Consider the following 140,501-nt stretch of genomic DNA (forward strand, 5'->3'; position numbering starts at 1 on the left):
GCACTCTTGTGGCCCAGAGTATATAAAAGTTGATAATAGAGGAAAGGGACTAAGGGGAGGAGAAAGAAGGCAGAATCAGGCACTCAGGGAAGGTCGGGTCATTGACAACCAAGGAAGGAAGAACAGAAATAATTAGGGAATGGGTGCATTCGATCTCTGAACCTTAGGGGGCTAAACAGACTCAAAGATTTTTAAAAGCTTCATTTTTAATGTGTCCAAAAAGATTATAGATGAGTTTTATTTCAACGGTTAGGAAGCTTCAGAAATCAGTGAAAAGTGAAAGTCGAGGGTCCAAAGTCCTAAAGGTGGTAGCTTCCCCCAGAAGCTGACCAAGATCAGTAAGGATTTAAAGCTGGGAAAAACCCAAGCAAATATATAATTCAAGACCTGGATTTTACAGAAGCTGTATCTTTCCTAAGATCACCAAACTAGAGAGATCTAAGGCTACCATGCAAAACTAGCTCTTCCTGATTCCAAATTCAGCACTCTATACACAATTCCATACTGTTTCAAAGTCAGACTTGCTCAGAGTCCAGCTCTTCTGATTGCAAATCCAGAACTTTCCCCTTGTTTCTTTATTTCTTCTATATATGTATTTGGGAGTGGGTAGGCAATCGGGGTTAAGTGAGATGCCCAGGGTCACACAGTTAGTAAGTATCGGAGGCCATATTTGAAGTCAATTCCTCCCCAGTCCAAGGCTGATGTTCTAGCCACTGTGCCACCTAGGTCACCCTCCATATATTTCCTTAGATCTTTCAATGTTTTATTGATGATATATTTGCATTTATATCACAGTCTTCACCAGATATGACTCCATAATATTTAAACAATAAAACAAACTGACACCATGATCCAGACAATGCATGTAGCACTCTGTCTCAACTCTCTACCAAAAGTAGGAAAGGGTTTTTTGATATCTGTTTTTCAGTCCAAGATTGACCATTCACAGTCACTTCTTTTTAATATCCTTTTGATTTACGTTATTGTGTCTATTGTTTCCCTGTTCTCCCCATATCCATTGTTTCTTAGGACACAATAGTATTCCATTGCATTCATATAGCACACTTTGTTTAGTCTTTGCTCCAGTTAATAGACACCCACTTTGTTTGCAGTTTTTTGCTTCCATAAAAAAACACTGCTCTGAATAGTTTGCAATCCTGGAGCCTTTCATCTTTTGGAGGCAGCGTAATCACTGGGTCACAAAGTATGAATAGTTTAGTGACTTATAATTCAAATTATTTTTCAGAATAATCAGAATAATTAAAACTAAGCTCCAATTAGGTCTTCCTAAGATATACATTTCTTAAGAACAGAGACTACAGATCATTTAGGGAGGAGGATGTATTATCAGCACTAAACACAGTGTCTGATACATAGTAAAAAGCTTAATAAATGCTTTTTGATTTGACCACATGACAGCTCCATCAACAGTAGATTAGCATTCCAGCCTCCTTTCCATACTTCCGTACTTCCTACCTTTCTACTGTTCTAATAACAACTATCTCACTAAGAATTTATCAGTGAAAGAAGAAAAGATAAGATTCAAGGAGACAGCATGGTCAAGTGAAGGTTTTCAAAAGATTGATTGGGTAAATGAGAGATTAAAGAGAGAATGAGCAATACTCCTCAAGAAAGTAGAATAGAGCACAGGTACCCCTGAAAGATTGACTTTCATGAGAAGAAAGAACTTCCCTCTTCCTTAAAGGAAAAAAGGATGAGTGAAAATGTATAAGGAGTTGGAGGCAGGGAAAGGGAGAAATGAGGAAGCTCATGATTGATAAGTCTCCATTTTCTAGGTAAAGTAGGAGGTGAGAACAACTGCTAAGAAAGAAGACATGAGAGATATTGAAAAAAGATTTGGAATAATGGCTGAGGAAAATGGAATAAAGAGTCGACTAGGGAAAAGCAAAAGGATTACCATTCAGCAGTGAAAGCTCACTTGAATGGATTCCATTGAGTGTAATGGTATAATTTCCACTAGCTTCAGCCAACATTTGAGAAACTCAACTAGACAAGGCAAATGTTAATGGCAAACCAGTTCTAAGGGGTGAGTGGTGATAAGATAAGGATGTAAGGAAATCAAGAGAAGAGGAATATGAATAAATTGGTTAACTGTAAAGTCAAGGCTTCAGGGAGGAAGATAATACCATAGTGAGGGTGATAGATTGGGAGAAGTAGAAAGAATAGATGGACCAGAGGCTGCCTTAAGAACAAATAATAATATTAAAAGAAGTACAGAAAAGGATGGTGTGGAAGGGCAATAGATTATGATGAGAGAAAAAAATCAAAGTTCAAAACATAGGAATGGCAGAGTTAGGAATGATGGTGAAAACTAAGCCCCCTGTTTGGGGCTAAGATGGAATATAGGTATAGATCAAGGAGTCAGGTGAAAAAAGAGGCCAATGTATGTGAAGGAACATCAAATTTGTATACTAAAGTCTCCGATTTTGAGGTCAGGGTTGCAAGCATGGGGTTATAGGGAAGAGAGAGTTAGTATGGGTATCATAGTGCTGACTTGTCAGGAGACCTATGCTTGAGTCCTTACTCTGACATTCACAAGCCGAGTCATGAACTGAGCCTCAGTTTCCTCATGTATAAAATGAAGGTCTTTGTGGGGATCACAATGGACTGAAGAACTTCCCATGAAACAGAACTTGTGTTCTGATGTCTTTTCTTTGAGACGTGCATCCGGGTCCCTTGCTAAAGGATCTGAGCAACCCATTTACTCCCAATTGGTTCGCTGGTTTCAGAGACTAGGAGGAAGCTGAAAATGATTGGGACAGAGTAAGGATGAACCACCCCACTCAACAGACTAGAAAAATAGTGAAGGACTTTGACTCTCATTTAAGCCTTTCACTTTAAGACTGCAAATTCTTCTTTGAATTTAATATATTGAAAAGCCAGTTCATTTATCTTTCTCTTTGAATTTACTCTTCCTCTCTGTGATACTACCTGGTGTCCCATGTTTATAACCATCTTGGACTGTTCCCTCCTCCTCATCTCTCACATCCAATCAGAGTCCACCTCTGCCACATCTCTCCCATCACTACCCTCAGCTCACTGCTGCCACCCTAGGAGCCAGGACCATTTACATAGAATACTACATGTAATATTTTCTTAACAGGTAGTCCCACCTCCACATTCTTCGTCCTCCAACCTGCGCCTCCTACTGCTGCAGAAGAGTCTTTGTTACATAGAAATACGATAGTGTCATTTCCTTTGTTCAAATATTTTTCTATTGCTTACCAAGTAAAGTTCACATCTCTCTGCCTAGCATTCAAAGCTCTCCACAACCTGGCATCTTTACAACTTTATTTCATGTTAATGTCCCTCATACACTCCATGCCTCATTACAGATCTGTCCTAAACACACACACACACACACACACACACACTCTCACTCTTTCTCCCTCCCTCCCTCTCTCTCTCTATGTCTGTCTCTCTCTCTCTCTCTCTCTCTCTCTCTCTCTCTCTCTCTCTCTCTCTTTCTCTCTCCCTCCCTCCCTCCCTCTCTTTCTCTTCCTCCCTCTCTCCTTCTCTCTTTCTCTCTCTCTCTCCCCCCAAGCTCTCATGCCTCCCTATTGCTTTTACTCATTCTCCAAATATATGTCCCCTTTACATGAAATGCCTTTCCTTTCTTTGCCTGTAAAATTCCTGGCTGTCCTTTGAAGCCCTATTCAAATAACTCCTTCTCCAGGAAGACTTCCCTGATCACCTCATCCATGATAACTATTTACAGTCCCTTTGATGCAGATCACAACCCATATATGCCTGCCCATTTTGTTGTACCTTTACCATAAGACCTCGACTATAAATTCCCCACAAAGAAATCCTTGCAACTTGTTGGGGGCTTTCCTCTTCTCTTGAAATACCAGTGAAAACCACAGCCTGTTCTTACCAGCCCATCTTCTTTGAAAATCTGCATTTTAAATGACATTCTTTATTCAAGTTCTTTAGAATTCTTTATAATAACTATTCTATTTCTCTATATAATTGTTCTCTAATGTAATTGCTACTAAAATACATACGGGTATTATTGTTACCAAAATACCACAGGTATTATAAACATCTGCAGTGACCCTCTTCCTCCCTGGATGGGAGCTCCTCGAGCTCTTTGTTTAAACCTTGTCCTACCCCAATGGAATGCCATGGTGTTTTTGCATTCAGTAGGTGCTTAATAAATGTATCATAGATTTAGAACTGGAAGGGAACTTGGAATCAATCTCACCTCACTTTAGAGATGAGGAAACCGAGTTCCAAAGAAAAGTGACATGAGCAGGGTCACATAAGTAATAAGTGACAGGGGCAGGATTGGATTTTTTCCCATTACACCTTGTTCTTTGTTGTATTTTGATGTGGTACATCCTGTAATACATTGCTTCCTCCCTCCTCTTCCTTCCTCCACCTTCTTTCCTGAGATGTACAGGGATTTGCCTCCAGTCCTGTAACAACTGCAACAAGTTAGGCTTCCTGGTTCCCGCCCAGCCTTTCTATCTCAGTGATCCGGCAGAACCATTGTGTCTGGGCCAAGGGCTCAGCTTTCCCTCTAGGTGCTCCAAACTGTCTTTGAACAACTTAACTCTTCTGGAGCTGTATTCCCCTCTGCCACTAACAGGAGGCTTATTGTCAGTATCAAGGCAACACAGTAAAAAGGGGCACATTCACTGCTGAAACCTCCTGGTGGGAGCAGAGGGGGAGAAACCAATAAGCCCTGTGTCCTCCCCAGTGGCAGATGGGCCAGGATTCCAAGTCCCTTTCCAATATGCCTTGAAGCATCTTCCTTTAGCTCAAGGCATATACAATTTCAGTCTGAGTTCCTTCCCCCCACCCTTTTCTCCTTTTTTCCTCCACTTCAGGGCCATTGTCTAGGCCAGTATATTCTGTTGCTTTAAGGGCTGGTGACCTCACAATCAGTTGCCATAGAGACCATTGTGATGTCACAAGCAGAGGACAAGGAGTTCAAGGAGGAGTTGGGGAGGGAGGCGGGTGTATATAGCTGGAGTTAAGGGACACTCAGAATTTCTGGCCTATTTTCATGCAAATTGTCCCCAATGCAACAGACCAGAGGAAGCAGAGAGAGGCAGGCTCCAGAACAGATGGGGAAGGTAGATTTTTTTTTTTTTCTACAGGAGACCCTGGAGCAATTCTTCAATATTCTTTCATGAGGGAGACACATCAAGGGCATAGATGAGGGGCCAATCAAAGGGGCACATCAGAACCACTATCCTCCAGCCAGAGGAAATGGGTCACCCTTGTACCCAGAAAGAAATTAGACCTTGGACAGCTCCCCTGTGCCTCCAGCCTGATTTGTGGTTGTTAACAAGTAATGATGACAATGATAATAATCATTCATATTTTTATGGCTCCTTTGACTTTACAAAGTGCTCACCTTGGCCAAACCATAGGAGTTTGAGTATCTCTCCTACTTTACAGATAAGGAAACTGAGGATCAGAGTGCTTACATAGCTATTTCAATGTGAGACAGAACTCAAAGCCCAGGTATCCCCAACTCCAGGCTCAGTCTTCATTCCTCCCTCCACATCTATAGAGAGGGTCTTCACCTTAAAAGTAACGAGCTACAAAATAAGAAACAATGGGATTTGGAATCCTGGGAATGAAATCCCACTCTGCCACTTATTACCCATGTAACATTGAGTAAATCACTTCATCTCCCTGGCGTCAGTTTCCTCATCTGTGAAATTAAGTTGGACAGAATGGCCTCTGAGGTACCTGCTGGCTTTAACTATAGGATCTCATGATTGGTCGAATGAGTCCTAATCTTGGAATCATTACTTCTTGTCAAGATTCCACTCAGCTGCCACAGACTACCCAAAGCATTCCTCATGTCCCATATACTTGGTTTATATCTTCTATTTATTTTTTATTATTACTCAGGTCTCCCCATAGAAAGTAACCTTCTTGATAGTAGATGCTGCTTCCATTTTACTTTGTATCACCAGCCCTTAGAGCAATACCTAGCACTCTGAAAGCACCTCTAGAAGAATCAGAATTTAGTAAGACTACCTTGAAGGACCCAGGTCAAATGGACACAGTATTTTTTTATCCACAAAGCAAATAAAATAGAAATGGGATAAAAAAGCTTTGTTTCAGAGTAAAAAAATAATAAAAAAAATTTTTTGCAACAATTGACTCACTTGACTTACATGATCTGAGGCTAAGTGAAATGAGTAGAATCAGGAGAACATTGTACACAGCAATAGCAAGATTATACAAGATCTGACAGATGTGGCTCTTTTCTGCTGTGAGATAATTTAGGCCATTTCCAATAGTCTTGTGATGGAGGGAGCCGTCTGTACCCAGAGAAAGGACTGTAGGAACTGAATGTGGATCACAACATAGCATTTTCACTTTTTTATTGTTATTTGCTTGCATTTTGTTTTCTTTCTATTTTTTTTCCTTTTTTGATCTGATTTTTCTTGTACAGCATGATAATTGTAGAAATAGGTATAAAAGAATTGCACATATTTAACTTATGTTAATTATTTGTCACCTAAGGGAGGGGGGAGGAAGGAACAAAATTGGAACACAAGATTTTGCAAGGGTGAATGTTGAAAATGATGCATATTTTGTTGTTTTTGTTGTTATTTTTGTCTGGGGCAATTGGGATTAAGTGATTTGCCCAGGATCACACAACTAAGAAGTTGTTGGAATATATAGGAGAGCTGTTGGAATACACGGGAGCCACCTGACAGTGACTGCTGGAGATCCAACCCAGAATGGATCTCCTCGTGTGAGAGAATGACACAAGGAGACTGAGAAGCAGTTACTGTTCTCTGATCTCTCTGAGAGGCCATTGCATTGTCTGACCTCTCTCCTCCTCCCTCTGCTTCCAATTTATCTCATTCCCAGTCCGTAACACCTGTGTCAGCAAAGGCTGCCCTGCAACTCCTTCAGATGCTAGGATCCACAGCTGTGGAGGCTCTCGGAGAATTGACCTGCCCCTTAACAAGAAGTGTTACTCTTCAGAGGCTAGATTTGAACTCAAGTCCTCCTGACTTCAAGGCTGGTGCTCTGCAGTCTGCACCAACTAGCTGCCCCACATACATGTTTTAAAAATAAAAAGCTTTAATTAAAAAAAATTAAATTAAAAAGGCACACACACACAAACAACTGATTCACCTAGTCCTTCTAGTATTACTACATGCTAAACTTAGAAGGTATACCCATTGAGAGCAGTGTTTTTGCCTTTCTTTATATTCTCAGAACTTAGTCTGATTCCTGAGCACATGGTAAATGCACTTAATAAATGTTGGTTGACTGACTCACTGGATGAATTGAATTGAACTGAATCAAAAGAGCTTTTCCAAGTGTTGGGGTCGAAAAAATGATGAACTTGGAATCGGGAGAGGTCTGAGTTCAAATGCTACCTGCAGCACTTATTAGCCCTGACATATAATAGGAGCTTAATAAAGGCTTGCAGAATTGAATTAATTGCTGAGCTGGGGAGCTACAGGAGAATACAGACAGAATGCTGACCCCTTTGGCCTGAGAGTTCTGCTTTGCCAAGTAATTGGCATTCCTCCAAATGTGGGTCTCTATAATGAGAAGGTGAGGCTAGGTCCGCTGTAACCTTGAGCAAAAATCTCCAAATCTCATTTTCCTCATCTAGAAGAAAAAGGTGTTGAATGACATGACTGCCAAAGTCTTTTCCATCCTAAACCTGTGAGCTTATTATATCACAGCCCCTTTCCAGCCCTCACATTCTAGATTCTAAGACCCCAGGATTCTTGCCAGGTATCAACAAGAGACTTGAGAATCACTTTGTTCCCTATGTGGAAGTGGGTTCTAAACATGAGTATTTTAAGAGTGAGAGGTGACGAACAAGTTTGATGTGAAGCATTTACCTCTAGGCTACTTCAGATAATGCCATAAAAGAAATTGATTATGCTATTTCTTTTTATCCTGACCCAAGTTCTAGAACCCTGTCATTTCATCAGTACTCTAAGGAGCTGTGATTTCTCCAATGGTAGCCTCCTCCAACTGACACAAAAATCCACTTCCCCTTAGTCCTTGAGAGGTACTATGGCTTGCCCAGTCATATCTTTTTTTTTTTTCAACTGAGGCAATTGGGGTTAAGTGACTTGCCCAGGATCACACAGCTAGGAAGTGTTAAGTGTCAGAGAATGGATTTGAACTCAGGTCCTCCTGACTTCAGAACCGATGCTCTATCCACTGCACTTAGCTGCCCCCCAAGTAATGTCTTTCTGAACTTGGCCAGACTAGTCTTCGAACAACAATCACTGGATCTCTACTTAAAGCCTTCTCAACTTTATAGGGCCTTTTAGAGCATGGGGTGATTTGGAATAGCCTTTGAATCCCCTGTATCACCTCCATGACATAGTGAGAAACAAAGAAAGTGCAATAATGTTATGTTCCCCTAATTTGTAGTCATATTCATGTGATGAATCCCCAGAGAGTAGCTATTCCCTTGGGATCCAAGGCTGTTCCTTTTGTCCCTGCTCTTTTAAAAACATAGCTCAATATTATATAAGATAAAAATAAAGTTCATAAGTCCCCACCAGTGTGCTTCCCATTAACAATCAATCAGTAGACCCAATTAGCTCTTAGCAAAGGCATTTAACTCAAATAGCATAGTAATTATAAAACATCTTCCCATAAATCTAAGGCTCAATCTTACACAAGTGCATATGCCATCCATGGGACAGTGAACACAAACATAAAGTACAATGATAGTGATGCATATGTGGGAAATACACGTTGCCAAGACAACTCACGACTCCAGAAATACAAGACCCCAAAGTCTTAGAGTCATCACAAATTTCACCTTGGCAGTTTTGATTGATGGGTTGCTTGACTGGGTTTGTTCTTTTTAGGGCAAAATATGTCCCTCTGGACAAGTCACTGCTAAGTGCTGTGACTGATGGGTGGAAGGAGAGGTGGAAGAGAGAGAAATCCCTCTGTACCCCCTCTCAGGAGTATCCCTCCACAATTCCTTTGAGCTTTGGCAGGCAGCTAGATGCATCTTGGCTATTTAAAGTCCTCAGAAGTGGAAGTAATGTGCCTCCTCATTCATTCACCTTTGCTCTGTTTTTAATTCCATCAGAGAGGTGTTTGTACATTACACATTTAAATCTGATCATGAGTAACTGCGTTCTATTATAACCAGCTTGTTTGGAGAGAGGAATTCTCTTTCTCCCTCTTACAATAATAATGTTAAAAATAATAGCGGCAGCAACAACAACAACAATGGGAAAGAAAAGCTTTCAAAATAAAGCCAGCAGAAGGAATCAAAATCATATGTGAACATCTTTCTGTTCTTCTCTCAGAACATGTCATCTCTATTATCCTATTTGCTACTAGAATTATACCCAGGTGCTTTTAGTGAACCTCTAGACCAAAGCTTTTATTGATCTACAAAAATTTGTTGTTTTCTTCAATTTAGCAATGGTCAGTGGAACATTAAACATAAGAAAATAATATCATGATAGCAGCTTGTCCCAAGGCTATTTCTATCTTTTCTCCACTAAACAAGATGATGATGATCATTATGATGATGGTGGTGGTGGTGGTGGTGGTGATAGGGATGTTGACAGTCTACATATGTTTTTCTACAACAATATCTTATTTTATCCAATAGATAAACTCCTAAAAAGTTATACATCAATTGATCTGCTGAAAAATTCAATGAGAGAATTAGGATTATGGTCTATCCCGAAGGTCCCTTCCCACTTAAACGATCTATGAATTTTAATGCACTTAAGGGACCTCTATTACTTCAATACTTCCAAGATCTATAATTTTGTTTGGATAGACATTCTTTCCACCAACACAGATCTCTATCCAACCCCTACCCTATTCCCATCACTTAGCAGATGATCTTGGTGAGTTTCTGCAACTGAAAAATTCATTCCTCTGCATCCAGCATGGTTATGAGCCTCTCCAGACTTGGCTAAATTGACTCTCAGGCCTCAGATGCACATAAACTCTATCCTGGGCCCAAAGTCTTTTTCTAGCTTTCAAAGTCTTTTCTAGTTTTAAATTCTTAATAGTACCCAATATATTCTTTCTAGAAGCATTGGAAGAAGGGCTATAATGGAGAAAGGGACTTTAGTATTTGAAAGAAATTTGTTAAGAAACATTTTTATCAAATGACCACCAGTATCTTGTTATAGACCCGACGACTTCAAGAAATCATCACGGGACAAAATCAATTGCCTAACAATCAAGGAAATATCTGGACTAATTGTAGAACATGAAAGTGAGGGAATGTTTTTATTCTGTGACTATGAAGAATTCAGAGAAGCCTGGGAAGACACAAGCTGATGTAAAATAAAGTGTGTAGAACTATTTACAAAAATGGTTCTAAATCTACAGGACCATCTGTGTCTAAGAAAGACTATTTACAGAACGACTGTAACAATGGAATGGAAAGGTTTCTTTGTAGAAGTGAGGTACTATGGAAATGGAATGATTCATAATAAGAACAGCTAACATTTATATAGAGTTGTAAAGGTTTACAGAGTGTTGTGCATGAGTTATCTTATTTGATCCTCATAACAACCCTGTGAGGTGTAGGGACTGTTATTATCATCCCCATTCTGAAAAATGAGGAAACTAAACAAGTAGGTAAACATCTAAAGCAGGATTTGAATGCAGGTTTCCTAGCTCCAAGTCCAGAAATCTATTGTATATTTTGATACTTCAATTTTTAAGTTGTGTGTATACTGTCAGAAACAGTTGATATATTGGTTGATTTTGCTGAAATGCTTTGTTCTCGCTTTCTTTTTTTATTCATTGTTACCAAGGATGGCTCTACGGTTAAATGAGAGAAAAGGGATATATTTGGAAAAGGAGGTGAAGGTGATGTCAAAACAAAAGACATCCATCAAAACAATTTTTAAAAAGAAAATCCTTATGCTTCCTGATGCCTCCAGTGGTGGCCAGGCATGGAATCAGCATTTTCCAGTGGCTTGAGCAATCCTGTTAGCAGAAGGGCACTCATGTTCCTCCATCGGCTGTCTCCCTCAGCTAGGGAATTCCCACCCATCCAAGGGGGTTTAGGGAGTCCTCAAAAGATTCACTCCCGTTCAAGCTAGGCACTCCCCCTCATTCCTCAATGGGACGTCAGAGTAGAGCTGAGAGACTCATCCTATTTCCCAGGCTCACACGGCCCTGTGACCCAGCTTTCCCCCATCCCACAGTCATCAGTGTAACTTGCCCCTAGCCCCAGAGCCGTATCAGAAACCTTTGCTCCCGGACAGATGTACTTTATGTAAGTTTAAGTGCTGGAAATATTGAGTTCAGAGCACTTTATTTCTAGGGCACTCTATATTTCTCTGGGATTATCACCTTCTTTTTTCCCCTTCTTCTCTCAGTTATTATTCTGGACCTGATCCAGGCCAAGCTGCCTTGATCACTAAGGCAGATACAAGATCTGTGAGCCTTATCAGAAGACTGTCCTTGGACAAAAAGGGAAAAGGTTCCATTCACTACTCGGCCCACAGGGGTCACCTCCTTTGGATTCCCCCGCCCAGTTTTAAGTGTCCTCCGACGGCCTAATGCTTTCTATGTGTTCTACATTCACTTGTTTAGGAGCAGGGCAGTACGAGAGCATTAGCTTGGGACTCAGACAACGAATTCAAAACAAAAAATCCTGCCTGGTCTCCTGTTTCTCTGGGACCTCACTTAACCTTCCTGTGCCTCAGTGTTCTCAATGTTAAAATGAGGGATTGAACCAGTAGCCACTAAGTACTGGTCAGTGTTAAGGGTGGATACCCATGTTCCCACATGGCTGAGGCGGGGGAGAGGGAGTGCATAGAATATATTCTCTTGGGGACAGCCCTGTGTCGTTTTCTCTTCCTATCCCCAGCACCCTGCACACGATGCTCATTAGATTGAATTAAATTGAAGAAAGGAGTGAGAACTCTCCCCGATGGTACAGGCGCAACATAGTTTTGCCATCTATAACATAAGTAGCTCAGAGTGCTTCTTGGGGAAGAGTGTCTAACCTTTACCTCAGGGTGGAAAAGTCCCAGTGTAGCTGGACAAGAGACCCATGAAATGCAAATGAGGTGCAAATGAGCATGCAAATATAGTGAGTCACCAACTTGGGCTTTTTTTTTTTTTTTTTTTTTTTTTTTTTTTGGAATAAGGTAGCTAGCACCTTCTGTCGGTTCCTCAGAAGCCAAGTAGAATCTCCTTGGTCCCCTTCTCAAGCTCCCTGAAGGTCATTTAACCCGTCCCAGTGTCTGCTTTCCACTGATAATAATAGCTCTATCTTAAAGGCTTGTGAGGAGTCAAGGAGGTAAGATACGGAAAGGACCAGATTAGCTGTTATTATCATGCTCATCCACAGAACTGTCCTCTCTGATCCCGATCAGGACTCAGTCTCCTTCTGCAAGCCTGGAATCCGCTCCCTCCTTACTTCGACTCTAGAATCCCTCTTTTCCTTTAAGGAAAGCTCAGGCACCTGCTTCTATATCAAGCATTTTCTCATCACCCACCCTCCCAAACTGCCTTATATTTAGCTACTTTGTGTGTGTCTATATGTATACACGTATACACGGGTACACGATAAATGCCTATCCAGCCGCAGACACTAACTGTATGAGCTTGTATAAGTCACAACTTCAATTTCCTCATCTGTAAAATGGGAAGTATAATTACATCTAACCCAAGGAGATAGGATGAAGTGAGACACTACGGGGACAGCTAGACGGCGCAGAGGACAGAGCACCGGCCAGGAAATCCGGCCTCAGATACTCAACACTTCCTGGCTGTATGACCCTGGGCAAGTCACTTAGCCCCAAATGCTTCAGCAAAAAAAATAGAAAGAAAGAAATACCTTTGAAATGAGACACTATTTAGCCCAATGCCCAGAACATAGTAGGTACTATATAAATATTGGCTATTATTATTACATATATATTATATCTAATTATATATTCTTGAATATATGGTATGAGCATAATTATATGTTCTAGAACATGTCATATGAACATATCATTGTCCATTCTAGAATATATAACTTCTTATATATTCTAGAATATGTAATTATGTTCACATGACACATTGCTCTAGCATATGTGCTCTAGCACATTATAGACTATAATGTATTTTATACACATATGCTACATATAATATATAGCGCATGTTACATGTGTGTAATTTCTTCATACAATGTACATATATTACATGTGGTATATGTAACATGCTTACTTATTACCTGCCTGTCTCCTTAGAACTTACCTGCCTCATTAGATAGAGCTCCAGCTCATTCTGCGAGGATTGTTTCACTCTTTTATCCCCCACCCCCTCCCTAGCTTTGCCCAGCACAGTGCCATACTAGTCAATTAATACACACTTATTGATCACCTATCTTCTGTTCCATACAGACAGGATCTCTTCAGGGAATCATAAAATAAGAGCTTTCCAACAGGAGAAACAGTGGCGAGTCGTGGACAGGGAATGGACTTGGGGTTGTCAGGATCCGGATTCAAGTCTCACCTCTGACATTGATTATATGTCTAGGAGAGTCACATCTGCTCTAGGAACGAGGGGGCTGGACTGGATGGTCTGGAAGATTCCTTCATGTGCAAAGTCTAGACTTCCGAGGGGCACTCAGTGGTACAATGGATCGAGTGCCAAGTCCGGAGTCAGGAAAGCTTCATCTTTCTGAGGTCAAATCTAGCCTCAGATACTTACTGGCTGTGTGATCCTGGGCAAGTCACTTAAGCCCAATTGCCTCACACACACACAAAAAAAATTAAATTTAAAAAAAAATGAGAGGGAGAAGGACGTAGTGTCTTGGCAGCTGAGTGATTTTACCACTCAGGGAGGCAAAAGACTCCTGAGAAGTAGGGCAGTACCAGGGAAAAAATGCTGGATTTGAAATCTAGAGAACCTGGTTCCATATTCTGGCTCTGATACTTAATTACTTATGAGACCTTTAGCTGGGAAACCCAAGGTCCAGGAACTCATTTTCTTTTAAAATCTTTGTATTTCAATATAATTGGTCTTCCCCATCATTCTGGATATTCAATTTCATGCATTCAAAACCACTGTTCTGAGAAGGGGTCCATAGGTTTTATCTGATTGCCAAAAGGGGACGTGACATGAAAAAGGTGAAGAAGCCCTGCTTTTAATATATATTAATGTATTATAATTACATATTAATAACTCCTCATAATATATTAATGTCTAATCCCATGGCGAGGGGATAGCAATCTAGTAATAAGGTTGTGGGTGTTTTAGGACGGCAGATCCTGGGCGTATTTTTAGGCCCAAAGGAATTGAGAAAATATCGGGGGTGGGTGGGAAGATACCTACCCCCCCCCCATCCCAAGATTCAGTCTCAGAATTCTCAAGGATCAAGTAAAAATTATGTCAACTGGAATCACGGGCCAGTCTGCCTGCTGGAGTTTCCGAGTCAATCCCCAAGGACCCCAGCCCATCACCTCTACCCAGCACCCCCCAGGAATTGCCAACTGAGACTGCAAGCAAACACCAAGTGGCTGCCGGGGATGGTAATTACCGTTGTGTTTGTTGAGCCGTATTTGCATTTGTCTGTCATTTAACTTTCCTCTCTTGCCTTCAGTCAGGCTGGGGAATGGGCCTTTCCATTTGCTTGTTTGTTTTTGCTGTCAGATTCTCCGGCTCCAATTGGAAGGCTTTCAAAGAGCCTCCTTCATTAGCAGTCCAAATCCGCACCCGGGGACCTCCCCCGCCCCGGCCCCTCCGCCGCTCCCCACATGGAAATCATCTGACCATTTCCATCATCATCATCATCGACCAAAAGTTCTGTCCCAAGTCTTCCCTTCACAGCTTTCGCCAAGCTCGTGACATTAAACATTTATGGAGGCTGTGGAGGATCAAAGCCTTGGCTCCAGCCTCAGCAGGGACCCGTAGGAGGGCTGGAGGGCTCCTTCCTGTTTGGAGAATGAAAGCATCCCACTCCAGATCTGTTCGCTGGACTGATTAGAACGGTCAGACCTGTCTCTTTTTGGCTTTAGGGTGAAAGATGGGCTCCCTCCGCTGCCAGAGCTCTGCTGCTCCAGCATGGACAAGAACCCACCGTAACTTAGGCTCTTGGGAATGAAGGTCTCCTTTTCTATGAAGAAACAGGTTCCCTTCCCCTCACCAGAGCCATAACTAGGAAATCTGAGTCCTGGGGTCATGAGAGAAAAGAAAAGAAGGAAGGATTGAGGAAGAAAGGGAGGAAGGAAGAAAGAAAAGGAAAGGAGGGATGGAGAAAAAAGAGGGAGATAAGAAGGAAAAAAGGAAAGAAGGGATGGAGGAAGAAAGGGAAGGAGGAAATAAGGAAGGAAGGAAGGAGAGAGGAAAGAGAGGGAGAAAGGATTTAAGATAGAAATCAAACCCAGACCTATCTGACTTCCAACCGGGCCCTTCTCATGATGTTCTGCTGCCTCTCACATAATGCTGATCAGGAAGTGTTCCCCTACTCCTACCCCTTATAGCTTAGGGACAGGGGAAGAGTTTTACTCTTGAGCTGCCCACAAAGCCATGTAAGAAGCCGAGTGTCGGCTCCCTTCCTAATATCCCTCCCCCACACAAAGGACATGCTTGCAAGCTCTCCTGGAGGATAGTCATTTCCTCTCAATATCCTTTGGAAAGTATGTGTGAAATTAAAGGAAGAACTGAGAATGAGTACCCAGTGTACCTGTAGTCTTCAAAAGGGCAGGTTGAGGCTCCGTGCTTGAGAAAAGAGGGAGCTGACTTCTGGGAGTCAGATTAAATTTCATAGCCTCTCTGAGGGGCTTCTATATTAGATCTATGACCCACCAAGCCATCTGGGAGACCCTCTCCTTTCCCCTTTACCTCCAAGCCCTGATATATTCCTAATACTGCTGACTATTGAGTGCCACCCAAGGTTGAACTTCCTGGAAGTGTGCTTTAATGGAAAACCACTATTTTCAATGTCACAGAGTTGTTAAATCTCGGCTCTGTGACCTCTCTTAGACTTTTGGACTGTTTACTGTGCTGTGAACTGAGAAGGTCTTTGAGGCTTCTTCTAGATCTCCCTTGGGATCTAAGCAGTTACAAGTGCTGAACCCGGACTTAGAAGACCTGAAATCAAGTCGTTCCTCAAACACATATTAAGTCACTTAATTTCTCTATTCCTAGGTTTTCTCCTCTGTAAGGTGGAAGTCATAATAGGACCTGTCTCCCAGGGTCGTTGTAAGGATCAAGTAAAAGGATCTATAACAGCTTCTAAAACTGCCCTGTATATATTCATTATTATTATCTTACTAATTCACTTTTTGGGACCTTGATTTCTTCATCCACACAACAAGGCTTGGATCACAGTCTCCACGCTAAGGCTAGAATCCTACAAGTACCAAGAGTCAGCTGTCTGCCCAGTGTGATCCGAAATGCACAAGGGGGGGGGCATTTCTGGACAAAACAAAAAGATTATCTCCCCTTTGTTTGCCAGATGTCTGAAACCCCTCCAGTAAGGACTCGAGCCTTTGGCTCATCCAGATTTCTCAGTTAATAGACTCAGTATGAAAAATGCCATCTGTATCCAGAAAAAGAAAACTATGGAGACTGAACATGGATCAAATCATAGTATTTTCATCTTGTTGTTACTGTTTGCTTGGGGTTTTTTTCTTTCTCATGTTTTTTCTCTTTTGATCTGATTTTTCTCATGTAGCATGACGAATATAGAAATATGTGTAGAAGAATTGCAGATGTTTAATCTACATCAGATTGTTTACTGTCTTGAGGAAGGGGGAGAAGGGGAAAGAGAGGGAGAAAAGAATGGAACACAAGGTTTTGCAAAGGTGAATGTTGAAAACTATCTTTTCATGTATTTGGAAAAATAAAATACTAGTAAAAATCAAAAATAAATTTAAAAAGATTTCTTAGGATGAAAACACTTCATGAGAACATTAGCAGCATAAGTCTATCTTTATAGACTTTATAGACAAAATCTTTATAAAAGTAGGAGATGGTTCCCTGAGTCCGTGCCCCAAGCTCTCAGCAATGTGGTCCCAAGCTACCTTGCCGGCTCCTTTTCCTTTCTCAGGTAAAGTTAGAATAGAAAATTACAAGGGACTGTAAAGATCATCCCTATATTCCCCCTGTTACCTCAAATTTTTTCTTTCTCTACAGCCATCATTTCTAAATTCCCACCTTCCTTCCTGGGCTTCAGAACACCTGGCTTCATTTTACAAATGAGGAAACAGGCCCAGAGAAGTTGGTTCCATCCATAATCACACAGGTATTAAGCTTCTGACATAAAGCACTTAGCAGTGCCTGCCATTTAGTGGTTGCTGTGTAAATGCTTCTTGCCTTCCTTTCCCCTCTTTAGACGCGTGAATGTTGTTCTCCTTGCTTGAAAGGTAACCTCTCTCCACCTATGGAACGTCTTCCCATCCTCCAAGCCTACCTGTCCACCTCCCCCACTTGGGCTTCCCTGACCAACCCCAGCTGCAGGTCCCCTGCAGTGCTAAGCAGAATGCATTGCACACGGTGGGTTTTTGTTTGGTGATTGGGGGGTATAGGAAGTTCCAGGGGGAAACTCTTTCAGGGAAGCATACTGAAAACTTTGCCAAGAGAACACTACATCAATTCTTCACCTGCTGCTGAGATGCAAGATCCCAAGAAGCCCTGGGACACTCAAGCACCTCCTCGTCCTTAAATAAGAGCCCTTCCCACGGAGCTTAGTGGAGATAGAAGATGGAGTCAGCCACAGTTAGCTTATTCAGGGGAGAAGGGCACCCCCAGGGGGGACTACAATTCCCACCATACAATGCAAACCCTGTTTGCCTACCTCAGGGCAGAGCATTGCATTCTGGATCTCGTAGTCTTTACAGACACTGCCACCCACCCACCCCCACCCAGAGAGTCCTAGCCCAGGACTGCCAGTAGAGAGAGCAGATTTTCCAAAGTCTCCTGTCATCCTCCTTACCCCCAACAGCAGAGGCCAGCCCAGCAGGAATCCTGGCTGCCTGGAGAACACTGCATCACCACTCCCACCCCCAGCCCTCCGTTACTCATCACCACCCAAGCATTCACCACCACCACCATAGCTTCCCTGTGACTCACCTTCCTTTGCCCAGTCAAACAGGCTTCCCTAAACTCAAGAGTCTTGGAGGATTAGAGATATATGCCCTGATGAATCCTCATGGAAGAAAGCATCTTCAAGATATTCTCTCATCTTTTCTCAATCGTAACCCAGCTGTATAATTTTACATTCCTCTTTCCTCCATCTCTTTTTCATTTTCCATTTTTTAATAGGGTCAAAGGCAACCTGAAATGGAATCATAAGACAGGGTTTTAATCCCCAGCCCTAGTTCTGCCTGACCTTGGGCAGGTGATTTAATCTCTCTGGACCTCAGTTTCTTCATCTGTAAAATGAGGGGATCAGATTAAATACTCTCTAAGGGGGTTTCCAGTTTTAAATCCTATAACACATAAAATGTTAGAGATAGGAGGGACATTAAGGAACATCTAGTCTAAGCCCCCTCGTGTGACAGATGAGCCTCTGTCCTCTCCATCCCTGCCTTGCTTTCTCTTGACCTCTCTCTCTGGAGTCTGTTTCTCTCTCCCCCCTCCCGGCTACCCACCACCATCTCCCACCTCCCGCCTCATGCTTTCTGTCTCCTTTTTCTTTCCTCCTTTAAGTGACTGTCCAGAAATCATCTCCCAACGTCTCCCTTGGCTAATTCTACACGCCACCTGCCTGCTGCATGGAATTCTTTATCGCTGTTAAAGCAGCTCCCCTGAGCCACAAAGGGGGAGAGGAAGATGATCTGGAGAAATTGACTGAGTAGGATGACGGTGTGGGGGTCGAAAACTGCTGAAGGACATTCAGAATAAAGGGGTTTCTAGAAATGTGGCAGCAATCTGTGATAAGTGTTTCTAAGTCAGGGCCAATGTGGGGGGGTGCGGGCAAGGAGGGGAAGGGAATACTATATTCCTTTTCTCTCAGCTATAAAACAAATCCACCTTAATCCAGTTTATGGAAAAGGCAAGTACTGAGCTCTGAGATAGTCTAAAGATGTCATGGCAAAGGAATTGAGTACATTCAATTCATATGGTTCCCCTGCCTCTTTGACTGCTTTTTTTTCTATCACTTTTGCTGGCATCACTAAATCCAAGCCCCGCCTGCCAAAGTCCTGTCATTGGCCCTCCTTTTCTCTTTACTCCTTTGGTGAGCTCTTCCATGCCTAAATCCACGATGATTCCCTATGCAGATGATTCCCAAATCTCTCTCTCCACCCTTTATCCCTCCCTAGAATTTCAGTCTCATAGATCCAGATTCTCATTATATATCACCACCTATATGTTAAACCATGAGCCCAAACTTAACATGCCCAGTTCCTCTCCTTCTCACAAATCTATCCTTCAGATTCCTTCAGAATCATCTTGGACCTTCTCCTTCACCCCAGTTCTACAAAATCATTTATCAAGTCCTATTGATTCCACCTCTGAAACATCTCCTTTCCATTCCTATGCCATCACTGTAGTTTAGGGTTTCATCTCTTCTTATCTGGAATATTATAATAGCCTTCTATTTGGTTTCCAATCTCATCCTTTACATCTTATGTGATTTTGAGGTAGCAGTGAATAATAGTACATAATAATGATTCTGAGCCAGAAGATCCGAGTTCAAATTCAATTTCTCATACTAACTTATGTGGCCTTTGGAAAAACACTTAATCTTTCTAGGATTCAGTGTCGTAATCTGTAAAGTGAAGAAACTTAACTAGAAACTTTTGAAGTCCCAGTCCGCTCTATATCTATGACCCTATTCCATATCCCTGACCACTCTTTTACTAAAAAAGATCTTCAATGGCTTCCCATTGCCTGCCAGATACAACATAGATACCTTATTCAAAAGGCTCCAATCTGCCTTGCCAACTTTAATTTCAATTCCTCACTTTGATGTAGTCAACCTGTAGCTCCTTCTAGGGTGTTTTTGCCGACCCCACCCTTCCCCACTGTGAGAATATACTCTTATTTGAGAAATGAAATAACAGGGACAAAATCATAGAGAAAATAACTGTCAGAGCCAGGAATTTGAACTACTCCAGTTCAACTTTCTTGCCCCTGTTCCATCAGGTTATGATACAGTGGTAGAGTTGCATATTCTTCCATTCAAAAATGGCTGGAATCATAAATATTGCTTTGATCTCGGGTGTGCTGGAGCCAGTTTGAACCAGCTCAAGAAAGTCAACTAGCAAATTTTCAGTGTGAGCATTTACACATCAGAAGTTGGCAAGTGTTATAAATCAGTTCCTGATTTATTATTTTGTTGATTTTCTAGACTTCAGAAAGTGACGGGAATAATGCAGGTTAAATTTTAAAATATCTTGTGCCATGTGTGCTTTTGAGCATCTGTTATTAAACATTTACCACCATATCTCTGGTTTGGTCTTATATCTGTCAGAGACTTGGACTATCAGATCTGGAGCATTACCCATAGGCTCCTTCACACAATTCACAGCCCATGAATCTCCTATAATACAACTTTGCTATTATACTTTAACTGTTACAAGAACAGTAGGATCATTTTCTCTTATCTTCATCTCTGTCTCTCTCATTGTCGATATCTCCCACTCATCATTCCAAATCTTGCTGCCCACTCTTCAGCCATCATTCTCATCTCACCATCACTGCCAATAAACCTTGAATTCTGCTTCCCTCCCAGAATTCCCTTGTCAAGCTTCCACCTTATTTCTTTGAAACTAATTCCACTCTGTACCTTCACAAAGGAGTACCCCTTCTTCCACTTGTCCGTTATGTGTTGTCTTCCCTCTATTAGAATGTAAGCTCCTTGATGACAGGTACTATCTTGCTTGTACCTGAATCCCTAGTGATTAGCACAGTGCCTAGCACATAGAAAACATAGAAAACTATCTCCCTACTTACTTGAATCTTTCCTTCTCCCCATAAAAACATTCAGGATGCTCTCATGTAAGAGAAATGACTTTCCCGAGACCTATAGCAAAACAGCAACAACAACAACAAGCTTTCAAACTCTTCATTTGAATGTGCAATCCACTGAAAGGTGTTAATGCCCTCATAGATGAAGCTTTGCATTGGCCTTGGAAGACCTTTGTTCAAATACTAAACCCTTATCTGTGAAAAGGGAATAATAATGACTCATGGACCTACCTCTCATATCTACCTTTCATCTAGGATGGTTGAGAAGCTCAAGTGAAATAATGCATGTAAAGTGCTTTCTAAATATGAAAACAATATTCAATGTCCCAAAAGTCTTGGTTATTATTAAAGCTTAAATAGTTTAAAACTTACATTTTGGGGATACCCTGTAAAAATGCTAGTTATGATGGTGATTATTATATTCCGCTCCTGCCTCAGCTCTGATGCCATAGTCATGTCTATTGCTCTCCAGACCCGATGATTTCTTGACTTTATTTCATCACTATGTCTTTGAAGGGCACAATTCCTGATTCTCCTCCAGGTCATCCTTCAAGCCTCCATAAAGACTAATGTAGTTCCATTCAAGTCTTGTAAAGAGTTTGCCATCTGGGTTTAAGAAAATACCCCATATAAAAACTCACTATTTGACAAAAACTGCTGGGGAAATTGGAAACTAAGTATGGCAGAAACTAGGCATTGACCCACACCTAACATCATATACCAAGATAAAGTTGAAATGGGTTCATGATCTAAACATAAAGAATGAGATTATAAGCAAATTAGAAGAACGGAGCATAGTTTACCTCTCAGATCTGTGGAAGAGGAAGGAATGTGTGACCAAAGAAGAACTAGAGATCATTATTGATCACAAAATAGATCATTTTGATTATATTAAGTTAAAAAGTTTTTGTACAAACAAAACTAATGCAGACAAAATTAGAAGGGAAGCAATAAACTGGGAAAACATTTTTATATTCAGTAGTTCTGATAAAGACCTCATTTCTAAAATATATGGAGAATTAACTCAAATTTATAAGAATTCAAGCCATTTTCCACTTGATAAATGGTCAAAGGCTATGAACAAACAATTTTCAAATCACTATTGATCAGAGATCTGATTTTATACACCTGTCAGATTGACTAAGATGATAGGAAAAGATAATGACGAATGTTAGAGAGGATGTGGGAAAACTGGAACACTGATACATTGTTGGTAGAACTGTGAATGGATCCAACCATTCTAGAGAGCAGTTTGGAACTATGCTCAAAGAATTATCAAACTGTGCATACCCTTTGACCCAGCAGTGTTTCTACTGGGCTTATATCCTTAAAGAGATCTTAAATGAGGAAAAGGGACCCACATGTGCAAAAATGTTTGTGGCAGCCCTTTTTGTAGTGGCTAGAAACTGGAAACTGAATGGATGCCCATCAGTTGGAGAATTAATAAATTGTGGTATATTAATATTATGGAATATTATTGTTCTGTAAGAAACGAGCAGCAGGATGATTTTAGAGAGTCCTGGAGAGAATGACATGAACTGATGCTAAGTGAAAGGAGCAGAACCAGAAAATCATTGTACACGGCAACAAGACTATACGACAAACTATACGACAATCAATTTTGATGAACGTAGCTCTCTTCAACAATGAGATGATTCAAACCAATTCCAATTGTTCAGTGATAAAGAAAACCATATATATCCAGAGAGAGGTCTGTGGGAACTGAGGGTGGACCACAACAAAGCATTTTCATGCTTTCTAATGATGTTTGCTTGCATTTTGTTTTCTTTCTCAGGTTTTTTTTTTCTTTCTAGATCTGATTTTTCTCATGCAACAAGATAACTGTATAAATATACATACATATATTGGATTTAACATATATTTTAACATATTTAATATGTATTGGACTACCTGCCTTCTGGGGAGGGAAGAAGGGGAAAATTTGGAACAGAAAGTTTTACAAGGGTTAATGTTGAAAAATTACCCCCTGCATATGTTTTGTAAATAAAAAGCTTTAATTTAAAAAAATACTCCATGATCCTCTCCCAACTTTCCACCATCAGGACATGCACTGGGATTTGTCATAGGGATCAGACTGTAAGTCACCTAACATTTCCTAAGTGTCTGCTAAGTACCAGGTATAGTGTTAAATGCTGGATAAGAGTACTAATAGTACTGGGCAATTAGATGATGCAATAGATAGAGTGGTGGCCCTGTAGTCAGAAAGACCCATCTTCATGAACTCAAATCTCACCTCAAACACTCACTGTGTGACCCTCAGTTAAGTCACTTAACCCCACTTGTCCTTCAGTTTCCTCATCTGTCAAATGAGTTGGAGAAGGAAATGTCAAAGCATCCCTATACCTTTGTCAAGAAAACCCTAAATGAAGTTATGAAGGGTTGGAAAAATAGATTGAACAACAGTAGTAATAGTAGTAGCAGCAGTTGCGGCTGTAGTAACAATTGGACATGAATATATGAAAAGAGTGTGAGATTTGGAGTCTAAAGACTTAGATTTAAATCTCAGTTCTACCATTCACTACCAGAGTGACTGTAAGCAAATTACTTTAAATTTTTGGGTCTTGATTTCCTCTTTAAAATGAGAGGGTGGGCCTAAGCTTTCAAGGTCCCTCTCAGTTCTAAATCTATTATCTTCCGAACTCACCTTCAAAAAGCAGCCTGTTGTACGGGATAGAGAGCTGGTCTCGGGACCAGGTTCTGATACATACTTGGATGTGGGACCCCGGTCAATTCACTTATTATCTCAGTGATGTAGGCAACCCCCTAATACTAAAAATTGCAGAGAAAATTCTGGCCTGCAGCTCCTTGTCTGAGAGTTCCCTACACCAATGAAATCGCAGATTCGGGCTCTATTCCTGCCTCTACACATTCATATTTCTCTAACACTAAGGTTTAGCCAGTACTTTCTTCACCACAACCCTGGGAAATAACTATGAAAAGTGTCATTATCCTTATTTTCCAGATAGAGAAACTGAGGCTCAGAGAGGTGCAGCAGAATAGATCTAGTGGCTCCCATTGCCCGTACAACTGTTCCAGGGTAGGGAGTACTGGGGCTGGAGATTCAGGATCTTGTCTCTAGCTGCCCAGGGCCTTAACCAGGTTGCTGCCTGCCAAGTAAAGAATGTGCCTCCTCAACACGGATGCCACTGGCTTTTAACTATAATATAAGGATAATTAAGCTTTTCTGTGAGCACAGTTTGCTGCTGATGCAGCTGCCTGGAGCCTTGGCATTTATTGAGCGCAAAGTAATAATTTATTGTCCTTTTGTAAGCTCAAAAGCCATCTTCATTATCGGCCAAGATGTGAGCTGCCACAAGGGTACCAGTGCCCCTGCCAATTGCCTCCGCAAACGGAGGTTCCTGACAGAGCACCCTTCTTGATCCAACGTCCCTGGGAGGAGAACATGGATCCCCAGGTCCTTCCTTCACATCACTGGAGACCTGGAAGGGACCTGAGAGGTCTAATCAAAGCTCCTCATTTTACAGAGGAGGAAACTGAGGCCCGGACAATTAAAGGCGTGCCTTACAGGCACACGGCTATTTAGTAATAGAACCGCATTTCTCTTTCTGCTCTGAATTAGAAATCCCAGATGTCCCACCACTCACACCCCCTACCCCAACTTCTATGCCACAGGGCAAGCAGTATGTCCTGGATGAGGGGTTGGCGGGACGTGGATGGGGCTGGGGATGAACCGTTCTCCCCACATTAGCCGGGGATTCTCCTCCCCTCAACATCGTGAACATAATGGAAGCCGGTGCCCCAAACTCCCAATCCCTCCATACACACATCCCCCACCTTCGCTAGCTTTCCCTCACGCGCCTTTCCTCGTGTCATTACGGTAAGCTGTCGGCTCCCCCCCCCACCTCCCCACCACCATCACCACCTCTCCAGCGATCCCCAGCGCCGACGATAGGCGCTGGCCCTGGTGCTGATTCCGTCAGGCGCTGGAGGCAGCGGCGGCGGCGGCAGCCCCGGCTTCTTTCTTCCAGCAAGCAAGCCGGACCCGGGAGTCTCTTCTCCCTCAGCCCGTTTTCTCCGGAGCCCACTCCCCTCCCCGTCGTGGGCAAGGGGCAGCGGGCAGAAGAGGCAGCATCATGCGCTCCCCCGGCATCATCCTCTTCCCCTGGTTCCTGGCGCTTCTGGCTCACGGTAAGCAAACCCAGGCGTCCCGAAGGCTCTTGGGGCTGGGGAGCGGGGAGCGGACATCCTAGGCTAGGGCAGGCGAGGGACCACTAGGGGACTTTTCAAGCGTTGTTTCTCCCTGCGCGCTCCGAAGCTCAGGAAAGCGCCCCTCGGGCTGCCTCTCTCCTTAAGTCGCCAGCTTTGGAGCGGGGGGGATCGGGTAACTGAGGCGGGAAGGCGGCCGGCTGCCCTTCTGCCGCCTCCTCCCGGGCCAAGACCTCGCATTTAATCATTTCCATGAATCAGAGGAGATGGGTCTGCTGCAATTCGTCACGCCACCCCCCCAACTCTCCACCATGCTAGACACCCTACTTCCTACCTCTCCCCCCTTTTGACCGTAGAAACGGGGTTTTGAGCCATGCTGGACTCAGGGGGATGCTCGAAAGAGAGCCCACGGGCGAGCTGGGGTCGCCGTTGTCGAGACAAGCTTCCTCGCGTTCTCCCCCAAACCTCTCGCGCCAAACTTCAGCTCCGACTTTCACATTCCGAACCCTCTCCAGTCCATACTGCGGAGGTGTGTGTGTGTGTGTGTGTGTGTGTGTGTGTGTGTGTGTATGGGGGCGGGTGGGGAGATGCTCTAGAGGGGTTCTGGTGGCACGTCCTCCCTCCACCCCAGCTCGCTGCAATCCTGAAAAGAAACACATCAGTCTTCCAAGCCGCCACCGCCGCCCCCCCCCCAGGCCCTCATCTTCCTCCCATCTGCCCAGAAGCTCTCCCCAGAAGAGGGGGAGGCGGGAATGTGTTTTGAAAGAAATATCTTGGGCAGGAAGACTAGGAAAAAGATTGAGAGGAAGGGACGGAGGAGAGTGGCCCCCGAGCTACCGACACCCCCCTCACCTCCCGCCCCTTCCCACCCACTACATCCACCTCCACACTAAGGCTCCCGACAGAAGATCCTGGAACTGAAGACAGAAAGAAGGATCCGGGACGAGTCCCGAGCAACTGGGGAAATCTTGTCTCTTTAAAGTCCCTTCGTAACACACACACACACACACACACACACACACACACACACACACACACACACATTCACCTCTCAGCGCCCCTCTTCCCATCACGTCTACACCTCGTGCCCCCTCCCTCCGCCCCGCCCGGTTCCACTCTCCTGGGTATGGGAGCAACCCGTGCTGCATACAAATGGCAGAAGTCTCCCTCTGGCTCCTAACACCCTTTCTGTTCTTTTCCCGCCCAGCCACTATTCCCCTTCCCCTCAGATGTCCTAAAAGACAGAGTCCAGGAAAGCAGCGTCCCTCCCCCATAATACACACACGCGCGCGCGCACACACACACACACACACACAAACACACACACACACACACACACACACACACACACACACACACACACACAGCCCCTTGAACCCAGGCCTCTCTAAAGTTAGCTTTCAGCGTGGGGGTGCTCGCCTGAGGCAGAAGGGAACAGCTACTCTGCCCAGCTGAGAAAAGAATTAAGAGGTTTTCCGAAGACTGAGGGAAGGGAAGAGTCAGCTTCATTTCCGATTAATCTCTTAATCCACCTGCTAATCCTTCCCAGACCGCTTTCCCATCAGAGTCCACAGACACCTGAGTCTTCTCCCCTGCAACTCCGGGAGAGGGCGCGAGGGCCGGGGAACCCGAGGAGCAGTGTAGATAGAGCGGCGGGGTTTGGGGGAGGAAACGGGAGACGGTGTTTGTCAACACGGGCCGGTCCTTTAGAGATCCGAGCACCCCATCCGTCATCCAATTGCTAGGCTAGGAGGAGAGGGACGTCTAGCTGGGCCCTTCGGGGCACAAAGAATCCCGAGCTTTCTGCCAGGGAGAAATTTGGGCGTACCCGGGAAAGCCCAGCCCTATTATGTTGGGACCACGACCCGGCAGGTTCGCTTCTTTGGGGGAGGCACAGAGAGAAAGCGTTCGGGGCGGGCTTGGGGAGCACAGGGCAAGCGGTGGCAAAAGTGGGCAGCGGCCCAGCCTGGAGAGCGAAAGCGCCCGGCTTCGCTGGGGTAGCCTTGGAGAAGGCGTGTCTTCGCAGGACCTCGGGGCCAGCCCGCACGCCTACACCTTCTCCGGGTGGTCTATCGTCCGGTACTCCAGCCAGTTCCTAGAAGGTGCAATATCCCAGCTGACTCCCCGCCTGTAACCTCGGTTCCCCCCCACCCGCCAACCCTGGCTTTCCCCCGCTAACCCGGGCTACGATGGCCGATCTGCTCAGAACATTTGGGCCCTGGACAGGACTGGGCGGGGAAGGAGGGCGCTCGCTTTGTCCCTCCACCCGGCCACCACTATATTGTATTCCCCACGCCCACTTTAAGGGGCCGCGGCGTCACGGTGCCCCCGTCTCGTAGCCGGCCTCCGGCCTCTCCAGCGCCACGTTCTCCAAATCTCTCTCTCACACCGCTACCCCCTTATCCTGGCAGCGGCTGCACGCCAGCGGTTCGTGTGCCAGTGTGCCTCGGTGTGATCCGTGCGGGTGTGTGTCTGTGTCCCTCCAAGCGCGAGCTGGTCCTGCTACGTTTGAGAACCTCCGCGATCTGAGCGGTTTGGGTGGGCAGCCGTCCGCCCCCCACCCCCACCCAGCCTCTGCGTCCCGAATTCCTCTCCAGATTCTTCCTGAAGTCGATCCCGGTCCATTCCTGCCCCTTTCTTGTTTTTCAAAGATGGAGAAGAGTAATCTCCATCCCGGCTGGACTTTCTGCTCGCTGGCACCTCCATGCCAGCTGGACGTAGTGGGTCTCGGGGGGTGTTCGGAGGAGGGAAGAGGGGGAAAACCAGGGCTCTGAGGTGGGGCTATTGGCCGGGGACTTTGCTTGCTCTCCAAAGAAAAACAATTAGGTGTCTTCGGGTCTACATTACTAGCTTGGCTAAGTGAACCAATGGGGCTGGGATAGTCAGAGAGCTCTCGGTCGATCTCAAAATCTTCCAGGAGCCTTTCTTTCGAGCTTAGGGGAACTGGGGTTCTTAATAACGAACGGGGCTTATTTTCCGGGCTTTGGCCAGCTTGGAAGCAGCCGGAAAAGCGCGAAGTCAGCGCTCCAGCCTCTCCATCCCTTCTCATTAGGCCTTTAAATAGTCGGTGCGGGGGATTCTGTCGTGCTGACTTTTGATTTTGGGTTAATGTGACTTTTGCTGAGCCGTCTGTCCTACCCGTGGGCGGGGCTCGGACTGCTCGGATATCAGCCGAGCCTGGACTTTCTGAGCTTCCCTACCCGGCTTTTTTCCCCCCGGCCTCTGCCTGGGCCATTCCCGCAGTAGGTCAGACAGGACAGGATAAGAAATCCAATCCTGTTGGAGCTTCCCATTCGCTTCCGGACTGTATGACTGTCCTCAGCCCTTTTGCTTACAAAAGATCTTAATCCCATAAAACCACAGGATTTAGAGCCGGATGGGACATCGGAGAATATGTAAGGCAGAAGGGAAATTGAAGGCCCAGAGAGGAAAAAGTTACTCTCCCATGCTCGTTCAGCTAGGGAGCCCCAGGCACTTAGAGATTTGGGGCACCGGCTTCTTAACCTGAGGCCCAGGAACTCGGTTTTTTAAAATATCTATTTTGCTAGTTGTGTTGCAAGATAATTGGTTTCCTTTGTAAGCTTGTGTGTTTTATTTTATGCATTTAAAAACGTGATTTGAGAAGAGGCCCATAGGCGTCACCAGGCTGCCAAAGGGGCCTATGAGACAAAACCAATCTGAGAATCCTGCTTAGAATTTGGAAGGGAGAATCTTGAGGGCAAGGAAAACCCGAAGCGGCAACTCTTCGGTAACGTTCGACCCCATTTGGGATTTTCTCGGCAGAGATACTGCAGTGCTTTGCCATTTCCTTCTCCAGCTCGTTTCACAGATGAGGAAACTGAGGCAAACTGCGTCGGGGATTTGCTCAGAGTCACACGGCTAGTTCCTGAAGCTAGGCAGTGTCTAAGACCGAATTTGAATGCAGATCTTTCTGAGTCCAAGCCCAGAGTTCTAACCACTGGGCCACCTAGCTACCCCTTAAGGGCAAGGACAGTATCCCCGGTGCCCTGGACGTAAGAAGGCGTTTCACGAAACGCTTTTTAATTGAATTACACCCAAGGCGGGATTCTAAGTCCTTCGAGCTATATACACCCAGAGGCCTCCGCCAAGGTCTCGTTGGGGGTCCGTCTCCTCGCCCTTTGGGGCGAACAGAGGGAGTACACTGAGCAGTGACCTTAGAAAGCAAAGCGAAAATGCCATGAGGACAGGCTCCCGCTAGGCCACGCCGACATCTCCTTGGGGAGCCCAGGTCGCAGGCCGGGCGTCCACCCCATAGGCGCCCCGCCCCCGGCTTTGCGGGGGAGGGGCGGAGGAGGGGAAAGAGATCTCTGCAGGTGGGGAGCGCTAGCTCCCGAGTGCCTGCTGCGTCGGTGTAATGATTTTTAATGAGCAATTACCTTTAGTCATTCTCCTAATTTCTGAATATCAATAAAGTTAATTAAACTCTGTGTGTGCGTATGTGTTTCTTTTGTGAGCTGGAGAGGTAGCCACTCGGAGCTGACTGGGATTTAGCTCCGGGGGTTAGGGGCCAGGCTACATAAGTCTGTTCCCCGCCACTCGCTTTCAGGGTGACCTTGGAGGAGGAACTTCAGCCTCTTTGGGAGCCACTTTCTCTGAGGACGCTTCTGTGTGTGAGGAGTGGGGGAAGGGAAAAGAAAAGGAACCTTGCACCCTACTCCCAGATCAGAAAATTCACAGCAGAAAAGAATCTTAACGGTAGTCTAGTCCAACCCTCCTCATTTTCCAGGGCTGAGGAACTGGCCCAGAGAAGTTGAATGTTTGCCTAAAGGCACACAGCAAATAGGAGAATCAAGACTGAAGGAAGTAAGCTCTGATTTCCGGGAAACCACTGTTCTTTCCCTTTCCACAAACCAAGCTTAGAGAACTTGAGGTCTCTGAGATGAGCCCCAGTAAAATCAGGCTGTCAGTGACTTACTTCCCAGATGCTGGAAGTTAAGGCCTGAAATAAGGGATGCTTTCTTTAAAGCTGCAAGCTCCTGAGCCTCAGGTCACCTCAGCCCTCCTCTTTGGGCCCTGTTCTGAGTGAGCTAAATGCTCTCGATTGAACTGTCACAAAGCCCAAGGGTGATTGAAGGTTTTTATGAGACTTGGTAACTGCCTCAGTTCCAGAAGACCCCTCCCTCCGGGCTCTGGGGACCCGAGGGTCTGAGGACTACTTCCCCTTTATGCCTCTTTTACCTTAAATAAAAGTATTTTCCCCTAACATTCGGAGAATGAGGGAGATGTAGGCGAAAAGTGCCAGATATATGAATTGGTGTAGTTTGAGATGGAAAGGCTTGGGGGGGGGGGGGCATCCCTGAAGAGGATTTCAGAAGAAAGCTTGGGGAGTGGCATCTGAACTGCACCCCGAGAAATGCAGGGCTGCCTAAAGGAGGCTAAGTACCCTGGTAGAAGAGGGACAGAGGCTGGAGGTTGGGGGGAGGAGTCCCTCGTTGGAGATGGACAGGGATTAGGGGACATAGAAAAGAATGGAGCACTGAACGGGGAGAGAGGAGGAAAAGAGCTAAGAGAAGAACTACAGTAGCTAAAGGAAATCAACACTGGCAAGATAGTCTGACCGTTAAAAAAAAAAAAAAAAAAAGAGCTCTGCCAAAACGAGATGTAAACGAGTGATATAGCGGCCCCAGCAGCCTGGTTGCTCCTTGCTAGGCTTCTCCCACCCCTTTCAGTCCCTGGGTCCCGTCAGGGCTGGGCATTGGAGTGTGTGGGCTGCCTGGCCTCCTGGGGCCCCTTCTTGTGGTTGGGTTTAGGCATCGGTGGGCAGAAAGCTCCCGGAGGGGACTCCAGCACCTGCTCACGCTCAGCATCAGCAGCTCCGTCATCTGTGCTTAATGGAGAGAAAGGAGTTGTGTTGGTAATCTACTTAATTAGAAGCCAGGGCTCCCACTGTTCTCTCGGAGTCAGTCCCCCCTCCTTCCACAGCATCTAGGGAAAGCAGGCAGCCCAAATTCCAACTCTTTCTCTCTTCTCTCCCCTCCCACCCACCATCTTCCTTCTACCATCAGATCTCGATTTCGATGCAGCCCAGGGCCTCCTCCCAGAGCTTTCTGGTTGGCTCAGTTAGGGGGAGGGCTCGTTATCCTGGGGGAAAGCAGACTTCTTATGGCAGAGTGCCTAGTGAATGGCTGCCCTCTTTCCCCCGAGTTCACGGTACCCTCAAACCTCCATTGCCCCTAAAGTCAGAGTGAAAGCTGAGAAGCCTGGCATTGTTCTTAGAAAGTAGGAAGTATCAGTGAACTGGCTGGGACTGAAGAGATTTCTAGTCTCCCTCTCTAGAACTTAAGGATTCCCTCTTGAGGGTAAGGATAATTATTTTTTGCTTTTCTTTGTATCTTAAGCACTTAGCACAGTGCCTGAAACACAGTAGGTGCTTAATAAGTATTTTTTAAATTACTGAACTTATGTAATGTAATGTTATAATGATGTACAACATTTGGGCCTCAGTTTACCTATGTGTGAAATGAAGGGATCAAACTCTTATGACCTTTAAGGTCCCTTCCACCCCATGAGATTCAGAGACTTATTCTCACTCTGCCAGTGAAACAGATTTGGAATAGGAGCCGGGTGATGACCTGAGTCACACCCAATTCAAACCCTGGTTCTCCAGTTTTGAGATTCTCCATTGATCTTGAAGAGTGGGACTGATTCTTTAGAGCCTTCCCTGGGGGAAGGGGATGGGTAGGAAACAACAGCCAGTGCTGTGGATTTTGACAAGACTATTGAAGTCTCAAAGGTGGAGGGGGATTAAGACAACATATTATAGTGGACTGAGCCCCAGATCAAGAGTCAGAGGATCTGAACAGGAAGCCCAAAACTGTCACTACTACCTGTGTAGCCTTGGCCAAGATAACCGACCAGGGCTCTTCCATTGTAGATCCTCTGATTCTTCAAAGGCAGCCCTAGCATTGAGGCAAACACAGTAAAGCTAGAGGGAGGGAGCAGGGAAAATGTCCAATTGTAGGAGCCAGGCAAAAGTTTGGAAAGGATCTAGTCAGGATATTTATAGCTAACATTTTTATAGCACTTTAAGATTTGCAAAATGCTTTACATATGTTATCTCATGATCCTCACAACAACCTTGTAAGGTTAGTGGAATTATTAGCCACATTTTACAGATGAGAAAACTGAGGCAAAATAAAGTGAAGTGATTTACCCAGGATCACAGTTAGTATCTAAGACAAGATTTGAACTTATCTATTATCTACCTTCCTGTAGACTCAATTTAGGGATTGCAGATATAAGGCTAGAAAGGAACATTAAAAGTGGTTTAGCTCAATGCCCTCGTTTTACAGATGAGGCCCCTGAGGATTAAAGAGGACAAATGTCTTGCCTAAGATTGCGCAGTAGTAAAGGACGGAGCTGGGATTTGAACCCAGATCCTTTGACTAACACCATGCTTTTTTCACCGTACCTTCCTTAGAGATAGTGGGAGAGGCCAGAGTCGAGGAGCAGAGTTATAGAGAAACTGATATAGACCGAAGGATTCAATTCATTTATTATCTCCTCAGTGACTAAAAGCACGATGCCTTGGACATGGTAAGTGCTCTACGGTGTCGGTGTCAGCTCTCGATTTAAGTACCTAGTGGAGTGGGGACAGGACCAAGAGTAAAATGGGCGCTGTGGAAAACCAGTGGGCGTGTGGCTGTGGTTCCCATTCCATCCACCCAGCAATGGCGTGGATGAAGATCCTCATTTCTGGGAACAAGATCTCTAATGAGCAAAAGCATAGAGCAACTATACTACCATTTATTATCTACCAAGAGAGATCAGATGCACACAAATAACTAATACCCAACAGAATCTGCTATCTCAAGAGATAATTAATTGAGAGCCATCCAGCCCAAACCCCTAATTTTACACACAAAGAAATTGAAACCTGGATAGGTTAAGTGATCTACCCAAAGTCACACAACAAATTGAGCTGTGCTCAAGCTTGCTTCACTCAGATCCCAATGGACAAGTGTGTAGAAGGAGAACCCCACTGCTAACCCATCTAGAGAACGTTGTCCTAGCATGGCCTTAGGAAGGCTTTCCCTCCTGATAGGGTGACAAGTTAAGGTGCATACCGTCCTAATCAAGGCTTAGCCTACAGAGCATACCAACCTTCCACAAGGAGATGCTATAGCTCTTTGATTGTAAACTCCAGAGACCTCAAGCGAGTGTCTGTTTTCCTGACTGAATTCCACACAGAGACCCCAGGAGGAACAAGCTCCAATAATCCCATCACTTGTAATAGTGAACCACCTGGTAATACTAATGTCTAATCCAAGTCTCTCCTGTTGGAGTTGGTTAGTTTCCTTTTACTCAGACCACAGTGTTAAAGATGGACAGAAGGATTTTCTTGCTACAGAAATAACCTTCCCTCCCTTTTCAAAACCTAGAAATGGAGGAAATAACATCATCCCGGGATTAAGAAATCTAGTAAAGACTCCCAGCTCTGCCTCCAAATTCTCCTGGTGAACTAGAGCAAATCCATTGGCTTCTTTGGGGTTCAGTTTCTTGTTGAACTAGTTGGACACTCGGTCCTACTAGCTCTAGAAGACTGTGGTTTCTATCCATTCCTCTTTTCCTCAGATAACAGAGCCCCTGACCACTTGCCTATTTCTAGCTACACTTCCCCCATCCTTCTCTCCTTCCTGGCCCTCACCACCTCCAGCAGGCCCAAGGAAGCTTGGGTCGAGGGAGGGAGGGAGGAGGGAGCTGTCCAGCCAAAGCAGCCAGCTTCCTCTAGCACTATACAAATTGCTCTGTACCTGAGATTGGAGGATCGATGCATCGGCTGCTGGCAGTTTGTTGCTGCCCATTGATTGTTGTGATTTCTCTGAGGGCTCCAGAGCAAACAAACCTGCTGTCTCACCAACAACAATTCCCGAATCTCTGCGACAGTGGGGCTGGAGGGAGGGAAAGGAGGAGAAAGGAAGGGTGGGGGGAGAGGCTTAGCTTCTGGCTCCACTGTCCCTTGGAAGGGTAAGGTGCCATTGAGCACAGTCATGCAGGGGCAAAGCTAGAGACTACGAGGCATGTGGGGAACATAGAGAAATGGAGGGAGTGGTTCTGGAGGGAAGTAATCCTCAAAAGAGAATGGCACTGGAGAGGGAAAGGGCAAAGGGACCGAGCTAGGGAAGATGTTGCCACCTAAAAAGGTCTTTTCCCCAACTCTTTGCCTGCTTATGAAGAGGTCCTTTCCCCCATCCTTTGCCTGCTCATGAAAGACATGAGAACTTCATCTCCTCCTCATCTGTGATTATTCAGGGTAATGCAAAAAAATATTGGAAGGGGAACCAGGGGCTTAAGCTCAAGTCTCAGCTCTATAGCTGGCTACCTGTCTGATCTCAGGTAGGTCATTTCATCCTTTCAGGGCCTTCATTTCTTCATCTGCAAAATGTAATAAAACTAGGGGATCCCTTCGAACTCAATCTATGGTCTTTTCACATCCTACCCTTCAAGGCTCAACCCAATTGCTGTCTCATCTCTGAAGCCTTTCCTGATTCTTCCAAACTCCTTCTGCCAAGACAGAGCTTTTTTCTCTCTTACAATGAATTTTCCAAATATCCTGTATAATCACATAATCTCACTGCCGTAAAAGACCTCAGAAGTCTAATCCAATCCCTTCTTCTGAAGCACAAATTCCCTTTACAACATTCCTGAAAAGTAATCAGTCTGTCTGTCACATCTTGAACTCCAGTGACGGGCAACTCACCACTTTACAAGCAAGTCTATTTTATTGTTTAACAACTCTATTTGTGAAGTCATTCTTTATGTCTTTGTAGAGCTTCCACCCATAGTTCTTAGTCTTTCCTTTAAGACTAAGCAGAAGAAGTGGAATTCCTTTTCCCCATGACAATTCTTTGAATACTTTACTATTTCTTGATATCATTGGCTCTCTTTGCATGTATAATATATATATATGGAATCTCTCCGGTTAGATTATAAGCTTCTTGAGGGCAGGCACTGAACCTCAGATTTCTTTATATTTCCTCAAGCTCCTAAAATACTCCTAAACATATAGGAATCACTAGTTGAATACTGTTAAATGATTGATTGGTGGAGTGGATATTAATGTGTTTTGATGGTAAATTAATGGTATGCAAATGATATTCAAATCATATGCAAATGAATGGACTGCTTAGACACTATGAAATAAGTGACCCCTCAATGAATGACCTCAGCCATATTTCTCTCTCTCTGGACTTCAGTCTCTCTTCATTTACCCCACTTTAGGACAGAACTAGGTGGACTTCAATTGTTCTCTAGCTTTCCTCCACCCCTGCAAAGCTTTTTGTATCTGCAGAAAGCAAATCCAATGGGTAAGCTTGGGCCCCCAGCCTGAGGCTGGATGCCAAAGGAGTTGGTCTTTGGAGCCCAGAGGCCTCTCTCTGCCTGCAGTCTGGACAATACCCAACTCCACCTCTAGTCAGCCGTGGCCACAGCAGCCTCTGCCCTGCCCATCTCTCTCATCCTTTCAATAACCACACACACACACACACCCTCTTCTCTCTCCACCTGCTCGGCTGCTCACCTTTGGAAGCATCCCTTCTTGAAGAGGAGGTCACGGTCATAGCCCTATCACAAAAAGTGCCTGAGCTCCAAGCAGATGATCATTTGCATGCTGTTTTGCATCTCATTTGCATTTTCTTTGAATGTCAAAATGTGTCGAATTCAGTACAAATCCCTACTCCTTCTCCCAAACTCTGTGCCTTCTACTCCTTCTCAACCAGAGTCCTCACTCTTCTCCAGTCTTCCTGGTGTCTAGCCTTGCCCAAATGCAACTTCTCCCCTCCCAACCATCATCCCATCTTTATATCCCTTCCTCCTGCCTCCATCTAAGCTTGTAGGTGAACTGCAAGCCAAGTTTGGCCAAACAAAAGCTCCTTCTGCACCTCCAAGCCACAAACATCTTACTGGTTGCCCAAGCCTGGACTTTCTATTCATGTGCTGGAATCATTGGCTTGCCACCAACCATCTGTATGATCAGGATGTCTCAGAACCTACCTGGCTCCACCCTGCCCAGCCTTGATCTCTCTAAGAGGGGGGGGATCCTCTGACCTTGGCCCTAGAAATTCTAAGCTAAACAAGCTATTTCTGCCTATGCTTGGCACGTAGGAGTGAGATTGGCAGCATGGGGCCGGCCCTGTTGGTCTGGTTAGGGGAACTTGGAGGAGTCTGTTGATTAGGTTTGAGGCAGATTGCCATATCTGAAGCTCCCAATTCCAGTGGGCATTATCGCATATATAATTTACATCCAGATAACTAGATGTGCTAGTGGTTTGAAATATTAATCAATGGAGAGCCTGCAGCCGTGACCCAGGCAATGAGGAGGGAAGCAGCACAAGAGCAGGAACCCAAACAACCTCTGGAGGGAGGGAAGGAGGGAGGGAGGGGGGGGGAAGAGAGAGAGAGAGAGAGAGAGGAGAGAGAGAGAGAGAGAGAGAGAGAGAGAGAGAAAGAGAGAGAGAGAGGAGAGAGAGAGAGAGAGAGAGAAAGAGAGAGAGAGAGAGAGAGAGAGAGAGAGAGAGAGAGAGAGCAGTGAGAGAGAGAGAGAAGGAGGGAGAAAAAGAAAGAGACTTATTTCTTAGCTATGGAACTAGCAGTGAAAAGGAGGGGAAGGAGAAAGGAGAGAGAATAATGAAGATCCTGGAACTGAAGAGATGAGAGAGAGCATAGAAGTGGACTTCCTCCCTTTAAGAATAGAGGAGCCCCTCTACAAGGCTATTTTTGCCCTGAGTCCAAAAATGAGGCAATGAGAAAGCTTTTCAAGCTGACTTCTTTGGCCTAAGAGTCTCAGCAATAAGGTGCCAAGGCCAGAAGCCAAGAGAACCCAGGATCTCCTTCCTGGACAAGCATTTAATCAGCTAGCTTCTCTGTATGGCGTCTGCCTTACATTCAGTAAAGCCTGATCCCTTATGTCGGGAACTGGAATGCTCCAGTTGATTTGGCACAGACCCTGTCTTCCTTCTCCCTCAAACTTCCCTAACGTCAGTGAATGCCCTTCACAGTGGCAGATAGGAGGCTTCTTGCATGTACCAAACACCAGGGATCTGGAGACCCTACTGGCGTCCACTGCCTGTGCCCATCAGAATACCTAATATATGGACCCCAGTCCTAGGCTGGGCACTTCTTGGAATATCTGAAAGTTAAAGGGTTGCTGTAATTGAGACGGCCCTGTGTAGGGCAAGACCAGAAGGGCTGGGGGAATGCCTTCAAGGGTCATTCTATAACTTAAGCCAGAGACGCCTTGTGTTTCAGAGATGAAAGATGTCCAGGCCTTCTTTCCCTCATGAGTAGGACTGAGTGAAGAGCAAGGACTGTTCCCCTGGAGACTCAGAGGCTTGAAAATTCTCTGCATGTGACATTCCCATGTGTGTGGGTGTCTCAAAGTGTCTCTAAGTTGTCCTCGGTGTGTCCCCGGATGTTTTCACTTGAGTGCCTGTGCCTTCACGTTTCTAAGGGTTTTCCTCCAGGCGTTTGTGTCCGAGGGTGTCTCTGGATATCTACGTCTATGTATCCCTGGGTTTTTCTACCTCAGTGTCTCTGGGTATGTGGCTTGGTTTTTATTATTTCGTGTCCCTCCGCATTTTTTTGTGAGTGTGTGAGTCTCTTTATCTTTGTGTAGCCCTAGAGAATTGTTCCTGGGTGTGACTGAGTATTTTAAATGTGCCAAGGTGTTTCTATGCAGACAGGCACCTGAACCTCTACAAGGGCTCATGCCTGTCACCCTGGCGCTCCCATCACCTCCTTTTGTCTCCGTCTTGGACTCAGATGACTCCTCAAGGAGAATTGAAGCTGGAGCTGCCGCTATTTATAACCATTTAACCCCCTCCCCCACCAGAGAGATAGAGGTGGGTTGGGGAGGGCTTAAGGTAGTACCTTTCTGGGATTGTAAATCCACCCTAGGATGTGCAGGTGAGAAGCCAGGGGGACAGTGAAACAATAACAGGTATTCCCTTCCCCAGCCTGGACACCGGCCAGAGGAAACCAAGGGAAAACCTAAAAAGATACTGCAGAAAAAGACTTTCTCACTGGCCAACCATTTGAGCAAGGAGTTCAATGCACTTTCCAGATGAGACTGTGTCTTTGTGACAGCTACAAGTGGAGGAAAGCAGAAAATGACAATATGAAATGCTTAGGAGGAAAACGGAAGATAGCCTTAGGCCAGCCCAAAACATTTAAGTCTGGATTGGAATCCTCTGTTATCAGTGAAAGTGTGGAACCTTGAGGATGGAAAATTCCAGAGCCAGAGAAAGAGGACAGTCCCCTTCCCCCCTGCCCAGCTCCACCCCGGCCAGTGCTACTCAGCAGGCATTCTCTGGTCCCCTGGCCATTAAATCTTGGAGCAGAGTGTGATCGGAGAAAGACAATTGGCGGTTTGTTAGATATGTGGTCCCAGAAGGATGGACAGAAGCTGCAACCTTGGCCCTCTTCCATCTTTCTCTCCAAATGATTCATTAGCTCTGACTTAAGTCAGATCCCAGGATCACAGGTTTAGAGTTGGAGGAGACCTCAGAGATTACGTAATCCCACTCCCTATAAAAATTTTTTTAAATGGAGAAGTAACAAGTAGCCCAGCTGAGATTCAAACCCAGACCAAATCTAGCAGAACAGTAATACTCAACTGTAATACTACTCAAGTGTAAGCTCCAAGAGGCAGGAACCTTGTCCTACATTGGGAAAATGAGGCAAGTTGGTGCAGCAGAAACAGGGCTGTCTATTCAAATTCCAACTGGCTCACTAATAATCTAAGCGATCTTGGGCTGGTCACTTTAGTGCCCTTTCAAGGACCAATTTCTCATCTACAAAATAAGAGGATGGGGAATAGCTATTGAGGGGGGGTTTTAACTTTAGATCTATGATTCTAAACCTTTGTTATTTCATCAGGAACCAAATAAAATGGTCTAGAAGGATACAGCATTTCTGTATACAGTTGGTGCATAATAAATGATTGTCGAAGGGAGGAAGGAATGACCACAAATAAAATACCAGGACCAGGGTAGTGGTGAATAGCTTGCATACTACAGATCAGGGAGGCATTATTAAATCGAGAGTGGAATGTGAGGGACTAGGCTAGAAGTAAGGTGAGTAAACAATTTCATCTCTGGGTTCCAGGTGAGTTTGTTTCTGAAATAAGAAACTTTTTTGCTGTTTTGTTTTGTGAGGAGAAAATGAAATGGGAGCTGGCTATTAGGAGATTACGGTTTCCATCCTAACCTCAGGGCCAGCTCTGATTCCTAAGTTCTCTTGGAGTAGACCCAAGGTCCCCTGGCTCAACCAGGTGGGTAATATTAGATGGTTTCTCAAGTCCATTCCAGTTTTAATATTTTCTGGGTCTATGGTTTAATAGTTCCTACCCTCCTAGATATAAAACTATTTATGGTGCGCTGTCTATCTGTCTGTGTCTGTCTCTGTCTGTCTCTCTCTTTCCTTTTCTGTTTCTCCTCTTCTTTTCTGTCTCTGTTTCTCTCTCTCTCTCTCTCTCTCTCTCTCTCTCTCTCTCTCTCTCTCTCTCTCTCTCTCTCTCTCTCCCCCTCTTCCTTTCCCCCTCCCTCCCTCTCTCCTTTGGCACCCACTTGCCCCATCTGCAAAATGGGATGTGAAATATAGAGTGTTGGCCCAGCTCCCAGAGCTGCTCCCTCACTCAGCATAAACATCCAAGCTTCGTTAGGAAATGTGCAGTAAGGGAGAGGGAGAGGACCTGGGTTCACAGAGAATGACTAAGGGAGGAACACATTAATGTTAGCCTTGAGCAGCCGCTCCTCCCCCCCGCTGCCTCCCCCCCCCCCCTCGCTGGCCCCCCAGACAACGCTAGAAGCTCAGCCTTCCCGCTTGTGAAGCATGCCCTGGGCCCTTCCTCAGAGCTACCTGATTATATACATGCTACTTCCCCCAGTTAGAATGTAAGCTCCTTGGGGGCAGGCATTGTTTTTCTTCTTGTGTCTCTAGCATTTAACACGGTCTCTCAAAGTCCTTAATGTTTGTTAACTTATTAATAGAATGTCTGATCTCTTTGATTGGCCCTAAACTCAGGCTGCCTGGTATCATCAGTCAATTTTTTATATTTATACCTTCTTTTCCCAATTCGAGTCTAAACTTTTGAAGTGAAGGTCTATGGTCTATTTTTTCTAGTGCATGAATTATATATCGAAGAGTGTTTGTTAATTGAGGTAGATCAGAGTTAAACCATCGATACTTTTGAATGCTGGTGCTGAGCCCCCATTTCCAAAACAATTACTGTGTAATCAGTGCAAGGAGCTCTTGGTAAGGAATCTCCTCCCTCTTCCCATGCAGACCAGAACTTGTATCTCGAGGTTTACTGAGGCACTGAGAGAGAGAAATGACTTGCTCAGGATCACACAGCTAGGATGTGGCAGAAGCCAGGTCCTCCTAACTCCGGGCCAGCTCTGTATCCATCATGCTACATCACCTCTTACATGTGATTATTTTGTACCAGAGAGCATAAGGTACTCAGGGTAGGGGCTGATTTATTTCTGAATTTGTATCCCCCAAGTCCTAGCACAGTGTCAGGTACACAGTAGGTGTTTAATAAGTCCCTGGGTCCAAATTTCAATGGTGATTAATTGATTGATTTTCCTCCTGTCTGCACAACCAGAGATTCCATCTCTGATAGCAATAACACCTTCGATGTATGTGTACCACACCTTGTACTTTTCCAACATGTTTCTACATGATATTTCATTTGATATCGATAAGGCTTTAAGACTTGCAAAGCCTTTCCTCAAAACTGTGAGCTTCGTAGTGCAAGTATTGGCATCCCCATCTTACAGAGAAGAACACTGAGATTCAGAAAAGCAAAGTCACTTACCCAAAGTCACATAGCTATTAAGTGCCAAGAATTGTGATTTGGACCCAGATCTCCAGACTGTTCCCATAACACCACCCTGCAAGAAAGGCGGCATTACCACCATCCCTCTCTTACAGAGGAGGCTACTGAGAGGGCGGTCTCAGGCGAGTTACCCAGAGGAGTCGGGGATAAGGGTGAAAGCGAGAGAAGATGAAAAGCCAGGTCTTCTCGTCTCCTACTCAGGAGCCCTTTTTACTGCCACACTCTGCCTCTTTTTAAGAGCCAGCAGCTCAATCCAAATTTAAAGCTTAGAAATCGTTCCCCTTTTTTCCCTTCTGGGGTTTTTTCCTCTCCTGGTTTTTCCCTTTTGTTCTGATTTTTCTCTCCCGACATGATTCATAAAGAAATGTGTATTTTTTTAAAAAATTAAGCTATGTGTATAACCTGAAAAATAAAGGAAACAATAAAAAATAAAATAAAGCTTAGAAGTAGCAGGTGTGCTCCCAGCACCGTGGGACCAGGGCCCTGCCCCCAGCTCCATCTCCTTGACTCTCCCTACCCTAGCAGCACATACTAAAGGGCCTTTCCACTAAGAAAAGACTCAGTGCAGAAAGGGGGAGTCTCTTGTACAGGACCTCAGTACCCTTGTTGGGTCAGAATAGCCACTTGCCCAAGAAGGGATATACCTTATCGTCTCTCAGGGATTCATCTGGTTCAACTCAGTCATTACTAGTTGTGTGGTCCTGGGCAAGTCACTTCATCTGTTTGCCTCCGTTTCCCTATACAAGGTTATCTTCATCAACCGGACTTTCTCCCCCTTCACCTTTGCCTCCTGTCTAGCACAGGGCAGGGAGGAGGCAGATGGGAATCAGAGATTAAAGGGGCAACAGGAAGCAATGGTGGTCCCAGTTATGCTTTCTCACAGATGGCTCCAGACTCACTATGGAGAGACCATAGCAAATGAGGTGGTGAGACCCTGAAGAGAGCCCGGCAAAACATCTCTACCTGACTTAGGAGCAGTCTTGCTGTTCCTCATCTCACATCTACTTGCACTTGGGTACTCACACACACAGACACACAGAGAGACACAGACACACACTCACACACAGACTCACACAGACACATACACACACACACTCCCACAGACACAGACACACACACACAGACTCACACAGACACAGACACATACACACACAGACTCACACACACACAGACACACAGACTCACACACACACAGAGACACACAGACACACAGACTCACACACACACACAGACTCACACACAGACTCACACACACAGAGATACACACACAGACACACAGACTCACACACACAGAGACACACGGACTCACACACAAACAGACACACAGACTCACACACACACAGAGACACACAGACTCACACACACAGAGATACACACACAGACACACAGACTCACACACACACACACAGAGACACACAGACTCACACACACACACAGAGACACACAGACTCACACACACACAGAGATACACACACAGACACACAGACTCACACACACACAGAGACACACAGACTCACACACACACAGAGACACACAGACACACAGACTCACACACACACAGAGACACACAGACTCACACACACACACAGACACACAGACTCACACACACACAGAGACACACAGACTCACACACACAGAGATACACACACAGACACACAGACTCACACACACACACACAGAGACACACAGACTCACACACACACGGAGACACAGAGACACACAGACTCACACACACACAGAGACACACAGAGATACACACACAGACTCACACACACACAGAGACACACAGACTCACACACACACAGAGATACACACACAGACACACAGACTCACACACACACAGAGACACACAGACTCACACACACACACAGACACACAGAGACTCACACACACACAGAGATACACACACAGACACATACGCACACTCACACAGACACACAGAGACTCACACACACACACAGAGATACACACAGAGACACACACACACATACAGACACACACAGACACACTCACACATAGAGACTTATGCACACACAGACACATACACTCACACACAGACAGACACACACAGACACACACAGACTCACACACACACACAGATACACACACACACAGAGACACACAGACTCACACACACACACACAGAGACACACACAGACACACAGAGACTCACACACACACAGAGATACACACACAGACACACACACACTCACACAGACACACACAGACTCACACACACAGAGACACACACACATAGAGACACACACAGAGACACACACACACATACAGACACACACAGACACACTCACACACAGACACATACGCACACTCACACAGACACATACACTCACACACAGACAGACACACACATAGAGACTTATGCACACAGACACACACACTCACACACAGACACACACATAGAGACACACACAGAGACACACACTCACACACATTCTATCCTGTGCTAATTTTGGGTATATAGGTGTCCCAAAAGCCTTAGTGCGGCTTTAGCTCCGCTCTGAATAGTTTCCCGTCCCCAGGAGCAGGGCCAGGCTGCCATTTACCGGGAGCCGCTCCATTCGGAGGAATACGGCGGCAGCGGCGGCGGCTGGGGCTGGAGCAGCGGCAGTTAGAGCGGGGGAAGGGCGCGCAGGCAGACAGGCGGGCGGCCGGGCACGGAGCTCTGGGCCACGGCCCTCCCCCGGCCCCCGTGTGCCACTGCATCAGATGTCCGTCAGCCTTCATTGCAGCCTCCTCCCCCACCCCCACCCTCTCCCAGCCCTGCCAAGAGCGTCGGAAGGATGGGGGGGAAGGAGGGACGTAAAACCCGGCACTGAAGGACCCCTTCCCCAGCTCCCCTGATTCAGCCCATTCTTGGGGCCACTGCTGCCCTTCTCTGCCCCCTGCCCTGCTCTCTGGTCCCGTACCCGCGATTCCCAGCCTTCTAGCTGTCCGGTTATAAGGACCAGAATCCGGAGCATTCTAAGGAAGGGGCCAAGAGTTCCAAAGCGCCCCCGCCGCCCCTCCATCTCCCAGGACCCTCGGGAAGCAGAAGGCGAGGGGGCCCCGCCAGCCTTTCCTCACAACCCCGTGCCCTGCCTCCCTGCCTCCCTGTGGGCAGCCCAGGACCCTGAGCCGGGTCCAGACCCAGACGGTTGGAGGCAATGTCTGGCTGGTGGGGAAGGTGTGGGAACAGAAGGAGAGGTGAAGCTGCAGCAGACGGCCCCATTAATCACCCTCTCCAGCCCCTGGCTCTGCGGTGGCGAGAACATATTAGATTTTAAATTGGAAAACAGAGAGTGTGGCGGGTGCCACCAGCTCACCCGGCTGCCCTGGCCCTTTCTGTCAAGGCCTCGTGGACAGGCCTGACAACCAGCCAGATGAGAGAGGGATCCGGGGCCTCCGTCCCGGGCCTTACAGCTGGGGGGAGGGGGGACACAGGGATCCCCCTACTCGTGGGCTTCCTCCAGGGCCGTCCTCCGGACTGAGCTGGGCCCGATGCCAGTCAGGTGGTGCTGCCGGGGAAGGATTTCCCTCTCTGGGAAGAGCCGGGTCATTTGGTCTCTGCAGGAGATAATAGAGGTGACTGAGAGAGAGAAACAAGAAGGAGGCACTGGGCGTCTCTGGGTTATCCTCTAAAGGGTAAATGTCCTCTCCTGTCATGTTTGTCTTCATGTACACGTGTGTGCCTATCGGAATAAGGCCGGAACTTCTTCTTTAATTAGTATTTAAGACAAGAAACTCTTTCTAGGAATACAGGCCAGACAGAACCCTCTCTTCTCCTTCTATGCAGGGTGTGTTCCAGTGTGAATCCTAGGTTACCGACAGTCTTAGAGGGTTGCCTCGAGATTCGAACCTAGATCCCCCTAAGTTCCAGACTGGCCTTCTCCCGAGTCTCCCATATGTGTGTGTGTGTCTATAGGTTCACACTGAAGCATGGATTAAGAGCTCAGTGAGCGCCTCTCATTTTACAGATGAAGAACTGGAGAACAGGGGGATTGTGACTTGGCCAGAATCAGGTTAGGAAGGGAACAAATCAGGTTTATTTATACAGGGAACAAATATCAGAGGCAAGATTCAAATCTGGATCTTGTGACTCCAGAATCATCTTCCTTTCCCCTGTAGGACACTGCCTTTGTGCGTGTTCACGTGGGTATCCAGGTGTGAGCCTCCATGCATCCATGGATTTAATTATATACATCCTTTCTCTCTCCTGCAGAACATATATAGCAGAATATAGCTGCTTGGGGAGAAGAGCCAGAAAGCTGTGTGTCAACAACAGCTCACATTTCTATAGCCCTCTCGCTATGGCAAAGAGCTTTGGAGGGAGTTCCTCGTCGTTTTTTGTGTTCCGAACCCCGTTAGCAGCAGCCTGGGGCAGTCTGTAGACCCCCTTCTAAGAATACTTTTTAAGTGCGTGGAATAAAATACACAGGATTACAAAAAGAAATCAATTTTATTGAAATACAATTATCAAAATGGTTTTTAAGTTCCTGGATTCAAGGGGTTAAGAACCCCTGCAGTCAGGGAGATGTGGAGAAGATGAAAGGGGCCAGAATTTCTGGCACTGGGCTGGGGGAGGTTATGGGAACTGGAGCTGGCAGGGTCTTCGGAGGTCACAGAATCACAGATTTTGTGAGATGAAAGAGGCTTCTGAGCCCCTCTAGTTTAGCAAACTGAAGCCCAGAAGGTCATACAGGTCAGGATTTGAACTCAAAGCCTCTGACTCCAGATATCTCCCCAAGCATGAGGGGAAAAGGGGGGAGAGAAGGGAGAATGACTGGTCAGAGCCTCCCTCGGCCATCATTCTACAAGCAGAACTTCTGAAGTGGACATCCTGGGCAGCCATGGCCTGAGAGTCACAGACAGCCTGGATAATGTATTTGAGTAGCCCAGAAATGCACAGGGGCTCTAGGGAACAATTCTAAAGAAGGTGGAGAGCGCTCTCCCCCCTACTCCCCGCTGCCTTCCAGCTTCAGAAGATCTCCTGCCTCCCCCACTGTGGCTAGGCTTTCCACAGAAGTGCCCCCTGCCTTCCAAAGTGACTCCTCCCTCCTCAGCTACCCAATCAAAGCTCCGGTTCACTCAGTGCCAAACTGCTGGAAGGAAATCAGGCTAATTCTCAGATTCAAATTATTCACACTGAGGTGTAAATGGCCTATAGGCTTTAACCCTCCAAGATATTTACATTTTAAAAGAGGATCACCTTGACCCAGAAGAATCTCTGCAGGGGGAACTTTCTGCAGGTCCTTTTCCTCCTCCCCTCCCAAGTCTCTCATGCACCCCAGGGTCCCAAGTGTCATTAACCCTTTCGTGAGGACAGATAGGTAAGAAACAATGATGGGAAACCAGGAGAGAGAGAAAATGGAAAGAGTGGGGATAGACAGTGTGGTATAATGCTCAGGACTTGGAGTCTGAATTGAGTCTCAAATCTCGGTTCTGCCTGTTTGTAAATCATTAAACAAGTAGGTCTTTAAACCCTCTGGGTCGCCAATAAAAGGAGAGGTTTGCCCTAAATGGCCCCTGAGGTCCCTTCCAATTCAAAATCAATGATCCTATGAGTCTATCTTTCTGGACCTCAGTTTCCCTTTCTGTAGAATGTACTGTTAAACCTGACGATCTCTGAGATCACTTCCCTGTGAGGATTCTAAAATGTGCCCACCCGCCCAATAAATACCCTTTGCTGGGAGGGGGCTCCACTCTGAACAACTTAACACTTTCTCTAAATGAGAAAGTTAGGCAATTAGGTAATTCTCTGAGCCCAGCCGCTTACCAGCTGGGTGACCCTTGGCAAGTCACTTAATCTGCCTCAGGTTTCTCATCTGCAAAATAGAAATAATAGTAGCACCTAATTAAGGAGAGAGTTCTTGTAAAGCACTGACTTATAATATTAGCTATTGTCATCTCAGAAGATTCTCCCTTCCTAAAGCACACAAGTGAATTCTGGGAAGGGAGAGCCAGATTCTAGCTGTTTCAAAGCTGGAAAGGTTGGATTCTCCAGGCTGAACTCCAAAGCAGATGCTGCTCGCCCACCCACAAACCATCCAGAACACAGCCAAGAAGTCTTCTTTGGGTGCCCTAGGGCCATCTCCCCACTCCCAATGGATGTGTCTCAAAGGTGTCCCAGGGGGCCAGGTCCCTTCCTGGAGATGGGATGTCAGAACGTCCCCCTTCTCTGCCCTTGATTCTGGAAGGAGTGGGAAGGCTAAGAGGGACACTTGTCCATCACCCATTCTCATCTCAATGCCTTCTCTCACTCTCTGGTCCCAAAGATGGGCACATACCATCACTACCTCCTTCTCAAAGTGGTCCCCCCTCCCTCCATGAAGCTTCTCCCTGACCCATCCATCTGAAAGTGATCTCTGCTCCTCCCGTTTCTCCTACTTTTTTTGCCTGTGCTTTTCTTATTCCATCTTGTTTTCTAGTTCAGAGACCATAGATGGAGAGCTCAGAGATCATCCACTCTAACCTTTTCTTTAAAAATAATTAATTAATTTTTGCTGAGGCAATTGGGATTAAGCGACTTGCCCCGGGTCACACAGCCAGGAGGTGTTAAGTGTCTGAGATCACATTTGAACTCAGGTCCTCCTGACTTCAGGGCTGGTGCTCCATCCACTGCACCACCTAACTTCCCCCAGTCTAACCTTTTCATTGAACAGATTGCGATCAAATGGGCTCCAAAGTCATGCTGGTTCAGTCACCGGAGACAAGATTACTAGCCAAATCTTCTGACTTTGGAACCCATGCTTTTTGCACCCTACAAAGCCTCCTTTCTACTTCCTTCTCTCTTCCCAGCTCCTGGGCTATTTAGACTGTAACCTCCTTGACAGCAAGGTCTGTATCCTGGCACTGGTTGTATCCCCCAGTGCCTAGAGAGGCGCCTTGTGATTGATGATTACAGAACTAAATGGAATTGTCTGGCACTGACAGCTGGGTGTGTACAAACAGCCTTGGAGTCCAGGTTCCAGCTAATTCAAGTTCTGCCATTCATTGAGTGGGTTCCGTCTGTTGTCTGGGCTAGATGACATCATAGTGCTGAGAGTGCCAGATCCATCTTTTTGAGTTCAAATCTACCCTCTGACACTTCCTAGTGTGTGACCCTGGACAAGTCAACCCTGTTTATCTCAGTTTCCTCATCTGTAAAACGAGCCAGAGAAGGAAATGGCTAACCGTTCCAGTATCTTTGCCAAGAAAATCCCAAATGAGGTTACCCAGAGTGGGACGTGATTAAATATGACTGAACAATTTCCTCTTCTGTAAAATGAGAAGGGGCCGGACTAGATTACCTCTAATCCTTCTAACCCATATATTCCATGATTCCATTCTTAACTCTGTTTACGTACAATAGTTGTTCATAAAATGTGTTGGGTTTGTTTTTATTTGACTTTATCCCTTCCCTCCATGCCTGAGGTTAAGCAGGCAAGAGATGCTTAGAGAAAGGAGTACAGCCCTGAAAGAAACAGCAAGGGTCCCCTCCCCTAAATCTTCCAATGGTAGATTGGGCTCAAAGCAACAGAAATACATCACTGTCTGTTCTAAGTGGTAAATCCCGGATCTGGTGATTTGCCAACAATAGCCAGCCTTCTCCTCTGAAGTCTGTCTGATGGCAACTGCCCATCTGCCCCTGATGGCCTTGGGCCAGGACTCCAAGAGGCAACACTCAAGGGTCCCATTTGTCCTTTTCATGGTCTTGGCCTCCAGAAGGACCTATGGGGAGAAGAATGAACGTTAACCTGGGACCCAGGAGATTGTGTAATAGTTCTAGGATGGAAAGACTAACTTCCAGTCCGGCTCTTCAGTGACTCAGTTTCCCATGCCCATTTTTTCACCCATTCTGCTTCTTTCACGATTCATCCCTAAATCTGTATGACCATGTGCTGGTCACCTTCCTCCTCAGTTCCTGCTCTCTAAAATAAATGAGTTGGACCGCATGACTGCCAAGGTCCTTCCAGCTCTAGAACCTAAGTGACCCGTGACTTCCTCTGGCTTAGATCTTAGGTCCACCCTAACACTATGTCTCATCTTGGTAATATTAACGCAACACAATATTTTTGTTGTTGCTGAATTGTTTTTTCAGTCATGCCAGATTCTTCGTGACCCTATTTGGGGTATCCTTGGCAAAGGAGAAGTTTGTCACTTCTTTCTCCAGATCATTTTCTAGATGAGGAAACTGAGGCAAACAGTTAGGTCGCACAGCTTCATAAGTGTCTGAAATCAAATTTGAACTCAGAAAGAGAACTCTTCCTAATTTCAAGCCCAGTGCGCTAATCCACTGTGACCGCTAGCCGAAAAATAGCATGCATTTATTAAGTGCTCACTATATGCAGACCACTGCACCAGGTGCTAGGGAGACACAAATCCTGACAAAGGATATAAGCGGATGAGCCACTTACCTTTATTTACCTCGGTTTCTTCATCTGTAAAATGAGCTGGAGAAGGAAAGGCAAACCATGGCAGTATCTTTGCCAAGAAAATCCCAAATGAGGTTACCAAGAGTGGGACATGATTCAATATGACTGAACAGTTTCCTCCTTTGTAAAATGAGAAGGGGAATAGACTAGATTACCTCTAGTGCATATCTATATTGCATAGATCTGAAAACACTAGAGACACAAAGAAAAAGGCTATTGGGACTTGCAAAGGAAGGTCATTACCGGCTGGATAATCCTTTCCTAGAGAAAGGGAGGCATTTTGAAAGATGGGTAGAAATTCAACAAGGAAAGAAGGGCAAGGACAAGGGTAGGGAATAACAGATGATTCTAATTCCTCATGCGTTCGAGGCACTGGACCAGGTGTTGTGAGGATAAGAGAGATCTGGCTTTCCGAGATCTAATTGGGGGAATAAATGTCACACACATGAAGAAAAAGATAACTTGTAGAACAAGGTCATCTATATGCTCGGTTCTAAATGAATGGCAGAGACAACATGAAATGTGGGAAGTCATGGGGGGAGGGGGATGTCACTAGATTGGGAGGAACTGTCAGGATTCCCTGGGGAGAATAAGGATTTTGGACAGACCTTAAAAAGATGATGATAACAGTGATAACTTTCTATAACAGCCAATTATAAGTCAATTAAGAAGGGAAGCATAGGAAACAGGACCCCACCTATGGGACCCTGTACAAGTTAATGCCTCAGTTTCTTCTAAAGAAGCTCTAGCTCTAGCTCTAGATCTATTTATAATCCTAACCACATTCTATTACCCCTATTAAACAGTTCAGGAAACTGGAGTTTAAAGGGGTAACTTGCCCACAGACCTCTATTATGTTTAAGTGGCTGAACTTGAATCCACTCTTTGGACTAGGAGTCTGTGCAGCCCAGAAGATTCTCTAAGGAAGTCTTGACCTTTCTGGTATCATGGATTGAATTTGCAGGCTGCGGAATCCTCAGAATGATGGTTTTAAAGGCATAGAATTTCATGGAAAACCAGTTATATCAAAATATAATTATTTCTTAAATGTTTATAGACTCAAGGTTAGTATCTCCTCTGTCCATCACTCACTCTGTGGCCTTAGGTAAGACCCTTCTAACTCAGGACGACATTTTCCACCGAGGACTGAATAGGTAGCACTTGAGTCGAGGTCACAATGCTTTTAAAAGGCCAGGGGGGAGACAGATCGTTCCACCGAGGGAGACTATAGCTCATGACTAAGGGCGCAGAGGTGGGCAGGTAGATGCAGGGCGCAAATCAACCTGACTGAAGGGTCTCTCCAGTCCATGGCTGTCCCATTATGTCCTGCCTTGGTACTGAATCAAGAGCTGAGTGCGATCCCCCGATTTATGGCTACATTCCTCTATCCTAACCACGTCTGGCTCAGGGCTGCTCACGGGAGCCATGGAGCTACCCAAGCCAGAGTAGGATGGCACCTGAGGGGGCAGGGTTGGCACTCTAACCTATTTCCCTATTTGGCCCAAGAACAGAATGCCCATTGAAAGTGGGGATTCATTTTCCCAGCCTGCCAGCCAGGGAGCCTGACTGTCAGGGAGAAAGGAAAGAGAGATGCCTGTTTGGTGCCAGCCTTACCAGCTGCCTGGAACCAAGCTGAACTGAGCCATGCAGGATTCTGTGGTAGCAAGTGTGGTTAAGAATCTTAAAGGCTGCACAGTACACAGGAGAGAGTGTTGGATTCCGCCTCAGAGAAGGGGGGTTCCACTCCCCCCTTCGTTACTCAATGCTAGGTGGTTCCCATGTCAAATGAGGGGTTAAAGTGGATGACCTCTGACTCCTCTCCAGCTCTAAAACTAGAAGACTTCACTTTAAGCGGCAGTTCTGCAGAATAAAATATGTGGTTTTAAAAGGATCTCTCTACCTCAGTTTCCCTCATCTGCCAAATGAAGGGCCTACCTTGGAAGAACTTTAAAAGCGGTCTAGTCCAAACCCCTCGTGATTTGCTCAGAATCCTACAGGTAACACATGACAGTGGGGGGAATTTGAATTCAAAACTGCCTTCCAGAGCAACCCAGTAGCTGGTCATCTCAGCACATCCAGTGGCTATTTAGTCTAATTAGGTTATTGTTAAGAACAAACGAGCTAATGGGAACAAAAAGACTTCAAAAAAAGATAAAACTTTATAGGGATTCATTATTTTCATTATGCCAGGTTAGAGCCTGCAGTAATTATAGGTCCCCAGGCATGAAGGTGCCATAGTGAGGGGATGTTCTCTATGAACCACCCGGCCCTGTTCTAGTCCTGGACGGGGTGGGGCTGGGGCGAGGGGCTGGGTGATTGAAGGCTTCTGTTCAGAGCACTTCAGACTTGACCCCATGCAGCCTTACTCCCAGGGCCAAGACTGGGACGTACCGAGGAGAGGAGAGGATGACATAGGATGACCACATAGCCCAAGGGAATGGTCAACCAGCACGAGAAGCCTTGCGCCCATGGGAATAACTCTTCTTCATTGCCCACTGGTTCTTGAAGAAGATGGGTCTTGGGGGGGGGGCAGTTAATGTAGGTCTTTGGGGCCAGGCACAGCACTAATCCCCTATTAAAACTTGAAAGGGGCCGGGGCACCTCCTGGATAAACTCATTAACTTTTATGGGATAATAAATGGATCCCATTAAAATCTCATTCTCACTGTGCTTGGCCAGCTTAACCTCTCAGATTCAGGCAGCCAGGAAAGGGCTGGGGGTGGGGGAAGGGCGGGGAGCAGGAGCAGTGTCCCCCACTCCGAGGCTCCCTGGGCTTGATCCTCTTGGCAAGTTTTCAGCTCTTTCTGTTCCCAGCTTTTCTTGTTCTGATTCTTGGAGTCAGATACTGCCTCGACTTCTGGCTTACTAAGAAGACCAAGCAGTGGAGAGAACAGCTAACAATCCATTTTCACTACTTACTAGCTATTTAGCCATTTATAAGTCATTTAAGCTTTCTTTTTTTTCTTTTCTGCGAAATGGGGAGAAACATGGAGTCAGCTAGGTGGATAAAGCATGGGGGTAAGGAATCATGAAGACCGGAGTTCAAATCTAGCCTCAGACACTTACTAGCTGTGTGAGCCTGGGCAAGTCATTTTACTCTATTTCTCCCAGTGTTCTTATCCATCAAATGAGCTAGAGAAGGAAAAGGCAAACCGCTCCAGCACTTTTGCCAAGAAAACCCCCAGTAGGGTCACAAAGAGTCAGACATGAAGCAATTGAAGAGGGCTCAACATGAAATGACTTTCCCAGGAACACACAACTAGGAAGTGCCAGAGACAGGATTTGAACCCAGGATTTTGCCATCCCACTGCACCCCACCCATTCCAAGTCCAGTGCAGCTTCCCAAAGTTCTACAGCTCCAGAATTGTTCCTCCCTCCCCGCTGCTTGGGAGAGGTTGGAAATGGGCAGTAAAGAGGAAAAGGGACTAGCCCACAGTTACACCCGTAGTAAGTGACAGAGCTGCGATGTGAACCCGGGTCCTCTGATGCTACACCCGGTCCACATCCCAGATCGACAGTTCCTTCCACTACACCACAGTCTCAAAGAATCCTGGGACGTACAGCTTAGAGACACCTTACAGCGTCAGGTTGCATGTAAAGGACTTATCCAAGGTCATTCAGGCCTCCTGTCCCGGACTTAACGTGGGGAAGCTTGCATTATCTCCTCTGACTTTCTCTTTCTCTCAGCTCCGATGGTGACATACATAACAGTGAGGGGGTGTTTACACAACCCCTGGAGAAAGATATTGAGGGTGAGGACAGAAGCCGGGGCATCTCAGGTGTGAAGGGACTCCTCTTAGCGGGAGTTTTGTTTTTTTGGGGGGGTGGGGGCAATCCGGCCGCCCGCCACTCCCCAGGAGTGCCTGCTGCTGCGCGGGGGGGGGGTGGGGGTGGGGGAAAAGGTACCTGGGGGGAGGGGAGAGAGAGAGGGAGAGAAAGAACCAGAGCAGGGAGGCAAGGAGAGAGTGAATTCACTAGGGAGGCATCCTGAATGGCTCATTAGCACTGATGAAAGCCTTTTTTCATTTAGTCTAAATACTTTAAACGGGCTCCCTCCCGTTAGTTATTTGCATAGCTTAAGCGCTAATGCGGAGGGAGGGTAGGGCTGGGAGCGAGGGCGCGGGGACCCAAAAGAAGCTGGGTTCCGACCCCCCCACGCACGCACACACAGACCTCCTAGGGCTGGGGAAGGGGCGGGGGGTGGGGAGGGGAGACTCCGCGGCTGGAGCCCGAGCTCGGCCCGGGAAGAAGGGAGAGCAGACCCGGGAGGGAAGGGCTCCGGGGCCGGAAAACAGCCCCCCCTCCCCCCCGCCTCTGACAACAAACAGAGACTATGCAAATGAACCCCCAAATTGGCAGGTCTGCTTTTGTTTTGGTTTTCCAGTCCACAGCCTCGTCTGTAGCCAGACTGCCGCATCCTTCCCCAGTGTCATCCGTCCCGGGGGTCACCTCAGGCGAACGGGGTGGCCAGGATGTCGGGAGCACGTGGCCAAACGGCGACGAGGGGCTGCCCACTTGCCGGGCACCGGGCGGAGCTCTGGGGCGTCAAAGCCGGGCACCGGCGGGCGGGGGGCGAGTGCTCGCGGGGCACCCGCCCAAGAGCGCCCAGCCTCCCAGGCAAGGCCAGACTACCGAGCCTGCCCTCGGGGGGGAGGGGAAGGAGGCCGTGCTCCAACGGGACAGAGAGCCCATAGAGACGTACAACACAGAGACCGAGTAAGTGCAGGCTACTCTAAGAGAAGGCACTAGGAATGGGAGGATGTAGGTGGAGAACGCTAGCCCAGCTGGAGTCATCTCTAGCCCTTCTAGCTCTAGCCCCAAAGCTGGTGCCCTGAAGATGGGAGGATGTAGGTGGAGAACGCTAGCCCAGCTGGAGTCATCTCTAGCCCTTCTAGCTCTAGCCCCAGAACTGATGCCCTTGTCAGCATTCTCTCTCTCCCCCACCCTTGCTAAGGCAGGGAATGAGAAGTCAGCTGTATATATGGAGACCAGGGAATCACGTCCAAAATTACCAAGACATAGAGGAGCTGGAACAGAAGAAGATCATTTGAAATTAAAGTATATGGATTCAAATCCCAGCTTTGATAGTACCTGGGATACCTTGAACCACTCTGGACCTCAATTTCCTGATCTGAAAAATGGGAGAAGAGATAGAGAATGGGACTATATTATCTCTAAGGTACTTTGGGAGTCTAAATCCATGGAATTGTTATGGGTTTTTTTTTTTTTTAAAGAATGACCAAAGTCTCTCAGACGCACAACCTCTTCACCCTCACTCACCCCACATATCCAATCTGCTGCTAAGTATTATCATTTCTATCCTCTCCATATCCTCCCATAGAACTCTCCTTTTTCCCTCTAGCACTCCCCTCCACTCTGGTGTATACCCTGATCTGCTCACAGGAGAAGAGATGGAGATAAAAATGAGAGACAGAGGTTTCTAGTTGCCCATAGGAGAGGGGGTAGGGAACGGTAATCATGAAAGAAACCCTCCTGGACGGTTTCCAAAGAAAACTAGAGCGTACAGCCCGCCATGCTTTTTCTCTAGATTGGAATTCCCTTCAGCTCTGCCCTACCACACACAGAGCTCGCTCTTCTGCTCCCGAAGAGAGAAGCTGGGGGAGGGCGTCTGAAACATCGGGGAACTGATGTCAGCAAAGCAAAGGGAGTGTCAAACCCGCCCGTCAACAGAAGCAAAGGGGAAGAGGAAGAAAAAAAGACAAGTGACCCAAAATGGCAGCACTCTTTCATGATCCAGAATCCTGGCTTGTGAGGAGGCCTTAGGTCACGGGCAATCAAAGTCTGCCTTGTCAATTGGAGCAAATTAATTTTCCTTTGTTTTCTCCTAATTTCATTTGAAAGGGATCATCTAGGAAAAGGATATAGGTTCTTAAACTCATCTGTTCCCTTGACCCCCTCTAGCCCTTGGCCCAGGCCCTCCCAGGTAGTAGAGTGTTCTGGTTAGAATTTTCAGCTTTAGGCCCACTCATTGTCACGGGTCTAGCTGCAGAGATTGGGGTTTCCCTTAAGCTCACTGGCGGATACCTGCTGAGGTTCCAGACCAGATAGCTGAGGGAGCGCCACTTGAGCTGAGCCTTGAGAGCAATCGAGGTTCCAAAAAGAAAAGTAGCATTTCAGGCATGGGACAGAGCCCTACTTGATAATTACATTATCTCATTTGATGATAATCATAATCATAGCTAATATTTATGCAGAATTTTAAAGTTTGTACATATTATCTCATTTGATCTTCACAACGAACTATGAGATAGATGCCATTATGGTCCCCCATTTTCTAGATGTGGAAACTGAGGCTGACAGGTTAATCGACTTGTATAAGGTAACATAATATCTGAGATGGGATTAGAATTCAGATCTTCTTGATTCCAATCTAGCGTTCCATCCACAATACCACCTAACTGCTTCACAAAAGCATTTATTAATGTACCAAGCAGTTTGCTAAATTCTGGGAGCCAGATGGAAAAATGAGACTTTTCATATGCTCAAAAAGCTCACATTCTACAGGGGAAGGAGAAACATATAAAGAGAATTCAAGTGCATATTTTAGACTCGGTAGACGGAAAGACCAGATAGTATTTGGACGGGGAAAGCAACAATCCCATACAGCAAGGCCTACAGGACCTTGGAGAGCAATAGCCAAGTCAATCGTTATCCAGAGAATCATGAGTTTGGGAGTTAGGATCGAGGAGGGATCTTTGATATCTCCAGCAAAGGTGGAGATCTGAAGGTCAGCCTCCAGCTGGCAGGTAAATGTTCAGACTCAGAGATTAAATGAATGAGGTCATGGAAGGCCCACAAATACCAAAGAATTTACACATGATCCTTCAAGTAATAAGCTTTGCCTTCTCCTCTCTTCCCCCTCTTTCTTCCTCTGCTCCAGACTGGTGACATATTCTCTGAGTTCACACTTCTCCAAGGCCATACCTATTCAGTGAACCCTAATTCCCCTTTTCCTGGTAGGTCTATGGCCTTCTGGGGAGGTTGAGGATCTGAACCTTCGCCTCTCCTCCAGTTTTCTCTAGCATTGTTCAACTTTCCCCATTCCAGCTCTTCCCTAAACATGCAAATCCTGTGCCTCAAGTTGATGCTAGTGAACTTATAGTTCATGAAGAGAAACCTTATTACAGAATCTAAGAGCTGAATGAATGGGTGAGAGAATGAGAAAGCGTTTACTAGGCACTGTGCTAAGAGCTGGAGATACAAGATAAAAAGAAAAAATGAGGCAATCTCTGCCCATGAGAGGCTTACGATCCATTTAGGGAGAGGTAACACATCTAGGGCAGTGGTAACCGAGGAAGACAGTTGAGACAGAGGAGCCACAGCAATGCTAAATGGCTCTTCAGGGCAGCTGGCTGATAGGCCTTTTTCCAGGAGCAATAGTGATGTCCATTCGATTGCATGAGGAAGAAGAAGCCGCTGGGAAGATGGCTGGGATCGTGTTCGGGACCACAGAAGCCTTGACATAGTGAGATCTTGATCCAAGCTTCCTCAATGGCCAGGATGCTACATCTTTCCTCCTTTTCGTGGCTAAACTAGAGGAAGGTGTCTACAATCCCGAAAACTCTTTATCTTTTCATGACATTACTACTCTCTCTTCTTCTGGACAAGTGGATGTTCCATCAACATCTTAAGTCCAACACCTCCAAATGCGATTTCCTTAACCTTCTGCCAAACCCTCTCTTCTTCTGAACTTTCCCTCATGGATGGCACTCCCTTCCTCCCAATCCCTCAGGCTCAGTCCACTCTTGGTACTTCTCACTCTCACTCACTGCACTTAGCCAGTCTGTGGCCAAGTGTTACTTCAACTTTCACAATGATCTCTCATAGAGATTCCCTTTTATTTCCCTCTGTGCGCACTAACATACAACATTGGCCTCCTGCCCCGCCCCATGACATCCCATCCCCTCAATCCATGTCTTTGTCCTGGATGTGTTCCACACCTCCAATGTTCACCCTGCTCACCTCAGCCTCGTGGCTTTCCTCATGGTTCTCCCAGATCCCACCTTCTTCAAGTCCCTTCCCTCTGAGACCACCCTCCTCTTACACTCCCCAAAATAGCCTGTGTAGTTGTTTGCAGGTTGTCTCCTCCATTAGAATGGAAGCTCCTTGAGGGCAGGGACTGATTTTCGCCTTTTTTTTTTTTTTGTAGCCCCAGGGTTGATTTAGTACAATGCCTGCAAATAGTCTTAATAAATCTATGTTAACGTATCGAATCCCTTGCCTTCTCAAAGGAGAGAATTTGGAACTTAAAAAAAAAAAAGTTAAAGAATATTAAAAATTGTTTTCTCATGGAATTAGGGAAAAATTAAAATTAAGAGAAAGAAAGAAAAGCGGATGTTCATGATAATGATGAAAATACCTCACCAATCAGGACAGGCTGGGCTCAGGGGGTGAGTGAGAAAGCTTGCGCAGTTCCTGGCTTCTGGAGCTCTGCCGGACAGCCTGGCAAACGGCCGGAGCCACGAGGAATTGGAAGGACTTTCTCAGCCTGCGTCCTCCTCTTCCTCACTAGGCCAGAGCGCGGGGCCACGGAGGCATGGGAAAGGAAAACAGGGCTGATGGGCCTTCTTCGCCTCACGAGAGTAAGGGCATCTTGAATTGCGTCCCCAGTTCCCCCGGACCTCTCCCTGCAACTCGTAGAGACTCACTGCGCCTGGCAGAGATTACCTTAACTCTCAAAGCAGTAGGTGGTAACAGAACTGAGACTCGGGAGCAGCTGATTGCCAAATCAATTTACTTGTTTGATACGCTATCTCGATCCCATTTAACCGAGGACTCCTTTCTTCCTCCCCCCTTCCCCCAAAGCAATCAGTGCAATTGACATGAACAGAGTCATCCCTTGGTACTGCACATGGTCCCTGACCTTGCTGAGGACCGGGGTTGGAGGACGGGGAATAAAAGTCCCCCTGGACATCGGAGGCAGGGACCCGAGCAGCCTTCGGAGAGGCGGGGACTGCTGGGAAAGCCGTCCGACGCCAGACCGGCCAACAGGCAAAGTTACTCTAAGCCTCTTGGGGAGGAAAAAGACCTCCTTCCTTGCACTGGATTATAACCCAATAGAGCAGTGGTTCTCAAACTTTGGTTTTCAGTGTCTTTATCCTATTAAAAATTACTGAGGATCTCTCCAAAGTATTTTGTTTATCTGGATTATATTTATAGACATTTACCATATTGGAAATAAAAACGATTTTTGAATTTGTAGACCCTCTAACAGGATTTCAGAGATCTCCAGGATTCTCTAGACCATACTTTGAGAACCACTGCAATAGAGGGTAGATTGCATCCCAGAGCTGAAGGGAACCTCAGAAGCCATTAAGCCTTTTGCAGACAAAGGAATTGAGGCACACAGAGGATAAGTAATTTTTTTCAGAGTCACACTGCTAGTAAGTGTCCTGGGAGAGTGGAGGGAGGGCATTTGAAGCCAGTTCTTCCTAATCCAAAATCCAATGTCATATCTACTCTCTTCTCCCTCGGGGTCCCCCCATTTCAGGGACCTACTTTAGCTACGTGACAAAGGTCACAACATATGAATGGAAGGAAAAGAATGGTTCTGAGAAACTCTTATATGAACCGATGCCAAGTGAAGAGAGAACAAGTTATATAATAATGATATCATAAAGGCAAATAGCTCCGAGAGACTGATCAATGCTGTGGCCATGGCTTCAGAAGACTCTTAAGAGAGAAGCTACCTGACAACGAGGTGGTACACTCAGGAGGCAGAATGGTACATGCATTATTTGATCCTGGCCAAAACATGAATTTGTTTTGCTTGATTACATTTGTGTGTGTATATATATATATGTGTATATATATATATAAAGTGCGTATATTGTATATATTTGACTATATTTGTATAGTGTATTTTTTCATGTTTTTCTTTTTCTTTTTTTCTTTTCCTTTTCTTTTTCTTTTTTCTTTTTTTTTTTTTTTTTTTTTTTTTTTTTTTTTTTTTTTTTTTTGCTGAGGCAACTAGGGTTAAGTGGCTTGCCCAGGGTCACACAGCCAGGAAGTGTTAAGTGTCTGAGACCAGATTTGAACTCAGGTCCTCCTGACTTCAGGGTCCGTGCTCTATCCACTGAACTACCTAGCTGCCCTTGTATATTTGTTTTTTTTAAATATATTTTGTTTTTCTTTTTTTTAATGGTGGGAAAAGATGGGAGGGAAAGAAACTAGATTTTTGTCCATTAAAAAATTAAATTTAATTAAATTATGTTTAAGAGTCGACACAATATTTACCTTGCAGGAGACATGCATGACTGGTGAGGCAGACAGGCTGTATGCACTACAAATGAGTCACTGGGCAAAGCACCCCAAATCAAGGATGCCAGCCAGCCAACAATCTTCACCTGCAGAGATGTAGGTGAAGGCCTGAAACCCAGAAGCACCATCTGGTGTCTTACCTCTTCTATACCGAGGGGGGAGAAGGGGCACTGGAGCGCCATCTGCTCTTGGAGGTGACACATGAAGGCCGAGCCATGGCATCCTGTCAAGCTGTGCTCCTGCCAGAGGACACGGAGCCACTTGTTCCACGTGTGATCCCCAGGGCCCGACACATCCTCAGAGTCTGGGGGCGCCTCGGCAGCTCTTGGTGGAGAAAGCCAGGTCCCCACGTCCTTTTCTCCCTTCATCCTTCCTTCCCCCAGCCCAAGCCCATCTGCGAAATTTTTCTTGGTTCTCACTCCCCAGAGCTTCCAGTCACCGGGAACGTCAGAGCTGTCATACTCTTGAGAACAGAATGTGTGCCATCTGTCCAAGCCCTACCCTTTCTGCCCGCCTGCCAACTCACGGGGTGGGTGCGAGCCTGCCCAGGGGCTGGCGGCCCCATTTCCAGACAAGCAGAAGACCTGATCGTCTTTCAAACTGGTGTCCCCTCCATCCTCCTGCCCTGCTTCTACTTCCCTGCCCGTCGTCTCATTAGCTATTTGTGGAACCATTTTGAAATAGACACAGATCAAAAACTCTTTTTGCTTCTTCCTATATGGGAAGGTCTGGATAACCTGCAGCATCTGCTGGAACAGGGGGACCCTTGAGACTGGGAGTCCCTGATCCTAAGAAGCTTACCTCCCCTGACTTCACCCCTCCCCCAAACTCCTCCTGTGGCTGGTCTGCAAGAAAAGGGATCTTGAGGATTCTAAAAGACCATGAGTTGGGCAGCTGTCAATAGAATATGTAGTGGAAGTTTTTAATCATATTTCTGGGAGCTGGAACCCTTCCTGGATCCTCACTAGAGTCCTGGGCAGTCCAAATATGATCTACAGAAACCTCTCCCAATCCTAGGACTTTCCCTCTGTTAATTAGCCCCAATTTATTCCAGCTGCAACTTCTTTGTTCGTAGCTGTATGCTATCTCCTCCATGAGATTTTGAACTCCTTAAGAGAAGGGACTGTTGGGGCAGCTGGGTGGCGCAGTGGATAGAGCACCAGCCCTGAAATCAGGAGGACCTGAGTTCAAATCTGACCTCAGACACTTAACATTTCCTAGCTGTGTGACCCTGGGCAGGTCACTTAACCCCAATCACCTCAGCAAAAAAAAAATAATAATAATAATAATAATAATATATATATATGGTTGTGTATCCTGAATCCCTGGCACAATTAATAAATGCCTCTTAGCTGACTAGAGGCAGCTAGGTGATCCAGTGGATAGAGCATTGGTCTTGGAACCAGAAAGGCTCATCTTTCTGAGTGACCTCGGACACTTACTAGCTTTGTGACCCTGGGCAAGTCCCTTTAATCTATCTGCCTCCGTCTCCTCATCTATAAAATGAGCTGGAGAAGAAAACAGCAAATCAGTCCAGTATCTTTGCCCAAAAAAAACCCAAATGGAATCGTGAAGAGTAGGACACAGCTGAAACCAGTGAACAACAAACTTGACAGACCGACTCATGTTTGTATCTCCAACTTAATAAACGTTTATCAACTGACTGACTGACTGCTTCTGGGCAAGTCAATTTGACTCCTGAATGTCATTTCATAGCAACCCTACAATTCAAGAAGGGCAAGAAGAATACAGGGAGAGAACAAGTGAGAAATATGGAAGTAGGGATCTTTTGGCAAATATTTAACAACCGGCTTTGAGGTGAGGGGTGGGGGATGTCTGCTGCCACACTTTTAAGTTTACTTTGCATTGTTAATGTTTTCTCTATCACTTTCTCAAGTCTAGACAATCAACAAAACAATAAATCAAATTCTGACTTGCAGTTTGCTGATTTCTAAGGTGTAATGTTCACCCTGGAAATTTAACCATCTGCTCTCACAAGCTGTACGAGCCAGCTCTAATAAACCACTGAATAGAAGTAATGAAAGGTTTGGGGGAAAAGGACCCTCTGAGGAAAAGGTGAAATAAACTTATCTTAATGTGGACCTAAAAGGGGGGATCTATGCTGATGGAGGACCCAGAAAAAATGTTCCGAATATGAAGGACTAATTTGCTAAGAATCAGAATCGAATGGCCACTAAAAGGGCAGAGGATGAATTAAAATATGAGCTAAGACTGAAGTTCTAACAGGTAGCAGAGGAAAGAGAAACAGGGGGAGAAGGGACCAGAAAACCCAGGCTCCAGTCTCAACCCTGACAAGCAGTGATTTGAGCACTCTGAGCCTCGATGTCCTTAGGAGAAGAGGGTTGAACTAGATGGGCTCTAAGGTTTCTTCCAAGGGAGCATTAGGTGGCACTCTAGAGCACAGGGCACCAGGCCTGGGATCTGAGTTCAAATATGACCTCAGATACTTATTACCTGGGTGATACTAGGTAACTCACCTGACCCATATAGGTCTCAATTTCCTCATCTGTAAAATGAGGTTGATTAGACTAGGATTGTAACACAGCAGAGAAAGCCCTGAATTCAGAGACAAAGAACCAATCAGACAATCAATGAGCATTTATTAAGCAAAAGTGAGACAGTCTCTGTCCTCAAGAAGCTTATATTCTACCAAGGAGCTGGAGTCAAATCATGGTTCTGCTCCCTACCTAGGGGACTCTTGGACAATTTATTTGCTGTCTTTGGGACTGTTATTTCTAATGTGGAAATAGAGAAGGAAGCTCTAATAAATGATGTCTTAGTCTTTTCCAGTTCTGATAATGAGAGCTTAAATTTCTCTACATTCTGCTAAGTTTGGAAAACTGTTTTGCGTTCATTATTTAATGAGATCCTCACAATAAGCCTATTGTGTATATATTGCTCTCATCATTTTTACCAGTGAGGACCCTGAAACCCAGAGAAGTGAGTGAATGGCCTCCTATCCCACAGCAGGTAAGCATCAAAGGTCCAACCCAGGTTCCTGCCTCTAAGACTGGATCTATCTGCTACTGCAGGTGGAAGGAGCTAGGAATTCCAGCTGGGAACTAGTGCTTCCTTTATCAGTAAAATCACAAGTCTGGGGCCACTCCCTATCCCCTAGTGCCGGCACTTAGTAGGTGCTCAGGAAATGATGGGTGATTGACTGATTGGTATTTACCTGACAGATCACCTTAAGCCTCAGACTCCATAGAAATGTGAGATGGAATTTTTCTTCTTCCAGGAGTCTCCTCTGAGATCCAAAACCCAAGGAGCGCAGAGATGGACCCTGAGCTGACGGTGGCCCCCACACCTGAACAGCCTGAAGGAGGGGTCCACTTTGTCAGCACGGCCCCGACCCTGAAACTGCTCAACCACCACCCACTGCTGGAGGAGTTTCTCCAGGATACCCAGGCAAAGGAGGAGGAGCTGAAGCCGGGGCCCTTCCTAAATCGAGGAGCGGTCCCCTTCCAGCCTAATGCACTGACCCTCTTTAGCCCCAGTCCTCTGGCCCATCTGGCCCACCAAGATGACCGCCCCATCTTTACCAACCCCACCCCAGCCATGGCCCCAGGACCCACGTACACCCTGGGGAGGGCTGGGCTTCAGAGTCCAGAGCCCGCATGGCCTACCCTACCCATCACCATGGCTCCTCCGCCAGGGCCAGGAGTAGCTGTGCCATCTTTGGCCCAGGCCGAGGTACCCGTGACAGCACCTCCCAGAAGTGCGTGGATGGTGACCCATGATGTGCCCATGGACCTGGCCCAGCCGTGGGTCCCAGAGGTCATGCCCCCTCAGGCCAGAGACCCAGGGGCGGGGTTCCCTGCTGCCACCACCGCTTCGGGGGATGATGAGGAGACCACCACCACCACCATCATCACTACCACCACCATCACCACCGTGCAGCCACCAGGTCGGGCCCCCCCGGGAGTGTCCTGGGAAAAGGGCTCCCCAAAGCCATCCCTTAGACCAGGGGTCCTCAAACTTTTTAAATAGGGGATCAGTTCGCTGTCCCTCAGACTGTTAGAGGGCCGGACTATAGGAAAAACAAAAACTTTGTTTTGTGGGCGTTTAAATAAAGAAACTTCATAGCCCTGGGTGAGGGGGATAAACATCCTTAGCTGCCGCATCTGGCCTGGGCAGTAGTTTGAGGACCCCTGCCTTAGACAAAGCTGGGGGCTTCCACGCAGGGGGGTTTCCCATTGCTGGTACTGCAGGGAAGGGGGAAGGGGAATAAGCATTTATGTAGCACCTACTACGTACCAGTGCTGTGCTGAGCACCTTACAGACATCATCTAATTTGATCCTCACAATCACCTTGGGAAGTGGGTGCTCTTATGATCCCCATCTTACAGTTGAATAACCTAGGTGATCAAAAGTGAAATGAATCTGAATTTGAGTCTTCCTGACACCAGACTCAGCATTCTATCTGAATAGAATAGAGTCTAGTGGCCACTATTAGAAACCAAGCATCTTGGCCCTAATAAGGACTGGTAAGAAAGTTTGAGATCGCAGGTTCACCAAGCACAGGAACTTGTTCATAAGAGACACTTCAGGAATAACTGGTAAGAGGCAGCATAAGAGATTAGGGCAATGAGACTGGGACTCAAATCCTGTAACCTGGGATAAGTCATACCCACTGAGCCTTGGTTTCCTCCTCTGTAAAATGAGGGTTTGGGCTAGATGACCCCTGAGCTAAAAAAGAAAAAATAAAATAAAGAAAAAAAATTAAAAATAGAATATCAACTATTCTAGCTGATAGAGTGATGACAGATGGTCGTCATCAGGGTGGAGGTGATGAAAGTGAATGTGCTAGTTTGCTTTCACCTTAAGGACAGGGCTGGGGCAGAACAGGGACAAAGCTCCATGATCTGCCCCCGCTGCCCTCTTCTCGCTCTAGGCTATCCCCATAGGCAAAGGCCAGGGTGCCCTGGGACTCATAAGGGCCATCAGCGGCAAGCCTGCCACCCCACGCCAAGAAAGAAGCAAGTGGCTTTTCCAGTCTGCTTCTGCCAAGAAGTATTGTGGCTGTGAATCTGACGGGTCTTGTGTAGAGAAAAGGAATCCTGGGTGCTAATAGTTCTGATTCTACCTGGATTCAATACTTCCACAGTTTCCTTCCTAAGATGGGCCATGAAATCCCCCAGGATGCTCAGGATAACCAGGGGTTTCCTTTTGTTTCCATCTGGCATGTAGCTCCTTGTAGCTGGAATTTCACAGGACCTCAAGGCTCTCTGAACTCTCCAGAAGGACCCAGCTCGTCGGAGGACAGCAGCCTGGATTGTTTCTACTACATCACCGTCTATCCTGGCTATGGTATAGAGATTAAGGTGAGTGAGGGTCCCCGGAGCACCAAAAAGGGGAGGGAGTGGGAACACAAGTATTTATCACACCTACTATGTGTCAGCCATTGTTGAAAGCATTTGACATGTATTAATTCATTTGATCCTCACAACAACCTTAAAAGGTAGATGCTTCAATAAGTGTAGAAATATGTATATATATATAGGATTTAACACATATTTTAACATGTTTAACATATTAGATTACTTGACATCTAGGGGAGGGGATGGGGGGAAGGAGGAAAAATTTGGACCACAAGGTTTTGCAAGGGTCAATGTTGAAAAAATTACCCATGCATGTGTTTTGAAAATAAAAAGTTTTAATTTTTAAAAAAGGTGGATGCTTTTAAGATCCCCATTTGACAGTGGAGGAAACTGAGAAAAAGACTTGGGGTCATAGTGTCAGTTGATAATGTCCAATAATATCAGATTTTAACTCAAATCTTCCCAAGTCCAAGGCAAGCTTTCTAGCTACCACAGCATCCAGCTGTTCCACTGAAGAAAACTGGGGTCAAGGAATAAGACAAAAGACTGAGAGTCAAGAAGATGGGCAGTGTCAAAGTCAAATATATAGAAACAGGAGCCGCTGGGCTGCACACTGGCTTGGCTTTAAAATGTGATGTTATTGATGATTTGTTGTATTTTTATTTATTTTGTTAAACATTTCCCAATTACATTTTAATCTGCTTCTTCCAAGAAGTGTTGTGGGTGTGAATTTGACAGCTCTTGTGTAGAGAAAAAAAATCCTGGGTCCTAATAGCCCTGATTCTACCTGAATTTAAATCTTAGATACTTCCCAGCTGTGCAACCTGCACAAATCACCTTGCTTTTTGCTGCCTCAGTTTCCCCATCTGTAAAGAGATGAGGTGAAATTCAGTGACCTCCAAGGTCACCTCCAGCTTTGGGGCTATGAATCTATCACCTCCCTGAGCCTCAATTCTCTGATCTGTAAAACATCAGTAATAAACCCCAAACTCTCTACTTCACCAAGGGAGGTTGTCTGGCGGATGAGTGGATAAAAGGAAAGAACTTCAAAAATAGTAAAGCACTATATGTAGATGAAGGCAGATATGGCGCCAAGAGCACTGGGCCCAGAGCCACGGGACTCAGATTGGAGTCTCTCCTTCACAACTCCACATGCGATTGTGTCATCTCGGGCTCGTTACTTCACTAGCAGCAACCCCAATCACCCTCGCTGAGCTCTCGGGTGCTTCTCGGCCCCATCCTTCTATGGGTTTACTTTAGAGTCTGTGGTCCCCAGTTAAAAAAATCACAGAATCATGGGTCAGAGCTGGCAGGGCCCTTCCCGAGCTCATAGGTCCAACCTTCTCGTTTAACAAAGGAGGAAAATGAGACTGAAGGAAAGCACTTTGACCAAGACCATTCTGGCATATGGACATTAGTCTTTGAGCCAAGTCCTCCAACTGCAAATCCCTTGCCCTTGCCACTGGTCCATGCTGCCTCAATCTCGGTCTTTACCTGTTTGGTGACCAAAGCCAAGCCGCTTAAAGTCCAAACCTCGGTTTCCTCGATTGTAAAATGAAGAAGCTTCCACCTCTAGAATCCATGATCCCTCTCCCAATGGAAAATCCCTCTCCATTGGGAATAAAGTAGATTTCTATTCATCCATCTTCAAGGAGCTAAGTCCCAACTCCACGGTGTACTGAGAATACGGGTACTCAAAACCAGAGGCTAAAATATAGCTTGGAAAAAAGTCAGAGTTAGGATCTTGGTAGGAATTGGGGAGGGGGCAGTCAGGCCTGACCCCAGGCCTCAGCCATCCTGTCTTATCACCCCCTTTCCTATTGAACACAGGTCATTCCTCTTCTGAACCAAGTCCTGCAATCTTGTTGCAATCGCCTGAGAGGGAAATTAGTAGCAGGGGTTACCCAGACACCCTCTCCCACCATAAGCCATTAGCACTCAGTGCTGCTTAATTAACGTAATTAATGTAAAATCATCACCTAATGAGAGGTGGCACCGGCTGTGTTTCTCTGGGTAGAACAAGCCAGCTGCAGGTGTGGGGGAAGGGAGGGAGTGCTAGGTCCAACCGGAAGCCCCTTTTCCTAACTCCTGGTCCTACTTTGAGACACGTTCCTGCCCCATTGGGTCCTGGGCAAAAAGAAAAGCAGCAGAACCTGTTCCCAAAGCTGGCAGAGATGTGGGACTCTCCTCTCCTCTGCTCTGCTCTCCCTGTCTCCTATGCCGTAGGTATAGTGAGTTCCCTCGCAAGTAGCCTATGTATGTGTGTGAGTGTGATACACAGTTTTTTCATCAGAATTCAAAAACCGTTACCAAGCAACAACAAAATTAAGAACTGCCACGTCCCCCAGACTGGTATTTCTAAAATGCCAGGCAGAAGCCCACTCCCCCACTCTTTCCTTCCTCCCCTTCCCCTTGTTGAGAAGTTAATGGAAAGATAATCAGTTGACTGTACAGATGGGACTATACAGAGGGACCTTCTCAGCATGGAAGTTAGCAGGTTGAGGATGGGGGATTGAGAAACAAAATGGGACTCAGAAGGGGGCCATTGAGTGTCATGGCAGATGGTGACTTCTCTGGTAACTTTGATTGAGCGAGTCTCTCCAAACCTTGGTTTCCTTATCTGTAAAATAAGGGGATTGATTCAGAAGAAGCATTTTTAACATGGAATCTGTGAACTTCTTTAAAAGTATTTTGATTAACAATTTCAATAGAATCGGTTTCCTTTGTCATCCAACGTATTTTATATTGTGCATTTAAAACCATGATTTTGAGAAGGAGGCCGTAGTTTTCCCCAAACTGGGGTCCAGGGGTGTTCCAAGTCACAAAAAGGCGTAGAATCCCTAGTTTAGATGGTGTCTCTATTTATAAGTCCCATAGTCCTTTGGTTGGTCTAATGAGGGAGGGATGCTTATTATACAGTCAGCCGGAAGTTGAAGTTGGGGAGCCCAGTGGTCGATGGGATGTAAGCGTCAGAAACCTGCACTAAAAAATAATGACACTTATTATATTTGCATTCAAGAAAACCGGACTCGGCTCTTCTCCCCTTTCACACGTACCCTTCAGAGTACAGGATTGGGAGAGGAAGGGCTTTTTGTGAAATCCCCTCCCTCCCGCCTTTTTTTTTTTGTTTGTTTCTTTACTCCATCAAGCCTGCCAGAGATGTCTACCTATATTAAATCTCCTGATAATAGAACACCAAAAGATATAACCTCTCATAAAGAATACGTGACTGGGAGTCTGAAGGAGGGTATTAAATCCCATCTCTGCCACAAACTAGCTACGTGACCTTGGACAAGTCACAATTTCTCAGAGGCAACTAAGACAATAAATTACAAAACAATTTTACAGTGATTTGCACCTGCAAAATGTTCTGGAAGATTCCTATACTAATGAAATCATAGGTCCAGAACAATAATAGAATAATAACAATAAATCATGTTTCTATAGCATCAGTAAGTCTTATACAAAGCTGCTTAAGTTGTCACACCAATCAGCACCAGGATGAACCAATTTCCGAAGTGTAACAAAGATGGGGTGGCCATATAGGTTAAATTGCTTAGCTTCGCATTGAGGGAGGAGACAATATTGAACTCAAAATTAAAAAGGAAAAAAGATGTTACATTTTTTTACATATAGTTAGAAAAAAAGAAAATTTTTAAAACCCTAAATGTGGAGACAGGGGAGCAAACAGGGTACCCTCCCTTCCAGGGAAACTGTCATCACAAGGCACGTGACAGGATGGGACATGGAGCTCCAGGGAGCTCATTCAGCTGGTCAGTTAAAGCTCCCTTCCCTCTCTGAACCAGGAAGCACTTCCAAAGCTCTTACCACAATAGAAAAAAAATGCAGTTAACCATCTTTTATTTTACAACCGGATGGCAGCCCCTGCTACGATCCTCCCTATCCCTTCCTTCATGCTCTGGGACCCCAACCTCCTGGGAGGTAGAGTCAACAACTGCCCCACTTCCTCTCCTACTTAATTTACTGACTGGTAAGTGGTACGTATAGAATTAGGACAGTGGAGAGGACTGGTCCCTGGTTCAAGTCTGCTTCTGCCACATACTAACTTTGCGCTCCCAGGGCCCCAAGCAGCCCTCAAAGAGTACAAATTACTCAGGGGGAAGGCAGCTGCGTTGGGAGAGGGCATTTCCTGTGCCAATAAAAATCATATGTCTAGTATGAAAAAAAAGAGACAGACACAGAAAGAGACAGAGACAGGGAGATAGAAACTGAAACAGAGAGATAGAGAAAGACAGAGACAAAGACAGAGATGAGTGAGAGACAGAACAGAGACAGAGAGACAGAGACAGAACAGAGACACAGAGATAACAGAGACAGAGACACAGATAAATTGACAGAGAGACAGAGAGAGAGAGAGAAAGAAAGACAGAGAGAGAGGGAGAGAAAGACAGAGAGAGACAGACAGAGAGAGAGAGAGAGAGAGAGAGAGAGAGAGAGAGAGAGAGAGAGAGAGAGAGAGAAAGCAAAAAGGGACCTAAAGATTATTTAATCCAACTCCTTCATTTAATAGAAGGGGAAATTGTGACCTAGAAAAGAAAACAACCCAAAATTAAATAGGTAATAAATAAATGAGCTGGGATTTGAACTCAGAATCCCTTGTTTTCTGTCTTCAACACATCTCCCTTCCCATCTTTGTCCCCTCAAATCTCTCCCAGACCTAGCTAGACCTTTGGGGGCATCTTCTCCCCAGGGACCCTGGGTAACCTTGATGGCATCCCGCATCCCTGGATCCCCACCATCTTTTGAAGAACTGGCACCAAAATGGTAAGGGAAGAAAGCCATGGGGCCTCCATGCAAGGATAGGGCTGAACCCACAGGCTGCCGGAAACTCTTTGGTCATAATTAGCGAGGAAATCAGATTCTCTCCAGACAGGCAGGCATCAGGGTATCATCCTGGCATGTTAGCAAAGCTTCTTTCATGAGGTGAGAGATGAGAGCCCAGACCCATAAGTTTCTGGTGGGTACTGTGGGTATTTGGGTGGGCACCAACCCTTAACACACCTTCCCATGCCAGTCGCCATCTCATTTCCCTCACCAGAGGGCAGCCAGTTGACACCCCTTACTCCATGATCATGATTTCCCCTTTGGAGGCTACAGTTCCATCTGCATGCCAGGGCCAGGTGCCCACCCCCTCCTCATGCTTGGCATTCCAAAAACGTGCTCAGTGCCGGCTCCCTTCCTCTACTTGGCTGGGTTCTGAGGCCATCTGGCAGCCTAGATGCAGCTGCCCAGATCTCTCTACCCTCCCACCCTTTTCCCTCTTGGCTATGTTTGCCCCCACATACTGCAGGTGGCACCGTTGGCATGCTGTGTTCATGCTCTAGGCTAGATGCCAGCTGGATGCGAAGGTCTATCTTAGCCCATCCTATGGAAAAAGGCCTCTCCCTCCAATCAACGGCTCACAACATCATGGGTCTAGAGTGGAATGGACCTTGGAGGTCATTTAGTCCAGGAATCTCGTTTCACAGATAAGGAAACCAAGGTCCAGGAAGGTGAAGGCCAGCAGAGGTTCGCAGATCAAGGAAAAGAGAAGACTTGGAAGGATCTCTTGTACAACCCCCTCCTTTTATAGATGGAGAAGCCAAGGCCCAGGGAAATGAAGCCATGGTCAAGGTTACCCAAGGTCAGAAGTGGGATTGGAACTACCCAACTCCTCTCATTCCAGAGCTAATCCTCTTTTCCTCTTCCTATCTTCAAGCCCATTATTGAGGACTTTTGGGGTCTACCATCCAATCAGTTCCAAATCCTCCTACCCACCCAGCCCATGTCTCTTGGGTCGTATGAGGAGCTCCAGCTTGCTGAAATCCAGATTCTCCTTTTCTGAGAGACTAATCCCTGACCAAAAGGAAAATGTGGTTAGTCTGACATGTCCTTGGTGACTCTGCCTTGAAGACCTGTGTTCCCATGGAGCTGAAAGGGAGACTGAAGCAAATCTGGTCATTCTGATGGAGTATTTACCCTCCTACCTCTCACACCCCCATCCAACCTCTGACTCCAAGACCCCCATCAGCCTTCCTCAGAGAAAAAGAATCATGGTTTTCTTCTCATCTGCTCAGCCATGGAAACCGTTCCAACAGCCCCTTCTCCTTAAAGATATCAGTGGCCCCAACCTGGGTGAGATGGTGGCCCACCCTACTCCCTAACCACCAGTGGCTTCTCTAGCTATAAGGTGACTACATTGGTCATTGGTAATTGTTCAGTTTAGGAAACATGCTAGACCTGAAGTCAGGAAAGTTTCAGGTTCAAACCCTACTTTTACTGCTAGTTGTGTGACCAGGGAAAAGCCCTTTAACCCTCTCTGAGCCTCAGCTTGCCCATCTGTAAAATGAATAAAATGGTGCCTGTTGTTATAATAATAGCTAACATTTATACAGTATGTGAAGGTTTGCAAAGCGCCATACATGTGTTATCTCATTTGATTTCCACAACAACCCTGGGAAGGAGGGATTACTATAATTTTACAAATGAGGAAAATGAGACTAAGAAAGGGTAAGGTCAAAAGGTTGAGAAAGAGCAAATGACTTGCCCAACTAACACTTGTATAGAAGCAGGAAATGGGTTTGGGTCTCCTTGACTCCTTGGTCGGTCCCCTACCTTCTGTACTTCTAGCAGTCATTTCCCTCATTGTGTTACTGGGTATTACAAATTTCTTGAGAGTAAGTCACCTTATCTCCAGCTCCTAGGCCCAATATTTTTCCAAGGACACAGCAGTTGCTTAATAAAGGTTTAATAAATTGAATTTCTCATGAATGAGATAGTATATGAAAAGCACTATTTAATAATGCTACTACTGATATTATAATTAGCTGGGATCCCAAGCCTGGACCTGAAATATTAAGTTCCTTGAAGACAGGGACTATATTGTTTATGGAACTCCTTGAGGATAGGGATTTTTTCCTTTCCTTCCTTTCCTTATTCCCAGCACTTGACTCACTGCCTGGTATATAATAGGTACTTAATAAGTGCTAACTGATGAGACCACTAGGTTGTGTGGTAGATAGCATGTCAGGTCTAGAGTCAGGAAGAACTGAGTCCAAATCTGGTCTCAAATGTTTACTAGCTACATGACATCGGGCAAGTCACTTAACCCTACCTCAGTTTCATCATCTGCAAAACGGGGATAGCACTCCATTTTGTGTTGTGAGGATTAAATGAGATTATAAAATGCTTAGCACAATACCTGGCACATAGTAGGCACTCTCTAAATACTAGCTATTATTATTATTGATGAATGGAGGGATGGGGGGGATGGATGGATGGATGGGCGGATGGATGGACGGATGGATGGATAGATAGACTATGAGAAAGTTGGCTTTAGATAATGTCCAAATTCTCTTCAACTTTCTGAGGCGGATGATAATCCCTTTCAGTGTTTTGCCTCAGCCTCCCAGGCCAGGACAATGGACTGTGGGTCACAGGCACTGCCATAGGTGCTTAATGAATGCTTGATGAAAAGCTCCATGACTGATGGCTTTCTTGGGAGACTTTTCTTTTCTGTGAGCAGAACCATGCCAGGAGACAGAGGCAAGTTAAAGCAAGGTCATGTCGCCTAATGGCTGCCTGCTCTAATAGTCCATCTATCCATCCCTTCACCGAGGTTCTTAAGGACATAGGAAGGCAATCCGAGGTTTCCTTTCAAGAGAACCTCAGAATCCTGAGAAGGGCTGGGGAACCAAAAGGCAGATAGTAAAGACCTAGGGAGGTTGATCCAGGCTTCCTGTTGCCATAATGACTCCGGTCTCGCTCCTTGGGGCTGAAAGCCCAACCCAGTCCTGAGATGGAGGCAGAGGACGCTCTTGCTTCCTCGTCCCCTCTTCAGTCTCCCCAGCCTCTCTCCCCTCCCTCTCCTCCCAAGAGGGACAGCCACCTCATCAGCGGCTCCTAGATGGCCGAGCCCTGAGCAGAGCTGACATTTCAATCTGTCTCTGGAGCATTTCAGACTGCTGCAAATTGCCTCAAGACTTCATCACAGCCCCATCCTCCACTCTCCCTCCTCCCCACGCCCTCATCCCATCAGGCCCAGCTCTCAGACAGGTGGCAGATTTCTGGCCAGCAAAGTGACAGGCACAGACAGGGAGGTAAGCAGAGACTGGGTTGACCAAGTAGGACTTAACCCCGGCCCATAAAAGAAGGGACCCGGCTGGAGCCTTCTTGTAGAAATGAAAGAAAAGGTCTCTGGGTCTGGCCTGGGGCCATCTTGTCTTCTGGGAAACTCTGCTCCAGTTCCCTACCTGCAGCATCCTCCCCACCCAATATTCTGAGGGCTAACGATGATGGATCAGCAAAAGATCAGAATTGGAGATAGAAGAGAATTTCAAAACCATTTCATCCAACCCTTTCATTTTACAAAGGCCAAGGCCTAGAAAATTGAAATGTTTTATCCAAGGTGACACAGGAAAGAAAGCGTCCATCCCTCTAGCTCCAGATTCAGAATTCTATTCTAAGGCACCATGTTGCCTCCTGATGATAGACTGCCAACTTGGCAGCTCTTAGATCCACGTCATCTCCTGAGGGCCTCCAGTTTTGGAGAAACCAATCAATATTTCTTGAGAAAGAGGCGACTCAGTTTCCCTCAGGAGTCTGGGCCATGTAGGTGCCAGGGGGACCCCTGGGAAGAAAAGATTCCATGGAGTATTCCTGCAGAAAAGAGGAATCAGGACCGAGAAAAAACAAACCGGAGTTCAGGAGAAAGAATGCTGAAAGCAAAATCAGAGGCCCCACAGTTGGACTATTCGGATCCTGCTGCTTCCTTGCTGTGTGATGCTAGAGAAGGGATGACTTCTCTGGGCCTTGGTTCTAGCTGTAAAATAAGGAGTCTGGACAAGAGGATTCCCAAATATCCCTCAGCTCTGTCTGTGATTGTACGACCCTTCCTATGATGATAGGAAACTGGAATCTGTTTAATTGAGTCAAAAACAATTTGGGATTAGTCCAGGCAGCAGACCAATGGGCTTCTTATTATTATGAATTTTATTAATAATAATATTATATAATATATAATTCTATATATAATATATGTTTATCTATAACATATATATTATGATACAATTATACTAAAATATAATATAATAAAATATATTATTATTATTAATGGGCTTAATGAAGGCACAAGGAGAGGGAGGCTCTAGCCCTCACTCCTTGTGAGAATATAGGGGAAGAAAGATGAAACCATCAAAGTGAGCTCCTTGAAGATATAGAAAGTTTTCGCCCTTTTTTGTATCCTCAGCATCTATCACAGAGCCTGGTACTTCACAGCTGCTAAAGAAATGCTTGGTAATTGATTGGTTGGTTCAGAAGGTCACCCCAGTGACCTCTTATTCCACATGGGCACATGGGGGATCAGGAACTGAGATTCCTCCAAAGGGAGGAAACACGCCCCACTGTATGTCAGCGACCTGAGGCAAAGTCTGGTTTGCCCCTGACTGGTTACACCTCTGGGAAAAAGACAAGGACACTAGGTAAAAACAGCTGCCAGGGAACCTGGGGAGGAGAGCTAAGCAAGTAAGGCAGGCTCCCAGGGGGCCAGGGCAGCTGGAAGCTGATTAGATATTCCTTGCTGCTGAAACGGGCACAATGGGGAAAGGAGGTGGGGCACACTAGGTGGCAGAATCCTAGAGGAAGGACATCCAGGTCGTTGCTCCCAGGGAGCTGCAGTTAACTGAGAGGTAGCAAATAAGGAACTTTTGGGTGAGAGGAGACACCCTGAGAGAAAAGGGAAGCTTTCCCATACTTTCTTCAAAGTGTTTCCCTCTCCCACTGCCCTTCAGCCAGACAGCCAACAAGTATTTATTAGGCACCTACTGTGTGTCAGACACTGAAAGGTAGTGAAAGAACCCAGATATCTCTAGGTGAGAGGAGACACTCTGAACTCCAAGATGGATTGGAGTCTTGGGAAAGAGGAAAGGGAAGCTTTCTCACACTTTCTTCAAAGTGTTTCCCTCTCCCACTGCCCTTCAGCCAGACAGTCAATAACTATTTATTAGGCACCTACTGTGTGTCAGATACTGAAAGGTAGTGAAAGAATCCAGATATTTCTGGGTGAGAGGAGACACCCTGAACTCCAAGATGGATTGGAGTCTTGGGAAAGAGTAAAGGGAAGCTTTCCCACACTTTCTTCAAAGTGTGTCCCTCCCCTGCTCCCCTTCAGCCAGACAGTCAACAAGCATTTATTAGGTACCTACTGTGTGTCAGACATTGAAAGATAGCAAATAAGGTGCTTCTGGGTGAGAGACACCCTGAACCTCAATATGAGCTGGAGTCTTGGACAGAAAAAAAAGAAGCTTTCCCACACTTTCTTCAAAGTGTGTCCCTCCCCTGCTCCCCTTCAGCCAGACAGTCAACAAGTGTTTATTAGGCACCTACTGTGTGTCAGGCACTGAAAGATAGCAAATAAGGTGCTTCTGGGTGAGAGGAGATACTCTGAACCTCAAGATGGGCTGGAGTCTTAGGACAGAGAAAAAGGAAGCTTTCCCACACTTTCTTCAAAGTGTGTCCCTCCCCCACTCCCCTTCAGCCAGACAGTCAACAAGCATTTATTAGGTACCTACTGTGTGTCACGTGCTGTGCTAAGCATTAGGGATACCAAGAAAGACAAAAACTTGCCTCTTCCCTGAGGAGGGCATGATCTAATGAGAGGACAAAGTATAAATAATTGGGACCTACAAGATAAAGGAGAAAAAGGAGGGGGTGTCTCCAGTTCTATAGTGTAATAGAAAGATACCAAACCTAGAATCATAAGAATCAGATTTAAATGCTAAGAAACGGATGCAGATGGAACCTATCCTGGACTCCAGTAAGGAACCACATCACCTCATCTTTCCCCCTCCCCCCCAATCAATAAATCAACAAGCATTTATTAAGCACCTACTATGTATCATGCATCGTGTTTGGAACCGGGAATACAAAGAATGAAACAGTCCTTGCCCTTGAGGACACAACATGCCCATATATAGGGTTATGCAAAATAGGTACAAAAATAGATTCAGGGTAATTTGTGGGGAAGGCACCAGCAGCTGGGAAAGAAGCAGGGAAGACTTCAGGCACAAAGTGGAAATTGAGCTGGGCCTTGAAGGAAACAATTCTATGAGATGAAGGCAAAGACTGGAGGAGTGAGAGACAGCCAGGTGAGGGGAAGTAAGAGAAAGTGATCCATGAAGTTAACGCATGATTGTATTAATTTTGTTTCAGCAGCCAGACTATGTAGGGCTATGCTCCTGGGTCTAAGATTTCTTCTGTCTCATCTGTTTCCCCAAAGATAATGGCCATCCTTCTTTGGAATGCTCCAAGAGCTATTTCCCTTAAGTCTCAGGACTTTCTTCACCTTTCACAGTTTCCTCAGAAGACACAACTTCCCAGTCTGTAGAATGGGGGGAGGAAGGTCAGATTTGGGAGTGGAGAAAGAGTTTGGGGGAGGGACGAAAGCAGGGGTCCTTAATATTTGTGTGTGTGTGTCATAGACTCTGGCAATCTGTTGAAGCCTATGAACCCCTTCTCTGAAGACTGTTTTTAAATGTGTGAAGGAGATAAGGAACGTAAGATTCAAAGAAGTTGGTCCATGTTTCTGTCTGTACCAAAAGCATATGGCCCCAGAAGAAAATCAGCTTTCCCTTTCTAAAGCTTCTTTTCCTTAGCTTTCCCCATCCAAGCTCTTGCTGATTTAGGATCTGTTCTCCTTGGCACTCTGGACCAAACTCCGAACATCAATAGAGTGAAAAGAGAAGCAGATTTGAAATCAAAGGACCCGGTTTTGAACCTTAGTTCTTCTACTTACTCAATGGCTTTGAACAAATTTTCCGTCTTAAATTATTCCATTCAACCAGCATTTATTAAGCTCTTACACTGTGCTAGGCACTGAGGTCCCTGATCTCAATGAGTTTACACTCTTTTGGGAATTTACAAAAAGAAGTGGGGAGAGAGAAGTGGGGACTAGGAAAATGGCCGCGCAAGAAGTGACGAAGGCAAGAGATGAATCCACAAGTTGGTCCGTTCCATTGGAGCAGGGAGTGCCTGAAGAGAATGAAGATGGGATTAAATAAGACTGGGAAGTTGGTATGGGAAGGTCTGCTAAGGCAGGTCAGCACCTTCCCAGTAACTTAATTGACACTGAGAGCTTGGACTGTCAAGAGTCCGTTGCAGAGTCCGAGGTAGGACTGGAACCTTAGTCTAGGCTTCTAAGTTAGCTCTCTGGGATGGTTGGGCAAAGGGGCTTGACTGGCTTTACTCTGTGCCCACAGGTCCAGAACATAAGCCTGCTGGAGGGTGAGACAGTGACGGTTGAAGGTATGGGAGGCCCTGAGCCATTGCCCCTGGCCAACCAATCCTTCCTGCTCCCGGGCCAGGTCATTCGCAGCCCCACCAACCAGGTGGCCATGAGGTTCCAGAGCCTCCTGCCACCCTCAGGACCAGGGACCTTCCACTTCCGATACCAAGGTAGGACCCGAGGAGGGGGGTACCTGGCCGGTGGCACGCGGTCATGTGCCTACAAGCAGATTCCTCCACTCCCATCATATCCTGGGGAGAAATAGTGGAGACAGTTATTTGCAAACAGAGATGGGCTCGCCGGCTGAGTTGCCATCTGGCTGGGGGGAGATGGCGACAGTGCCGTCTGGCACCCCCAGCATCTTCCCTTTGTCTGCCCTGGTGAACATTATTTTTCTGGAGGACAGGCCCTTCCTGGGGTTAGATGGCCCTCTGAGTGTGTCCACTTGGTACTTCTAGGCCCCAGGCTCTACTTAGGACCACTGCAGACAGCAGTGAGTCCTTCCTTGCCTTCAGTTGTAATTCTGGGAGCCCGTGGTATTCTTGGACTCTCATTATACTGCCCCCCCTAAGTCTGCCCCACTTTCCAGAGGATCCTATTTAGCAATGGACACAGTACATTGGTTAATTAACACCCACCGATGTCAGGGTATGAAGGGTCCAGCCTATTGCCTGTGAAAGACTGAGAGACAGGAGAGAATGCCCCCGAGGGGTCCCTTGACTTGAGCCTTCCCCATCCCAGAGAGGCCATCCCTTCCTGTAATCACCTGGCACCCATTCAGGGAGCGACAGCCCCCTCCTTCACCCCTCTGAACCAGCTGCATCAGGGTTAAATGATCAGGGGAGCTTTGAGGCACACTAATGGGGAGATAATTGGTGTGAGCAATTACCGGATCATTTAACATCATTAACGGCCACCTCCACAACCCGGGGCTGTGCCACAGCAGAGGGGGGCATCGCTAGGCACTCGCTGACAGGGCCACTCTTCCCCTGGGCTGAGACCAGGGTGCATAAAATCTGATCCCGGAGAGCCAGGCCCTCGGAGCCACCAGTTGGGGAGAATTAGGGGATAGCTTCACCCCCTTTCCTTTCCCAGGATAGACACAACCTTGCCAACTCACACAGGGCGATGAGAGCCCTTCGGGAGGGCCCACATGGAAGGGGACGCACGGCAGGGCAGTGTTATCTGGGAAGGAAAAGGTGGGGGTGCCGAGGAAGTGGGGTCCGCAGAGGGGCAAGAGCAGGGGGCTCTTTGGAGCTCTCTGTACGTGGAAGCTGCCTGGCTCCTGCCTCCTTAATGGCACATCAATTCTCCACCAGCCGCGGGTATAATTTCACGCAGCTCTGACCTTCATTGTCCCTGCAAATTCCTTTGCACAAAACATGGAACTTTCCCTCTGTTTGCCCAGACAAAGGCAGCTGAATAGAACCCAGGGCTGCAAAGCCTTTGGGGGAGCGGGGAAGGCAACACTCTGGGCTGGGGGGGGTAAGGCTGCACACGTGGGTGCTGCCAGGGGTGGACGAAGCTTCCACATGCCTCCTTTCTCTCCTCTTCAAAGCCCATCCCTCCAATAGCCCAAGTTGTGTTGTGTGGAGCATTTTTTTTTTGTCAATGATCAGCTCTTTCTGTAATGAGTGTAATTCCCCTAATTACAGACTGTAATTAGCCCTGATCCTGGAGATGGGAACAGGAGGAGCCTGAGGCCCACGCACTGTGTGGCTGCTGATGCCAGGCTGCCTAAAGCCTGGGTGCCAAACTAAGGAGGACGAATGGGACGGCAGAAAATGAAGCCTCCCCCCAATATCCCCAACAGGGAGACTCAGCTTCTCCTCCAAGTGGACGGGAGAGAAAGCCACATACTTGAAAGCCCCCTGCCCTAGGCACAAATGCCCATTTGCCTGGACAGCCTAGAAAAGAGGGACAGAATGCTACATCGGTCCCCAGATTCTGACCCTGTGCCTTTCTTGGGGCCTGGGTCACCCATTTCTCTGCCTCTGCCTGATTTCTGGGCTGCTATAATCTCCAAGGATTCCTTGCCAGTCCCTCCTCCTCAGCTACCAGTGGGCGATGGAAAGGAAGAGGCTACTTCTGGAACCCTCCTCCCCCTTCACCCCATACCTGGTCCAGGACTCAGCCTCAGAGATATAAATGGGAAAATAACAACAGACTGTGGTGAAGTATTCCCTGGTGAGCTGCTACCATGGCAACAGGAGGCAAATTAAGAAGGGAATGGCACTTTACCCACCATGGGTACAGGGGACTTTGTTTGGCCCAAATGACAGAGTCTAGCCTCCTGCTCCTCAATCCCCGTCCATCTCCACCCACCCAAGGAGCCCCAGTGAATGAGAAGGGAAGGAAAGATGGCAAATATGTCCCCAAGTCAGATCCTCCAGGACAGAATGTGAAACCAGATCCCCATCTCTTCCCCAATTTTGCCCCTTCCTTGTCCCATTCACTCCCAGAATACAGACTCATATTCCCCACACAGTCCTTATATAGGCCCAATTTAGGATACTTAGGATAGTTAGGTGGTGCGGTGGGTAGAGACCCTGGCCTGAGTCAGGAAGAACTAAATCCAAATCCAGCCTCAAACACTTGCTAACTAAATGACCCTGGGCTAGTCATGTAACCCTGTTTACCTCAGTTTCCTGTCAAATGAACTGGAAAAGGAAGTGACAAAACGCTCCAGTGTCTTTGCCAAGAAAACCCCAAATGGGAGTCACAAAAAGTCAGAAACAACTTTAAAATAACAAAACTGGATCGGTAAGGACTATAAAAGGGAAAAAAGCATCAGGGGGAAAAGCTACAGATTCTGACTTTCTCTTTAATGTTCTAACCAGAGTCTATGACCACCCCTAACTGAGCGGCGGTCAGGTTGTAGGAGACACCAACTGGGATAACTCGGATCTCCTAGAGATAAGAGCTCTAGAGCTGGAGAGGGTCTCAGAAGTCATATCATCCAAATCCTTCATTGTAGAGATGAGGAAACAGGCCCAGAGATATACATGATTTGCCCCAAATCCTACAGATGCAAAATGGTGGTAGTATTCGAATCCAAGTGTCCTGAATGCAGATTCTTTAGACTTTCCACCATCCCACCATTCAAGGCACAAAATGAGAGAGAAACCCAATACTTGAGTCTGGTTCTCAATTCTCCATGTAGCCCTAGTAAAAACTCTCCTGTCTATATTCTCCCCACTGGGCTCTAGAGGAATGGGCCCTTGTTGACACTATATGGCTAAGGCATGACTACTGGAGGCTAAAAGATGGCAGCCACACTCCCAAGGTTGGACACACTCAAGGCAGAACCATGTGGAACAGACAGAGATAAAGATCCAAATGTCCTGTTGCCTCCCCCAGAATGTCCTAGGGAGAGTCGGCACACAGGATGGTACAGAGAGAAAGACTCTATTGTAACTAATACAATAGACTAAATCTATCTTGGGGCCCAAGAGAAAACTCGTAAAGATTGTGAACTCCTAGGTCCCCTTTAAGGCTAAGGCACATGTGCCTCTGTCCCTTTAGACCTGAGCTGAAGCTCCAAAGTCAAATGAATAATAATAAAGAAACACTAATAATTATTAATAGCATAACAGTAATCTCACCAGTATTACAGAGGCAACTATGGAGTAATATGATAAAGTACTTACTCAGTTCTTTCTGTAGCCTATTTTTGTACCCCCAGCACTTAGCATATAGTGCCTGGCACATATTAAGTACTTAATAAATGCTTTATCTATATATATTGCCCTATCTATATATTTCTGATGGATGCCCCAAATCTTTCACACGTTTCAGCCTCTTAGGTGGGGATGGGCTGTAACTGTTCTCCCCATTGTATAGATGGAGACTGTTTCAGTCATAACTCTTCATGACCCCATTTGGGGTTTTCTTGACAAAGATACTGGAGTGTTTTGTCATTTCCTTCTCTAGTTCATTTGACAGATCGGGAAACTGAGGCAGACAGGGTTAAATGTGTGAGACAGCTAATAAGTGTCTGAGGTTCCATTTGAACTCAGGAATTCCTGATTCCAGGTCCAGCACTTTGTGCATTATGGCACCACCTAGCTGTGATTCTAAATTTAACAATTCACCAAAACCCCAAGATCTTTGTCCATTATCTAATCCCCCTTCTCCCATCACGTACTAATGAAGTTGACTTTTTGCACCCAAATTCAAGGCTTTACCTTTGTCCCCCCCATTAAATTTCATCTTCCAACATTCTAATCTGTTGAGATATTTGGGGATTCTAATTGAATCATGCAGCTTATTAGCTGTCCCTCCTTGCTTTGGATATATGTAAATTTGAGAAGTATACTATTTAAACCTTAATTCAAGTCATCAATTTAAAACACTGAGCAACATAAGGCTGAAGACAGGTTCTCGGAGTGCTCCACTAGAGACCTCTTTTCAAGTTGACATCAGGCACAAAGCTCTTTGGATCTGGCTGTTCAAATAATTCTAAATTATTCTAACTGAAGAGAAAGGAAGGAAACAAGCCTTTATTAGAAGCCTACAATGTGCCAGGTACTGTGCTAAGCATTTTATAAATATGGTCTTACTTGATCTTCACAATAATCCTCATGTCACAGTTGATTAAACTGAGGCAGGCAGAAGTTAAGGGACTTGCCCAACTTCACCTAGCTAGTTAAATGTGAGATTATTTGAATTCAGATCTCCCTGACTTCTGGTCCACTGTTCTAACCACTCTACCACCAACGTTTCTGCCTAATCATATTGCTTAGCCCACGCTTCTCTATCTCATCCATAAAAATAGCATAAGATAATTTTTTTTAAAAATCAAATTCATCGCTAAAATTTAGTTAAACCATATCTACAGAATTCCCTCAATCTGCTAATCTAGTAACACTATCAAGAAAGGAAAAGAAACTGGCATGATTTATGCTCAAAAAAGAAGCCATGCTAGTTCTTCATGATGGCCCTTTTCTAGATTTTCAATAACTGCTCCTTTAAATATATGACCTCTAATTTAACCAGGAATTGTCAGTCAGTCAATTAACATTTGTTAAGTGGCTACTTGGATGGTAGAGTGCTCTGATTAGAGTCAAGAACACTCATTTTCCTGAGTCCAAATCTGATTACAGACATTCATTAGCTATGTGATCTTGGACAAGTCATGTAACTCTGTTTGCTTTAATTTCCTTTCCTGTCAAATGTGCTGGAGATGGAAATGATAAATCACTTCAGTATGTTTGCCAAGAAATCCCAAATGGGATCACCAAGACTCAAACACCACTGAACAGCAAACGCCTACCATGAATTAGGTACTTGAGTTGAAGTCAAATTCACTTGACCATAATTTGAATGAATGCATCTTCTCTATTTAGAAAATTGGGATGGTATTTTCCCTCCTCTAAGCCTTCAATATATTTCCCACTCTCCATAATTTTTCAAAATCACTGATAAAGGTTTAGCAATCACCTTCCCCCAACACTTTCAATTCCCAGGGGTGTAGTTCATCTTGTCCTGAAGTCTTGAACACTGCAAAGTACAGCTAGGTGGTCTTTTATTATCTTTGTGCTTTTCTTGGATTGTCTTCTTTTGTTCTGTCCTTTTCAATCCAAAGGTCATTCTTCTTGGATGAAGAGCAGTAAACAAAGACTAAAGGAAAGTTGAACAGTCTTGCCTTCTTATCATTTTCCATCATCATCACTCAATCCACCAGTGGTTCTCTTCTTTCTTTTTCCCAATATAGCCAAAAAAACCCAAAATCTCAGATACCTTTTTGATGTCCTTAGTCCTCCTTCAGTGACATTTTATTCTGAACTTTAGGACTCAACACTATTTTTACATGATTTTTTTTGGGGGGGAGGCGCAGGGGTGGTGCTGAGGAAATTGGAGTTAAGTGATTTGCCCAGGGTCACACAGCCAGGAAGTGTTAAGTGTCTGAGATCAGATTTGAACTCGGGTCCTCCTGATTTCAGGGCTGGTGCTCCACTACACCAACTAGCTGCCCCTTTTTACCTGCTTTTTTATTTGTCCTCCATTACTTCCCCTTACCTTTATCATCTGTACTTACCTTGCAAAAATACAATATTGTGAGTGTTTTTCTGCATCCACCCTGGTCTCTTTTAACTATTATCCTTATGGAAATTGCTTCTTTTTTGCCTTCAGAACTCCCTTTTAAGAATTTCCCATCCCTCCTGGTTGACTGTTCAGAGATTTTCAGTTATTTCCGACTCTTCATGAGTGTGAGGTTTTCTTCACAAAAATACTGGATTATCTTGCCATTTCCTTCTCTAGATCACTTAACAGATGAGAAAACTGAGGGAAACAGAGGTAAATGACTTGCCCACGGTCATATAGCTAGGAAGTGTCTGAGGACACATTTGAACTCACAATCCACACTTATTCACAGTGCCATCTCACTGTTTCTAAGTTGACTGCCTCTATAAAAATTAAGTCATGGGATCTTCTCTTTGATCTGAACATTCTGAAGTCCTCACTCTCAAAATCTAGAGGATGTGTGAGATGCTTCTTCCCTATCACAAATTCTAAAATGAAGTGGTGACTTCCCCCAACAATTAGCTCCACTTAATTGATGAATATCAGGTTTAAAAAAAGGTAGTTCTCTTTATTAATTCTTTCATCTTTTTATGGATGAAATTATCATTAAGGCAAATCTTAAAATTACTAACTGTTCTCTTAGATAGAAAGCTCTAACAGATGTCTAAACGACTGACAATTAACAACTGACTATGTCTCCTTACTAGATTATATTCTCTGTCTTGCTTTTGTATTTGTAGTCCTGGTGCTTATTCAATCAGTAAAGTAACATTTATCAAGCACTTATTACATGCCAGGCACTGTGCTAAGCACTGGGGTTATAAAGAAAGTCAAAAGACATCCCGTGTTTTTAAAGAATTCACAGTCTAATGGGGAGTCAGCGGGCAAACAATTACATATAAAGAAGATCAATACAGGAGAAATTGGATGCAATCAGTTGAGGAGCATCAGGAAAGGTTTCTCAAAGAAGTTGGGGTTTTAGCTAAGATCAAGAATCCAGGTGGCAGAGAGGAAGAGGGGCAGCGTTCCAGAAATGGGAGGGAGGTGATGAAAATGCCCCAAATCCGGAGATGAAGTGTCATACTGAGGAACAGCAAGGAAGCTAGTGGAGAGTGTAAAATGCAAGCCACCTGGAAAGGTAGAAAGGGGCCAAGCAGATTTTATATTTGATCCTAGAGGTGACAGAGAACTACTAGAATTAATTGAATGGTGGGGGTTGGGGAAAACTAATATGGTGAGACTTTAGAAATATCGATTTGACAGATGATAAACTGGAGAGGCAGAAAGACCAATAGCCTATGGTAATAGTCCAGGAGTGAAGCGACGGGCACCTACCCCAGGACAGTCAGTGTCTCCTCAGTATCAGAGGAGAGAAGGGGATATATTTAAAAGATATTGAGCAGGCAGATGTGACAGGATTTGGCAGCTGGTTGGATATGAGGGGTAAGAGAGAATGGAGAATGTAGGATGACAGGTAAGTTTCGAGCTTGGGCAACTGGGAGGATTGGAGGTGTCCTCAACTGTCATCGGAAAATTAGAAAGAAAGGACGGTTTGAGGGCAAAGATGAGCTCTGTTTTGGACATATTGGGGTTTAAGATGTCTGCAGGACATCCAATTCAATACACCCAGTAGCCAGTTTGAGACAAAAAGCTAGAGAGCAAGAAAAATTAGGGTCGGACAAATAAATCTGAGAATTATCAATATAAAGACAGGTCAATTGTGAAAAAGAGAGCAGAGAACAGGTATAGGATGGAAGCTTGTGGGACATCTATGGTTAACAAAAGTAACCTGGATGAAGGTCCAGCAAAGGGGACTGAGGAGTGGTCAGATAAGGAGGAGGAGAGCCAGGAGAGAGAAACAGAGAAAGAGAGAAGGATGGAGTCAGAGATAGAGACAGACGGAAAGGACAGAGAGACAAAAGGTGTCCTGAAAACCTAGAGAGACAAAAGAATCAAGGAGAAGTGATCAATAATGCCAAAGGCCACAGAGAGGTCAAGAAGGATGAGAATTGAAAAAGGTCACTGTATTTGGTGATTAAGAGATCATTAGTATGGAGGAGAGTTTCCACTGAATGATGAGGTCAGAAGTCGGACTCACAGAAGAGAGTGAGAAGAAAGGAAGATCATTATTAGTTGGCACAATGCCTGGCACATCATGAACACTTAATAAATGCTTATCATTCATTCATGGGATAGTAATAGGCAATATTTATGTAGCACTTTAAAGTTTTCAAAGCTTTTTATAAATATTTCATTTGATGCTCATAATAATCCTGGGAAGTAGGTATTATTATTATCCCCTTTGAGGAAACTGAGGTAGCCAGAGGTTAAGCCACTTGCCCAGGGTCTCACAGCTGGCATCTGAGGTACAGTTGGATCTAAAGTCTTCTGGAACCAACCTTCAAGGCCATTTAGTTTAACCCCCTCCTTTTACAGATGAAGAAACTGAGCTTGATTAGTTTGCCCACGTACAAAGTATCAGAAGCAAGATTTGTACCCAGGTCCTCTGAGTGTCTCCTCCACTCCACCATGCTCACTCCTATCACACTTCCAAAACAGACTTGTGATTTTTTAAAAACCAAATCCTTCATCTGCTACTTCTTTTCTGCCTCAGTGATCTGGTGATGTGCTACCCACTGATGTGTTCCACCATGCTTCCCCTCCCACTTTGGTTTCCTCATAGGAGTGTATCTTCCTAGTACAGACAAAAATCTCAGTGCAGTTAAGAACTTTAATATGAGCTATGGAAGCTCACATTATGCTTTAATAGCTTAAAACTACATTAAGACTGTTGGGATTCTCAATATAGAATGCTACCTCACTTTTTTCCTCTCCTGAATTATTTCTTTGTTTTTAAATAAAGCCTTCCAGAGCCATACTCAAGGCTCGGTGATACAAGATGACTTTTATGGAAATGGTTTGCATCACTTCACATGTGCCTTTGCAATATAGGGAGGGTTGGTGGGGAAGGAGGAAGGGAGAGAATTTGGAACTCAAAATTTTAAAACAAATATTAAAAATCATTTTATATGTAATATAAATATTAATTTATTAATTATTAATATTAAAGTAAAATATTAATAAGAAAAAACATTTTAAGACTCAGTGATCGCTACTATCTCGAATTTGCTCCCTTTCATTAAGATCATTAATTTACTTTATTTGTTATCTACACTTTTCACATGTAAATATACACACATGTATAAATGTAAATCACAGGAGATTTCTGGAAGCTTTCCCCTCAACAAATCCACCCCTAGAGACTGGCTCTCTTTTACTTCCTCTCCATCCAGGGACTTCAATTGAGAGTGCAACCCATACAGTAAATAGCAAAGGAATAAAAATCCTGATGGTTCAATTCCTGTAAAGAGATCTTGAAATCTCCAGCAATGAACCTCTAGTCCACCAAATTAACCGAGCTATCTTATAGAATACTCTGTCTGGGACCAGATAGTTCTTCAGTTTCTGCATGGTTAGGGAATGCTGCATCTCAAGCCATCTTTTCTGAATATGGCCCCGGTCCTTAGCATCCAACCCTCTACTTTTCATCCTTGCTTCAAAGTCAGCCCAGTCCCAGGACTGATGGGACCTTGCCTGTTCTGCAGGATTTGCTGCCACCATCTGGTCACAATTAGCACGACAGTTCATCGCAAAGCAAATCATCCCAGCCCTAGGTTCCTAAGATTGGCAGGATGCTAAAAAGATTATGAGGCTAATTGCAATCTTAAAGGTCTAATCTATTTTACAGATGAGAAATGAGGAGTGTTGGCCAAGGTCACAAAGCTATTAAGGGGCAGACTTGGAACTCCTGCCCTTCCCAAGGCTCTTTTCACTCACGCATGCAGTTTCTCGCTAATAAACCCTTGTTTGTTCATCATTTGTTCATCATTGATTCCTTCTCCAGCCTCAGGAAGGACTGGGCTTCTCCCCTTGAATTATCACAAATGCAAAGGTGGTCATTCTGTTTTAAAATAAAATAAACATTTCATTGATAGTTTTTGAAAACATTGTTATTTCCCATAATCCTCTTCCTATCCCCACTCCTCAAATAGACTCCTCCCTTGTAACAAAGTAATTAAACATAATAAACTTTGATCGTGTCTGACAATGTAGGTCTCACCTTGTAGCCACAGTCTCTACCTCTCTGGCTAGAAAAGGAAATTCATTCTGTTTTAATATATATTTATTTCATAAAATAGTTCCAACTACATGTAAAAAAATTTTAACATCTTTTTTTTAAATTTTGAGTTCCAAATTCTTTCCCTCTAACCCAACCTTCCCCATTCCCTAATAAATAATATATTGATTGTAAGTCATGCAAAGTATATTTCCATATTAGCCATGTTTCATCCTGTGTTAGATGCAAAAATTGAAATTAGTTGTTGGTGACTTCAAATCTGCCCATCTCTTTATTGGGCAACACAGATGATCTTCATCATTTCATTATTTGTAAACAAATTTTGTTTCCAATGATATAACCACACATTCTTTCTCTTGGAGGTTTCTTTAAGTAAGATATTTTGTTGTTCAGAATATTTTAGATCAATGTTTTTTTTAAACTTGAATGTTTACCCATGCATAATATTCGTAGCAGAAAATAAATTGGTAAAGTACCCCAAAAAAAGAAATTCACAATATTCACCCACTTATAAACCTCATAAATGAGTAGGTTCACTGAGGGAATTCTGAATGTATAACTTTAATTTTCCATGCTAGATAACCAATTTTTCCCCTTGCCTTGTTTCCACAGTTAATAATTATAAAAATAAAGCCTTCTATTTCTCTCTGGTGGGTTTTTTTAACCTTTCCAAGCATTTTATTCTTCTAACAGCCCCCTATGAGATGGGGAGGGCAAGTTATATTATCCCTATTTGACGCTGGAAAAGTAGAGACCCATGTTAAGCCCCAGGTCACACAACAAGCTCCTTTTTATAGGAGTACCAGTTCTAGAGCTCCTAAATCTAGGTCTGCTCACTCACTCCCTCCTGAGCTCTTTCTATCAGATCTTGCTCCAAAAAGGAGCTAGTTATGAGCTTAAAGATGTAGTCTATTTTACAGATGAGAAATGAGGAGTGTTGGCCAAGGTCACAAAGCTATTAAGGGGCAGACCTGGAACTCCTGCTTCTCCCAGGGCTCTTTTCACTGCACTCATGCAGTTTCTAATAAACCCTTGTTTGTTCATCATTGGTTCCTTCTCCAGCCTCAGGGAGGGACTGGGCTTCTCCCCTCATATAACCAAACCCAGGGTTTGGGTTATAAATGCAAAGGTGGTCATTCTATTTTTAAAAAATAAAACAAAACAAACAGTTCATGGATAGTTTTTGAAAACATTGTTATTATTTCCCATTATCCTCCTTCCTACCCCACTCCTCAAGTAGACTCCTCCCTTGTAACAAAGTAAACATTACTGTTATTATGTTATTCTCTAACACTTACTCCGACTTCCCATCTCAACATGCCAGAGCATACATATTAATCAGAGTTGTTCCTCTGTCCCTTGACAGCTATCAGATCCAGACCCCAAACTTACTCTCTTTCTTTTCTCCCTCAGCTTACCTCCTGAGCTGCAGCTTTCCCCAGCGCCCAGCCTATGGGGATGTGGCCGTCACCAGTCTTCACCCCGGTGGCAAAGCCCGCTTCCACTGCACAACGGGCTACCAGCTGCAGGGAGCCAGGGTCCTCACCTGTCTCAATGCCACTCGGCCCTTCTGGGACTCCCGGGAGCCCATCTGCATCGGTGAGTGACACCCCAAGGGCCAGGACCCATTCAGGTTGGCAGCCTTCCCAAAGCTCTTAACCTATGACATCAGCAGAAAAGCCGAGAAAGTAGCCACACTTTGTGGCCACAAGGATGTGGCCTTTGGGCCCTTTTTTGGGAGTTTGGTTCAGGTTTGAAGCCAATCAATAGAGTGGGTCTAATCTCTATTGACTGGCTTCAAATATGAACCAGCCTCCTTTATAAAGATGTTAACTGTCCCTACCTTGTAGGAGTTAGTGGTGGGCAATGGGTCTACACTCCCTCACTTAGTCTCACTGTATCCATACACTGGACAAATGACAACCTGTACGTTCAGAATTTGTGTGTGGTTTTGACCAGATCTAGGATTTCACTGATACTGGGAAACTCGAAAGGAAATTCCCTCTCCCTATAGAGAGAAGCTGCTCTAGATTGTCTCAGGCACTAAGAGATTAAGTTACTTGCACTACCAGTGTGAATCCAGGTCTTTCTGATTCTGTGATCTGTTTTTCACTTCCCGTTATACATTGCCAATCAATAATTTCATAGAATGCTTTATAGTACAAATGCTTTATCTCCTTTTATTCTTACGCCAACTGGGCGAGATAAGCAAAACAGGAACTATTAACAGTCCCATTTTAGAGATGAGGAAGCAGTAGAGCCCACAGAGAAGAGGTAGATGACCTTTCAAAGATGGACAAGTTAGGTAATGGATTAGTTCACCATTCTGCAGTCTCACAGAAAAAGAAAGGACAGATAAAAAGATAGGATAGATTCTTGTCAACTTCAGCCTATCACATTTGGAAAGCAATTTACAGACTGCCCAAGCATTTGCAATCTCCCTGTGAATCTATCAATAAACATTTATTAAGTCCCATTACAGCACAGTGCTGAGTCCTAGGGGAACAAAAAGAGACCCAAGATGGCCTCTGCCCTCCAAGAGTTTACAATCTAATGGGAGAGACCACATACCAACAAATATATGCAAAGCAAACTATAGAGAGGCTAAATAGGAGATAATTAATAGAGGGAAGGCATTGGAATTGAGAGATTGGGAAAGGTAAGATTTTAGTAGGAACTGAAAGAAAGCTGGGAAGATCAGCAGTCAGAGCAGAGAAGGAGATCATTCCAGACATTGGAAGCATGCCTCAAGCCAAGGGCCTTGTTGATGATACAGCTTCCAGAAGGTCAGTGACAATGGATCATGGTGGGGAGTAAGGTATAAGAAAACTGGAAAAGCAGGAGGGACTGGATTAGATGGAAATTAAATCCATGGGAGCTGATGAGATCACCAAGTGAGGAAGTAGAAAAATAAAGCAACCAGGATCATCCCCATTTTAGAGATAAGGAAACTGAGGAGTGACTTGTCTCCCTACATCACAAAACTAATAGTTGATGGAGCCTAAAATGGTCTCAGGACTCCCAAGCCAGGGCTCTTTCCTCCATACCAACCCCATATCAAAATGTAATCTGACATAGCCAGCACAGGAGCAAATCCATAATAAGTACAAGAATTCTGCCTGTGATTCAAAGGAGTGCCGATGGCTTTGGGAGATATGATGGGATACTAGAAGGTTCATTGGAAAAGCAGGAGTTATGGGGGGGAGCTTATCTGGGAGGGAGGAGATGGAACATGGCGTCAGGAGAAAAGTATTTCATTTTTTAAATCATCAAGCACTTTTTCTCCATTCCATCTCACCTAGCCACCACTGGGGGGGGGGAAAGAAAAAGCAATATAAATCCCTTACCTCATAGAAGCACAGTCAAGCGAAAAACATTCCCGCCTTGGCCATCTCCAAAACCGTCTCATTCTGTGAATGATCTCGTTCTGTCATAAGGTGGATAGCATTCTTCCTCTGGAAGTCACAGTCAATTCCCAAGGAGATCAAATTTCAGAAAGGTCCATTTTTATAATACTGATGCAATCGCATAAATTTTCTCCTAATTCTGCTCACTTTACTCAGCATCAATTCATACAAGCCCTCCCTTTTTTCTCTGCCGCCCATCATTTCTCATAGCATCAGAATATTCAATGTCATTCAGACACCATAATTTATTCAACCATTCCCCAACTAATGGGCGCTCCCTTGGTGCTCAGCAATTTACCGATACAAAAAGAGCTGCCATAGATATTTTCCTACCTATAGGATCTTTTCCTCTTTCTTTGATCCCTTCGAGGCATGAGGCTCACCGGGGTACGGCTGGGCCAAAAGATAGGCACAGTTTAGTAATTTGGGGGGCGTTGCTCCAAATTCCTTTCCAGAGTAGCCGGAACGATAGGTTTCAAAGTCTTAAGACGGCAGAGGCAAGGGCCTCAAATCTGAGTGGAGGCAGGGAGGCTGGAGAGGAAGAAGATAGCAGGGAGGAAGGAACAGGACCACCTCACTGGCATGGAAGATGGAAGATAGCAGGAGATAGGGGCAGATAATTGGGTGAAGGAGTTTAAATCTGCTTTTATCTCAGAAGTGGTTAGCAGGGACCTGTGGGGTAAGAGTTACTGACTTAAACTCATAGATCTGGATTCAAATCCTGCTTTTAACACTTAGCACCTGAGTGACTTTGGGCAAATTGCATCAAACCACGGGGCCTCAGTTTCCTACCTGTAAAAAAGGGATGGGTTCTGAGGTGCCTTCTGGCCACAGACCTATGTTCCTATACCGTCGTGAAGCCTCCCTGTTTAATTAAACCCGGGCTTATCCTTGCCTGGCAGCTGCCTGCGGAGGGGTGATCCGTAATGCCACGACCGGCCGCATCGTGTCCCCCGGCTTCCCTGGGAACTACAGTAACAACCTCACCTGTCACTGGCTGCTGGAGGCTCCCATGGGGCAGCGCCTCCATCTCCACTTTGAGAAGGTCTCCTTGGCAGAGGACGATGACAGGTAACAAGCCAGTCCCGGGAGTCTGTCATCACTTCGTTTTCATTGCTCTTTTGTTTTTACGTTGCCTTCATTTCTGAATTTATCACTTCCCCCAGCCAGAGGGTCTCCCTTCATAAGACGGAGTTAAAAAGAAAAGAGAGGGAAAATGGGAAAGGGGCATTTCAGTAAAACTGCCAGACACCAATCCTGCCAGAGGCAGAGGGTCTGGGTTCAAATTCCACCTTGGTCACCATCTGTACGATTTGGGGCATACCTCCCGAGGGCTCAGTTTTTCATCCATAAAATGAGGGCCTGAACTGGAGACTTCTGAGGTCTCTCCCAACTTGAACTCTGAGAATTGTGCCCACAGCGTATTCAATATCCCATATCCATTGTCCCCCACCTTCTGCAAAGAGAGAAGGGGAAGGTCTTTTTTTCCAGTTTTCTCTGAGACTGAGCTTGGTCGTTATAATCACCCAGATGGAACTTTTCCGAGGAACATTTAAAAAATGCTTCTTTTTGTGCCAGGCACTGTGCTATGCCCTAAGAGAGATCAAAACAGAAAGGAGATTCTCCCTGCCCTAAAGGAGCTTACATTCTATGAAGGGAAACATTATTCAGCTAAGTAAATTAAAATATATGTGAGGCAAACATTAGGAGCTGGCAGGTGGGGGCAATCACGAAAGACTTCATGTAAGAGGTGGCCTTGGAAGAAATTGAGGATTCTGAGAAGTTCTGAACCCTGACCTAAGAGCCCAGAGGTTTGCCCGGCTCATTTGTCAGTCTTTACTAAGTTCCCAGGACTAGCCCTACAGGCTGGGGAGGACAAACTTTCTCTTTCCCAATACCCTTGTAGCTAAAGATTTTGGGCACAGTGCCTTCCAGCCTCCTCTGTGGGAAGGGGGAAAGATGAAAAAGTACTAATCCCCTCAGCTTTAGGGCCTTCCAAAAACACTGCCCCATAGTTTGTAAGTGTTGTGTCTATTCCTCTGTGTAGGTGTGAGCTATTTGCAGGCAGCCTTTATGTCTCCCCAGCACCTGCTATGATGTTTGGCTTGTATACTGTAGGTGCTTAATGCGTGCTTGTTGGGTGGTTGATTGATGGATTGATTGCTGGGGGGATGCGTATCCCTAGACTCATCATCCGAAACGGAGATACGATAGAGGCTCCCCCGGTGTATGATTCATACGAGGTTGAGTATCTGCCCATCGAGGGCCTGGTCAGTGCTGGTCGCCACTTCTTCGTGGAGCTCACCACAGACAGCAGCGGGGCAGCAGCAGGCGTGGCACTGCGCTATGAGGGTGAGCCAGGCTTCCTCGTCTGCCAAGGGGCCCCGTAGCTCTGCCTTCCCCCTCGTTCTAAACTCTTCTTTCTGCCGACTGACCATCTCTATCATTCAACTGTCTCTGTCAACTTTCTGTCTCCATAACTCCTATCTATGATCATCCACTTCCTACCTTCAGTCTGTCCCACCCTTCTTCCTCTGCCTCTTCTTCTCCTACTCCTCCTCCCTTTTCTTCTTCTCCTTCCTCTCTCTCTTTCCTTTATCTCACTCTTTTCAGTCTCTCATCTCCTTTCTTTCTCATATTTCTCTTATATCTCTATGTAATTCTCTCTGTGTGTCTCTGTCTCTCTTTGATTCCCTTCCACCATGTTTTACCTAGCTCATCCCACCCCCAAAAAGCCAAATTTGGGATTTGGGGAGCCATCTTCAGTCACTAAGATCCCCAAGATCTCTGGTCAAAAGGGATAATTTCCCAAGAGTTTTGAGGGTTTAAACCCAGATCTCAGATCTTCCTATATTTCCTTTATCCTGAAGAAAGTGCAAGGGCTTCACTCTCTCTGTCTCTGGTCCACTCCTAAGACCCCCAGGATACAGCTTCTTGGGCTGTAGAATGAGAGACAGTATAACAAATTCAAACGGCTGGTGCTGTGGCCATTCCCTAGAATCAGGTGCCGGGAGGGCAGAGAGGGCAATGGGAGTCAACCCCTGTCTCCTGAGGCAGCCCCCGTGGCTTGCAGCCTTTCAACAGGGCCACTGTTATGAGCCCTTCGTGAAATACGGAAACTTCAGCAGCAGCGCCGCCTCCTACCCTGTGGGGACCACCGTGGAGTTCAGCTGTGACCCTGGCTACACCCTGGAACAGGGATCCATCATCATCGAGTGTGTGGATCCCCACGACCCCCAGTGGAACGAGACCGAGCCTGCCTGCCGAGGTCAGCAATCAAGGAAAGGCCAGGGAACCACAGACAGGGGTTGCCACAAGAGCAGAGTTGTGGGTGGGCGCCCTGAGTGCTGGGGAGGGGGCTGAGGATCACTGAACACGGGGGCAAGATGACTGGGGGGGCAGGGGGAAGTATAACACTGGATACAGGGAGGCAGAATAATAGATACCCATGGTGGGGCTGGACCCACAGGAGGGGGGCACTGAAGGTGACCACAAAAAAGGCACTTTCTGATCCCTCCTGGGAAGTCCAAAGGGGGCAAGCAGGAGAGTAGGCCTAAGCCTCAGCCCGATGTCCTGCCTGCCCCCTGCTCCTCTCCACCAAGCTGTGTGCAGCGGGGAGATCACAGATTCTGCCGGCGTGGTGCTCTCACCCAACTGGCCGGAGCCCTATGGCAAGGGACAGGACTGCATCTGGGGTCTGCATGTGGAGGAGGATAAACGTATCATGCTGGACATCCGTGTGTGAGTGGGCTACAGGCAGGACTAGGGGAAGGAGAGGGGAGGGCTCCCCCAAGCCCAAAGAGGGACCAAAATGGAACAAAGAGGAAAGATCTGGGTTGATCAGAAGAGACAAAAATATTCCTGAGGATGAAATGGAAAGACCTGGGTTCAAATCCTACCTTTCACACTGAGCGCCGCCCCCTCCCCTGCCAGTTTACTCTTTGGTATAATGAGAGATTTAGACTAAATGTAGGCTCTGAAGTATGAGCTTGTGTGTGTAGGTCACATACACTCCTTGGTCTCAGTTTCTTTATCTGTAAAATGAGGAGGTGGACTAGTCTAAGCTTCCTTCTGGCTCCGGGGTGTGACTCCTAAGCCCTATTTTCTCCTCTTGCCCTATGGGTTTCCCTGGCTCTGCCCTCAGTCCTGATGGCATCCAATTCTCCCCCTCCACCCTATCCCATCCCTTAACCCCGGAATAGGCTTCGGATTGGCCAAGGGGATGTGCTGACCTTCTACGATGGGGACGATCTAACCGCCCGGATACTGGGGCAGTACTCAGGAACCCACAGACACTTCAAGCTGTTCACCTCCATGGCGGATGTCACTATCCAGTTCCAGTCAGATCCTGGGGCCTCAGCCATGGGCTACCAGCAGGGTTTTGTCGTCCACTTCTTTGGTGAGCCCCCACCCACCCTTTCCCTCTCATCCCACACTGAGAGGCAGCCAGCCCTCAGCATCAGGGAGGACTCCCTGGCGGAGACAACTGAAAAGGGAGGGGGAAAGCATCAGAGAAGAAGAGAGGGAAGGTGGCAAAGAGAGGGTGGAGAAAGTGCTCTAGCCTAGGAAGAGAAGGCTAAGAGGATACTGCAGAATTTTGCCTTCTGTTCTCTATCTCCTCTGAGTACCCACTAAGGAAAAAAATTATGTTCTTTCATTGCAACATGAGAGCTTTAAGTCAGGTAACAATAAGAACTTCCCATCAAGGCTGAGACACACATGCCTACCACATTGTTGCATTTATTTGGGGCTAGAAGGGACCTCAGGAGCCATCAGTCCAAGCCCCCCACCTCCATTTTACAGCTGAGAACTGAGAAGGCCAGCTGGCTTGCCTGAGTTAGCACAGGTAGTAAGGATGAGGAGGGGCTTCAACTCCAGAAGCAACAGGTTCTGCTGTACTGCGGTGCCATCTCATAAGGTACCTGATTTACCTGAAATCACCCAGGTAATTACTGATGGAGCCAGGGCTTGAGCTCCCCGTTCCTTGACTCTGAAACAATGATCCTTGGAGCTACCAGTAAATGTTTGCTGATTGATGAGGAAAAGGCAAGATCAGATAGAAGCGGCAGCATTTTTGAGGGGAAAGGGCATCAGAGCAAAAGGCCTGGAGATTTGGTTCCAGCCACCGTTTGGTTATTAACTGTCCTTAAATAAGCCCCTTTTTGTGGGTTCCAGGGTCCTCATATGTATTATGCTACAGAGACGGCCTCGAGGAAAGAAGGCAAAGTTAAGATTCAGGAGGTGGGGCAGGATTACAGGGGGGAGGGCAGAGTGTCTTTCCGTGATGGTGAGTCACAACTGTGAGCCCATTCCTTACACACACACACACACACACACACACACACACACACACACACCATAATCTAGTGAATTAGAGGCTCTAGGAACAAGAGACAGAGAAAGAGAGCAGAGGGAGGGAGACAGAGAAAGAGAAAAAAGAGGCAGAGACAGAGATAAAGAGAGGATAAGGCAGAAACAGAGACAGAGAAAGGCAGAGACAGAGGGGAGTGAAGAGATGAGGGCAGGTCTGGCTTTGCAATTGATGATCTGGGGTCAAATCCTTCCTCTTACAATATTTATGTGAGTAAGTTACCTAAATACCTGGGTCTAAGTTTCCCTATTTGTAAAATGATGGGATTGTATTAAGATGGCTTTTAAGATTCCTTCCAGCTCTAGGTAGATAATCTAAGGAAAAGTGATGGAGAAGCATGAAAGCTACTAGTTGGCAAAAACAAATTACCCAACAAAGGGCAAAGCTTGGATAAAGAGAGCTTTGTAGGCAGCCTCTAGGGCAAGAAGGAAGGAAGCACCAGGCAGCTTACAGATGGGACTGATGCTGGGACAGCTTGGTTTGTCCTTGCCAAGCACTCAGGCTAAGAAGGGACCCCCTTTATTCTCCCACACGGCCTGAGCCGCAACATGCTGTGTCTCCAGAGGTGCCCCGCAATGACACGTGCCCAGAGCTGCCCGAGATCCCCAATGGCTGGAAGAGTCCTTCCCAACCGGAGCTGGTCCATGGCACTGTGGTAACCTTTCAGTGCTACCCTGGCTTTGAAGTGACTGGAGCCAACACCCTCATGTGCCAATGGGATCTCACCTGGAGTGAAGACCTGCCCACCTGTCAGAGGGGTAAGTGGGCTTCCCCTCCCCACCCCACACTGAGCTGATCTTGGCTCAGAGTCAAGCAGAGACTAAAAGTTAGCAATGCAATCAGAAAGAGGCAGAGGGAAGCAAGGAAGGAAGGCATGCTGTCAATTGATAAACATTTATTAAGCACCTGCAGTGTGCCAAGTAGCATGCTAAGCATTGGGGAGGCCAAAAGACAGCCTGCCTTCAGAAAGTTCTCAGTCTAAGGCTAGGCACAAGGGTCTATGGAGCAACAGAAAAGCTCCATCCTTGACTCCCAAACAGGGAGTCTTACTCCCTGCTCATCACCTGCTCAATCTGCGTCCCCTACTGGGATGCCCTCCCCTCTCTTTTCCATTTAGCTAAATACTATTCATCTTTCAGTCTAACTCAAACCCCACCGGCCCAAACATCCCTTTCTTGACTCAGTGATCTCTCCCTATCCCCCCACCAGCATTCTCTGTCCCACTCCCCTGCCACTCAATATACTAGTTATCTCATGTGTGTCTCATTCCCTTCCCCCCTCAACTGGCCCTTAAGACCTTTCCAAAGTGGGATCTGGTCTGGCAATCTGTACTGATGCATCTAGGGGATGGGGCAGGGAGCAGAGTAAGCTGGAAGGGGCAGGCACAGGCAGGAGACAGACGCAGCCAAGCTCATCCTTTGCTTCGGCTTCTTCTGATCCCATCGTCTCCAGTGACTTCATGCCGCGACCCAGGGGATGTGGAACACAGCCGTCGGCTCATCTCCAGCCCCAAGTTTCCAGTGGGTGCCACCGTGCAGTATATTTGTGACAAGGGTTACGTGCTGACAGGCAGTGCCATCCTCAGCTGCCATGACCGCCAGGCAGGCAGCCCCAAGTGGAGTGACCGGGCCCCCAAATGTCTTGGTAACTGCTAAGCTAGAACTGGGAGTGGGGAGAGGGGGAATGGGGGATTAAGGAGGAATATTCTAGTCTACTCTCTACCCATCCACATGCCCTATTCAGAGTACAGAACAAACTAAGGAAGAAGAGTAGAGTCCCCCTTTGCTAAAAAGCCCAAGTCCTGGGTACCAGGAGGGGAGAATGTTAACCCCAAACCCGAGAAGCAATGGGAACAGAAGCTGGGTTGTCAAAAAGCGGACGGGGCTACCAACAGGTGTCCAGTCATAGTGCCCTTACTGGACTCTGGCTGTCTTTGCAGTGGAACAGTACAAGCCATGCCATGGTCCTGGAACCCCTGAAAATGGCGTCCGCAGCCCCGAGAAGCGGCTGTACCCTCCAGGTGCCACCCTCCACTTCTCCTGTGCCCCTGGTTACGTACTGCAGGGAGAGGCCAGCATCAAGTGCATACCTGGACATCCTTCACAGTGGAGTGACCACCCACCCACCTGCAAGGCTGGTGAGTCTTCCTGGCACCTTTCCATTCCCATTTCTTGGTTGATTCTCCCTTCCCCTCCCCTCGTCCCCATGGAACATCAAGACCATGAACAATCTTTTCATCATCAGCATCCCATGGTAATGTGTGACTTGCTTCCAGAGAATATTCTCATAGGCAGAGTTCCCCCTAGCGGGCTCCTTTTCTCCTTCTGCCCTTCTTTAGCCTAAGTCCTCAACTCAACTGGAAAATCCATTCAGGTTCTATTTGATGGTGAACCCCATGCCTGTTCCCCAAATATCCTCACCCTTGCCATGATCTTAGGCTCTAACTAGATTGCTGCTTTCTCTTCCTTCTTCCCCTCCCACTTTTCATTCCAGCCTCTCTGGAGGAGTTCTACAGTGGACGCAGCTTAGATGGTGAGCCCCCACTCCCTCATTTCTATCAACACAGAGGGACTGCTCTTGTCCAAAGTCTATGCTGTGGTTTGCCCTTACTAGTTATTGGCAGGGAAGAGAATCTCACATAGAACCCAGGGAGTAAGAGAAGATGTGGGTCTAAGGGAGAAACAGTGGAAGGAGCCATCTGTTATTAACCTACTTCATCCAGCAACTGGGTACTCATCAGGGAAGGCAATGGGACTGGTGCAGATGTCAACAGCAAAAGCCAAAGAGATGAAGGATGGAAATAAAGGGGGTGTTAAAGATAGGAAGTAGACATTGGGAACCAAGAGGCCTGGCGTTCATGGACCATCACCACCAAGACCCCATCCTTTGTGCCTACAGTTGCCAAGGCCCCCACTGCCACAAACTCTTTGGATGCTACGCATGTGGCAGCTGCCATCTTCCTGCCTCTGGTGGCTATGGCATTGTTGATGGGAGGCATTTACCTCTACTTCTCTAGGTAAGTGTATCTGCTGTTGCCACTAAGACACTTCCAGAGGCTCCATGATGATATTCACCCATCTCTCTTATCCTCAGGGTCCAAGGGAAAAGTCCACTGCAGCTGCCTCTGACTCAGCCCCGTTCTTATGACCATATCACCGTCGAATCTGCTTTTGACAATCCTACCTATGAGACTGGAGTAAGTATCCTAATTGAACTTATGGGGCCCCTCCCGCCCAACAGTCCTTGTCCCTGGCTCCTGACAAGCATCTTTTCTTGAAGGGGTCCCAATTTGTCCAAAATATCCTTTTCCCCAGGGGGATGGGCCAGGGTCTGGTGGGTGGTTTCCAACTCCCAGCAGTCTCTTTCCTTTGCAGGAGACGAGGGAATATGAGGTCTCCATTTAGGGAGAGGGGGCAATCTGGGGGAGCCCATCCTGCCTGGCATTACCACCTGGTCGGCAGCTTTCCTGACACTACCTGCTGCCCTACCCACCTCCTGTACATACCACATGGAAAGAGACTCTACCCTAGCCCTTTCAGAGCTGCACCTTCCCCCACATGCACTGCCCCCAACCTGTCTGCCTGGACACTTCTGCCTGCTCTGGGCCCCCCTCTAGGATCCTGAGGGCCTTTGCCTGTGGGCAAGCCAGGCTCAAGCACTAGCCAGTCCCTGTAAGAACAGCTTTCTCCTGCCTCTCTCCCCATCACCAGGTTGGGATCTTGGGTACTGGGAAGTCAGAACATTTCTGTGTAGTCTCTATGCTCTCAAAGCATGGGCAAATGAGCTACAGGTCAGTGCGTGGCAGAAATCTCTCCCTGTGTTCTTCACAGGCAAAGAATGGGAGCAGTCCAAGAGGTGGGGGCCCACACAGGTTTCATGTCCATGATTAGCTCTACCTTCCTAGGGGATGTCTGTTCTCTGGATCTCCCTGGAATGACTTCCCCACACCTCTTGGGTGACTTCAATAAGTTTCCCCAATCCCCCTCTCCTATCCCAGGAGTGGACAACACCCCTTTTCTCCCAAAAGGCAGAAGGGTAGAAAGGAATCAATCCCAGGGAGTCTAAGGGTTTGGAAACTCTTTCCCTCCTCCTCCCAAGACTGGTTCTCCTGGGAAGTGTACTCCATACCAAAGGGACTAACCCTCTCCTTCCCTGGCTTGCCCTACTCTCTGAAGTTTGGGAGGTGTGTGTGTGTGTGTGGTGTGTGTGTGTGTATGGGTGTATGGGTGTGGGTGTGTCTGTGAGACTATGTGTCGGAGTGGGTTGAGGGGTGTATGTGGAGGGGATGAGAAGCAACACCCTTTTCACCTGACATGCTGGTTCATTATAAACATCCTTTTCCAATCCAACCTCTCCCAACCCCCACAAAGTTCAGACTTTTAATTTCTTCTTCCACTTTAATTTTTTTTTCTTTCCTTGTTTTGGGGGATGCTGGGGGGGACAAACAGACCCAGGAAAAGGGGAATCCAAAAGCCCAGAAAACTGGTCCTGGGGGCAGAGGTACAACCTGCTCCAGTGGGAGACCCAAGGAAATGGTTGCAAGCCACTTTGTGCATATAAAGTGTAACATAGAATCCAGGGTCTGGGTCCAGCCAGAGAACAATCTTTAATTTCTGTTGTTTCCTTATTAAAAAGGTGTTTTCAACAAAGCCGGAAATCAGATGGATGTTGTTTACTTGTCGAAAGAGTATTATGGGGAAAGCAAAGACAAACACAAAAAGGGAACCTGGGCTCCTTAAAAATCACAGGAACAAGGTTTATTGAGTGGCCATTTTGTACAAAACAGGGGCTTTGAGACCCAGGGCCTGAAAAAGTAGGTGCCAGGAGGGGAGGGGGAGATAACCTGGCCTCTTCCCTGGTGGGCACTCCCTTTGGTAGAGAGCCCAGCTGCTTTCTCAACCCATTCTACTTTTCCTTCCACTGGCACTGCTCTAGAAGCAACAGGCTAGACTCAGGGCAGCAGCTTGGCACATTCCCAAGCCCTTCAGGCAAGGCTCCACCATTCTTGTTCAATTTGACTATCTTTTTTCTCAAGATGTGCATCACAAACTACCAGCTCCATCCCAGTCTTACTCAGTGGCTTTAATTTCCCTGGTCCTCTTCTCTAAAATGGAGAGGATGGGCCAGGATGCCCCCTAAAGATCCTTCTAATTTCAGACACTCCAATCTCTCCCTCACCCATCTTCCTAATGGGAGAGGGCCTCAATCCTATTAAGAGGGTGCAGTTACCTGATCAACCACAAGAGGTCACCTGCAAAGGATTTTGCCAAATTTGGCTCAGGTTTATGCCCAGTGCCAGCCAGCATGCTCCGGCTATCTCCACAGCTTCCAGGGCTGGGGTTTTCCAAGGTGAGCTGCTTCTCTCCCAGCCCACCAAGACCCTCTCCTTTGCCCTTCTGGGGTTATTCCTTTCTTCCATGACCCAAGTGGGAGGTCTTCTGAGCTGTTTGGTTCCCTGCCACCTGTCACCAGAACAGCCTGATTTCCCTCATTAGCCCGCCTCCTGTTCCTGCTTGTGGCTGCAACTGATGGTGTCGATCAAAACAAAGCCTTGATAGCTGGGCATGGTGCCAAGGGTTCTTCTTCTGCCTCTCTCCCCAGCTGCCCTGCCAAGCGGGTGCCACAGGAATGACACAGCAGCACAGCTGAGCCCTCAGGGGCAAGAGTGAAGCCAATGACACAAGGGCATTTGAGGTCCCAACCCCAGAAATCCCGTGGGAGAATCCTTAAAAGTGGGCAGCAGGGCTTTAGCAGAGACTGAAGCTGACAGCCCCTCTCTCTGTGTTCTCTGTCTCTGTCTCTGTCTCTCATCTTTGCTCTACTCTGGGGAGACACGATCATCAACCTTAAAGAGCACCAGAGAGGGGCAGCAGAGAAGAGTGAACAACCTGTTTAGCCCCCACAAGTGGACTTCAAAGGGCAGGCTATTCCTTAGAGAAGTCAGATCATTCCCTTCCTAAACATAAGTAGCCTGACTGAAAGAGAAGAGATTGGAACCTAAAGTGACATACTTCTGTTGGTCTTACCATCCCAAAAGAAGGACTAGCAATTTATCAGGGTGAGGCAATGAAGTTCAATTAGGAGAACCATTGGATCCTAGATTGAGAGTTGAAAGGGACCTGCAACACCATTTAATCCACAGTCCTCATTTTATGGATGAGGATACTAAGGCACAAAGGAGGTTAAGTGACTTAATGTGACCTAACATCACCTAAGTGGCAAAAGGTAGAAACAGGATTTGAATACAGGTCCTCAGGTCACCACCCTGACTCTTTAGGTTGGAAAAGGAGTCAAGAAAATTGAGTGCTGATATAACTCTGCCACTAATTAGCAGAGTGACTGGTAACTTTTAATGTTTATGACGCTGTGTCCAAGCTCTGGTGGACCGTCACTCTGGAGCATGACCTTTATGGACTTCTTTTCAATATGGACCCAAATCTAAAGTGTTTCCAAAGTCTAAGGGAAATAATAGTGGATAAGAACCTATGTCCTTCAGACACCTATCTGGCTGTTTCCCTAGGAGAGACTTGACATTCTCCACGAGTACGCCCAAATACTTAACAATGCCCAATGAAGAGTCTGGCACATCGTACCATCAACTGCACTCTCCATTTGTAGGTCTCACTCTTGACCTATAGACTTTACTGGGAGCCCTCAGTGGGGACCTCTCTCTCTGATCAAGAAGGAACGCTTCTCAGAGACTACAAATCCCAGCATGCAGCACTCTAGCTCCTAGCGGACTGGCCATCCTCTTACGTAGTTGTTTGTTATACTAACAGCAGCTCCCATTCCCACAGCACCACGCTTTCTACCTTGCGTGGCAGCTATAGAGAAAGCGCTTTGCAAACCTTAATGCACTGTGCAAATGGGAATCACCACAGGCTTCCAAAGCGCTTTGCTCTCGACCTTGTGAGGCAGACAGATGGTGCAAGTATTATCATTCCCGGCTTACGAGTGGTTTCTGGTCGAATCCAGGTCTCTCTGGCAGGAAGACGACTATTTGGAGCCGGGATTCGAACTCCGAGGTCTCCTTAAATCCAGCGCTCTTTCCATATTGTATTGTACAAAATGTTCCCCGCCGCCTGGACTACAATTCCCATAGTGCTCGCCGAGACTCGCAGACTTCAGTTCCCAGACTGCAAGGCACTTCCCTCCCCCCACCTCCATATGCTCGGGGATACCTGGTGCATTGCATGTCGGGAATCGAAGTCCTCCGTAGACAAGTAGCGGATTATTGACGTGGAGGAGCTCTCCGCCTCTGGCCTAGTACTGAAAAGTAATTCCCAGGGACTGTCGTCCAGAGGCAAGAGCAGGCGGACCTCTCCAGTGAGAAGTATTATCACCGCCACTCTCCTCCCCGTAAATAACGAGATCCTCGTCTTACAATTAACTGTTCGAGCAGGGAGGAATCAAGAATTTAGCCGCGGCCGTCGCTGCCCCTCCCCCAGCAACCCCTCTTCCGTCGCAATGTCCCTTTTCCCCTTTACAAACATGGCGCTCAGGTCCAGTGCAGCCGTCAGCACTGGCGCTTAACCAAACAGTGCCGAATAACATCACTAAAAACTCCGACCCTACCGACGGCCTTATAGTTCCAGCCAGTACCACAGCTTGTCGTGCCCCGCTCACCCAAGTTGGAGAGCTCCAAGGGTACAGCTGTTTTTTGCTCCCTTTACCAAGATGGCGATGGGAGACAAGCTCTTGTGAAGCGACAATACGCCTGCGTGCGAAGCGGGTGCGGCTTTCGGAGGCGGAGGTGTGTGTGTGAGACGTGAGTGGTGCTTTCAGCACGCCTGCGCAGAAAGCCGTTCGTCTTTGGCCACTCCACTGACGTCCGAGGCTGCAGGTTTCCTCTACTTCTAGCAGCTGCGCTGTGAGCTTCGGAAGCCCTTCAATGCGCTTGCGCGGAAAGAGGGGCCTTGGGAAACCAATGCGCCGGCGTGGTGAGGGGTGGGAGGGGCGTCAGCGCTCTCGGCGATTGCCAGCGCGGCTGCGCGCTGGGGGGCGCCCCCTCTGCGCGGCTGCGCGGGAGCGAGGCCGCCGGCTGTCAGTGCGGTTGCGCGCGGCGAGCGGCGAGCCCGGAGCGCCTGCGCGGGCGGCTTTGCGGGCGCTCGCGGTAAGTTTGCGCCAAGTGCGCGGCAGCGGGGACGCAGACGGCGGCGGCGGCGAGAGGCGGAGCCCGGGGACCCCCCCCATCCCCCTTCCCCCTAGTCCCCTCACACGGCACCACCTCAGCTCACCTCTCGCCCCCCCCGACCCCGACCCCCCTCCCGGGATGGCAGCGCCCGCCAGCCTCCCCGGCCGGGCCGGCGGCCGCCAGCGCCGGCTCTAGCCTGTGGGCCTAGGCCCCGCCGAGGCCCGAGCCCCGGGAGCCCGGAGCCACCGTGCAGCCAGCAGCCCGGCCCGGGACTGAGGGGCCGCGCCCCCCTCACGGCCCGAGGGGAGGACGGTGCCGCCCCGGGGGCCCCGCGGGGGCCGGGGGCTGGGGGGGCGAGGAGGCCGGGCCCTTGGGGCGAGAGGGAGGGTCAGGAGCGCCCCCTCCCCCCACATCCCCCTCCCCTCGGGGTCGGGGGGGCCGAGCGGAGCGCGCCCAGCCCGGGAGGTGGATGAATGTGGGAGAAAATGGAGACCAAGACGATCGTGTACGACCTGGACACGTCGGGGGGGCTGATGGAGGTAAGAACAGCCCTCCCGGACCCCTCCCCTTTGGGCAGGCAGGCCGGGGAGCCCAGTTCCCCCCGGCCTACAAAGCGGCCCCCCTCCGGGAGCGCCGGCGGAATGGGGGAGGGGGCTTCGGCCCTGGGGGGCCAAGTGGGGGGCGGCTGTGCAGCGCCCCGAGCCCCCGACTCCGATGCCCGCCCCATCCCGCGGCCTCGGGGTGCTTCCCCGGCGCCGCCTCCGCGGCCCCTTTGTGCCTTACCGACCGCTCCCCGCTCCCCGCCCTCGGTCCGCCTCCGGTCCGGCTCCGGGGCCTCGGAAGGCCTGCCGGCTGTCCATACAAGGAAGTGGAGCGCGGTGTCCGCTCGCCGCCTCCCCATCCCCCCGGCCGCCGTCCTCCGCAGGCAGCGGGCCCGGGGCTCGGGAGCCCGAGGCGCAGGCAGGATGGCCCGGAGGCCGAGGACAAAGCGGGAGCGAGGGGCGGGCGGGAGGAAGAGCCGGGGGGCCGGGGCCCGTGCAGGGCCCCCCACGCACGCCCCGTTTGTCCGTGTGCGCAGCAAATCCAAGCCCTGCTGGCCCCCCCCAAGAGCGAAGAAGGCGAGAAGCGGAGCCGCAAGCCCGAGAAGGAGCCGCGCCGGAGCGGCCGGGCCACCAACCACGACAGCTGCGATAGCTGCAAGGAGGGCGGGGACCTGCTCTGTTGCGACCACTGCCCGGCCGCCTTCCATCTCCAGTGCTGGTAGGTCCGCCGCGTCGCGAATAACGGGGCCGGAGAAAGCGGGGAGTCGGGGCGGCCGCCGCTGCCGCCGCCTGAGGGGAGGGAAGCGGGCCTGGGGGAAGCGGAGCGGAGCGCGGCGGCGGCAGCCCGGCCAGTCCCGGCCCCTGCCTCTGTTTACAACATGGCGACCGGCTGTCTCTAAATTATATTTTTATTCTCAGCGCCATTTTGGCTGCAGAGAGGATTTGCCGGCGCGGCGGCGGCCCCGGGAGGCCGGCCCCTAGCCACGGCCACGGCCCCTCCGTGCCCCGCCCCGCGCCTCTTGGGCAACCCTGGCCCCGGCCCCGGCCGGCAATTAGAGCTGCCCCGGGGCGTCCGGGCGCGTCTCTGGGTCGGCCCGGGCCTGGGAAATCCTTGGCCGCCGGGGCGGAAACGTGCGCCCGCCCGCCGGGGGAGGGGAGCGGAGAGGAGGCCGGGAGGCTGGGACCGGCGCCGGCTCTTCTTCTGTCCGCCCACCCCGGAGAAGGGCGCCGGCCGCCGCCGCTCTGCCCGCAGCCATCTGGCCCAGAGGCGTTTAAACTTGAGCTTCCGCCCCGAGAAATGGGCTCCCCCTCCCCCCAGGCTTGGGCCGCCTCGGAGCCGTGATTGCGTGTCGGCCTCGGCCTCTCCTGCAGCAACAGTTGACAGGGCACTGACCGGACAGCCGGAAAGCTAGCAAAAGCTGTTCGGGGGTGGGGGCTCATTTCCACCCGTTTTTGGGAGGTTGCCGTTTATACGTAGCTGTTCAGTCTGCAGAGAATCTATCTAAGCTCTCTTCTCCAGCATCATTCACATTTTCCCTCAATTTGTGATGGAGTTAAATACTGCATTCTCTACATTTGTGCTAATTGTAGGGGTTTGAACCACTTATTAGACTGATTACTGATAGTAAGGAAATTAAGGTTGTGGTCAGAAGTTGTGTAGGAAGAAGCCCATCGCTGTTGCCAAGATCGTTTTGTCCGGGAGTGCACCCCAGCATGTGCTGCTGCTGGGGTAGAAATGTTTTTAACCTGCAGGAATCTTTGCTGGTAGCTTTTAAACATTTTATGATGAGATGACTAATACTGTAAGGAGGGGATCCGGGCTTCCTGTACCCGTGATACAGCTGAAAAAAACTCTTGGAGTCGGTCTCTTGGCTGTGTTAGTGTGATGGAATTTCTATGTCTGAGATAGTTTATGTGAATTGACAGTTAATTTCAATTACTCCTATTTCAGGTTGTGATTATTTGGTAGATGTCATATTGGTGCGGCGGTGTTGTGAGCATCGTTTGCAGTGTAGGTTAATGTGTTTTTATTCTTGGATGTAGTTGGTGTTAGTTGAAAGTAATGGCTTATATGCAAAACTTGGGTATTAGATAAGGTCCACACTCTCTTTAATTTCAGTTTAATAAAACTGTCTTTGGAATTGTATAAGTGTGCAGTGGATTGCAAAGTATATGAAATCTGACCCCTAAATTTTTAAACGCATCCATACCCTGCCCGTGCAGTAAAATTCTGGTTTGTCCGGACTTAGTTTCCGTGTATAAAAATTATTTTTTCCCTTTGTGAGATTGGTCAGGGTAATTGGCAACTTCAGGTTCCTGTTGAGTAAGGTAGAGCATGTTTCTCTGTCTCCTTAAAAATGTTACTGAATGTGCCACCTCACAAATTAATGTTTAAATTATAAAATACCATATTGTTTATTTGAGGTAAGGCAGTCTAATTTCTGTTTCTTACGGATTTTGAAGAACAAAGTCTATTGGTATTGGTGGGGAGGCTGGAAGTTTTCTCCCCCTCCCCCCCATTGAAATTCCTAATAAGTCTTCTTATAGACTGAGCTTATTATTATCACACTCTTTTGCCACCTAACCCTACTCACTGTGCTGCTAAGCTGATAATAATCCATTGACTAATTCATGACAGAGTTGTCCTTAGAGAATTTTTTTATTCCTGCCTTAAAAAAAAAAAAATGATATTCTCATGATTACACATATAGGCTCCTTTTGGGATTCTGATTCAACTGATCTGTAGAAGAGTAATTTAAAAACTATGTTAACTTGCCCAAACTTTTTTCCTTCAATTTCCCATTGCGTTATTTACTTTTATAAACATAACAATGACTGCTTCCTCCATCCTCCCTGAATGCTTCACTATGTAGCTGGAGTTTTGCAAATCTTTGGAGGCAAAATGCTTTGCAACGTAAGATCTTCAAAGCTTTCTGAGGCAAATCTTTTTAAGTCTCTAGGATTTCTGGTCTGCTTAACTGTGAAAAGGACCTGGTGAAGTGTCTCCAAAACAAATATATACACAATTTAGATTTTGGGGGTCTTGACTTTGCACAGAACTGTGAGATTTTTACCCAGTAGCTAGGCAAATCAACTGTTTTCTTGACCAGACTTTGCTCTATCCTGTTTTATTCTGGAAGAATAGTGATTTTTCTCTCAGTGAACTTAGAACACCTGGGTTTTTTGTTTGTTTTTTTCTGGATCTTTTTCTGTGATTCTGTGAGAGAACAGAGTGGTAGAGGTTAGTCTTATGATGTCACTGAACAATAAGAATTCAGGAAATAATGTGTGAGCACTTGTTTAAGTGACAGTTGAATCATTTATCCAAGTTTAACTGGTACATCAATTATTCATAGTGGTGGGAAGGGATACCAACTCTGTGTTAGGTGAGGTGGAAGATCTTTTTAAAATGTTCCCTGAACATCTTAATTGCACAGCTTTAAGTTGTGCTTTCTGAAGATGCCAGTCACACAATGATTAGCTCCTAAGCTGTGTTTGAAAGTTGGATTAACTGAGCCTGAGCTGAGTTCACTGAACCATCTTTCTGATTGAAATGGGTATGTATGATCACTTCATAGCAAAGTGAACATTGTAGGACATGACTAATGAATTTGGTGAAAAACATTATGATTTCCTCTCTTAAGCTCATAGCCCCAAACAGAATTAGGAACTGAGACTGTCCCATTGAGCAGGCATCTTACCTTACCTCACTCAGCATGCTTGCTTCCCGTCAGACGGATTTCTGCAGCATTTGCCTCCGCATGTTATATTTGGAATTGTTGGCTGGGTTTCCTCTCGCTGGTATTGGCAGCGGGATCTAAAATGAGGTTTTCGAAGAATGGGAGTTAAAAAGTGTATGCTGCATGGATAAAACTGAGCTCGCCTTGGAGTTTTACATATTATTTTCAGTGAGTCACAGCAAGAAAAGTTTCTCACGTGAAGTGCAAAACTGTCACCTTTAACTGGCATGTAGAATGTCTTGATGTGATTAACTAGGAGGATGGATTTTTCCTGCTTTTGTCAGGTCCACGAGCTGCTGAGCAGCTCCTGGTGTAATGCCATGATGGAGGAGTCCTCTTAGCAGGATTGAGAAATTAGAAGAGACTGGTTTTGAGGTGGAATTTGTGAGGTGTTCCCTGTTTTCTTATTATAAGTTGGTTCTTCTGCCAATGGAAGTTCTGAACTTTTAAAAACTCTTTTTTTGAGTAGAATGCTTCTAAACTACAGTGAACAAAACTTTTTCTTTACATTTGCTGTATTTAATGAGATCTGTACATTTTTAAGATTGTGAGCCTTCCCTGCAGCTTTTTAGGTGATCATAGTTAAGTCAATATTTACTTAAATTTAGATGGTTACTTTTAAGCTTTGGTTTAAATAAAAACCTATGGGTGGTTTTCTATACAAATTACACTTTTGTGAGAAAATTCATTTTAGAGGTTTGAAGTGATCAGCCTAAATTTTTAAAATCTTAATTTAAAAACTATGGATTTATTTTAGTTGTGTTATTTGCCAAAAATTTTATAATCTGAGTGAATGACCTTTGAGGGTAAGAAGAGAAGGCTTAGCCTGAAGAGGAGGGCAACATTCTCCTGAAACAACATTTATCGTGATACTTGAAGCAACTTAGTAAACTTCACAAAGTTGTTACTATGTTGCTGTGTCTAACTTTTTATGATCCCTTGGATTGTACTGTCTGGGATTTTCTTGGCAAAGATGCTGGAGTAGGTTGCCATTTCCTTTTCCAATGATTAAGGCAGACACAAGTAGCATGATTTACCCAAGGTCTCACAGCTAATAAGAATCTGAACTCTGATTTAAACTCAGGTCTTCCCAACTCCAGGCCCAGCTCTCTAATCATTGATTCATCTAGCTGCCCTAGGAAGGTGGTTATAGTTATAATCCCACCTGTCTGATGATATTCTTTGGTTGCATTTCTCAAAACACTTTGATAATGAGTATCTCTAATATGGTTATGGTTTTTTAAGATTGTCAAATTGACTGGTATTCTCTTAGGCTTTTTTGTTGAACAGTTCGGTTATTTTTCAGTCATGTCTGTGACCCCATTTGGGGTTTTCTTGGCAAAGATACTGTAGTAATTTGACATTTCTTTCATGGTGCATTTAAGACGTACAGTATTAAGTGACTTGCACAGGGTCACTCCACTAGTGACTGTCTGAGGCCCCAAATTCTATCTGCTGTGCTACCTAGCTGCTCACTTTTTGGATTTTACAATCATGTAAGAAAACTTGTACAATTCTTTCAGTCATATCTGTGGATTCTAGATCTTTGGTTCTCATACATCTGTTTTAAGCCTCAGTCAGGTTTAGTTTCAAAGGATTTTTTTTAATATAAAACCCAAATCAGAAATTTCCAAAAAAATTGTCTAATTTGAATTGAAAAGTAGTCCTGTAGTCACTATTGTGTGTCAAAGGAAAATTCAGAATGAAAACACAAATTATGTACAAAATTCGAAAGAATATATGCACGCCACTCTCTTCTACTTGTTTTGTCCTCTCTTCCAATAATAATTTAACATCTTTCTTCATCTAAATAAATGACTAGTGAATTTATTTCACTTAGACCCAGATGCTATGCCTTAGTAAAGACAGAGCAAAGTGATTTGTTTCTATTTTGTTCTTTGAACTTTTCTATCAGAAAATTTCAAAGCTGTATATGATTTTTTAAAAATATTACCACCTAAATTCCTTTCTCCCCCCCCCCAAAAAAAGTGCCCTCCCATATATATTAGCCACAATTTTAAACATCCATGTGTGGAATCAAGAGCCAAGTAGGAAAGTATTCCTTGTATTTGTCCTTATACCTGGAGGCTCTTGGTTTAAGAAGGAAGATTTTAATTGCTGCAATTTGATTTATAAAACAAGTAATTAACAGCTTGCTTTGAAAATTACTTAGGTCAGCTGACTCATTTAAACCCAGGTTAACGAGAGGGGAGAGCTGATTATGTGCTATGGTGAACTAACTTATGAATATTAGAATATAAACCTCTATACCAGTAAATGGAAAAAGCATGAAAGAGGGTTTCTTAACCTTTTCTGTTTCCTGGACATTTTTGGCATCTGAAGCCTATGGATCCCTTCTCTTGAATGTTTTTAAATTCATAAAATATATAGGCTTACCAAGAAAAACAGTTATGTAAAAAATGACATGGGGGGGTGGTTTTTTTTTTCCCCCCATCCCAAGTTTACCAGCCTCTTCAGTTAGTGGATACCAGGTTAAAAACTGATAGAATACAGGGTTTTAGCAAAATATAGTAAGCCTGATTTTGATATCCCTAATGGTATTAACTATCAATAAAGGTGTCCTATAGCAAGGTCTAGTTTTGCCTCTTGAGTGATAAAGTGGTAAAAAGAAGAGAAAGCCAGATGTTTACTTTTGAAAGAAACCACTTACTTGGCATTGGGGGAAGAGGGGGAGGGGTTCGTTAGATTTAGGTCAGACCAGATGGCTGGTGAAGTTCTTTCCAGTTCATTCCAACTCTGGTTTTTTGTTGAAATCCATCTCTGATTTCCTGTGTAACACCTCCCCTTCCTTTCCCCCCCCCCCCCCACTCCTCCCCAAGTTCCTTAGATATATAGTAAAAGCAGGCAGCCCAGACGGAAGGGGTTGGTTTGGGATGTGATGGTACATGCTATGTTGACACACCTTAGGCTCCTGGAAATGTTTTCATCCTTAAGATGCCAGAGGTTTTGAATTGCTCTTAACAGCAGAAATGCACCTATTCTCCTCCCTCCTTGAGAAATGCCCTAAGGAGTACTTAGCCATGACTGTCTCCATTACTGCCCAGTGAGTGACACTTAGAAGGTACCTCTTCATAACCTTAGCCTCTCCAAAGACATAGCAGGACTATGTCTGTCCCTCCGCCAGCTTCCAGAAAGAGGGGGACATTATATTCAATGTATGTTCTAGACTACATTATAAAAGGGGGCTTGTCACCAAGCCCAAGATACACAAGGCAGATTAGCTTATTTCTCTGCCTCGAATTTCAGAACAATTCAGAAGAACAAGGGAATGACTCTCTTCTGTCTTCCCCTTTTTAATTACTGAAATTTTTATTCTATGATCTTAAGGTCAGTCTTAAAGTTTAATGGGGGGGGAGTATGATTCAGATAGTAACTGTTTAAGGTTTAAGCACACTTGTGTAGAATAAAAAACTTAAATGAAAAACTTATGATAGAAATTGATAGAAGAAACTATTTTAACCCTAAAAAGTCAATTCAGTGTTTTTCATTCAATAGTGTTCAATTCACCATAAGATTCTAGGTATATAACTATACCTTGCCAAAACAAACCAAGATTGTCTGGGACCTGTGATTGGTGAAAGTTAATAAGTAACTTTACTACGTCATGCAAAGAACTGCTTCAAATTTTCCTTTTTGATTTTTATTGCAGTCCCACTGAAGTACTTGAGAGCCCAGAACTGGCCCATCTCTGTACAATAGAATTGATGTCTGGGTCATTTCAAATGGATGGTACCTTTTGTTAACACAAACAGCACAGCCATTCCTCCTCCTAATTATGTTTGCTTTCCTTTATCTCCGTAGCATTAATCTTTTATTTTCTGCCCTTCCCGGGCTTTTTTACAAATTGCACAGTCCTCTCCCAAGAGATGCTACCTGGTCTTGAGGAAACAAAAAATAACTAGAATAACAGCAGGATGAGGAGAAACATCCAAGTCTGAATGAACCCCGCTTGGGTCTTTCCCACTGATCTCAGCTCAGCATGAAGCACTTTTTCAAATAAGCTCTAGGGGTGGTGGATGGTATTCTCCGTGGAGTTTGATTTGAACAGTAGGCCACGGACATCGTTTTCTCTCCAAGCCAGACTGGGGGAAATTATCTTTGAATCTCAGGGAAGTTGGAGCCCCATTTGTGGTAGCTTCACCCACTTGCTACTGGAATTCCAAAGGAATATGGAATATTACCCTTCTCTTATCTAGGTTCTGCATTTATGACTAGAAAGAACGCAGGCAAGCTAATGAGTGAAATAAAACATCATTGAGGATTGTTTAAATAAGTTCTGTTATAAAAGTGGGCTCCACAGAACTCTCATCGTTTTTCCTTTCACCAACCCAGTGACCTATAAAGACTTGGAGGGATTGTTCCTCACTCCTACCTTCACTGAATCCATCAGAATATAGTTAAATCATCTTTGTTCAAAGATTGAGCTTTTTCATTTTGAGGATCGTGTCTTAGTTTTTAGAGAGGGTTTTCTTTTCTTTTTTTTCTTTTTATTTACAAAACATATGCATGGGTAATTTTTTCAACATTGACCCTTATAAAACCTTTTGTTGCAAATTTTCCCCTCCTCCCCGAGATGGCAGGTAGTCCAGTACACATTAAATATGTTAAATTATATGTTAAATCCAATATGTGTGTGTGTGTGTGTGTGTATTTATACAGTTATCTTGCTGCACAAGAAAAATTGGATCTAGAAAGAAAAAAAACCTGAGATGGAAAATAAAAATGCAAGCAAACAATAACAGAAGGAATGAAAATGCTATATTGTGGTCCATGCTCAGTTCCCATACTCCTCTAGAGAGGGTTTTCTAGAGAATCTTATGGACATCCAATTGACTGTTCTCTGTTATTAATCAATGAATTATGAAAATAGGACTACAATGAACTGAGTAAATGTTTATGGACTCATCTTTCCTATTTTTAACACTTAGGCTGTATTTAATTTTCCTTAGTTTGTCTTTGTTTTTTAAATAACCTCTTAGAAGTGAAAAGGAATTCCTCCTTTGCAAAAGTAGAGGAATCTGAATGTGAATTATTGCATGTATCATCATATTGTTGGTGTGTGGATTTTGCTAAATCAATTTTCTCTCTTTCATTTTTCATTTTCACAAGAGATAGCTAGATAATGGGGGAGGGAAGTAGGAATTATTTGGGAGTCAAAGGTGATGTGAAAAAAAAATGCCACAGATGTTGGCCATTTGGTAAGCACTGATTTGTGAGGGAGCTTGAGTGCTTACCAAAATGGTAAGCATTGGGGTACATGCACACAACACACACACACACACACACACACACACACACACACACACCCTCTTTTCTTTCCTCTTTGATTTCATCTGGTACAAATCAGAATTAACCAGCCTACATTAGTGACCTGAAACTATGTGAAATAATTTTTCTCCCCTGAAATGTAACTGTGTGCATACGGTCTCTTTGCTAGGCTTCGAGAAATATTCTGAAAAGTGTCTGCAATTTCTTTCATTACATTGTAACCAGGTAATCATCTAAGTAGGATACACGCTTCATTTCTTAAGTGGACTTTCCCGAAAATCCATTATTTGAGTATATATTTGAGTTTAGGATGATCATTCTTTGCAAGTAAATCATCCAGATTTTTAGCCTAGACCCTCTGAGGAAGACAATGATCAAGGGTAAATGTTGGCTTTCTGTCTCAGAGATAGCACATTCAGGTTCTAACTAGGTCAGTAGGGGTAAGAACTGGGAGGTTTCTCAGAAATCCTAGTGGGCACTTATCTGCAGCCCCAAACCCTGGCACAGCCCAGCTTGACAGCCCGCCCATGAGATTACTGAATTAATGTAGGGCAGGGAGGTCTGAGATTTATAAGTAGAACTGGAGAGAGTAAAGCTAACACTGCTTTAGCTCAGATAGGGCTCCTTAATAAGATCCTATGAAGGGAAAGAATAAATGAAGTAAAAATCTCAATCTAATTTAACTCTGTTTCAAACAAAATGATTGGAGCTTTTCATCTTTTGAGCCTCTACTGAGTTTAAGGTCCAGTATCCAGACACACTGGATTTTAGCTCTTGGATCACTATGATAATCTATTAGGGTTTGGCCCCAGCTTAAAAGAAAAATTCAGCCACTCATCCCTCCTACCTTAGATGTTTATGGAATGCATGGATCCACTTGTTGGGTTATATGTCCTGGTGGAACATTCCCTCTGATTATTAGAAACTTACTGTTGTGACTGGAATTTTATCAATTTTTAAAAGCAAGTGAGTTTCAGCATGTGCTCTGAGGTGATTGAGTAGAGTTAACCATTAAAATATGTACTGCCAGCCCAGTCCGAGCACAAGATTCTTATAAAATGTGGACTAGTCTAAAATGCTATAGGCCAACAGTGGGGAGCCAAGTTCTCTGTGACATGGAGAGCCAACTAGTAGAAGTCTTTTAGAGAGTGACAGAGGTGAACACCTGACCATAGCTATTAGTTTTGCATCCTTTTTGTTTTCCTCCCAAGATACTTTGGCTTGCAACGATCTTCTCCAGGTGTCCCCTGCTGGGAGGATGCCACAGGCTAACTGCAAAGAAGCATGTAATTTTGGGGCACAGTCAGCCTGTTTGAAAGACTTGTATGCCTCTGGAAATGACGCAACGGGCTGGATTTCTCAATGGGGCATTTGTAATGCCCTGGCACTCCTGTTGGTTTCCTTCTTAGCACTCTGCCTCTGAGGCTGTGCATGAGAAAACCAGTGATCCTTGTTCTTTATGGAGTTAGCAGGACAGCTGTATTTGCGTCAGTAGCTGGAATAAAGGAGGTTTGGGGGAGAGCCCCTGTGGAGCTCTCGTCTCTTTTTGCCTTTTATCTTACTGGCATATTTCAACATAGCCATCATCTTTCCTTCCTCCATGAAAGCTGAAATTCATGTCCAGATATTTAAAATTTCTTCCTAAAATTAATTTTGTTTCCTCAAAATTAGTGCTAAATTTGAGTCTATAATCAATTTTTTTCTCATTTTTTAAAACCCTTAACATCCTTTTTTCTAAGACTGGCTGGTTTGAGAGACCTGTTTTTATGTTGCTACTAATCTCTTTGTAAATCAAGACAGCCACTAGGCCAAGAAATGATTGGACATTTCAATTATTATCTTAAATCTCCCACTTTGAATCCCATCAACCTGTTTTCCTGCGTTGGTCAGAAGCAGCAAAGCCAGATTGAAGAAGGATTTTAGGGTAGCCCCAAGCATGTCTTGCCAAGATGATGCCAAGTATGATTCCAGGATTTTTTTTTTATTAATGGGTTTTAAATGTATGAGTGCCATTAAAATCAAAACTTCAGTGCTATTGTTTTCTTGCTGCAATTTCTCTCTATTCCCTGATTGCAAAGGGAATGTTAGGAACCTAATCAATAGGATTTACAAGGATGTTATTAGTTTTACTTTTTTTTTTTTTTTGGTCCCATTGGAAACTGTACCAAAGTGATATCCAGGTAAGAAATAGGAAACCTGAAGAATACAAAATTCTTCCAGCCAGTTCACCAGATCGTGCTGGGATTTTGGGTTTTGTTTTTCAGAGGGAAAGGGGCAGAAATGGGTTGCTGTTGATTTGTGTATGCAAATATTTTGTTCGTGTTTCTCTTAGGCTAAATAGGATAATAGATTGCGCAGAATTACTTCTTGAAGTTTTTTATCTCTTCCCTTTGCTTTGCCTGGGTCTACTACTAAATCTTTATTACCATAGTTAACATTTGGAGTGCCTGTGAACTCCGTTGTCCTGTCAGTCAGTTGGACCGTCAGTTGCAAGTTGTACATTTCTCTGGAAAACACAGGTTGGCATTAACCATGTCATCCTTACATGGGTGATGTCTGGAGATGTCTCTAAAATAAAAGGTATTCTCCAGCTCCTTTTCTTCAACCAAAACTTCTGCTTTCTCTCCTCCCTTCTAACTCCATAGCAGAAAAGTATTAATTATCCATAGAGTAAAAGCAGTTGGAGCAACAGGTCTCACTAGTGGCCTCCCTCCCCCCCCCCCAAGAAAAAAAAAAAGAAGAAGAAAGAAAAGAAAAGAAAATAGTGCAGGTTCATGTGTATTAATAGATGAAAAGGTAAGGGAGAGAAGAGCCTGATCAACCACATTGGTATCTGACTTGAAATAGACCTTCTTAATTAGAGTCCAGAACCATGACAACTACCAGCATCTTCCACCTGCAGTGGTGTCACCCTCATTAGTGAATGAATGCAGCATTCTAAAGGAAAACAGGATGCAGTTTTTTGGCTCTGAGTTGGGATCATGTAGGAACTCAGACAGAGCTTGGGCGGGCAGAGAGAGGTCCAACAGTATAGTTGTTGCATTTAGTTAGGTATGGTTTTTCTTTCTTTTTTTTTTTTTTATGGGGGGGGGGGGGGCGGGGGAAACGGGATAAGAGTAGGCCTTAAATGACTTTCTTTGGTTGCCCTTCAAAAATATTGTGAACACTAAGATCTAGATACTTTCATCCACAAAGTGGTCATTTGGTTTTGGGCTTTATTAAAGAAAGATTAGAATGAAGCTGTGATATGCATCATTTCAGGGGAGGTATCCATACCAGTCAGATCCCAGATCCATCTGAGGATTGAGGAGGGAGCAGTGCTGTGCATCTTTGACTTTGGAGGAAGGGCAATTTGTGAAATAAATGCCCTGACCAGCTTTGATTGGTTTGTATATAGATGCTATGCTAACATCTTACCAGGGTTCTCAGACCTCAGGGATGTAGGAATGATCTAAAACAGGATTTTGAGGGGGATGCCTTTCAATTTCACTGCCTTCCAAAATTCCAGTCTCCCCTCCCCAAGATTTCAAGGGTCCTTATAGCTAGAAAAATGATCACTGAATAATTTTAATTAATAATTTTAGAACTTGCTGTGACCATGAATGATGGAAGTATTTCCATACAAACCCCTAATTTTATAGGTGAGAAAATAGATCTCAGCTTGCCTCCTATTACTCATATAGTTAGTTTGTATCACTACTGAGACAGAACAGCTTCCATTCACTCCAGCATCTCTAAACACTAAAATCTTTGATTTTGTATGGCTTTGAAAGGTTTCCATTTGGATCTCTTTATTGTCAAAGAGTTTAACTTTCAAACATCCTATTTTCATGTACTTCTTTATATTGTATTATAATGTATAGTCTTCAAAGGAGAAGACCACATCTTCTCTTTTCCTCTGAAATGATCTCCTCTTTTGACAACACATCTTGGAAGTATCCTATGTCATGACTGATAAAACAAAACAAAACAAAAAGAATCCAGCTCATTTTAGGATCTGAGGAAGTGTTTGTTAAGGAAGTTCTAAGTTTTTGCTTAAAAATAAAAGAATTTGGGGGGATTCTTAAGATACTGTCTTGAAGAGTTTGGATTGAGGCTCTCTGTTATTTCACTAAATCTTGAGCAAGGTAAAGAACAAATAGCTTCTTTATAACTAATGCTGGAAATTAGAGGAGGAAGATTTCTCTTGATCCTAATGAAATAACTGCCCCAGTGGACCTTTTCACTCTGAATGGTTTCCTTTTGTCCAGTTTTTTATAAAGAAAAATTGATCATTTACCTTCAGTGGTATTTGGGGGGAGGGGGGGTTTCAGGGCTACTTTGATAGGTTAATTTTTTTTTTAACTCCAACTAACACATGATCTTTGCAGACTCTCACAAATGCCATCAAGTTTAAAAATATACAGACTCTTTCACTAGAAAAATTCAACAAGGTTTTGAAACATGGCAGCTGATAATTGAGTTCAACAGAGAGCAAGTTTGAAACAGCCTCCTAGCTGCACAGTCTCTTCTCCAAAGATTTTCATTCCTGTTTACATGATAGTGATGTGAAGTAGTTATTTTGCAAGCAGTCTATTTGCAAAACATCCTCTTTAGGAACTGGTTCCTCGGCTTATCTCCTAACAATAGTAAGGCTTCCCTGTATTGGTTTCATAATGTCTGTTCTCCCTAGAAATAGGCAAAAAGTCACCTTTAAATAACTAGAAATAAGTTGAGGATGGAACGATGGTGGGAATGCAGAGTGCTCTCTTAAAAAGAAGGTCTTTTATGTTCTAACTCAAAAAGGCTTCTAAACAAGGCTCATTCTTTTCAGGCCTTTTCTCTCTATGATCCTATTTTAAGATGATTCTCCTTCACAGATTTTATCCTTTTAAAAGGTTCTCATTTCACAGTCTGTCTCTGATAAAGTTGGTAATTTTTGTTTTAAGTGAACAAAGAGGGATATTTCCCTCATTCTCTTCATATTCTCTTTTTCCACATAGAAGGAACCTTCTAACTTTCCAAACCTTTTTTTACATTTAGTGTCTTTTACTTATTTTCTTAGTTATTCCCCAAACTACCTGCACTCCATCAAGCAAACCCTTTTGTGCACACTGTTTAGGATTCTAATAGTCAAGCTAGAATTCTGAGAACAGACTCTGGAAACAAAGCATTTGAGAAATTCTTCTGGTGACAATTCATCAGAAAGGAGCAGAGATGAGAATAAGATTGTTTGTTGTTGTTTGTTTGTTTCTTTTTAATTAAAATAATAAGGACAATAAGCCCTTCTGGAGAATACAGATACAAACTTTGTCTCTAGTCTACCCTCTCATTATTTAAGTTATATAGAAAAAAATCATTTTACGTGTGATACAACCAAATATTGCCCCAGATTTTTTTTTTTTTTAAGGAAACCTGTGATTTCATCTGTGATACGGATTCTAGGGATTCCAGTGAAGCATTTCTTCAGTTATCAATGCAGATCAACCTCTTCTCTGCACTTTGATTTGCCTTGTTCAAGGTTGTGTTTGAGGGGCACTTGAAGGCAGGTCTTTCTGAGGCAGATGCTAGCTCTCTGTCCTTACTCTATCACCCTTATATAGCCAAAACAAAAGCTGCCCAATTGAGTATCACCAGCATAGCCAGCAAGTATCCTCTTCTTTAACTGGACTTTTGAACTATCTGCTTCCATCGTTGGCAGCCCAACTTTTAGTCAATTACCAGGTTTCTTTTGTTGTTGTTGTTGTTGTTGTTGTTGTTGTTGTTTTTCCCAGTAATATTTTGTTTTTCCAAATACATGTAAAGATACTTTTCATCATTCATTTTTGTAAAACTTCATGTTCTAAATTTTTCTCCCTCGTTCCTTTTACCACCCTCCTCCTCAAGACCACAAGTAATCTGATATAGATTAAATATGTTCAATCCTTTTAAGCCTATTTCCATATTTATCAAAATTGTGTGGGGGAAAAAAGATGAAAACACTGTTTCAATCCACAATTAATCTTCATAATTCTCTCTCTGGGTGCGATTGGCATTTTCCAACCCAAGTCTATAGGAATTGCTTTGAATCTCAGAACTATTGAGAACAGACAAGCCTATCACAGATAATCATCACATAATCTTGTTCTTATGATGTACAGTGTTCTCCTGGTTCTGCTTATTTCACTTAGCATCAGTTTTTTTGAAAATCAGCCTACTCATCCTTTTTTATAGAACAATAATATTCCATTACTTTCATATACCATAATTTATTCAGCCATTCTCCAAATAATAGACATCCACTCAGTTTCCAGTTCTTTGCTACTACAAAAAGAGCTGCTACAAACATTTTTGCGCATATAGGTCCTTTTCCTTTTTTTAATGATCTTTTTGGGGTATGGGCCCAGCAGTGAGACTGCTGAATCAGAAAGTATGCATAGTTTGATAGCCTTTTGGGCATAATTTCAAATTGCATAGTCTTTTACAGTTAGCAGTATTTTTTCTCATATGTTCCCTCTTAGCACCCTTTTAAGTCCTACAGGATTGAAGTTGATATTTCCACTTAACAGATGAAAAAAAAAGTAGCTAGTGAGTAGCAGGTCTTGAACAAGAATCCAGCTCTTCTGATTCCCACTCCAAGGTCTTTCCAAATGAATAGAAGACAGAAGGACTACAGAAATTCAGATGAGAGAATGTTGGACATGGAGATGATCAGTGTTGTTATGGCTTCTGTCAGACAGAACTCCTTGAGGTCAGGGGACCACGCGCCCCACCACAGCCCAAACCATTTTTGTCCTTTGGAGTGAAGAGAAAGCCCATCAAACAACCATCTGATTGTGTCTATGTCAAAGAGAGCAAGTGCCTTAGATTAATTTCCCTGAAATGACCCTGTCAGTTAACCTTCAGCTTGACTTCATAAGACCATGGAAGGACCCTCAGTTTTTTCTGTAAACAGATTTCCTTGAAAAGTATCTGTTGAAAATACTCCTTTTGATTCATAGGCCATCCATTTGACTTGGGAAGAACACGTGAAGTCAAAACTAGTGAATTGGTGAAACAGGTCATAATAAAGAGCTGGCCCTCAGATTAGAGTAGCTGCCTTTTAAATGGAACCCATGGAGATCATCAAAGTCTAGGTAAACATTTTGGGTTTGACTTTAGATCATTTGAATGTGACCTTTGTAGGCTATCTGAGTGGAGATAGCTGGCCTAGTTGGAAGTTAGTGTAATTGACCTTCACCCCTGGTCCTTTGGTATCTGAGGCAAGTCTGAACAGGCTTTGTTCCTCCAGTTTTTGGTTTTGTTTTGTTTTGTTTTAATCTCTCGGTAAGCAACCCCTCTGAGATGTTAATGAAGCTTTTGGAAAGGGAAATTGAGCTAATGTTGATTTCTTTTTTTTTTCTGATGAACATATGAAGTGCATGTTGAGTAATGTCATTGTTCTGCTACTAGTTTGGGTCATTTGGCCACAGCAGTTTTCAGCTCAGTTATTCACAATTCAGTGGTGTTTCTGGTATTTCTCGCACTTGTTAGTGAATAACTAGTTATTGTTAGTCATTTCGTTAGTGAAGAAGAGCCTAATAAGGGACTTCATGGAACTAAGACTGAGAACAACCTGAGCAAAGATATCATATTCCTTAAAACATGCAAATTTTTTACAAATGCATTTGTGACTCCTCTAAGTACAGGAAGTTCAGTATGACTCCATAGAGACCCCTAGCTGAGGCTGAGAGATGAAAAGTTAGCTCCACATTGCCTTGAAGGGACTTCTCCAGAATCTGCAACTGGGCAACTGGAGCACAGGGCTTCAGACTAATTCACTACAGCCTTTTTTGTAAGTCCGGCTTTGGTTGCTCTTGATCTGGCTTCTCTTTTCTGACATAGGGAAAGTGGTACTGACTCCAAGGGATATTGCAAAAACATACTGAACTGTGCAGAAATAGCAGGTTGTATGTTGTGTGCTGTGTGACTGACTGGCAGGACAGGGAGTTAGGAACGTGCTGGTGGGTTCTGGGCTTGTTCCTCCTCCAGCCAAGTGTTCCTGAGCTGGCCCTTGTCCTTCCTTACAGTAATCCTCCACTGAGTGAAGAGATGTTGCCTCCTGGAGAGTGGATGTGTCATCGGTGCACTGTTCGACGAAAGGTAAAAGGCTTCTTTCTAGGGACTAGTGATGATCAGACTTGCTTACAGGCTGCTCTTGAAATCTTTGGATTTGTAATATGTCAACCCCATTTACTGCATCTCCCCCTCTCTGGAACACCTTTCCCTCTCTCCTTCTGGAATACCAGCGTGACTCAGTAGGATATTTAAAAAATAAAAAATAAAGCCTAACTTGAGATTACAGGGACAGGTAAAGAAAGGAGATCAACTTACAAAGACTCCACTAAGTAGCCAGCAGTCAAAGTAGTTCTATTCCTGTCATTCAGTGAATTTTATTTCTCTGAGCTCTTGGTGAGATCTCAGGTTGTCCTGAAGGTGGCAGCTCTCCACAGTTGGAACTAATTTTCCGTTAGAATGGAATTCAACCAGCAACGGACCATAAATATATGGCTGTTACCCCAACTTAGTAAGGATGGAATCTAACCCATCCTAAGGCAAATCAATCAATGGAGGGGGGAAGTATGTCCTACATTTGGCCAGGGCATAGCAATAGGGCAAAGACTTGCCCTCACCTTACCACTCCCAACCCATCCCATTGGCCTTAGGCTCAGCTAAATGCATCTGTTTATTTAGCACTGCTTTTCTTCATATTTTGATATTTGCTATATGAAAAGATTTGAGTTTTCCATTCTGAAAACTTATGTAAGTTATAAAAGCAAAGCCATATCTTGAAGAAGTAGATTTGTGATTTCACCAGAGCCTTTCAGGGCCAGCTTTTAAACTGTGGCCTTAGAGAAGCTTGTGATGGGTTTAGACCCACCCAAATCCTTTGGGAGATGAGTGAATGGCTTTCCTTTCTTGTGATGTCACTGTTTTCCATGACCCTAGAGCATGATGTCATAGGGAAGGACAACTTCCTTGTTTGCAGAAACAGGATGAAGACATGATTCAAAGAGATTGTGGTTTATATGTGTAACGGAGTCCTCAGTCTTTAAGAAGAAGGTAAACAGGGTTACAGACTTGATTTTTCAAATGTGTGCACAAGGGTTCCTGTTTAAAGCAAGTCAGAGCCAAGTCACCGACCTAAACCACAGCTGCATTTCAGTTCCTCTTAAAGTCAACAAACTGAGTAACTGTTGCCTTGCCTGACCCCATGATCTTGCATCCTCAGCTCTATGAACTCCCACTAAGCAGAAAAACTTCTCTAGAATTTGCTAGTCAAAAGAATTGGAACTCACTAGAGACACAGCTTCTACAGGGTCCCCCCATTTATAGTTGCTGGTGGCCATTTGTTAGAAGCAGAGGAGAAAGTGAGTGGATACACCTGATCTTTCTTTTAGAGCAGCCCCTTTCTTATCTGCCAGACTTTCCCGGACAATACCCTCTCACCTGGCTACTCCTCCAACCTCCTATTGGGGAGCAGGGGGACAGGGAGGTCCCTTGGTCACTGGATGCATTTAAAAGTTTTGTTAATCCTTATTCCTAAGTAAGGTCATTGAAGTCAGGCAGGTTACAATGGAATACCCACGGTCACAGCAGATGAGTGATTGAACAAAGACCTAGAGCCCAGAGGGTCTCTCTTCTTGATGTCAGGCCCATTTGATTTTTCTGGCAGAAGATTGAGGAGAATCCTTAGATTACTGGTTAGCTCTTACTGACCTCCTTTGCTTGCTCTCCTTTTCCTTCCTAATTATATTTTTTAAATTAACAGTTAAACATGAAATGTTGGAGATTAACTTTGCTAGAAACAAGTTAACCTAGTCTCAGGCTGGCACCCGAAATGGCCTATGCAATTTTATATCTCTTTCTAATAGAATGTAACAACTTGGTTAATACACCCATACTGGATGTGGGTAAGACTGTGTACTTCTTCAGTGTGGGTACGATGTAACTTCTCTTTTGTTACTGTAATTGCCTTTTAGTGATTTGCCCACCTTGAACCTCAAGTAACAATTGGGATTCTCAAATGTGCACAGACTTAAGAATCCTCAGTGCAGACAACACTGTAAGAGGTCCCTCTGTGGTCACAGAATTTGTTAAGACACCCTGGCGGGGCTTCCTCTGCCAGCCTGACTGTTGTATGGCATTTGCTCTAACCCTTTGTGATGGGCCTGCCTATTCGTTTATGCAGAAGCGGGAACAGAAAAAAGAACTGGGCCAAGTCAATGGGCTGGTGGACAAATCTGGCAAACGAACCACATCCCCCAGCAGCGACACGGACCTGTTGGACAGGTCAGCTGGCAAAACAGACCTCAAAGCCATCGCCCAGGCCCGGATCCTGGAGCGGAGGGCTAGCCGGCCCGGCACGCCCACGTCTAATGCTAGCACGGAGACGCCCACCTCCGAGCAGAATGATGTGGACGAGGACATCATCGACGTGGATGACGAGCCGGCGGCCCCAGAGATGGACTGCGGGCAGCCCCAGCTGAAGCGACCCTTCGAGCTGCTCATCGCGGCGGCCATGGAGCGAAACCCTACCCAGTTCCAGCTGCCCAATGAGCTGACCTGCACCACGGCGCTCCCAGGTGAGGCCGCAGCCTCTGTGTTAGCAGGTTGGGGGTCTTGGCTCCGCTTCCAACAGCTCCCGTCGCGCTGCCCATCTGAAATGGAACTAATACCATTCAACAGCTCCCCTTTCCCAAGGAGACTCCATCTTCCCCCCCCTTTCCCCCCCCCCCCATCCCCTCAGGTCTTCCTTTTTGTTTGAAACTAACTGGCTGAGAGATCCTGTTTCTTTTCTCATAGAAAATTGAGTTGCCTAGCTTTAGAAACCTGCAGCTGAGTGCACTACAAGGGGAGCTGGGGAGCTAAGACCCTGGCCCGGCCCGCCACCTCCTCACACTTCATTCTCCCAAACAGGCCTCAGTCTTGGTTAGTTGAAATTGGGTGTCCACATGTTCACCTGGCTTCAGGAAGGGTCTTTCTGGGAAATAGGTACCTTTGCTTGGGAAGTTCTCTTTACTCGTGCTTTTCTTCTATCTACTACCTTTTCTTGTTTTAACCAGACACCGCCCACATTTAATGTGGTTCCCCTGGTCAGAGTGGTGTGTCTGTCCCTTTTGTTCCTTCCCCTTGACGCCTTTCTATTCACCTCAACCTGGCAGCTCTGAAACCAGGAGCAGGACAGAACTGTTGGTTGTTTTGCAGGTACTAGCAAGAGGAGGAGAAAAGAGGAAACCACTGGGAAAAATGTCAAGAAAACACAGCATGAATTAGATCACAACGGTTTGGTTCCCTTACCAGTCAAAGTCTGCTTCACCTGTAACAGGTATCTGGCCTTTCCAAAGTTTGGTCGCATTCAGTGGCCAGAGTGCTTTTCTTGTCTGCCTGAAGCTGATGTTTCTCCTTTCCCAATTCCTTGGGGTCTTGAGTTGTACTTTATTTTTCATTCCTTCCTCTCAAATATGCTGTACGTTTCTGACCACTTTCAGGGGGCTCTGATCATGCTTGACTGAGAAACCAAACAGCTTTGGATGCCTTCATACCCGGTGTAGATAAGGATCATTGTGTCCTATGAATTTAAGTCCTTCTATTCTTATCTACATGTGTTGTTTTAATAAAGTCCAATATAAACATAAATTATTACACATATAATATGGTCCTGTTACATCAGCATCCTGAAATAATAAGAATGATAATTACTCATGTATGCATAGTTTTTATACTTATGAGGGACTTCTTTATAAAAATCCTGTAAGATTATTAGCACACATGGTATAATCTTCATTTTATGTGAAAAAAGCAAGGCTTATGTGAAATGCCTGAGCCAAGGTTTGAGTCCAGGCAGGATTTGTAAATGGGTAGGCTTACTAAATAATAAAAGATGGGACTGGAGAGGATTTTAAAATGCCAAACATCCACTGGACAATACTGAGGTGTTATCCAGAGGCAAATGGTCTGAAGAGATGACCCCCTGGGCTGTAAGTTCTAAAAATTGCCTGACCCCATGCAGTTTCTAACTGCTGTAATCTCTGCTTCCCTAGAATCCTGGCTCACCTCAGGTTGAGAGTTCCTCAGTAAAAGGAGCTTAGCCACTTGTTAAATCTGAACTGATTGGGTCATCCTCTGGTCAGGGCTGGACCAGCTAGAGGAAAGTGCCAGCAAAAGGATACAGAGTGTTGTTGGGGATGATGAAATGTCAGACTTTTCAAGTCAGGCAAGAACAGTTTTAGCTAACATGTCTTCAGGTTGCTGGGACCATAGAGTAACAAATCATTCGTGACCTTCCTTGAAACTTAACTTATGGGAGAAAATAGAAAGACTGCTTTCCTTTCAAACCATTTCCTTGCTGTATGGCAGGCTAATTTTTTGCAGAGCACCCCATGAATTTGGCAGAGAGTGAGAAATCTTGGTGCAATGAGATGAGGTGACCTCTGGAAAGGGGGAAAGTATTTTTCCCAATGAGTTAGTGTCAGCCTTCTGAGGAAGAGCATCGGAGCTGACATTGGCTGGTTTCCCTAGAAAGTATTGATCATTGGTCCTTCCTATTCTGCCACCTCAGCTACACTACCCATAAATATTCCTCATTCCCCAGAAAAGTGCTTCCTTCTGGGCCAGGGAAATTGGGAGGGTGGAGCTAGCCTCCAGGCCCAATCGACCTCCTCCATTGCTGCTGCTTCACTGGTAGCAGTGCAGGGGCAGGGATTTGAGGCCTGGACATTCTTGTCACACATATAAACGTACAACCTGTCATCTCTGCAGGAGCTGTCGTGTGGCGCCTCTCATCCAGTGTGATTATTGTCCCCTCCTGTTCCACATGGACTGCCTCGAACCACCACTCACTGCCATGCCGCTGGGCAGATGGATGTGTCCAAATCACATTGAACATGTGGTGGTAAGTACGGGCAGGACTCTAGGGGTTCTTTTCAAGCATAGCCTAATGAGGAAGGAAATTCAGTAAAGAATAAGATAAATAATAGGATCTTAGATCTAGATGACACCTCAGTGGTCATCTGACCCAACCCTCTCACTTTACAGATGAGGCAGCTAAGAGCTACAGAGGTGGGATGACTTAGTTGAGATTATCTGGCTAGGGAGTGACCGAGTTTGCTTAGAACCCCAGACCTTTGACTCCAAACTCAGCATTTTTCATTCCACTACTGCCTCCCTGATATGATAATCTGGTTTGTTTTGGTAGGTTTATCAGTTTTTCTAATTAGAAATTAATTTATGCTGCCTGTCTCTACACAGTTTTGGATTATTTTGACACATTTCAGCTCTCTGAGTTGATGATTTCTCTTCCCAACACTAAAGGGAAAAAAAATCCTCATTGTAGATTTGCAAATGTATATCAGTGAGTCCTGAGTTTACACAGGGACCCCCCATAGGAATTATTGGTGTAATACTAGATAATTTGAAGAGTAATGACAAAATGAATATTCTAAAAGTCTTTCCTCAATATCTAGTTTTAAATCTTCTTTAGTCCTAGGGGGAAAGAACTTTGTAAAGATATAAATATATTCTTGTATTCCAAGAACCTTTCCCATGAAAGGGAAAGCTACATTTCCAGAACAAAACTTGAGAGCACTTTCTCCAGCCTAAGGGAGGCTTCCCCGTCTCTGTAACTGGGACAGTTAAAAAAAACTGTATTCAGGAGTTAGAGAAAAGACCCAAAGAAAACAGCAGTTTTTGCCTGATAAGTAGATGAAAAATTGTTCCTTTGATTTAGATAAAAGCATCTGTGCTGACACAGGGGCTGGTCATCATGCAGCATGGCAGGGCTGGCCCTTGGCCCCTTTTATGGGTCACTGTTCACATCCAGATTCTCTCAGATTGAAAGTTCTTGATTGTGTTTTGACTTAGTCACTGCTGTTATAGCCACTTTCCCAAACACAGGTCTGAAAGAAAGTCTCTCCATAGAATTTGTACATTTGCCACTTTGAGTCTCCTGTCTTTTGCTCATAAAGTCACTGTTCCCCCTTCCTTAGCATAGGCATTCGGGGTTAGAAGGAAAAGGAAAGTCACCTGAGCTCTCATGGAATTTAATATTTTTCTACTCTGAAAAGAATATTAGCCCCCTTAGAAACCATCTCATTTATTAAACACCTTTCATTTTACAGAAATAAGTAAACTAAGACCTAAAAATCGAAAGATTTCCTATATTCACTCAGCTAGTTAGTGACATAGATTAGTGACATAGCCAGAACAAGGCCAAGTATTATCTTGGACATTTCTCTGGAGGCCATCATCTTTCCTTTTCATCTGACGTTCTCTCAGCATGGCATGAAAATCAGGATTTTCCTCCCATTTTACAAAGGGAAGCACTGGAAGCTGAGGAACTTTATTTACATTTGACCCATCTCGCCTAATAAATCAGGCATTTCACAGTATTCTTTTCATAGAGCAACAGTAAAGAATGCTGCCTCCCTATTGAAGGGAACCAGTATGATTTGAGAAAGTAGAACAACCCATAATCTTGCTGCTCTTGGCAACGTCAGAGAAATGTCTTCCCATCTTGGCTCAGGAATGATGACAGTCTACAGGGGCCAAAATGAAAGCTCTCTCTCCCCCTATATCCTAGGATACTCCATTCCCATCCCCCACGGGGTCAGGAGCACACCCCCTTTTTCCATCAGATCAAGGAAGTGAGGTGTGAGGATGTCTGCCTATGACCTCTTAATTTTTTTTCCCCCACCCTGAGGAGTGATTTGCCCAGGGTCACACAGCCAGGAAGTGTTAAGTTTCTGAGGCCAGATTTGAACTCGGGTCCTCTTGACTTCAGGGCTGGTGTTCTATCCACTGTACCACCTAGCTGCCCTGACCTCTTAATTTTTGAGAGGGAGTTTTGTTATAGAAGTAACTCAGTATCTTTATTAGGAACATTTCCAAGTCATTGTGTAGAGGAAGTGATCAAAGAAGCCTGTGTAGTTGAAGGTTTTCTTAATTGGAGCACAGCTTCCTCATCTCACAATGGTTTGAATTAGGGAAGTGTCTCTGGGAGCTACTATGGCCGTCTCTCTCTCTCTCTTCCCTCCAGCTGAACCAGAAGAACATGACCTTGAGCAACCGGTGCCAGGTATTTGATCGATTCCAGGATACCATCTCCCAGCACGTGGTCAAAGTGGACTTCCTGAACCGCATCCACAAGAAACACCCCCCTAACCGCCGGGTGCTTCAGGCCGTCAAAAGAAGAAGTTTGAAGGTAAAGCAGTGTCTTAGCAAGGAGGGGAAATGTCCTCTCTCCAGGCTTTTCTCATTTGCCAGGGCCCTATCCAGAAGAATAGAAAGGGACAGAAGAGGATGTGACCCAGTTTTATAAAATGAGGTTTCTTGTTTTGGCCAAAATCACAGACTGTTTGGAGAGGCAAGGAATAGTTTGAAAGGGGGCAAAGATTATGAACTACAAAACCAATCAAGATGAATCATTTTTTCCACTTTGTTTAGAGCCAGGCATTTCCTCTACATGGAAAAGATCTGGTTATGGAAAGTGATTACAGACACTTTTCAACTTCTTATCATTCAGAAACCCCACTTACTGTGACCCTGGGAGTTAGGAATATACCAGGAGGTCTGTGTCCCTATAAAGAGCTAGGGGAAATGCCTTGGTCTCTATCCCTAGTAACCTCCAAGTCGTTAGGAATATACCAGGAGGTCTGTGTCCCTATAAAGAGCTAGGGGAAATGCCTTGGTCTCTGTCCCTAGTAACCTCCAAATCCTTTCTGCTTGCTGGTTCTAGCTGCAGTTCCATATTCAACCACTTGATGGCAGGCACTTTTTAAAAGTGTCTCTCCTTCCCCAGTTTCCTCAAGAAGGAAGAAAAATCACCCAGATTTAAAGATAGAGATTGTTGACTCTTGACTATGTAATACCAGAATGCAGATTAGTGTTTTGTGTGTTTCTGACCATGCAAACATTTGTGCAGAGATTAAAATCACATTCTCCCATAACTAAATTATTTCAAATAGGCAATTAAAATTTGGAAAAGTCTAGATTAAATTAATTTGTGAAAGCAAATTCAAAGTATTTTAACTTTTTGGTGCTGAAACTTCATAGTTTAGGATCCTTTCCAATTAAGGAAGATGGACTAAGTGATTTCACTGTGGCTCACCCAGTTCACTGGATGGTTTCTCCCTCTAGGCCAAAATCTCAGAGCACTGACTAGCTGGCTGATATTTGGACAGGTTTGAGAGTGAAACTAGATATATGTTAGTATTAAAGAATTGTAATCGACATTGTTGGTAAGATATATTTTCAGTTTTATTTCACTACTTGGCACATAACCCCCAAAGAACATCAAAAACTCTGCCATTTGTTATTGTCATCATGTCATCATTGTTACTCCTCCTTCAGCTATTTCATATCTGTGGCTGATGTGTTGGTGGGAAATGACTGTTCCTTTCTACCATGTTTGCAGAAGCATTTTGAAGCTGAAGTGGACTTCCAAAAGCCCCTCCTGGGGAGAGTCAATCACAGAAGTCAGTTAGCTTAGTGACATCTGCAGGTTCTATGTGACCACTTGCCTAGAGGAATGACTTATGCCGCCCTTACAGCCCAGACTGAAGCCTGCTACACAGGCAACAGCACCACAGTCACCTCTCGTCACTTGGATGTGGGCATTCAAGGCCATAGTGCCTCGATGAAAATGGCCTGATCAGCCCTCCTCCCTCTTCTCCCCTCCCCACTAGGTTCCTGATGCTATAAAATCCCAATACCAGTTTCCACCTCCGCTGCTCGCACCTGCGGCCATTCGGGATGGGGAGCTGATCTGCAACGGGGCCCCCGAGGAGTCGCAGAAGCACCTTTTGAACCCTGAGCACTCTGCTAGCCAGGCAGAGCAACAGGAGGTGAGTGAGGGCCAGCAGGCTGAGGCGTGCGGGCAGGGTCGTGCTGCACGGAGCGCTCCTGACTTTCCTCTTCACCCTGGGAGCTGAAGCTGGACCTAGAGAAAACAGAAATCAGGAGACCCTGTTGATGTGATAGTCTGCAGCCGCCCAATACATCTCTTTTATTAGAAGCCATCTGGCTTTCTCCTGCCCTCCCCCCCACCCTACCCCCAAAGTCCACATGCCCAGCACTTTATTGACTCTTATTAGATCAGAGGACAAATACCTTGAACTCTAGAATATATTGGGAGGAATAGGTATGTGTCTTAGAGATAGAGAAAACATGAAGTGATTTCAGAAAGTATTGGCCATTCATCCCCCTATTCCTGAATGACAGATTCCTCCAGAGCGGCTCCCTTCATTTATCCCCATCCTTCTAGAATACCTGTCCCCCAAGAGGCCTCCCATCTTTGTCATCTCTTAAAACATCTCTGTAAAGTCAGAAGGGATCCCTAATGAAGACCTGGAAGGTCACACAGATTGTGACTGGGATAGGGGCCTAAGAGAAGGTCACCAAGTGTCTGCTTCCTAGCGCTTCCCTCACTAGAGCTTGCCCAGCAAAGCCTGGTGCCTGGCACCTGGAGCCGCTTCCAAGCACCGAAGAGTGTCGTCGGCTGGTTTTCTGGATCTCGTGCGTGACGCCGCCGCAGCAGCAGTGGGTGAAACATGGTCCCTCGCTTCTCCCTCCTCTGACCTGCCTTTCCTTTCTGTTTGCAGTGGCTCTGTAGTGTTGTTGCACTCCAGTGCAGCATATTGAAACATTTATCTGCTAAGCAGATACCCTTGCATTGGGACTCTGAACAGACAGAGAAGGCTGATATTAAGCCTGTTATTGTGGCTGACGGCTCAATCACCACCTCTCTGCAGGCAGCTGACAAGGCACCCACACCGTCCCTTTTCCCAATGTCTTGCCCCTCCGGGATGACCACTCAGAACTCCCTGAGCTCATCTCCATCCCAGCAGCTCCCAGCCCCCGAGGACGTCAACTGCAGCTCTTGTATGGACAAATCCAAGAAAGTGGTGGCCTGTGGGACCTCTAATGGGCCAACAGGCACAGAGGTGAAAGCCAATGGGCCTCACCTTTACGGTATCCCCCCAGATCCCCCAGACCCCCGTCGGCTCCAAAGTTCTGGGACCACTCTCCCAGTAGTTTCCCACCGGCAATCATGGCCCCGGCCCCTCACACCACCGGTGGCTGGGAGCCTTCAGAACCACACTGTCGGTATCATCGTGAAGACGGAGAATACCACTGGCCCTGTCTCGTGTACCCAGAGGAGCTTGGCACCCATCCCGAGCCTGCCACCTTCCATTCCCAGTTCTTGTGCCAGCCTAGAGACCACCAGCACTTTGCAAAGAAAGAATGTTCAGACACAGATAGGACCCCCACTGACAGATTCGAGGCCGCTCGGCTCACCCCCAAATGCTACTCGGGTGCTCACTCCCCCCCAGGCAGCAGGAGATGGCATATTGGCAGTGGGAGCCAACCAGCGATTCTGCTCACCAGCGCCATCTTCAGGTGAGTGTCTCTCTAGGGGACTGATTTTGTGCACTACCTGGTAAATAATGGTAAATTCAAGAACTTCAGAGACAATCTTGTATACAAAGCACCATTTCCCCTTTTCTCTCTATCTCCTACCTCATCTCAGCTGCCATTCATTCCCACATGCTTCAGTTAAGAAGGAACTTGGTTAATTTGTCCCTATTTTGCAGAAATAGAATGCTGAGCAGTTTACTCAGCTCTCCTAGCAAGGCATCCCAGATCTCTTGACCCTTCTAGCCACCTGGTTCTACCTGCTTAACTCTGTTTCCTCCCTTGGACACAGTAGGATCGTTTGAGCCATTTCTATTGCTCTAAGATTCTAGGTAATTTCCTTAGCATTTCATGGTCCAAGGGAGAACCTAGATCCAGGAATTTGCGGAGAACTTCCCTGGCTTGACTCTTTGTAAAACTTCCATATCAGTAAGAAGTGAAATGGAAATCCTTTGAACAGCCACACAAAGCTGATGACATGATCCTGTAAGTCATGGGTATTTAGAATCCTCCTAGAAAAAAGGTGGCCACTGAGATTTAAGCCTTTTAACTCTAAATTCCAGGCATGAAGGAAGGACAAAAGAAAACTTGCTGGCTGATACTTTTCTAGATAGGGCTGCCCCCAGAACCTGTCTTTCATCATCTAGCTAAAAAAATGTCAGTACTCTTTTTCCTGTGGAAAAAACTAGCAGTTTGTGGTTTAATATCCAGAGTTGCTAATCAGTGTCTGAATGACATTTCAAATTCTGGTAGAATTTTATGCAGTTAGGGCAGGTAGGTGACACATTATAGACTGTCACACCTGTAGTCAGAAAGACTTCTCTTCTTGAATTCAAATCGGGTCTCTCTCACTTCCTAGTTCTGTGGTCCTAGACAAGTGTTTCCTCATCTGTAAAATGAGTTGGAGAAGGAAATGACACATACTCCAGTATCTTTGCCAAGAAAACCCCAAATAAGATCAGAGTTGGGCATGACCAAAAAAGACTGAACGACCAAAAAAATTATACAGCCTCTTGTAGTTTTTTCAGTCTTAACCAGGTGATCCCCTATATGAAAAGACCCTCAATACACAGGGATGGTTCATCAAAAATTACTGTCCTTCCAAAGAATAAACATCTCAGTTTGAGGACTTAAGAGATTTTTTTGCTGGAGTAATTTAGTCTTTGGGAAGGAGAATGGGGTTTCCCTAGGTTAAGAAATAAGATCAAACCAAAAACAGGGCACTTTAAAAATAACTCTCATCTTTTCTTTCTACTGTATCCACAGATGGCAAGGTCAGCCCTGGCACGTTATCCATAGGAAGCGCGTTAACTGTACCCCCTTTCTCAGCCAACTCTACTGCAATGGTAGATCTTACCAATTCTCTTCGAGCATTAATGGACGTCAATGGAGGTGAGTGAGCAGCTTCTGAAGCTTAGAAGACCTTAGCAGTGAATCTCAGCATTATTTCCTTTAGACTGGTAATTAGGGATGTTTCTGAGGCAACAGGGTTCAAAGGCATAAGGATGAAAGGAATGTTCCTTTCTTTGCTTTCCATCTTCTGAGCTCACAAGGACACCTGCAGAGATTAGGGAGTAGATTCAGGTACCATGACCTCATAGCCCCATTTATTTTATTTTTCCAATTAAATGTAAAGATAGTTTTCAATATTCATTTCTGTAAGATTTTATGTTCCAAACTTTTTTCTCCTTACCTACCCCATCCTACCCTCTCCCCCAAGATAGCAAGCAATCTGATGAAAGGTTAAATGTGTGCAATCCTTTTTAACATAGTTTCCTATTACTCATATTGGGAAAGAAAAATCAAAAGGAAAAACCATGAGAAAGAAAAAAGCAATAGAAAAGGAGAAAATAGTCTCCATAGTTTTCTCTCTGGCTGTGCATGGCATTTTCCATCCCAAGTCTTTTGGGGTTGTCGTGGATCACTGCATTTCTGAGAACTTCTCAAGCCTGTCAATAATTGATCATCACATAAGCTGGCTATTACCTTTTACATTCTTCCCTCCATTTTGCTCACTCAGTATCAGTTTCGGGTTTTTCTGAAATCTGCCTGCTCATAACTTACTTGACTATTCCCTAGTTGTTGGGCATCCACTCATTTTCAATTCTTTGCCACCACAGAAAGCTACTACAAGCATTTTTACCCATGTGAGTCCTTTTTCCTCTTTTATGATTTATGGCCCCATTTATTTAGAACCCCCAAGGACCACAGGAGAAAGATCCCCTGATACAGTAATTAAGAAGTTTAGGCATCTATTGCTGAGGCACATAGACAGAATAAGGGGTATTTGGAATATCAATATTGGTTGATTTAATTGGCACATTCAGGTTATCTGACATTAAGCCAACTTATCCCAAAGACCAACCACTGTAAAGCCAGAATTCAGAACCAGAAAGCAGCCAGAGACTTCCAGATGGCTCTCAGTTCCCTCCTGGGTTCTCCTACTCTGAGCAGCCCTCTTTTTGAAGTCAGACCTATAGATTGAAATGGCAGAATTTAATCTCTGAAGAGTTTAAAGATCCTCCCACTTTTCACTTCTCATTCCCTCCCCAGTTACTCATTGGCCTGTCTGTTTGGTTAACAGAGATTGAGATAAATATGCTGGATGAGAAGCTGATCAAGTTCCTGGCCTTGCAGAGAATACATCAGCTTTTTCCTTCTCGAGTCCAAACTGTGGTTGGCAATGTTGGGACTCACTCCCTGGCCCCTGGGGGGCACCATACAGAAGGTAGGTATATGGTCTGTTCACTCCATATGGCAGAGCAGCTATCCTTCCCTCCCTATGCAGTGTGGGCTGTTGCTTTGAGCTTTTCCAAAGGTCAGGGGTCTCAGAACTTTGCCTCTTGCTGGGCAAGAGCAAGATGGTAACCTAGCTTTTAAGTTGAACTCTGAGGCTTTTATAGTCCTTGCTCTCTCAAGGATCAAAGTGATCTACTTTGAGCTCTAAACTGAAAAGCCATCAGCAGGCAGTCAGTGATGTCCAGCAGACACTGGCCTCTGGGATGTGCCCACTCTGATGTGTGTATCACCTTTCCCAGACTTTGGAAGCGGTCAAGAGCAGGCAAAGGGCCATCAGACTGGCTTTGAAGTATTTTGGGGAGGTAGTAATGAGCTGAAAGAAGTTACAGGATAAGAGTAGCTGGTGTTTACTTAGCACTTTAAGATTACAAGGTGTTTGACCTCATTTAATGTCATTTGTTCAGCAGCTTTGTGAGTTAAGCATTAGCAGTATTATTATCCCCATCTTACAGAGAAAAGGTGCCGGGGATCATCTCAGGACCTTGGCCCTCAGCTGCTTCTCCCAGCCACTCCAGATGGGACCTTCCCCTTGAGCTCGAAAAGCTTCAGAAAGCTGAGCCATTACATAGCCAGGCTTGGCCCCCTGCAACTAAGGCCAGCCTAGAAGAGTCCTGACTAGAGACCTAAGGCATTTTCCTCAGGAGAAGGAGCTCTATCAACTTATCTATCCAGTTATTTGTTAAGTGAGGGTTAGCTCCCAATGTGAGGGTCGAGGCAGGTCCTCTGCGCCTGACCTCTGAGTGATGTCATCCCTATCTGTGTGTGTGTGTTGTAGTGCACAGAAAGGAGGTACAAGCCCGAGCTGTATTCTACCCTCTCATGGGTTTGGGAGGAGCTGTGAACATGTGCTATCGAACCCTCTACATTGGAACAGGTGAGCCAGCCTACAAGAAGAGCCTCTGAGATTGTGTTAGGAACCACCCCCCACAGCTCCAACACTGGGAGGGGAGGAGGGGGCCCCTCCCCAGGCATTTATTCAGCTAGGGACCCCAAACAATAGAGAAGAGGGGGCAAGTAGCTACTTGTCCATCCCCACATAGGACAGAGCAAGAGAAAATGGGCATGAGTGACAGCAAGAGAGATGCAAGTTAGCCTAAACTTCTGGACATTGAGACTGGTTAATCAGCACAAGAAGGTACCAGAGGAGGTTGTGGACTCTACTTTCCTAGAGATCTTTTAAGAATAGGTGAGACGCACACATGCCCGTATTTGCCCAACCCTGCATTTATCTCCCAAGGGGTTGGATATGTTAACCTCCAGAAGGATTTTTCTGAGACCTTTCTAGCCCAGCAGTTGCCCTCCCTTTCTAGTGGATACGATTTAATAGATCTTTCACCTTTCAAAATGGGTCCCAATTAAAGACCATGTCCCATTGCTCAGAGATCTCTTTTCTCCAGCAGAGAATGGTAGCTATATATCCCAAAGGATATCTGATTGTCCTTGCATTTTGCAAGCAGAGAATTAGTAGGGCCCTCGGCTTTAGTTCACTTTGTGTGTCCTCTGACCTTGAGAGGCCAGAGCAAAGGAACAGTTACTCTGTCCAGCAGAGAGACAGCTGCAAACATCCCCCAACCTGGGGCTCTCACCCCCATCTCTTAAGGATAGAAAGGCAGGGACCCTCAGCGGCCTCTTCCATTTCTTACTTCATACCCCAAAGGGAAAACTTTGAGGCAAAACTCAAGAACTACTTCTTGGAACCTGTGTTCTCTTTCCTCCCATACTCACCACCCACCTGCAGGAGCTGACATGGACGTGTGCCTTACAAACTACGGTCACTGTAATTACGTGTCTGGGAAACATGCCTGCATCTTCTATGATGAGGTGAGTGAGAGCAGGCCCCGGGGATGATGGCTGATCTTTGCAGACCTGGGGCACCTCAGGTATCGTCCTATTCACTGACCCTCCTCTCCTGACAATGAAGGGCCAGAGGCCCGCTGTCTCACTGTGCCCTCTGAGCAGAAAGCAGCAGTCAGCAGCTCTCTTCCTGATGGCTTTGGGCAGGGCAGGAGCTTGCCTGCTGACAAGGAAAAGAAGAGTGTTAGCATTGGCCAACAGAGAGGCCCAGGAGAGCCTGCTGTTGGGTTCCATTGGTCAGGGGACTAGTGATCCCACGCCACTGTCCTGCCTTGGAGTCAGTCAGCTGTGCCTGGACACCCAGGGTGTGCACAGCTGGAGGCAGAGCCCTGCCTGGGAGGCTTAATTCCTGGAAAGACTTCAATAGCCTAAGGAGAGGCTATCATGAAGGCCCTTGTGAATGGAGGTGTGAGCGTGAGGATTGGGGGGGGGGGTAGTCTGCCTGGGCAGGCGGCATAGCTCTGTCCCCAGCTTGATGAGCTTATGTCTAGTTTTCCCTTAGAATACCAAGCATTATGAGCTGTTGAACTACAGTGAACACGGGACAACGGTGGACAACGTGCTGTACTCCTGTGACTTCTCAGAGAAGACGCCCCCCACTCCCCCCAGCAGTATTGTTGCCAAAGTGCAAAGTATCATCAGTAAGTTGGGACAGGGCCCACTGAGTGACTGGCTCCCACCTTTATCTCCTCCCACTTGCTCTAGGTTCTGTCCGCTGGCCTATTCTTGTCCTTCTTTGAAGGGCATCTCTAGCTCTGGGGCTTTGCTCTGCCTGCCATGTTGGTGCCCCCCCTCTTGGGAAGAAATGCTGCACCAACTTCCTAAACACATATTCTTTCTCCTTAGCCTTCCTTCAGTCCCAACAGATCTTTCCAGTTTCCAATTCCTGGCCTTATCTCTGCTCAGCTCACTTGACTTCCCCACACAACTGCCATATGCTTATGCATTTGCCCAGAATTCCCCATATAGCCCCCTCCTCACCCTCATAAAGCCATGCTCTGCTCATCTAATCCTCAGTGAGACTGCTGCTGCTCGGGGGACCTGCACCCCCCTCCCTCTGACCCCGCGTCCCATCTTCTTCTCACAGAGCGTAGAAGGAACCGGAAGCAGGAAGAGGACTCCCCAGAAGAGGCGGCTGTGATGAGCTCCCAGGCCCAGGGCCAGCCCCGGTGGCCGTGTAACTGCAAAGCCAGCAGCTCGAGCTTGATAGGGGGCAGCGGGGCCGGCTGGGAGGGCACGGCCTTGCTGCACCACGGCAGCTACATCAAGCTGGGCTGCCTGCAGTTTGTCTTCAGTGTCACGGAGTTTGCAACCAAACCACCTAAAGGGGACACTGCCCTCCTTCCAGATGGGGGCCTAGCTGAGAAGCTCTCTCTCAAGCCTCCCCAGGGCCCCGTGCTGCGCTCCAATTCGGTGCCCTAGGCCGTGGGCGCAGGCTGGCAAGCCCTCCTTCCACGCACCTCCACCCTGAGACTCCTCCAATGCAAACATGTACAAAACCAAGCCCGCGGTTTTTCTATCCTCCACCAGAAACTGTTCAACTCCAACCTTTGCATGAAATGAAGAAAACCTTTTGACTCTTTTTTTATCCTTTTTCTTCTTTCTCAAGTTCTAGGGGGCATTTGCACATATATTTGTACTCGACATTTCATGGGAACGGGGCAGACCGGAGCTCGAAGGAGCTTTGGGGAGGGGAGGCTGAGGACCTGGACACTTCCTCCGAAGCAAAAATCAAGACGCACCCTGCCCCACCTCCCTCCCCATCCCAGACCCCACCCCGCCCACCCACCCACCGTTGTAAAATAATCAGAAACTTGTTCTATTTTGTGGCAGTGACAATAGTTTTATATTAAAAGAAAAAAAATACAGTTTTCATACAGCAAAATCTATACAATATCATTGTTTTATTTAATATAAAGATCGCTACCCACTCTCCTCCCATGGCTCCCCATCCCCCCTGCTGCGGTTGCACTACAGGTAGCCTACTGTGTGTTGTGGACAAATGGAAGATTTAACTCTTTTCTGGCTGTCCATCCTGTTGTATTTCAAATAAGGAAAAACGTATCGGATTTTGTGTAAATACACCCAGTGATGGCATTTTTTCAATGTTTTTAAAGCTGTGTACAGTACATGTGGTAGGACGTTTTCTTCAAATTGTCTATTGTAGCAAAAACGTTTTGTCGTAAACCTGTTTTTGTCTCCTTTTTTGTTCTCTTGCCACTTCTACCCTCAACCCTTCTCCCCTCACGGCTAGTACCAATGTACATAGTAATTGTAATGTTTTAGACTTTACAAAAACTTTCCTGTATTCTGTATATAAAAAACCAAAAATACTTCAAATCATGTTTTCTGCCTGTCTGTCATGCCTGTCATCACCTTGAGAAGAAGGTCTTCCCGTTCTCCCTGAACCCCCAGGGACTAATGGCCAAAGATGGGGAAGATGAGCTCTTTGGACAATCTTTATTTAGCCTTTAACATTGTTCCAGGAAAATGGAAACCTCTGTGAAATTTGAATTTTGAATGGATGAGAGAAGGGAAGTCAGTGACTCGTGTATCATTTGGGGTGGGAGTATCCTGTTAAAATTCTTTGGGGTGTTAGGTGTCAGAACTTGTGACTGGGCTCTGTAATCAAACTAGACCCTCCCCAGCCCTGTGAACCTGGATGAGGGGAAAAGTAGGGCTTTGTTTTCACTAACCTTTGGTTTCCTGTGTAATCCCTGTGCATCTTATTCATTTAAAAGTACTGTTTTGAGAAGGGGTGTGTGGGCTTCCCAAGATTACCAAGAAGGTCCATGACCAGGAAAGGTCATTTAGAGCAAGGGCGTCAAACTGGTTCTGAAGTCTAGTAATTAGGTAGCAGTGTGACTCGTGGGTGGAAAGACCTGTGGATTCATTTGGTGGTTTTTGTGTTTTTAACTAGCTTGGTTGGTATAAGGGGACCAAAGGCATTTTCTGTTGCATTCATCTCATTTTCTGAAATGGAAAATTAGAAACAAGCCTTACTGTCCGAGCAGCCCCGCGGGGTCTAGGGAGCATTGAGAGATCTCATCTCTGTCCATAGAATCTCAAGAGTAGGAAGACTAAAGGAATCATCTAGGCTGACCCTGGCCTGAACAGGAACACCCTCTCCAACAGCCATCCCAGCCTCTCCTGGAAGACCTCCATTGCCAACTGAGGCAGTCCCTTCCACTTGTTGATAGCTGGGATTGCCAGGAAGTTCACCTTCCCTGAAACTGAAATCCACAATTTCCACTGGCTGCTTGTAGTTTTGTTCTCTGCAGCTTTGCAGAACAAAACAAATCCGATTTACACATATCAACCTTTCAAGCATCTTTGAAGGAAACTATATTATGAAGTGATGAGGATAAGTGGCAGAGCATTGGTCTGAGAGGAGACCTGGCCATCTCACTTCCCTTTTCTCTCCCATAATCTGAGGTTGGGCTAGAGAGGAAAGGGGGGGGGGGGGAGGATGAATGCAACTTTGGACTTGGAGTGAGAAGGAACTGGTTTAGACTCCTACCTCTGCTGTGAGC

The 140,501-nt window shown here is 45.7% G+C and overlaps 2 protein-coding genes across 3 annotated transcripts; both read left to right on the forward strand.

Moving 5' to 3' along the window:
• Positions 1 to 24,808: 24,808 nt before the first annotated feature.
• On the forward strand, positions 24,809 to 100,406 carry SEZ6 (seizure related 6 homolog). Of its 2 annotated transcripts, none has more exons than XM_051992275.1 (17): positions 24,809 to 25,065; positions 62,894 to 63,562; positions 64,846 to 64,979; positions 77,231 to 77,426; positions 88,835 to 89,020; positions 91,731 to 91,899; positions 93,014 to 93,180; positions 93,902 to 94,096; positions 94,431 to 94,569; positions 95,031 to 95,227; positions 96,763 to 96,957; positions 97,652 to 97,843; positions 98,139 to 98,336; positions 98,693 to 98,731; positions 99,098 to 99,215; positions 99,293 to 99,395; positions 99,558 to 100,406. In XM_051992275.1, exons 1-17 carry the CDS (start codon positions 25,011 to 25,013, stop codon positions 99,588 to 99,590), a joined length of 2,985 nt encoding a protein of 994 aa, XP_051848235.1. In that variant the 5' UTR covers positions 24,809 to 25,010; the 3' UTR covers positions 99,591 to 100,406. The 2 variants fall into 2 exon arrangements, with proteins under 2 accessions (XP_051848235.1, XP_051848236.1); XM_051992276.1 differs by having other exon boundaries at positions 99,574 to 100,406.
• A 4,266-nt stretch (positions 100,407 to 104,672) lies between these two features.
• On the forward strand, positions 104,673 to 139,308 carry PHF12 (PHD finger protein 12). The gene is made up of 15 exons (XM_051992274.1): positions 104,673 to 104,872; positions 105,412 to 105,593; positions 121,932 to 122,004; positions 124,094 to 124,487; positions 125,110 to 125,230; positions 126,664 to 126,796; positions 128,939 to 129,103; positions 130,587 to 130,745; positions 131,502 to 132,300; positions 133,582 to 133,707; positions 134,900 to 135,043; positions 135,890 to 135,988; positions 136,853 to 136,935; positions 137,471 to 137,609; positions 138,056 to 139,308. Exons 1-15 carry the CDS (start codon positions 104,807 to 104,809, stop codon positions 138,388 to 138,390), a joined length of 3,018 nt encoding a protein of 1,005 aa, XP_051848234.1. The 5' UTR covers positions 104,673 to 104,806; the 3' UTR covers positions 138,391 to 139,308.
• Positions 139,309 to 140,501: the final 1,193 nt, after the last annotated feature.

Source organism: Antechinus flavipes, chromosome 4 (genome assembly GCF_016432865.1).
Source record: "Antechinus flavipes isolate AdamAnt ecotype Samford, QLD, Australia chromosome 4, AdamAnt_v2, whole genome shotgun sequence".
In the NCBI taxonomy this organism is placed as follows: domain Eukaryota; kingdom Metazoa; phylum Chordata; class Mammalia; order Dasyuromorphia; family Dasyuridae; genus Antechinus; species Antechinus flavipes.

Bases quoted from the DNA above. Each gene is read 5' to 3' on its own strand.
- SEZ6 (XM_051992275.1), top strand. From the start codon at position 25,011: ATGCGCTCCCCCGGCATCATCCTCTTCCCCTGGTTCCTGGCGCTTCTG. The intron at 96,958-97,651 runs GTAAGTGGGCTT...CATCGTCTCCAG, and splicing joins CCTGCCCACCTGTCAGAGGG to TGACTTCATGCCGCGACCCA. The intron at 99,216-99,292 runs GTAAGTGTATCT...TCTTATCCTCAG, and splicing joins ATTTACCTCTACTTCTCTAG to GGTCCAAGGGAAAAGTCCAC.
- PHF12 (XM_051992274.1), top strand. From the start codon at position 104,807: ATGTGGGAGAAAATGGAGACCAAGACGATCGTGTACGACCTGGACACG. The intron at 125,231-126,663 runs GTATCTGGCCTT...TCATCTCTGCAG, and splicing joins GTCTGCTTCACCTGTAACAG to GAGCTGTCGTGTGGCGCCTC. The intron at 137,610-138,055 runs GTAAGTTGGGAC...TTCTTCTCACAG, and splicing joins CAAAGTGCAAAGTATCATCA to AGCGTAGAAGGAACCGGAAG.